Below are 144,179 nucleotides of genomic sequence, written 5' to 3'. Positions count from 1 at the left end.
TATAAAAACTACTAAGAAATAACTTAATAATTAGATAGATAGACATGATTTTATGTATATTTCCATGCTGTCTTGATGCTTGCTCAGTCATCCAGGTAAGTAAATCCCAAAAGGTTGAAAATGGAAATGCTACATGGTCCGGAAAACCTGTGGTCAGCTGAGACTGAAGAAGTCACTTGAATGAGTGACGAAACGTATCTCTCATTGAAAATGCTACATCCAGGTGGACAGCATCAACCTTTTGGTACTTGCATGCATGTTACTTAGTCCAGGTTAAAGATACAGAGGATGCCATTGGGGTTTCTTATGGGTCTTTTGGGTCAAACTAATTAGTTTTCAGCAGTTTCTTTCTAAATATGTGTGGACTTGCCTGATCAAGCAAGCTTTATTTTAGTGTGTGTGATTGCCAAGACCGTGCAGCAGACTCTGTCATTTTACTGATGTCCATTGCAAAATCTTTCCCAAACTAAATCATGAATCCCGCCTTTCATCTGTGCCAACAATGCTGTAAAATGAGCTTTTCTCTGGAACTCATATGAGAAGTAAAGGCCTTTTCTCTTTATTGACCAGTTTACAGTAAAGACAGAAAAGAAAGAAGGAAGTCTGATATGAATAGAATAGAATAGCCCTTTATTGTCATTGTACATGCACAACAGAATTATGGCACCAACTGGGCCAAAATGAAAAATAAATAGTACACAGCAGGAATAAATAACAAACAAGATAAAAAAAATATACAATCAAGATGGCTATATACACAAGCAGAGAAATACATGCAAAACTAAGAGGAAGGCACACAATAGAGAGCAAGTTGCAAAGTGCTTGGAAGTAGTGCAAACAAAAAGACTGAATACAGTCGGTGTGTGAGTGGCCTGAGTGGTTAAGATTATTCAGACCATGGCTCAGATTGGTGAGGTGAATGGACAAGGGTGGGGTGTAGGGCAATAGTGTTTGTTAAGAGTCTGAATGGCCTGGTGGAAGAAGCTGTTTGTCAGTCTGACCTGAGGTGCTGACCAGAGGGCAGCAGGTCAAACAGGTGGGTAGGGTTCAATGGGTCACCCGCCTGGATTTCCTGAGACAGGAGAATCTGTCCATGGCCTCCAGGGGTGGCAGAGGGCAGCTAATGATTTTTTGGGCGCTGTCAATTACCACCTGTGCACTTCTTGTTCTGAGTTGTGGCCCCTGTATACCAAGCACCCAGGCAGTGGAAGAGCACCCTCTCCACTGAGGAGCAGTAGAAGGCCAGCAGCAGCTTCTGGTCCAGATTATTCTTCCTCAGGGTACGGTCAGTGCAGCTGCTGCTAGGCCAGTGGGTCCACTGTAAGGTGGAGACAGATTCTAAGAGTTCTCCATTTATAATGAGAGGGGTGTTGACCAGAGATGGGCAACGCGTTACTTGTAACGCGTTACTGTAATCCGATTACTTTTTTCAAGTAATGAGTAAAGTAAGGGATTACTATTGCAAAAAAGGTAATTAGATTACTGTTACTTTCCTGCAAGCACACTGTGTTACTGCATTACTAAAACCGTGATTTTTTTTGTGAGAATGTCTCATGACAATGATGTAAGCGAGTGCGACGTTCGTGGCAACAGCTGTGTGCAGATCAACAATGGATCACATATCGAGTGCGGCAGAGAGTATGACCGTGCAGCGTTTAAAGCGTGGAAGTACTGACCTTACTTTGAGTTTGATTCCGTAAAAAGTGACAAAAACATTAGCGTCTGTTGTACTGTGCGTGGGAAGAAAACTTCTTTTTACAGCGAAAAAAACCCCCCTAAACCTCTGAGCAAGCACCGAGTACGCTGCCACGGAATGAGAAATTCACAGAGAAACTCGCGGATTCTTCCACTGACCGCTGCAGCACACCTGCACCAGGGCAAACATCCGCCTGCACCACTCCTGCTATACAGGTGAAAATAGAGCAACAGGACCGCTGAGTCTTTGATTTTATTTATTTTCTGCTGTGTTTTACTTGCATTTATTTGAAAGACTTTGTGTAAACACAAAACCTATTTTATTTTATGTGCCGAAATGTGCAGAAAATACGTTTAAATGTTAAACAAATTTCTTCCAGTCAGAGAATGTTGCATATAATTTAATTTTTGCTTGATGCATAAAGTTAAAAGATTAAAACTAATAAAACAAGTTTTAAAAAGAGACTTTTCCATTTGATTACATTTTGTATGATGGATTATGCAGAAAAAGTAGAATTGGGCTGAAAAATGTATTGCTTTATTACCTATTCAGGTTGTAAATCATGTTTTTAAAAAGTAACTAATTACTTTTGAAAATAAGTTATCAGTAAAGTAACAGGATTACTTTTTGGGGAAGTAATCAGTAATTAGTTACTGACTACTTTTTTCAAGTAACTTGACCAACACTGGTGTTGACCTGTCTGTGCCTCCTGAAGTCCTGGTGCTGAGAGACTGTGGAGGGGAGAGGTGGGGGCTGAGTCAGACTGTTCAACGTCAGTTGGTTAGGAAATCTTAGCAATGGATGCACCAAAAAAAAAAAAAAAAATGTAATAAAAAATCCACACAGTCCTTTATTTTCTCTTAGCTTATCAAACTTGTGATCCCATGTTGTGATTCTGTGGCCAGCATATATGGTGTGTGTCAAACTGTTTTATCTCAGTAACAGATGTGGGAGGCCAGGAGAAATCTGAGTAAGGGAACAAATAACAGCTGATAAGAGTGGGTGGAGGAGCATGTGGTGTGTGTGTGTGTGTGTGTGTGTGTGTGTGTGTGTGTGTGTGTGTGTGTGTGTGTGTGTGTGTGTGTGTGTGTGTGTGTGTACGTGTTTGCGCGCGCGTGTGTGTGTGTGTGTCAGTTTAACCCTTTAGAGCCGATCGGAGCGGGACGCTCTGTTTTGCGTAACTATTTTTAAATCCCGGTAGCTCTGCAACCACGTAAGCTAGCACAATAATTTTTTTTGCATATGAAACCGGAGGAGTTGTACTTACATCTCATGCCATCAGCTTGTCCTAGGTCACAGTTTCCTTCCATATATAGCTTTGCAAAAACTGCATAAAAAGCACTTGCAGCAACAAAAACAAAATATTTCAGAAACACGCTTTGCCGATCCGATCAGCTGTTCATAACACTTCCTACGTTGGAATAGACGTCAGCGTGAACTTTTGCATGTCCGCTATTACCTGCTCGAAACCAGAAGTGACGTCATTTTCGCGGAAATGTAGTTGTTTTTTACCATCAGGGCCTCAGGGCCTATACTGGTGTTTTTAAAAGTTATGTTTGACTTTATGACTTTCTGTGTCTTTTCTGGGATGCTTAGGACTCATATTGCACTGCTGGAAATAGTTTATTTTGATGCAGATGCTGCTTTTTTGCAAATTTGCAGTATAATATTTATTTTCGTTTTTCCTGCAGTATATAAAAAATTGGTGTATGTCAAAAATAAAACTATGAAGACACTCAAAATAAATTTCCTGTGGTGGGAAACTATTTTGTGCAACTTTTTTGTATTTACAGTTTTGAGGGATAAGCCTCTTAAATTTCTCTAACTAGAAATATATGTTATATGCTGATTCACTGATTACTTTTAAAAAACAGCTAAAAACACATCTTTTTAAAATTGCATTTTGTTAACTTTTGATTGTACTTCGTCTTTTTAATCTGTGTCTATACCTTGTAAAGCACTTTGTGATCCCTTATCTAGAAATGTGCTATATAAATAAAATTTTACTTACTTACTTACTTAAAAAAGCAAAAACGATTTTAAATTTTTTTGTGGTTTATTGCACTTTTTTGCAATTTATGTAATTACTATGCACTTAATGCATACATATTATTAAAATCTGGGCTATAATTGTTTTATTGATGTATAGCAACTTGAAATGCTCCCAAAAATGGCACTACAGCATGTAAAAATATAATATAAGCTCTGGCGGACATGGTTCTATGGTAGGTCTTAAAGGGTTAAAGGGCAACCACTTGTTCTTGCAGGAATTATCAAGAATGCACTTCCATGTCCTGCAATGCACGTACCATAAACTTACATTAATAAACACACACACATTTTTTCTAACCCATTAGAAGGTGTCACGGTTCTGGGTCAGTTTGACCCAGTATTTTGAGTTGTTATGTTTTGGTGTGTTTTTGCATTTTGGATTATTTTCTTATGATGATGATGATGATGATTATGAATCTATGTTTCAGTTATTCTTGTTTAGGGATTAGTTCGTAGGTTTTGTGTTCTCATGTTTATTGCAGGTTTAGTTCTAGTTCCATGTGTCATTTTCTGTCTGTCTCTCAGTGTCGTGTTTGCGTCCTTGTGTAGTGTTTTCTTGTTTCCTGTTTTATTGTGAAGGTCTGCGTCTCATTTGAGTGTGTTCAGTTTTACCGCCCTTGTCTCGTCTTGTTAATTACTCCCAGCTGTGTCCACCACCTGTGTTTCTATGTGTGTATTTAAGTTGCGTCTTCTGTCATTGTAGTTGCTGGTCTGTCTGTGTATCCACCGTGCTCCTTCTGTGTGTTATCCCTGCTGTCATCCGTCGTCATTCTCCGCTGCTCATCCTCCTTCATGTTCATGTCCTGGTTTGTGTTCACTAGTTTAGTTGTTCTCAGTTTAGATAACCTTCTGTTCCTTTTTGCCGTTTGCCCATTTTTATTTTGTTTTTAATAAACCTCCCTCACACCTTTACAAGTACCTGTGTTTGGATCCTCCTTTTCTTTCTTCCACATGGCTCACTCAACTCGCCGTGACAGAAGGAGCCTGAGTTAGTGCTTGAGGGTGAGAGGTACCAACTAGATATAGTCGGGCTCGCCTCAAAGCACCACTTGGGCTCCAGAACCAGTCTCCTGGAGAGGGTCTGGACAAATGTTCCCTCTAAGCTGCGTAACGTAATTGCGCACTGCTGGCATGGTCTCTGCGCACAGAAAATCTGAGTTGCACACAAAAAAAAAATCTAACCTGAATTGAAATTAAAATAAATACTTTAAGATGGCGCCGCCATTGCATGCAATAGGTCGGCAGCCTTATGAAATTTCCCCTTGTGGGACTAATAAAGGTATATCAAAAATAATTCTGTTTTGCAGTGTTAGTCAGTAAGTGACTGGCTGCTCCCGTATGGGATTAGAACAATGCCACCTTATCCCATAGTCCAGCCAATGATGGGATTCACATTTGTATATACGCAGCTAATCAACATCGTTGACAGGCTATGACAGCGTCCTTATGTGCCGACACCGGTGTTTTAGCTAGCAAAGTGGCGTGGCTGATGTGGAGTGAAGCCAACCATTGGAGATGTGAGCAGGACAGACGGAACAATTGATGGGAAAAGTGTGGACTTTATACCAGTTTTTAAATTGTGTTGATAGGCCACGTAAAACCAGAGTTGTGATAAAAATATCTGCAGTGTTTGTTTTTCTTCCTGAATCCTATCGTTGTTTATATTTACTGCGGGAAGAAACGGTAAAAACAGCGTTTTATAAGGAAAACGCTCCAAAACACTCTCCGCCTGTGAGCAAAACCAAAACCAAAAAACCCCAGCCTTTCCTATTGGTCGAAAAATGTACCATGTCGACCAATCAATACTTCCAATAGTGTTAACATACTACACAGGTCATGAACAAGATTTTTTTTTAAATTTTCGTTGTAAGTGGTCTGGACTCTGTCTCAGTCTGGAGTTGCCCTTAGCGGCGGACTGGGGTGGGTATCTTAGTATCCCCTCGGGTTTCTACCTATATGTTGAGGTTTTCCCCTTGGACTAGAGGGTTTTTGTCCATTCGCCATTGGATGAGGGAATGGGACCTGACTGTCTTCTGCGCCTATGCGCCGAACGACAGTTCAGATTACCTGGCCTTCTTGGAGTCCCTGAGTGGGTTGCTTGAGGGTGCTCCACCTGGGGACTCTGTCATCGGAGGCAGCTGATAGGTACCAACAGGGCAAGCGGAACATGGCTGAAGCATAAACTCGAGTGTGTGAGGAGTTCATAGAAAAAGACCTTTGGACTGTCTTGAAAAGATTCTGGCAAACCGTCAGGCACTTCAGGATAGGAAAGAGGTGCTCTATCTGCACTGTTTATAGTGCAGGTGGAGTGCTGCTGATTTCGACTGAGGATATTGTTGGGTGGTGCAAGGAATACTCCGAGTACCTTCTCAATTCCACTGACACGTCTTCCGTAGATGAAGCAAAGTCTGGGGTTGAGGGGGATGTCCATCTCCTGGGGTGAGGAAGTGTTGGGGAGTAACAGAATACATGTACCGCCGTTACGTATTTAAAATACAAAATATGAATAAATGTATTCCGTTAAAGTTATTGTTTAAAAAGGTGGTATTCAAAATACAATTACTTTGTTGAAATAAAGGAATTACACGGCAGTCTTTTCCTGTTTCATATGTTAGGCTATGCCCTCTCTATTTTAGGTAATTCCACGCCGGTGGAAACCCAAACAAAACACGCATTAAGAGGCTCCAATGCCTACAGTGGGGCAAAAAAGTATTTAGTCAGCCACCGATTGTGCAAGTTCCCCCACTTAAAATGATGACAGAGGTCAGTAATTTGCACCAGAGGTACACTTCAACTGTGAGAGACAGAATGTGAAAAAAAAAAATCCATGAATCCACATGGTAGGATTTGTAAAGAATTTATTCGTAAATTAGGGTGGAAAATAAGTATTTGGTCACCTCAAACAAGGAAAATCTCTGGCTCTCACAGACCTGTAACGTCTTCTGTAAGAAGCTTTTCTGTCCCCCACTCGTTACCTGTATGAATGGCACCTGTTTGAACTCATCATCTGTATAAAAGACACCTGTCCACAGCCTCAAACAGTCAGACTCCAAACTCCGCCATGGCCAAGACCAAAGAGCTTTCGAAGGACACCAGGAAAAGTATTGTAGACCTGCACCAGACTGGGAAGAGTGAATCTACAATAGGCAAGCAGCTTGGTGTGAAAAAATCAACTGTGGGAGCAATCATCAGAAAATGGAAGACATACAAGACCACTGATAATCTCCCTCGATCTGGGGCTCCACGCAAGATCTCATCCCGTGGGGTCAAAATGATCATGAGAACGGTGAACAAAGATCCCAGAACCACACGGGGGGACCTGGTGAATGACCTGCAGAGAGCTGGGACCAAAGTAACAAAGGTCACCATCAGTAACACACTACAACGGCAGGGAATCAAATCCCGCAGTGCCAGACGTGTTCCGCTGCTGAAGCCAGTGCATGTCCAGGCCCGTCTGAAGTTTGCCAGAGAGCACATGGATGATACAGCAGAGGATTGGGAGAGTGTCATGTGGTCAGATGAAACCAAAGTAGAACTTTTTGGTATAAACTCAACTCGTCGTGTTTGGAGGAAGAAGAATACTGAGTTGCATCCCAAGAACACCATACCTACTGTGAAGCATGGGGGTGGAAACATCATGCTATGGGGCTGTTTTTCTGCCAAGGGGACAGGACGACTGATCCGTGTTAAGGACAGAATGAATGGGGCCATGTATCGTGAGATTTTGAGCCAAAACCTCCTTCCATCAGTGAGAACTTTGAAGATGAAACGAGGCTGGGTCTTCCAACATGACAATGATCCAAAACACACCGCCCGGGCAACAAAGGAGTGGCTCCGTAAGAAGCATTTGAAAGTCCTGGAGTGGCCTAGCCAGTCTCCAGACCTCAACCCCATAGAAAATCTGTGGCGGGAGTTGAAAGTCCGTGTTGCTCGGCGACAGCCCCAAAACATCACTGCTCTCGAGAAGATCTGCATGGAGGAATGGGCCAAGATACCAGCTACTGTGTGTGCAAACCTGGTAAAGACCTATAGTAAATGTTTGACCTCTGTTATTGCCAACAAAGGTTATGTTACAAAGTATTGAGTTGTATTTTTGTTATTGACCAAATACTTATTTTCCACCCTGATTTCCCAATAAATTCTTTACAAATCCTACCATGTGGATTCATGGATTTTTTTTTCACATTCTGTCTCTCACAGTTGAAGTGTACCTCTGGTGCAAATTACTGACCTCTGTCATCATTTTAGGTGGGGGAACTGGCACAATCGGTGGCTGACTAAATACTTTTTTGCCCCACTGTATGTCTCAATCAAAGTCACCTCTACTTGCGGCCCGCATAATGACATGAAGACATATTTTTTTAAATTATTGTTCAAAAAATGATTTAATATGAAGGCAATAGGCAGAGTTTTACAGGCATAGCCCTAAAGAATGTAGCCTCATGGGCAGTGTAGCCCAGTTGTAAGTAAGCTGTTAAGACTCGACTGTGTTCGTGTTTTCCTCCGAAACAATAAGTTCCGTTGGAGCAGCCTTTCAACGCCTCTCTCTGTCTCTCGCTACCAAAGTTGACCCAGACAACAAAGTAAAGCTAGTTTTTGGCTACGAGCCCGACATAGAACCCAATGTATTAGCCAGAGGTCCCTTTACTACGGTTCAGAGCCGCGGACCTGTTTTATATACGCGTGGATTCATTTTCTATACGAGATCGCTGCAGAAAGTGCAGCCTCACCTAATGTCCACCCAACTGTTACTCATTTTATATTAAGATTTAAAAATCTAGTTGGTATTGGTATGGTGAGTAACCTTCAGTAATAGTAATAAATCACACAGCAATAGTACATTCATGTAGTTGTAAAAAGCTTGATAATGTATTAAGTAATCCAAAGTATTCAGAATACGTTACACTCATTGAGTAACGTAACGGAATACGTAACAAAATACATTTGGGGGCATGTATTCTGTAATCTGTAGTGGAATACATTTTAAAAGTAACCTTCCCAACAATGGGGTGAGGTCACTGAGGCAGTTAAACAACTCCTTGGTGGCAAGGGCCGCTGGGGTGGATGAGGTTTGCTCTGAGTTCCTGAAGGCTCTGGATGCTGTAGAGCTGTCTTGGTTGACGTACCTCTACAACATTGTGTGGTGATCACAATGGTGAGGGTGTGCTCAGCCTCCCTAGGAAAGTCTATGCCAGGGTGCTGGAAAGGAGAGTCTGTGTGTTAGTAGAACCTCGAATTCAGGAGAAACAAACAATGCTGTTTTTGTCCAAGTCGTGGAACACATATGTTTTGTGAACTTGGAAAAGGCATTCAACCGTGTCCCTCGGGATGTTCTATGGGAGGTGCTTTGGGAGCATGGAGTTTCTGGCTCCTTCAATTCTTGTACAACTCTTGCAAAAGCTTGGTCTGTATAGCCAGCAATAAATTGGACTTATTCCCAGTGGGCCTTGGACTCCGCCAGGGCTGCCCTTTGTTACTGATTCTGTTAATCCTTTTTTATGGACAGAATTTCTGGGCTTAGTCAAGTGCAGGGCTGCCCAATCCCAGTCCTCGAGAGCTACTATCCTGCAGCTTTTAGATGCATCCCTACTCCAACACAGCTGAATCAAATGGTTTGATTACCTCTTCAGCATGCCATCATGTTTGGCAAAGGCCTGATAACAAGCCATTCATTTGATTCGGGTGTGTGGGAACAAGGATGCATCTAAAAGCTGCAGGACGGTAGCTCTCGAGGACCGGGATTGGGCACCCCTGGTCAAGTGGCTTCATCAGGTGGTATCCTCGAGCTCACACTAGAGCAGTTCGCAGCCAAGTGTAAAGTGGTATGAATGAGAATTAGTATCTCCAAGTCTGAGGCTATGGTCCTCAGCTGGAAAAGGGTGGAGTGCCCACTCAGGCTCAGAACGAGTTACTGCACCTAGTGGATTATTAAGTATCTCAGGGTCTTGTTTACAAGTGAGGGGAGCAGAAGTTCAACAGACGCATTGGTGCTGGGGCTGCAGTGAATCGGACACTCTAGAGGTCGGCTGAGAGTTAAAAGTGAAGCTCTCTACCCGTTGATTTATGTGCCAACCCTCACCTTTGATCACGAGCTTTGTATAGTGACCAAAAGAACGAGATCATGGATACAATTGCGGAAATTAACTTTCTCTGAAGGGTGGCTGGCCTCACCCTTAGTGTGGAGTTCAGCTTTCTGGGAGGGGCTCATAATAGAGCTGCTACTCCTCCACATCGAAAAGAGCTAGTTGAGGTGGTTCAAGCATCTGACAAGGATGCCTCCTGGGCGCATTCTGAAGTGATCTGAGCATGTCCCACCAGGAAGAGGCCCTGGGGCAGACCCAGGACACACTGGAGAGATTGGGCTACATCTTATGCAGATGGTGCTATCTGAAGGAGATTATAGACTGCAACATGGTGGCAGGAGAGACTGTAGCTAGAAAGTGTTGGATGGTAGTCTGTAAGATAACTTTGGAACTCAAAAAGAGGTGTTGAGTGAAAGCAGAGGGCATGATTAAATGTTGGAAGTTGAAGAAGGAAAAATGTTTTACATAGGTTATAGAGGAATTGAAACAAACTGCGAGGTAGGCAAATGTTACAACATGACAGGGTAGGTACAGCTGAATTGGTGAAGGAAACTGCAAAGAAGCTGTTTGGTGCATCCTCTGGAGGGAGGAAAGAGGACCTGGGGAGATCTGATGGTAGAATCAGGAAGTACTGGGGCGAGGGGCTGCTCGAGCCGGGAGCGGCGGCGGTGGTAGCAGTAGTGACGGAGGAGTTGCGCAACGGGCTGCTCCAGCGGGGAGCGACGGCAATGACGGAGGGGCCACGCAAGGAGCCGGAGGTCCCCCGTGCTCGATTGGAGCTGGCGAGCTCGCGGTGGGGGAGTAGGTTCAGCTGAATGACTCCCCGGCCTCAATCGGGCGTGGTGGGGCGTGGTCTCCGGTGCCGTGCAGGGAGGGCGGACCCACCTGCACGGCATCCTTAATCACGCCCGCCTAGTTAAAAACACGGGGACTCAGGGGTTGGGGTGTGTTGTGTTGTGACGAGTATTGAATAAAATGGTTCAAACCTATGATCCCTGGACCCGCCGTGTCTCATTCACACCACAGGAACACACTGATTATGTGTTTTAAAAGTATCCTAAAAAGAGAAAGTGATTACACAAGACTGTTTGTGTTCGATAGTGTTGAAGAGTAAAAGAGAAGTAAAATAGAAACTCCTCCTGAAAAAGAAGTATCCTTCTATTTGTGTTGTTCTAATGTAAAAAGCCATTTGACATAATCTTTTTCTTCCTGCATTTCCCCTTCTAATTAATCACTTATCTGGGCTTTCCGGGCACGGATGCAGGAAAGAGAGACGTCAGCAACACAGGGCGTGGATTTGTTGGGAAAGACTGCGTGCTGTGGAGGGCTTTTGGGGATACAGAAAGTTTAGAGCATTAAGACTATATCACCAACAACAAAGAGGGAGGAAAGGAAAGCAAAGGAAAGGAAAGCAAAGGAAACCAAAGGAAAGCAAAGGAAAGCGCATAGGCTATAAGTCATATGTGCAGCAAATATCTTCCCAGTGGCAGTCTATGTTGGTTAACCGTTTGACTCTTTGGTGCAGACTGAAAGTTTTGAACTGTTGGATAGTTTGGGGCTTATGTTATGACAGAATCCTCTGTGCGGAGAGTATTTTTAAGGAATCCAGTTTATATTCAGCTTGAAATTTTTTAATTTGCAGATTCAATTCAATGTTATTTATATAACATTGACTTGAGGTGACCACAGCAACAGTCACCTCAAGTCAAAGGGAAAAAATACCAGACTGTGGACCTGGAAAACTGGTGTTGACTCTCCCTCAAGTTTCATTTTCACTCCTTTTTTGAAAAGCATTGAGTCATAAACATTTAAATATATTCTCTTTCTGGTGTGCAGAGCCCATGTAGAGCGTTAACATGAAGCCTGTGCATTTGGCTTCTTGTCATGGTGGCATTACACTTCAAATTTCAACTGTTGAGGACTAATTTGCCAGCTTCGAGTTGAGTAGTTATATGAATGAACTCAGTGGAATTTTATATTTCTCTCTGCAGAGGTTTATAAGATATTTCTACTGATTAGCGCAATATGAATGTACCACAATGTAAGTGTGAGAACTGTGCCCTGTTGATTTAACTTTATGTTAGGTTTTGGTACAGTTTTTATTTTTTTCTAAGGGATGCACTGAATGTAGGTAAATAAAGAGAACTAGTTTTATTTTAATGCAAAAAAAACAAAACAGTGTTCCGTTTAGATAACAGCAATGAAAACATTTTCTGTCATCAAAATCAATGAATATTTGTGATCTCAATACTGAACAACACAACCATGATGATCATCCTGGTCATAACTGTGTAACCTCATAGGACATGCATTTTGTTGCATGTATCATATGCTGTTGATCACAGTTGTGATTCTCTTTGTTGCATTTGTTTTTGATATGTTAGCTCAGCAAATCTAGTTTTCTTAATCTTGTTGGAATGTGTGTATACAGTCTCTGAACATGGCAAAGTCTCTGAAGGTTCATTTATAAAAGTAAAAGGCCACATTAATGAGTCCTGATACTATTCAAAAATGATTATCTGATTACTATAAGACTGCAGTGATGATTTAGATTCAGCATAGCTGCACATTCAACCTCTGTCTGAGTCTTCCTGCCTTTTCTTTCTCCTCAGCAGAAGGCTGTGTGTCTGTGGTGTACCTCAGACATCAGATGTCACAGCTCATCTTAGCTTTTAGATGTTTGACCTTTCACCTCTGCGGTTTGGAGTCTTCAGGCTTTCACTTGTGAAGGGGGGAAGTGCATGTCATAATGGGCTGCATTCAGGACTTGATTCATGACCACGAAGAATATGATATAGTTCACTCACTCACACACACACACACACACACACACACACACACACACACACACACACACACACAAATGAATGTGCCTGCACATACATGTAGGCTGACACATACACAGAACACAAAACATCTGTGACCAGCCTGGTCCCAGCTCCACTGCTTGTGGTTTATACAGGCAGGGAAATTATGGAGAATCCAACTGGCAGACGTGTACAGCACTGTGTGAACGTTTTGGGCACATTAAATATTTGGATTATGATAACTGTTAATACTGATAACAATACTGATAACACAATTATCATATGACTTTTGACAGAGGACACAATTCCCCTGTAATTACATGGAATTTCAAACAGATTCATCTGAAATTACTAGAAAATTAAATGCACCTACAGACACATTGGGACACTAGAATAAGAGGATAACAAGTCAGGTTTTTTTAAAGGAAACAAAAATAAATATAGTGTAAGGACATTTAATTACTTAATTAAGTACCAATTACCTATGTATCTAGTGAGTAATTACTCAATCAGTTACTTTCCAAATAAGTAACAGAGTAAAGGAATTTTGCAAAAAAAAAAAAAGAAACAAGCAATATTTCCCCATCATGAATACACTGTACTTTTCAATGTGTGGCTGTATTATGGAGTTGTCCTGAATATATGTGATAGAGATTGTTCTCCCTGAGCAACTTACAATAAACTATTCTATACTATTAATATTTCCATCCCTATGCGACCCTATAATGATGAAGCCAGGTTTAACTTAACTTTACTTTTTCTTTCACAATTACTGTTAAGACCAAACTTTCAAGAGGAGTGTACAGAAAGTACCCAGAGGTTAGGCAAGGTTAAGCCACTCCATAATATGACCCACAACCCCAAAAATACAGCATACTTACAATGTAAGATGGAGAAATATTGTTTTTCCAGAAAATGACCAAGAAATCTTTTAAAAGCGCAGCACTTATTATGGAGTGCCCAAAATTACTTACAGTATAATTTGTGTCTCCTTTCCTGTAAAATACCTGGAATTTACAGCACTACTTAAAATTAGTTATGTATCACCTACTTTCCTGTAAAAGCCTGACTTATTAGACCCTTATTTAACTGTACCAACCTTTAAGTATTTATTGATAAAAATGATTACATTTTAATTAACAAAAACAGGATATTATAGCACAAATACCATTAAGGACAACAACAGTCTGACAAAAGGTTGTCGAAAATGGCCAAGAGCCAAGAGGCCCAGCATTATTGGTGAGAAGTGTGCACAGTGTAGTTAGTACATCATCTGGGTTCTCATGGTGCACTGGAGCCATATTCCTCAATGTGAGTGCTCTTAAAATAGCAAGTTTAAATACAGGCATATTAAAATTGATGCAATGACACAGCAAAGTCTTTGTTATTGTTGGTTAAAGGTTGTTGTTGGTTGTAGTGTTTTCTTTTAATACTGGAGGTTTGAAGCATGAGAACCAGTACATCTGTAGATGAAGAAGTAGCTGAAGCTATGATTGATGAAGAAAATTCAAAGTTATTCATTATTCTTTAAGATCATATCAATACTACTGCAATAAGACACCCAGCAAACATTGTGATGCTGAATGACCATCACATGACTTTCTTTTATGGACATCAAGTCTTGTTTGAAAAATACTTTCAAAATAAAGGTATTGTGGACAATGGAAACGCAACCTGGAACCTTCTGCTGGATGTCTTCCGTGATCATTGGACTTTCTACCAAAAGGGAAGTTTGTGTACAATTCTTTCTTTTATGATTTAGGAAAAAGAAGAAACAAAACATTATTGCGTGCCATGAAATACCAACATGTAACTAGTTCCCATAAGCTGATGTGGTCACATCTAGAACACAGCAGCATCACATCTTACAAAAGTTTTTTTTAATTGTTTGTTCATATTCAGAACCACTTTAGTTTTAAATCTGTTACAAAAATTCCAGAGATTCCTAAACTGTCCATCAGCACTCAACCACAAAGCAGTGGAGTGGAGTGCACTGTGCAATAACCACAAACACATGACTGTGATTAGTGGTCACTGTGGGGACTCACTGAGAATTTACAGCTAATGTGATAAGACAGTATAAACATATATAACTCTAAAAAGGAAGAAAAGGACTCATTTGTCTGACATGCACAAATGATTGGAAAACTACATATGATATTCTGAAAATGCCAAAGCTATTCTGAAGCTATTATGACAGATAATTAATAGAAGTGGAAGGATGGAATCAAGCCCTAAATCATTAGAATATTTAATTTCAAGTTTGAATAAATAATATTGCAAAAGCAGGTAGCTCTTGGTCTCATTCTGTCAGGGCTCTGTGTGCGGGCAGGCGGAGAGGAGGATCCAAACGCAGGACTCAGACACTAACGTGAAACTCAAAAACCTCAGCTTTATTGCTGGCAAGAAAACAAAACATGAAGTGACCACTGAAACCGGCGAACAGGAACACACAGGCATAATCTAAGGGTACAACGCAACACCAAGCATGGGAAAACACAGGGCTTATATACACAGGGTAGTAACGGGGGAATCGGCAACAGGAGGGAGACACAGCTGGGAGAGATCAGGGCTAACGAGACAGGGGGAACAAAGCTGCACACACTAACATAAGACAGACTTTCACAATAAAACAGGAAACATGAATCACAACTCAGAGACACGGACTCAACACAGAGACAGAAAATGACACATGGAACTGAACTATACATGATACCACAATTCCTAAAACATGCACAGAAACATGAAACATAATAATCATCATCACAACCACAAGAAAACAAGAAAACAATCCATGATACAAAATTACACCAAAACATAATAAACTCAAAATACTGGGTCCAACGGACTCAGAACCGTGACACATTCAGTACATGTAATCACAATTAAAGAGAAGCCCATTGCACTCACAGTTGACCAGATGACAACTGTTGACATTCTCCACAAGCAAGGTAAGTCACAGAAGGTGGTCGCTGTTCACACAGTGCTGTATCAAAGCCCGTTAAAGAAAACTTGACTGGAAGCGAAGTGTGGTAAGGTGCAGATGCAGGAGGAATGACCACAGCCTGAGAAGATTGTCAAGGCAAGTTTGCTCAAGAACTCGTGAGACCTTCACAAGGAGTGGATTTAGGATAGTGAGAGTACAACATGGCCCATCGTGCACAGATGTCTTCGGGGCTACAGGCTTTTGGATTTCGTAAAATCAAACCGTTCCTGAACCAGAAACAGCTGAAACATCTTACCTGAGCTAAGGATGAAAAAAACTGGACTCAGATTCTCACTTGATGGTTCAAAGTCCTCTTTTCAGATGAAAGTAAATTTTGCATTTCATTTGGTAATCGTGGTCCTAGGTGGAAGAGCAGAGAGGGCATTGTGTTTTACGAAGTCCAAAGTCAGGATAGCAGTTTGTTGATCAATCTGCAGACAAGTTTTATGGAGATGCTGCTTTCCTTTTCCTTCTATAATGGTTGGTTAAACACTGACCATTAAATTATTAAAGATCCAATCTAAAAACTAAAGAATGTTGTTTCATTCAATAAAGGAAGCTGAAATGTACAGCATGAGTCAGGTAATGGAAGTACAACCACACAACTTGTAAAATGCTTCGTCTCATCACTCAAGATGGCAGAACGGGAGTTCACTGTGCTCCTCTGGCAAAGCCATCTCTCTCTCTCTCTCTCTCTGACACACACACACACACACACACACGCGCACACACACACACACACACGCGCACAAACACACACACACACACACACACACACACACACACATCTGCTGAAACATTCACCCCCATCATGGTGGTAAGTGAAAATCAAGAAAGATGTTTTGATCTGAGAGAAATACTACTGGAGGAGAGCATGAAATTCAGACTTTTTAAGTGAAGATCTGAAGAAAGAAGGATTAAGACGGAGATTTAAGAGTCCAAAAATGAGGGTAGAGCATAACAAGGAACACAGTAACAAGGTTCCAAAGTGTCATACTCTACACAGAAAGAAGCACATGCCACATGTTGCTTTCATGCAGTTGGGAGTGACTGCTTCCTAACCTCTCCATTTCTTTTTCTGCAGCCAGAACAAAACCCTGGAGATGGGTGGGGAGCAGGGGAGTGTTCTCCTGTCTTCAGCTTTATATAATTTGGATTTTATTTTCCTAAAATGTACAACGTTTCAGTTTGTTTTTAATTACTATTATTCTTGGTTGGATTTTCTTGAAGGATTTTGCTACAGCGGATCAGAGAAAGTAGTAAAACTTGTAACAGATCATCTGCTCAGGCAGTCCATTAACATGCCTTCACAAGCAACATTTAATTGGCAATTAGTATAGGACAGAAGGAGTCACGCTAAAAGAGAGATGCTTATTTTCTTCAAAGGAGAAGAGTCCCCATGAAAGACAAAACAGATAATTGATGGTTTGTTTGTTTTTTTCACATTTTCTTTGCTTAAATTATTCGTGACAGTCTTCTGTTCACAATGTGTGTTCCTATTTTTATTGGTATTACTATAATTAAAGAGTGTCTGCATTTCTTTCTTCTTTTGAGGTTGGAGTGAAGAAAAAATAACATACCATGTTGATCTTTTAGACAAACTGCATATGAAAGGATAAAGCTGAAGTTTCTCTCTATTTTTCTTGTTGTTTACAAATCCTTTGAAATAATTCTGTTGCCAGACAAAGAATAGTCACATTAGATGTTTCTGCAAAACCCCAAATTACAGAGTACATTGTTGAAATTCTTTCTTTCTGCAACATCTGCACACAACAGTCACATCACTATAAAGGTTATAGGGAAATATAATAATAATGGAAAGTGACAGGCATACATTGACTTTATTCCTTCTGAAAATTTACTTGCTAACCTAAAATGCAAATGATTTCTAAGACAGAGCCATATGGGAAGTTAACCTTGGAAATTCTTTCAAGGACGACTTCCTACCAACAAAAGGCTTCAGTGCATCTCTTTGATATTCTATTAATGAAGAAGAATCATGTATTTCTTATATAAATTCTGTTTACTCTGCTGTTGTAGAGCAAACACGAGTTTTGGCTCTCTTTGAAACACTGATATGTCATATATCACTACAAAGTCCAAGAGCAGCAGATTTACAGATGAATAACTGCGTGACTCAAAGTTTTCAACAGCAAAGTTAACATCTGCACATTTCAGAATGCATTCAGACCCGTTTACTTTTACTACATGTCATTTAGTTGTCGATTTGTTTTGAATGGATGAAACGAAATGTTTTCTCTTCAGTCAGTACTCCATAGCAAACACAAAGTGAAAACGTCAAAACCTGAAGTGTCTTATTACACACTTTAATACTTTATGAAACATAGACTTTATAGAAGTTACAGTTTCAAGTCTCTACAAGTGTCCACATCTGGATTTGAGCAATTTATTCCATTCTTTCTGGCAGATCCCATCCAGTGCTGTCAGACTAGATGGAAAGCGTATGTGAACAGGTCTCTCCACAGATATCCTGTGGGGCTTAAGGCTGGGCTTTGACTGAGCCCCTCAAAGACAGTCAGAGACTTTTGCTGAGATTTCCTAAGTGCTGTTTTGGCTGTATTCTTCCAGTGCTGTGTTGTGGCTGAATCATGGACCCAGTCTTAGTTTGCTGTGCTGTAAAATGTTTTCTTTTAGGACCTTTTTTGCTTTTAGCTGCACTCATCCTGCCTTCATTTCTGACCTGTCTCTTTTTCTGTTGCTGAGAAGCACTCACAAAGCATGAAGCATGATGCTGCCACCACCATGCTTCACTGCAGGGAGGGAGGACTAGATGGAAAGTTCGTACTTGTCATCTAACCATGTCGCAGCCCGGAGGATCAGCAGGTAGCTGATCAGTAGCATTACAGTTTCTCTCTCGCTCTCTCTTTCTCTTGCTCTCTCTCGCCAGGGTGGAACTCATTGTGGGTTCACGCCCTCGACCTACGCACCTGTGAAGTGGAAACACCTGGGCCTCATTATTGCTGTCAGCATTTAAGCCGAGGGATGGCAGCTACTCATCGCTGGATTGTTGTGTGACTAGCGTCAGTGTAGCCAAGCTCTCAAAGATTTCTGTATAGCTCTTGTTACTTCTTTGCCTTCGTGCATGTCCTGTTTATAGATTCCCTGCACCCGTCGCTGTGTTCCCTGAGAGGATTCCTTGTCGTGAGTGATTGGAGAGTGGCTGGCAGCGAGCAGTGAGTGACCGAAGAGGAGCAAGTGTTTTCTCCTGTCCTCCCCACCTTGGATTCCCTGGAGCCCATACCCCTGTCACCTTGGTATGAAGCACTCTTCCCCGCACTGTCTGTTGGAGATTCCCGCGTGACAAGCCAGGAATGGATTTTATTTCCATTTGGTGATCACACAATTATAGTATCTGTTGTATCATCTTTGAGAACAAACTGCAGCTAAACTGAATAAGGAAGATGTGTTCAAGGCTTCTTCACTGATTTAAAGAAACCCTGTTAATAATAAGGGTTTTGTTACCAAGTTATCAGAGTTCAGTTTCTCACAATTCACTGGATGAACTCATATCTTAAAGATAGAAAAAATGTATTTGAGTGAATGAGTGAATTCTCCAGCCCTATTCTCCAAAGCGGACTCTTAGATCCACTGATAGCGGTCGTCTATCTATTCCACGGACCCGTCTGAAAACAAAGGGGGATCACGCTTTTCAAACCCTGGCTCCAATACTGTGGAACGGTTTACCCTTCTCACTACGCACCATCGACACGGTGGCTTCTTTTAAAAAACAGCTTAAAACTCATCTGTTTAGACAGGCATTTGGGTAATGTTAATGCGTAATATGTTGTTTTATTTTATATTTATATTGTACTATTGCTTGTTTGATATGCTTTTATACTTCCCTTATGTTGCTATATTGTTTGTTTGACACGTCTTCTTGTGAAGCACTTTGTAACAGCGTTTTTGTCTTAAAAAGTGCTATATAAATAAATTTTACTTTACTTACTTACTAATAAAACTTTGACTTCGTGAATAACAGTTTATTCGAGCATGTTAATTAATGTGTGTTATCTGTCTTAAAAACAGAAACAATATAACTTTAAATCTCCCTGAGGGGCATATTATAAGGTTTAAGTTCAACAAAGCCATGCTTCTTTTGTATTAGCTGACAAAACTTGAACAAAAAACCCTCCGATTTCAAGTTCTGTCGCAAAACAGCGACACGTTAACTGTGACTGCAGAAGTTCCTGTATGAACTGAACAACTCTGAAAATCCAAGGAAAAGCTGAGTGTATCTTCTTTAGACCTCATCTGGAATTTGATGGATTACTATGCTGCATTCAGGACTTTATCACAATGGTATATGAAGAGTGGTACCACTAGAAAGTGTACACACAGTGTCTCACTTCATGCTTGCTCTTCACCAACCTCTGGTGTCACTTTGTAGTCACTTGTGTTGTAATTGTCTTATTTGTTGCAGAGGTTTTTGCTCGGGAAGTAACCGTGACCTCTTTATCAGAGGCTTTTCTAACATTTAATGCTTGTGAAAAATGTTTTTCTCCTTTACTTTAACAGCTAACAGCATTTTGAGCACAGTATAGACAACGGGTTGCACTGAGGATTTTGAACTATGGTCTGTTGTCACTGCTGAGGATTCGTGTACACAGATCCTTTTTCACTGAGCTGCTGTTTACAGTTTCAAAGTCTTCATCAGAACAAGCACTTCTAATTGTACTTTGCTCCTCACTGTCTTTGAAAAGCAAGAGCTGATAAAACAAATCCAGTAAATGCATTTTTATCTTGACGTTTGGTTTAGTAATCTGTCTTAATATATTTTGTGTTTTATTTATTATATGGGGAACAGGCTGTGGTCCTGTTCTAATAAACCCGAATTTCAGGAACACCTTTAGATCTGTTCAGTTTTATTCATATAGCACCAGTTAACAGTCAACAAATCTTGTCTTGGGTCATATTGTAAGGTAAAGACCCTACTGTGTTAACCAAAGTCAAATGTTCACTCTGATTCATTGATGAAGTGAATGCAAGTCAGTAATCAAAGGTGAGTTTTTGGCCATAACTCACTATAGTATATCATGAGTGGACAGACATGGATGTAAACCACACCTTAACGGTTTGGCTGAGCCAAAACAACCGCAGCAGTGATTCTAGCTACATTCTTTGTTTGTCAGGTGTCCTGTTTGGAGAAAACACTTTGAAGCCACTTGAATGTATAGGAACACAATTACATGAGGACAAACTGACTTCAAGAAAAATAAAAATGCTCAAATTGTAAAGTTTGTGAGTTATGCTGTCTTTATATTTTAGTATAGTTTTTGAGTTGAGGCAATAAAAGAATATTTAACATTAAATGCACCAATGTGCTTGTGTACTACTTGTGCACAGATCATTTTAAGAAGTTTTCATTTAGAAGCAAATAGTGTGTAAGCTTGTAAATGCATAGAAATGTGTGATTAAGGATATAAAAAAGTATATTTAATGGGTTAAAGTTAAAAGAAGTGACAGTAAATAAGAATAGAAACAGAATTTTCAGTTTTTCTATTAATGGAAAATATCCACTAATGATACAGAAACTATACCGTGAATATCTGTAAATAGTACAGAGAATATACTGTAAATCTACAGAATTTTACTGCTTATGGAAAAGTCTGTCAACTTCCATAAATAAAACAGAAAATGTACTGGCAAAAAACAATACCAGGACATTTTCTGTTTCTTTACGGAATTGGTTTTTACAGTAAAGGAGCAATTAGAGGAAGTACTTCAGTCTTGTCATCATGGGTACTGATAGAGGTTTTTGTGGTTAATGAACACTCCACGAAGCCTGTGTGCAACACGAGACAATAAAGAAATGCTGACAGAGTAGGGCAGGTTATTGTCAGTCCTCTTGTCTCTCTGTGGCACAGTTGCTACATTCTGTTACGGAAGGGCCCTCCCTACAGGAAAGAATAAATGTATTTCCCTGGCTGACCAGTGAGGGTAGTGAGTGGCTTTGGGCAGTATTTGTGTTGGGTGGATCATCTCTTCCTAATGAAACTCAGCAGGCTGGAAATCCACAGAGAGGCAGAGGTGGTGTCAGCAATGATCCGTTTGGGTGGATTTCCTTAAAAATACCAAAAAAGGAAATGGTGCTATTAAATCACTGGAACAAGGACTACTTTTTGCAGTTTGACCCAAATCTAACAGTTAGATTTGTTTGTTTCCTTTACACGCTCGTAATGACAAGCATGCAAGACTGTATTGTAAGGAAATGGAAAATAATTCAGCTGCTAGGTTTCTCTTAGTATATTCTGTCCAATATCACGCCTTGCTGGGAGTTCGTGTGCATATTAGTCCTCACGAAATACCCTTTTCTCCACATACTTCTACATGTTCTTCCAATCAGTGCTCAAGATTTTATTCCCATCCTCCCTCTGTGAGCGACTGTAGTTGCTGCGGAACAAACGGCATGTGCGTTTCATTGTGCAGCCCCTTTATATGTGCGTGTGTTTGTGTGTATCTTTTCTGGGGCAGTTATATGTCACTTTTGGTCAAGTGTTTTATGGAATTGACATGTGTTGCAAATCGTCTGCCAATGCAGTCACTGGAGTGTCTGCGAGCTCGAAAGAAAGACTGAGACAGTGAGCACACATGGGCATAATTCTTCAGAATGACGATGGGAGTGGACTTACGGAAAGTTGCCTCAGTATCATTTATCCTGCACGGCTAATGTGTTTTGTAGTCTGTGGTCTAGACAGTGTGAACACGCATTTCACAGAAATGAACGTGGTCATAATTATGAACAAATGTACTCGTTAATCACATGTTCTGCAAAAGAGAGAAAATAAACACATTTGGTACAAGCTGTGCTTTTTGGTCTGACAGTACAAATAACACATAAAAATCAAAGGATGTGAGCCAACATATGAAAGACACACAGATGTCATGGCATTCCAAAAATTGTCAGAAGTGATAGTAGTATCATCTGATCACTAATCACACTCCAACACTTGCTTACCATTCAGCTTACAGTTCAGGCCTTGTCCATAAACCCTTTGATGCAATGACAGGAGATGCTGGTGATTGAAATGCCAAGCAGGAATAAGTAAGTTTTCTCACTACAAACTTCCTGGTATAATAGTCTTAACTGGTTCTTGCCTTTCCACCAGATGTGTATAAGTGGTTGCCAGGATTTTCCCCTAAACAATAACAAGAGCTGCAGTGAGAGCCAACACTATTGCTGGGTAAGAACTGGCTCATTTCAAAGGTGTTTAATAGGAGGTTAAAACCAGTGTTCTTTGCAACTGGCTTTCATTACAATTAGAGGAGTTTCAGACCTTGATTATATTGTGGATATGTTGACATGTACAGTGTTATGAAGAAATATTTGCCCCCTTCCTGATTTGTGATTTTGGTTTTGCATATTTGTCACACTACACCTACAGCTACAGGATGACTGTAGGTTAGCAAGTGACTGCTTAATCAGAAATGTGGTGATTTGATCCTTTGGCGAGGTGCTGAACCACATGAATATGAATGTGTGTCAAAGTTAGACAGAAAGCACTCTCACTACACTACCGGTGTAGAAAAAAGTGCTTGGGTGAATGAAGCGCTTTGAAACCTCAAGTAGAATACAAAAGCGCTATATAAGAACCAGAGGCTTTTTCATGACTTATATATTATGGCATCAAGCACATTTCAGTATTATACAAAGCTGACCCGAGTCAATGCAAAATGTAGAGACATTAGAGGGTTTTCAAGCATGAGCAGCCTTTTAAGGTCATGCCAACATATCTCAATCTGATCTAAGTCTGGATTTTGAATATGGCTGCTCTGAAACTTTTTCATGATTCAGAAGCTCTGGCAGTAATCAGGTCTGTTTGTGGATACTGAAATTTAACTCAGCTTTTACTTGCCAAGAAGGTTTGGATAACCATGTTATATTTTGTATTTAATCTTGTTATTTTGTTTAATATGAACATTTGTTTGATGATGTGAAACATGTAAGTGTGAGAAATATGCAAAAATGGGGCAAATACTTGTTTATAGCGCTGTTTGTGGACAGCTGTGGACATCACAGACAAGTAGTTGTTTCTTTTTGACTTGGTGGTATGGCTCTGTCTTGGACCTCCTCTTCTTTTTACTTGCCTACACAGAATTGAAAAGCCAGGCAGCATAGCAGCATGACCAATGTACAGAAGAAAGCAGGCATCAGTGAAAACAGGTATAACAGGGAGCAAGTCAAACAGAACATGAAAGGAAGAGCTGAGGTGGAGCTGGATATAAAACAGCTTGTAGCTTTGCAGCTTTGCAACAGTTAGGGGCAGGCTAAAGGAGCTTGAATAATATGGTTTATGTGATATTTGTCAATATGATTTGAAGAAGGATATTAACTGAGTCATTAGATGATTTGAGCCGGAAATGAGATCATCTCTTCCAGGATTGTTGCTAAGTATATCTTCCTGGCCTGCCTGAATTGGCTCATTGTTTTTCAACTCCATTGGGAGTCAACCTGGAGGATGGTCTAAGGAGCTTGGAAAGAAAAGCATCTGGACTTCTTTAAGTTGCTTGAAGACGTTTCACCTCTCATCCGAGAAGCTTCTTCAGTTCTAGGGTCAAAATGGTGGAGAGTCCCAGATTTAAACCCCGTGGGTGTATCCCCCCAAACAGGGACAAAAGGACCTGTTGTCTATGATGACAAAATTTATCACACAGACTCAACTGGTCCACCGTGATTATGGAACTCTATAACAGTGGCGTCACATTAAAACAGCAGGACAAGCACAGGTCCAAAGAAGCATCCTGAGAATAAAATCTGAACATATCTTCAAGTAAGGAACACTTTCAGTACCATGATGATCCAACAATCATTGATGAGCCACAGTCAGAATGTTTTCTGCATTTTATACTTAAGTCTTTCGACCGTGGGGAGTATAATTCAATATGTGATACAGAATCTTATCAAAAAGGTCCATAAGAGGGCCTAAAAAAATCTAAAGCTTTTCCTGATATTAAATAATTGAATCTCCCATTTGAAGATGATCCTGTGATGATGATCTGTTCAGCCAATAATATGAGCTAAGCAGCTGTAGTGCAGCAGTAATCCTACTGTGTAGTGACCAGAGAAAATCAAGTACCATGCATATACATGTCTGTCTTTGTCTTGTTCTTCTGTATCTTTGCCTAAATATGTCATACTGTGCATATGGATTAGGAACATTAGAGGTTTAGATTCATATTGGAGAACTCAACCTGCCAAGGAGTAACCAAGGAGGCCAGGTACAGTTTAAAGGCAAATGTAGATTCATTTTTTGTCTTTACTGCACTCTATTATTTGTTAATGGATATAATAAGAAGATAAGATAAGATAAGATAAGATAACCTTTATTAGTCCCACACGTGGGAAATTTGTTTTGTCACAGCAGGAAGTGGACAGTGCAAAAGTTATGAGGCAAAAATTAGAATACAATAAGAATAAATACAGTACACAACTGTACAGAATAGAATAAAATAAAATACTATATACAGTAGAATAAAATAAAATAAATATACAATAAGATAAAAATAGAATACAAATACAAATACTATATACAACTGAGTAAAAATACAACGATGACAGAAAGGATTATTGCACTTAGTATTATTGCATATGTATGGATGTGTGTGCTTGATCAGTTAAAGTCTTTATTATGGAGTCTGACAGCAGTGGGGAGGAAAGACCTGCGAAATCTCTCCGTCCCACACCGTGGGTGCCGCAGTCTCCCACTGAAGGAGCTGCTCAGTGCTGTCACAGTCTGCTGCATGGGGTGGGAGATGTTGTCCAACAGGGATGACAGCTTAGCCGCCGTTCTCCTGTCACTCACCACCTCCACTGGGTCCAGAGGGCATCCTAGAACAGAGCTGGCCCTTATATTACTTATATTATAGACGTATTATACTTAGTTAATCTTTGTATAGTGCTACAGCCAATCTGCAGCTCTAAATATCTTCAGTCTTACACAAACACAAGCAGCACAGTTACTATTCTAAAAACAACCCCCCCCCCCCCCCCCCCAAAAAAAAACAACAATTAACACTATTTTAATTCTTCTCTCTATATATGTAAATTAATCATGCCTATAAGCTCAGCTTAGGCATCACCTCAGGTTCATCTGACCCAGAGCCTCTATCCTATTTGGCAGTGAGCTGTGACAGTGGTCAAAGGATTAATGGAGATCAAACACTCGCTTTAACATGAAAAGACAAACCAAAGCTCAATTAGCTGCGTGTACATAACCATCAGCTGACTCCAATCACGGCACAGGGCACTCTGAGCAGAGGAAGAGAGGTGAGACTAAGTCTTCTCTTCTCATTGTTGTAAATTGGGGATACTGTGAAATAGATCTGATTGATTGCCTGAAAGATTTTTTGTGTTATAAAAAGTTGGCAAACAGATCAGTACAATTTGTTTTGCTAACAAAACAAAGCCACGTGCTCCTGTCACTGCCCAGCTGTTTTAGGTACACAGAGGTTTTAATTAGTTATAAATATCAAAACAGAGATACTCTTGAGAACTCTTCATATCCAGTTTCATAGACGATGCTTGTAAAAACCACAATGACTGAGGCTTCATGGAGCCCACAAATGCACATTTCTTGAGGTAAGCAAAGAGGGGTGAGATAATATTGTTCAATTTGTTTATTATTAAGGGCGTTGATTATAGGAAAATACTTTCCTGTTTATTTTATGGATTTTTTGCCGCAACAAGACTCTAAATTTCTAGCAGCAGTCTCCTCTAAACCACTGCAACCAGCTGCTTCTTCTACAGACATGGAAGCTTTTGTTGTGGTTTAACTTTCAACTTTAGTTATAATCTGGAAACAGATTCCATTGTTTTGCAATGTATTACGTATCATCCAATTCAATTTTATTCATAGAGCGCCAAATCACAACATCAGTCGCCTCAAGGTGTTTTATATTGTCAGGCAGACCCTACAATAATATATACAAAGAAAAACCCAACAATCATATGACCCCCTATGAACAAGCACTTTGGCGACAGTAGGAAGGAAAAACTCCCTTTTAACAGGAAGAAACCTCCAGCAGAACCAGGCTCAGGGAGGGGCGGGGCCATCTGCTGCGACCGGTTGGGGTGAGAGAAGGAAGACAGGATAAAGACATGCTGTGGAAGAGAGACAGAGGTTAATAACAAGTAGCATGCAGTGCAGAGAGGTCTATTAACACACAGTGAGTGAGAAAAGGTGACTGAAAAAGAAAAACTCAATGCATCATAGGAATCTCCCAGCAGCCTACCTCTATTGCAGCATAACTAAGGGAGGATTCAGGGTTACCTGATCCAGTCCTAACTATATGTTTTAGCAAAAAGGAAAGTTTGAAGCTTAATCTTAAAAGCAGAAACAGTGTCTGTCTCCTGAATCCAAACTGGAAGCTGGTTCCATAGAAGAGGGGCCTGAAAACTGAAGGCTCTGCCTCCCATTCTACTTTTAAATACTCTACCAACAACAAGTAGGCCTGCAGTGTGAGAGCGAAGTGCTCTAATAGGGTGTTGTTAGAGCACTTCGCGCTCGCACTGCATCGTAAGCCCTCAACTGACCGATCAGCATGCAGTAGCAGTATTGTTTAGATAGTATAACAAAAAAGGAAAAAGAAGGACATTAGTGTTTTATTTTAAAATGGACATATTATCAATACTGTGTGTGAAATGAAATGAAAATGAAATGAGAATTTATTTATTTATTTTTGCTTTGTTTCATTTTGTTTTGCCTGAAAGCTATTGGAAATGATTCGGACACCACTGAATCCTGTAGATTGAGGACTTTTTAGCACCTTCTGCTGTGCCCCTGGCTGAATTGCTGATAATTTCTCTATAATGGGAGTAAAGGGAAGATGAATGGCTCGCCTAAATTGGTTCTGTTCTTTGTGCTGATGTGTCTTCCCCCAGGGCATGAGATCCAGCACGCTACTGTACAAAAACAGGGTGAGAGTAATACTTAAAGGCAACACAATACACCTGTGTCAATCACATCCGCTCCCTGGCTCCATTCCCTAAACCACTTGTGCTATCTCTTCCTCCTGCAGCTTCTCTAACCAGAAGCACTACAACAACATTGTCAAGTTACCGTAACGTTTGACTTAAAGCCAGCTGTTCATGAACCAAGCCTCTGAGGTATTTAGTCTGTGTTTGTAATAGAAAACTATATAAAAAATGTATTTTATATATTAGTTTTATGTAAAAATATAAAAAATTATTAAGGGACATAATTAAATGGCAATTTTCACCAAGTCAAATTAAGTTATTCTACTGTTTTAATTATATTTTGGAAATGTAAAACTTCTTGCTAATGCCTTGTTCACATTTGAACTAATAAGTTGGCTTTTTTTGGTCTATGGAGCAGCCACTATGTTGTTATTATACAGGGAGTGCAGAATTATTAGGCAAGTTGTATTTTTGAGGAATAATTTTATTATTGAACAACAACCATGTTCTCAATGAAATCAAAAAACTCATTAATATCAAAGCTGAATGTTTTTGGAAGTAGTTTTTAGTTTTAGCTATTTTAGGGGGATATCTGTGTGTGCAGGTGACTATTACTGTGCATAATTATTAGGCAACTTAATAAAAAACAAATATATACCCATTTCAATTATTTATTTTTACCAGTGAAACCAATATAACATCTCCACATTCACAAATATACATTTCTGACATTCAAAAACAAAACAAAAACAAATCAGCGACCAATATAGCCACCTTTCTTTGCAAGGACACTCAAAAGCCTGCCATCCATGGATTCTGTCAGTGTTTTGATCTGTTCACCATCAACATTGCGTGCAGCAGCAACCACAGCCTCCCAGACACTGTTCAGAGAGGTGTACTGTTTTCCCTCCTTGTAAATCTCACATTTGATGATGGACCACAGGTTCTCAATGGGGTTCAGATCAGGTGAACAAGGTGGCCATGTCATTAGTTTTTCTTCTTTTATACCCTTTCTTGCCAGCCACGCTGTGGAGTACTTGGACGCGTGTGATGGAGCATTGTCCTGCATGAAAATCATGTTTTTCTTGCAGGATGCAGACTTCTTCCTGTACCACTGCTTGAAGAAGGTGTCTTCCAGAAACTGGCAGTAGGACTGGGAGTTGAGCTTGACTCCATCCTCAACCCGAAAAGGCCCCACAAGCTCATCTTTGATGATTCCAGCCCAAACCAGTACTCCACCTCCACCTTGCTGGCGTCTGAGTCGGACTGGAGCTCTCTGCCCTTTACCAATCCAGCCACGGGCCCATCCATCTGGCCCATCAAGACTCACTCTCATTTCATCAGTCCATAAAACCTTAGAAAAACCAGTCTTGAGATATTTCTTGGCCCAGTCTTGACGTTTCAGCTTGTGTGTCTTGTTCAGTGGTGGTCGTCTTTCAGCCTTTCTTACCTTGGCCATGTCTCTGAGTATTGCACACCTTGTGCTTTTGGGCACTCCAGTGATGTTGCAGCTCTGAAATATGGCCAAACTGGTGGCAAGTGGCATCTTGGCACCTGCACGCTTGACTTTTCTCAGTTCATGGGCAGTTATTTGGCGCCTTGGTTTTTCCACACGCTTCTTGCGACCCTGTTGACTGTTTTGAATGAAACGCTTGATTGTTCGATGATCACGCTTCAGAAGCTTTGCAATTTTGAGACTGCTGCATCCCTCTGCAAGATATCTCACTATTTTTGACTTTTCTGAGCCTGTCAAGTCCTTCTTTTGACCCATTTTGCCAAAGGAAAGGACGTTGCCTAATAATTATGCACACCTGATATAGGGTGTTGATGTCATTAGACCACACCCCTTCTCATTACAGAGATGCACATCACCTAATATGCTTAATTGGTAGTAGGCTTTCGAGCCTATACAGCTTGGAGTAAGACAACATGCATGAAGAGGATGATGTGGACAAAATACTCATTTGCCTAATAATTCTGCACTCCCTGTAGTAGAGGCTGAATGGATCAGTGGGAAATGTGGGATTGCTGGGGCTAATCAACCTGATCGCCCTGTGTTGGAAATGTGGGAGCAATTTCAGCTCCCAGCATAGACCATTTAAACTGTATTGTCCACCAGCTGAGGCACTTTCGCTCCCTCCTATGTCACAATTCTAGAAATTCAACTTTACCAATTATAAGTTGGATTTCAGAGTATTTAAAATGAAGTTATCATAAAATATTTTTGATTATTTTAGTAAACTTATTTTAGAGCCTACTAAAAAAACAAAGGGTGCAAGAAATACCACAATATTTAATGTAACTAAGTCATTTGGTTAATGTTGAAGCATAGAAAAGTTAAAAATGAACTTATTCTAAGATAAAGAAGAACAGAGCAGTAACTGTGAAGGACTGAATCAATCACCGCCTGCATATTAAAACTGACCTCACCGCTGGCTACAACAAAACATGAAACAGATTTTAATAAATTAATGTAAAAGTAGAAAAGTTCAAATTAGCTAATTTTTTCTGCATCAGCTGAAGAGGGCGAAAAAGGCAGGATAATTATTGTAATTTTATATTATTTTTGTCATCATTTTATGTTGAGTTGTTGGTTAGTTGTGTTTACTTCCACTTCCTCTTCCTGATCATTTTTTGCTAACGGTTTAAAATAACCCGGATTTTTCACTGACTGTGAATGTTGTTGTTTTGTTATCTTTTATTTTTACTTCAGTCATGAGCATGATACCATTAACATGGAGATTCCCAGTATTCATTTCCACAAATTTGGCAGCAGTTCGTCTGAGGACTGCTGTTGGCACTCACACTGGATGCTTTTTTTTTAAGACAAGGGTTCCTCTCCCTTTGAGATACAGTGCACTCATACTGTACTGTAACTCTTGTGTAATGTAAATATACTTTTTTTTTTCATTTACACAGGACACATAGATATTTTATATTGTCTAAATACTCCTAATCTGTTCCATGTTTGAGCTGTGTTTGCCACACACTAATGAATTCCAGTGTTCTTTGGATGGTAAAACTTAGTCACTGCAACAGAGACTCTGTGTTATGTTGAAAACTTCCCAGACCAATGCATTTTTTTCTCAACACAGAATGCTAGGGAAAAATAGCAGGAAACAAAACAAGATGAAAATGTGTTTCCTGCTGTGCAAAACACTGTGAAATTGTCCCTTCATGTCATGATCACACCATGATTTATTAATTAGTGGCTGGGTGGTCAGCAATGAGGACCGTGTGATGTAACTGAACAATAATAGGCGGGATACTTCATTTAAATTTAAATTTTAATTGAATGAATGATCAGCGAATTCATCATCATCACTCTGGGACTGGGCAGAGGCATCTGGACGCAGACATGGAGACAGACGTTGGATGTCTTTCCATGGATCCAGTTGGGTGGGGTGGGTGGTACTGTATGCCATGGTTAAGAACTGGCAAAAAGGACAATGCACCAACCGACCCTGAGGAATGATGCATATTATTTATGCACCATTTGACAAAAAAATAGTTGTGACTCACGATAAGCATAACACACTTCATATGTTGCTATGTGTTTTTGGTTTGTTGTCTTTTGTTTAGTACATATTATACTGGATTACAATTTCAGCATAACTTTTTCCAACAAGCATTTCTCTCAACATCTGAAATAGATGAGAGAAAGAGTTACTGGGCACATAAACTGGTAGGTGGGAGATGTTTACCTTCTGGTATGTGTTTAGAGTTGTAAAAGGGTATATTTGAAACCAAATAACCCAAATCCCAAAATTTCAGGACTCAGCTTTGTTGCCTAAAAATAACCACATATTTCCTAACCTAAATAGTAACAAAAAGAGTAAAGTCACTCACACAAGTAAAATATAATTGGAAAAAGAAAGTCACCCAGTTAGACTTAAATGCTTGTCTCATATTTAGATTCATACCAGCCAACAAGAACTTTTCCCCCTCAATGTTTTTAAATTATACTAAAATGATGGTAAGGGGGAGACCCCTTTCATTAAAAGATGATGAAAAAAGGTTCCTCTTAAGTGTACCAACAAAATATTGCAAAATATAACTGAACTCCTAGTTTAATCACAGGTAGTGAACTACTAAACAACACCGCTCATTTAATTGTAGGAGACCTCTAACAGCTGTAATGAGTACATATTTTCTGCAATTTTGTCTTGAAGGTACAAATCTTGAACATTCACAAAATTAGAGGAGAGTCAGAGGACATATATAACTTCAGAGGCCTGTATCAAATAGGTTAACACATATTTGACCAGTTTTACTCAAATTCATTAATCAACTGATTGATTGATTCATATATTAAGCGCAGTACCCATCTTTTAGAAAGAATATATAAAGTAAGCAAGAATCAAATAGTCCACCTTATCAACTCTGACCTGACTGAGTGAGTTCCATGCTTTTCATTTAAAACCCTCATTGCGGAGCATGTTTTTGTAGCTGTCTGAAGTGTTGAACTATGCCTATAAACATATTGCAGTACTGTAATGATGAAAGAGAAGAGTTCTTCAGAATTGCTCTGTCAGAATTTTACAAAGTGCAATATACATCCACTGTGAGTCATGATTCATTAGAGGGTAGGGACAAGCCTTGTTGTCTTGGCAAATTCAGCTCGGGAATCCAAACTCCCAAGCATGGGTAGATACAATACATTCCTCTAATCTGCAACCCACACAGCAGACCTCCAGTTAATATTACTACTGTTCATCCACCCATCCATCAATCCTTGTGGCCAACATAGATCAACTCGTAAGCTACCTCCACAGTCAGCGCTCTCCAATACGATGTCTGTGCCACTTCTGTCATTGAGGAATACATAAAACAGAGACTCTCAAAGAGATCAAGTGTGCTTGTGCAGATTAAATTATTACCAAATGTGCCTACGATTAATGATTACAATGCAAAAAAAAAAAAAAAAAAAAAAGCACATTCACACACACTGATTCCAGGGAAAAGAATTCCTGGAGGACCAATGCTTTATTCCAAGAGATGATTTAAATTCTCAGGTTTTCTCAGAATACAGAGTCCCTGAGTGGGTGAAAGAGATCAGAGGTATTTATATAAGTATAAAAGTATTTTAATCCGTATAATATTGATAGACTTGGTAGTAATGAGCACTAAAGATGGGTGTTCTTAATCAGACTCATACGTCACACTTGTTGTTTTAACTTTTACAGGCTTGAGTCTGTGGGCGTCCTAGTTCAGATTAGTAACTAATGACCACAGTCAGCAAACCCACATGGCAACGTACGCCCACATGGCTTGGCTGCATTAGTCCTACGTGCCTCATTCTTTAAGCCAACACAGCTGTTGTATAGACTGTAGAATAAACTGTGGCTTTACTCACTGCCTTTGTCATCACTCTGTGCTTCAAGTGTATCTCCGACCAGAACCCTTTCAGTGCACGCACAGCTCACAATTCAAGGCTTCGTACCGATGCATTACTTATTTCCAGGTTTGCTCATCGTTCAGGGAGTGGCACTAATATGATACACTTGTGTTACACTCCATATGCTGTATATGAAGATGGGCAGCCTGACAGCTCCTTGCAAGGATTCCAAAATAAAGGGATCATTCTCTGATGGCTCGCTGCAATATAGGCTCTCAGCGTTAGAGGTAATGTACCTAAACTAAATTTATTTGATGCTATAAAATCATAATCAGTGACAGCTGAGATTGACAGCTTCTTTGAATGAAATAGTTGGAGCGACACTGCAGACTTCTGTTCAGGGGCTGTACTGATGAATGTGGAGAAATCAGTGTTTTGTTGCATTGTTTATGGTTCGTTGAAGGCATCACTATAATACAAAACATTGTAAGCATGCTAATTTTGTACCCTGCAGACCCTTTAGATAGCTATTTCTACAGATTCAGTTTTTTCCTTGTTAAGAATTGAAAAGGCAGTTCAACATCAGCCTTTTTCATGCTTCCCTTTTTATTGGTTCTGTCTCTAACGATGTCATTGTTCTGACAAGTAGCCCACTGGACTAATCTATGTTGCTCTTTCATTCTGGGACAGTTGATTTCAGAACACCCTCCCCCAACCCCCCGACCCTGTTGCCCCTCAGGCCTAACCATATGCCCTTTCACCTCTGCTATCCTCCAGTCCCCCATGTACTTCGTCATTACCCTGCTCACACGTCTGTTTACTTCTGTTGTTAGGGCTGTTCACATGGTGACCAATCTGGACTCTCAAACCAACGTCTGGGCTTGTGAACAAGTCTGGAGAGAAAGAGTGGAAAGGAAGAGGAGTGAGAGAATGAGAGAGGAAGCCAAAGAGAGAAAAAGAGACTCGATCTAAAACACTCTCCAGACATGGCAGAGGAAAGTACATCTATCTGGGAAAGCAAGTCCAGCGCTCCAGCTTTAATTATCTTTTAAGATGCACATGGGGCAGGGCAAACGATTCCAGAATGTAGCGACGAGTACAGAGGCCGGGCAGATTCATGCTGCAGATTCCTCTTTTTCCTCACAGCAGACAAACAAATGTAAATAGAAACCAAAAGTCGACAAGGAAGAAAACATTCACGGGGATGTAATGAGGGAGATAACTTATTATTTCAGCATTATTCTCTACCGGTTAAAGCTTCTAGAGGCCTTAAATGAACCTGCTGTGCAGAGCAGCATCTGTTTGCCAGAGAGCAAGCGAAGCCTCCACCCCGGACCAGACCAACACTGAGATCATTGTTGTTCCACAGCCCTCGCCGGGCTCTAGCAGTGGGGCTCTACTGTGGTAGGTCTTCCATAGACATTTAAAGTGTTTTCCAAACTCATTTCTGCTCTATTAGATAATGCACCTAAGAGAATGGCAGTTAGGCAGCAGGAAGATGTAACTGATGTATGAGGAACTAGGAAATCCAGAGGTCACGAGACAAAATCCTATGATGCTGCTCAATCACCTCACCATTTGCTCAAGGAGGAAAACCCTGACTGCAAACATTTTGTCTTTTTGTGGTGTTTTTTTTCCTTCTGGTTTAGTTTTTGCTGATCTTTTGTGGCTTATGTATGTCCCATTTTAGCTGTTTCTGTTTCTTTCATATTTTATAGGCATATAGCATATAAGCACACACTATATTGAATATACACACACCAGCCATTCCATTAGTTGTACCTGTTCAACTGCTCATTAATGCAAATGTTGAACTATCCAGTAGCATCAAGACAATATATATATATATATATATATATATATATATATATTTGTGTGTCTGTGTGTGTCCATGGAGGGAAAAAAAAGCTTTTTAATGCCATAAAGTTGGGATTCTATGGGGATTCACTTTAACTTTCACTAAGCCCCCTTCCCACCTCTTGCACTGAAAGCAGAGGTGGGGGAGCTGACGTGCTCTCAGTTCAGATAGACGCGATGCATGGTTAATTCCATTTTCACCTTCACTAGGGAGTCTCACGTATGTTTGCTGTCTTTAACTTCAAATTATTTTCCTTTATTTATTTATATTTCTCCAAGCACCTTTTAGATGATTTCCTTAGCTGCTTTGCTGCTATATACACTGAACAAAAATATAAACGCAACACTTTTGTTTTTGCTCCCATTCCCCATGGGATGGACGTAGAGACCTAAAATTCATTCCAGATACACAATATAACCATCCCTCCCAAACAGTGGTCACAAATCAGTCCAAATGTGTGGTAGTGGCCACATCTGCTATATTGAGATAATCCATCCCACCTCACAGGTGTGCCACATCAGGATGCTGATCTGACATCATGAGTAGTGCACAGGTGTACCTCAGACTGCCCACAACAAAAGGCCACCCTGGAATGTGCAGTTTTTTGCGCTATTGGGGGTCTGGGGACCCAGAACCGGTCAGTATCTGGTGTGACCACCATTTGCCTCATGCAGTGCAACACATCGTCGCATGGAGTCTATCAGATTGTCAATTGTGGCCTGTGGAATGTTGGTCCACTCCACTTCAATGGCTGTGCGAGGTTGTTGGATATTCGTGGGAACTGGTACACGCTGTCGTATACGCCGGTCAAGCACATTCCGAACATGCTCAATGGGTGACATGTCCGGTGAGTATGCTGGCCATGCAAGAACTGGGACATTCTCAGCTGCCATCTGCCCTGAACAATGTGAACCATGATTCATCCGTGAAGCGCACACCTCTCCAACGTGCCAGACGCCATCGAATGTGAGCATTTGCCCACACAAGTCTGTTACGGCGACGAGCTGGAGTCAGGTCAAGACCCCGATGAGGACGACGGGCATGCAGTTGAGCATCCCTGAGACGGTTTCTGACAGTTTGTGCAGAAATTGTTTGGTTGTGCAAACCAATTGTTCCAGCAGCTGTCTGGGTGGCTGGTCTCAGACGATCTTGGAGGTGAACCTGCTGGATGTGGAGGTCCTGGGCTGGTGTGGTTACACGAGGTCTGCGGTTGTGAGGCCGGTTGGATGTGCTGCCATATTCTCGGAAACGCCTGTGGAGACGGCTTATGTTTGAGAAATGAACATTCAATGCACGGGTGACAGATCTGGTTGACATTCCTGCTGTCAGCATGCCAATTGCACGCTCCTTCATTGCTTGTGGCATCTGTGGCATTTTGCTGTGAGACAAAACTGCACATTCCAGGGTGGCCTTTTGTTGTGGGCAGTCTGAGGTACACCTGTGCACTACTCATGATGTCAGATCAGCATCCTGATGTGGCACACCTGTGAGGTGGGATGGATTATTTCAATATAGCAGATGTGCCCACTACCACACATTTGGACTGATTTGTGACCACTGTTTGGGAGGGATGGTTATATTGTGTATCTGGAATGAATTTTAGGTCTCTACGTCCATCCCATGGGGAATGGGAGCAAAAACAAAAGTGTTGCGTTTATATTTTTGTTCAGTGTATGATATAACAGGGAACTGTGCTGTCCCCTCTTCTCTTCACCCTGTACACCTCTGACTTCTGCTACAACTCTGAATTATGCCACATTCAGAAGTTTGCAGATGACACAGCCATCATGGGGTGTATCTGGGATGATCAGGAAGAGGAGTACAGAAGTCTGGTGAGGAACTTTGTCGCATGGAGTCACACAAACCACCTGCAACTCAACACGTCAAAGACTAAGGAACTGGTTGTGGACTTCGGGAGGTCCAGAGAAGGTCCACTGCCGGTTCAGATAGAGGGGGAGGAGGTGGAGGTGGTCAACAAGTACAAGTACCTTGGGCTGTGGGTGGACAATAAACTGGACTGGTCATGCAACACAGAGCACCTGTATAAAAAAGCCCAAAGCCGACTGTACTTCCTCAGGAGGCTGAGGTCTTTTAACGTCTGCAGGAAGCTCCTGAGGATGTTTTACCAGTCAGTGGTTGCTGGAGTACTTTTCTATGCTGTGGTGTGCTGGGGGAGCAGCACAGCAAAGAAGGACTCATCCAGGCTGGAGAAACTGATCAGGAAGGCTAGCTCTGTGGTCGGCATGAAGCTGGACACTCTGGTGACAGTGGCAGAGAAAAGGACACTAAAAAAAACTGATGGACATTATGAACAATGCTGGGCATCCTCTGCACACGGCCATAAACAACCAGAAGAGTCTGTTCAGTGACAGGTTGCTTCTCACAAAGACAAGAACTAACAGACTTAAAAACTCCTTTGTCCCACACGCCATCAAACTGTTTAACTCCTCTCTGGAGGGGAGAGGGAGGGGAAACAGGAGGACAAAGGAGGGGGGAACAACTAAGCTGTAGTGCCTCTTCACCTCACTGTGTAATACCTTTTGTGCAATACTTTTGTTAATAGTCAATGGTGCAATAGACCTCAATACTTGAAATGTGCAATTCACTTGTATTTTTATTCCTATTTATTCTATTTATCCACTTCATATATTTTATTTATATATGTCTCTGTATTTATGTGTGTGTGTGTGTGTGTATATAATATTCTGTAACTGTAACTTCTGTCGGTGCTGTGCTTTTGGAAACCGAATTTCCCAAAGGAACCTACCCGAGGGATTAATAAAGTTTTATCTTATCTTATCACAGGCACCGATCACTGATAAGTCACAATACATCAACGCTGTTGCCAATCTTATTAATTGATCAACTGAAAATCCTTGTTTTGTCAAGCCACAAATGTTAGGCTCTGTGCCTTTACTGTATGTGTGAAAGCACTGATGATCACACAGTTCCTGAGTTTCAGTGTCCCACCTACTCCCTTTGTTTGGATAATGCTAAAAACAACTGTGGTAAATCCTATCCAAATACTGAAATCTGGCTTTCATTGCAGTGGAGGGAATCTCTCTTTAGCTCTCTCTCACACACACACACACGGCTCATCCTGTTTTTTGTCCTCAGTGGAAGAGAGTTTGTAGCTGACAATTGTTAAAACTAATGACATCACTCCTAGTGGAACAGAGGCCATGCTGAGTGTTGTCATTATTTCTTTGTAGCTATGATGTGATGCTCCTGTTTACAGTGGACATATTTTGGGTGTGTGGTTCCTATAATTTAGTGGTGATGTTACTGAATATTCAGTAACAGTGAGACAGGCGTGTGCTTCACATCACAGACACAAAATTAGAACCAAAATACCTAAATAATTTCAACAAAGTGCTGTATGTATGCACAATGTTAATCAACTACCCTTAACAGCATCAACATATACTATGAGGGCTATTCTGGGCCAGTTAAAAACATAACTGTTCCTTAACATTATAAAGATCCACCCAAAATACTTGCATTTCATGCCCCTGAATCACCTTTTAAAAAACATGCAGCGGAGGCATCAGATGTTTTCACTTCAACAACAGACTGCATTAGTCAGTCTGTGGTTGGGATGAGATGGCAGAAAGACAAAATAAGGCTGGTTAAAATCATCGGATTAGCTGGGAACATAATGATCATGGATGTAAACAGATGACTACTATTGTAGCTGTACTGAAAATTAAAAAAAATATATTTCTGGGTGCAATTCAAGGATCATTTGTGCCCATGTAAGTAAAAGTTGCTATCTTTTAACTTCATTTAATTGAAGTTTTTAAAGTATGTTTTTCATTACTTGTGTTAAATAATGCTACTCCCGCCTCTACATTTACTACAGGTCTGCACATCACCCTTGTTCCACGCATAGTCTCACTCTCCAGGATTGTGTTAAACAATCTAGGTAAAAAATCCACTGCTCTTTTTTTTTTTTTTTTAACACTCTTCATAGGTGTCCTCACTTCCTCCTTACTAATCCTCTGCACTTCCTGATTCATTAACTGTCCTCCATCCATCCTCTCTCCATCATTTTCTTCATTCATTGCATGTCTCTCCTTTTTCACCCTGAGATGTGTAGAGTCACAGAGACGCTTCAGCTGTACTTCCCCAGTCATCAGGCAACTCTTCCTTACCACCAAGAGTCTATCACAGTTCTTTCCTGAACTCTGTTGAACGTTTATCCTTCTTCAACTTCCAGCATTTAATCCTCGCCTTTGCTTTCACTAGCTTCTTCTTGGTTTCTAAAGTCATCCTACAGAATACCATCCAATCCTTAAGATCCAGAGTCGTTCCTGACAACACCTTGTAGTCTCCGATCTTTTTCACATTTCACCTTCTGCATAAGATGCGTGCACCTTCCTGTGTTCCTGCCTCTTCTTGAAGTGCATGGTCACTGCAGCCATTTTTGATCTTTTTTGCAAAATCCACTATGATCATTTCTCTCCTCGCCACCTCTGTTCCCCTCACTTACACGTCCATTGAAGTCTGTACCAATCGCCAGTCTCTAGAGTGGAGACACACTCTACTACTTCATCCAGTGTATCAAAGAATTCTTCTCTTTTAACAGACCTACCTGCAGTAAAACCTCAGTTTTCACCTCTATAATACTATTCCCATACTCTTCCTTCGGGATTACTCCTACTTCATTTCACTTCCATACAGCTTGAATCCATCTACAATGCCTTGATTTCTACTCTAGTCCTATCAGTCAGATCTCTCTTTCACCATAGTCCCTGCATTTCAAGGCCTCTCCTTCTCTCTCACTGCCTTCTCGTGCCTTCCTCCTCTCCTCGTCGTTTGTCTTTAGCCAACAATAGCACAGTTTCACGTAGCCCTGTTGGCCAACGGCACCGGAGGTGGTCATTTTTAACCTGGGCCTCAACCAAGGTCAGTAAATCCCAGGCTTTATGACTGCTATGTCCTCACATGAAAGCTAGTTGAAGAGGGTGGGGGACAGTAACAGTTGGATCCGGGTTAAAATGAAAAAACGCCAGGCAGAGGTATTTAACACAAAATATCTTTATCATCAATTAACTCAATATTCATATAAACAGTAACAACAAAACGAGACAGCAACGCTGCATTAATGATAAATCAGACAAGCCAACCCAAAGAGATGGTGACCACTTCAACAAAGAAAACAACTATAAGGCTTCAACAGAAAAAGACAGCAACGCTGCTATTAGCAATAACTAGGCAGGCCAAACAAAATAATGGAGGCCACCGACACTTAAGGAAAAGCACTGCTCAGTTAAGAGCTACGCACAAAGAGCCACGCAGGGTGGGGCTGGTCACACACAGCAGGCCTTTTCCACACCTAGACCAGTATCACACACTGACCAGCACAGAGGAAAACCACCAGAAGCCTCTCCCACTGCTCCTACCACTCCACACTGTAGGCAGGACAATCACACACCTAGCTCTCAAACCAGAGAACGCCACCCTCCCACATCCAGCCCATCCCCAGCTTATATGACCTCAGACAGGTGATTGCTGACTGGGCCCAGGTGGTAAATGAGGCCAATGAACAGCAGCTGTGTCCTGGGGAGAGAGAAGACCAAGAGAGGGACAGAGGGGTGGAGCAAGAGAGGAAGAGGCGGAGAGAAAACACCACACCCACACAAGGGCAGTTTCAGGAGGCCCAGCTAGGGCCGGAACAATGATCCACAAGTTTCATTTGGCAAAGTCTTATGCCCTGAATGCCCTACCTGACACAACTGCATTTACCTGAGCTTGGGACCGGACTAGAAGTGCACTGGCTTGTGTCCCTGTTCACGGCTTAATTATAACTACATTATGTCATATATTTATTGTCCTTTCATTTTTTTTATTTTTAGCTGTTTTAAGTATAAATTCATACATTTAAAACCACTTACTTGTTAGATGTAATTTAAACATCTGGTTATAAAAAACACTTTCGGCTGCTCCCTTGTTAAAACGGGTCCCCACAGCAGGAAGCTCTGCATGCTTAATTTGGCGAATGCCATTCGTGACGCAACCGCAACAGAGGATTTTGTCTCCTACAGTCTGAAGTGTTTATTGATTATTTTGACCATATTTAAATCATTTAGCTATCGCTTTGAAAAATATCCACAGACATTCATGCAGAATATGTAAAGTTGGCAGCGTAGTGAGAAAAAATGTAACTTAAAGAGTGTGAAACAAACTTTGATGTGTATAAAGTCTTTAGCTGGGTTTTCCCCATACCTATCAGATCTTTACCACTGCTGACTGAACATACAAGACAACTTATCTGATATGGTTTCAAATACACATTTGCGAAACAAGGCCCCGTTTGTTATCTCTGACTGTGAGTCATAATCTTGTAGGTTTATGGTGGCTGTCTCTGAGGGCATGCTTTGGGAGTTTCTGCAGATTTTAATGAAACTGGCCATGGCCGGCTGTGGATCCTGAAACGAGACAGTTATATAACCAATGCTGTGTTGACAAAGAGGTGTTTGATGTGTTTCTCATAGGTTTAAGACGTCTGGGTTTTTCACACAATCTGAACGAACAGCCAGGAGCTGTGAGACTCTCTTAGACATCACATTTTTACTTCTAAGCTATAGATTTTACAAAAACCTATCAGGAAATACATCATCTTTCTTTAGCTGAAATAACAATTCTCCAAGTACAACGGGGGATACATCTCTGCAGCTTAAATGATTATATAGATTACTGCTAATAATGTTCAGTAATGTAAAGTTAAAGGAATCTCATCGTGGAACAAAGCTCTCGCTGTGTGGCAGGGAAACATCTATGAGGCTCCCTGTGGTTTGGAAATAATCTAAATGCCATGGCAGCCTAAAAGAAAGGATTAATACAGTAGAAGATGGTTCACATATGCCCTGTAAATGCATACAGTTAACTGGGTGTGCACTCAGCTGCACAAAAAACCTGCCTTTGTTTTCTGTGCACACTGAGCTCCCTGTTTAACAGATCTTTTATTCAGCTCAAATGTCATGAAGCGTGAGCTGTAGGGGTCGTGTGGCCGGGAGGTTCAGAGGGAAGGGTCAGAGGCCAGTAGAGTCAGATGAAGCAGCTGATTGTATAATGGGACAGTACTGAACACCAGTGCTGAGTGAGTGGGTTGCCAGGCAGCCAGAAAGGTCAGAGAGCAGATGAGAACCATCAGCCTAGCTTTCTGCTATCACACTGTCGCTCACACACACTCTCCATATCGCTCTTCTTTTCTTTTTGTGGATCATTGCACTCACGCTTGGATAGATTAAAAATAAATAAATACATTAAAAAAAGTTTTAGTTTTTGATTTTTTGAGGTGAGTTAAGGTGTTGTCTAGAGAAGGAAATTTGTACATGCAGTACAAGTAGAATTTCTATAAAAGAAGCTAAAAGTTATGCTTAATAAAACTGATAACATTTAAGTTATGATTTCTCTTTCATTTTACTTTTTACTGTCCAAGCTATTCTGCTCATAAATGTTAAATGTTTTCAGAGTACAAACAGTTCATTTATTTACTAAAATCTCAGGGAGCATTAACAATAAAACAATCACATCATTTTACCAGTTTAAGCTTAAGAGTTTCAAAACACAACAGTGTCACCATCTACAGGCTGTTGTATGTCAGCACATCTGAGAGCGGGATGAGGGTGACACCCATACAAGTACAGGCTTTTATTTTTCTAAGAGAATATAATTTTTTGGATCTCTTGGACCACTTAAGGATCATTTTCCCACACACCTGCTTATTTAATTTCAAATGGAAACTAGAGTAGATCCTGCACTAAGGCCAGTTATTGTGCATCAATGTATAAATACTTTTTCCTTTTCCCAGCTCTCCACCGTGTTTAAGTGTGCCTTGGTCATTTTTTGCACAACCTTCTGATAGTCAGACAAACAATCAGCCTATCTGATACCTATGCGTCCTTGTTTACCTTCTCTGAGGAATCAAACATTCAAAATTTTATTTTTGCAAGCCATCAGAACTGCAGTTGTAAATGATAACATGCACAAATAAGCTGCTCTGTATGTCTAAAAACCAAGAATAATGTTCAACAGTCTGGAAATCCCTGTCCCTATACTGCCTTACAACTCATTACTAGTAAATAATGTTGTAACCATTAATAGGACCACTGATTAAAACTGTGTATTATTAGAACATGGTATCTATAAATGGTTGTTTCAAGTGATCAATCACATAATGGAAATATCTTTTTAATACTGAAATGTTCAGTGTTGTTTAAAGAAAAATCTACAAAGAAAAATAACATGCTTATGGAAAATTTTGTTGAATTATGTTTAATTTTTTGAATGAATGTAAAAAACACTTTAAACCTAAACAAGTGAAATAAGACATTTCTTCTTCTTCTTCTTCTTCTTCTTCTTCTTCTTCTTCTTCTTCTTCTTCTTCTTCTTCTTCTTCTTGACAAACTTTCATTTCCAGGCTTCTTCAACCCAACACAAGTAAGACAAAAACCCTCATTGAACACAAGATGTCATCCTCAACCTTCCTCAAGATTAACACAGTACATCAGCCACAGCCCTGGCAGGGGTCATTTCTAACAGAAGCCGTAATTATCTGCGCCTGCTGACGAACTGGACCATCATCTTGGCCTGTCAGATCTCACAGCATCTAGATCTACTTGAATAAATGTTCATCAGATTACTGTAAATTTAAAAAGAGATACTCTTCTGAAAAGCTATGCATTAAGCTGTAAAAACTAATCTAATTTTAACATTTATCTTATCATGACAAATTAATGCTTTCAATTTTTTTTGTCATCAACAATTTTTATTTATTTCATTTTAAACTTCAACAACAGAACTTAAGGATAACTACACAAATAAATAGCTTAAAAAACAAAAAAACAAAAACAAACAAAACACAACAACAAAACACAACAACAACAAAAAACCAAAACAAAGGAAGTTATCCTATTCTTTCTTCGCACACCAATCCCCACACCACCACTCTGTCATTACTCCTCTGTTCTTCAAGTTACAGAAAGCTTGTAAAGGGGGACCAAATACAATCATATTGATGCAATTTGTCTAATAAACCATAAGTCACTTTTTTGTATGACGCCAACTTAGCCATTGTCTTTAACCACTCTTCATAGGGAGGGGGAATTCTTTTTCCGCCAATGTCTTAGCAGGACCCGTTTGGCTGTAGTAAGAGCCAGAATAATCCATCTTTTTGTATAACTGGAAAAATCTCCATCAGAAAGTTCTGCTTTCAAATTTTTCATTTAAATCTGCTTGTGATTTAAAAGTGAAAAGTACACTGCCCATAAATATAAGCAGTGTTTTGTATTTGTTTGTTTTTTTGTAGCTGACTGTTCTTATGATTGTGGCCTTGTTACTGAAGATTTTATAATGTTGTCTTGATAAATCATTTGTGCAGGACGTTTAAAATTTTGACTCTTTAAATTTGGTGCAGTCTGTGTTTGGTCCTGCTCATAAACACACTGGATCTTGTCCTCTCATACAGTTTGGTATGCCCGTGTCAAACCTAGAGATTTGTGACACTATGTTCTCTGATCATATGTCTGTATCATATGAGGTTGGGTTGTCTTGTGCTATACTTACAAACCCGTGTTCGGCGCTGTCGGATGTTCAACCCTTTCACTGCTGATCAGTTCTCTGTTGTTTTTGATCTATTCTGTGGTGACTCTGTGAATCCAGAGGAGCTTAGTGCCTGGTTCACTTCCTCCTGCAAAACCATCTTAGACTCTGTAGTGCCACTAAAAATTAAACAACCAAAAGCTAGATCTGATAAACCTGGTTCAATGACGGGAGTGCCAAAGAGCTGAACGAAGGCAGAAGAAGGACAAGCTGCAGGTGTCCTTTCAAATCAAGATTGTTGGCGTCTGTATTAAATACCTTTAAACAGGCTAAAAGATGAGACAAAGATGACTGCAGCCAACTGTTATAACTCTCGCCTGCTGTTTAAAACTATTGACTACATTCTTAATGCCTTTATTTTGAAACCTCCCTTTTGTTATTGATAAGGTTGTCACCACCAGGGCTCTCATTTCAACCCCTGTTTTTGACCTCTAAGCCTCGGTCCCTTGTTCTGCTGTTTTTAACCAGTTTGAGCCTGTGTCTCTGTGTTCTTAGAGGATGTGGTTCATCACATTCAGCCCTCAGGTCCTCTGCATGATGCTGTTCCTCCTTAATTTTTAAAGAGGTTTTTCCCAGTATAGGGCAGTCAGTTTTTGCCATCATTAATAGTAGTCAGTCTTCTGGTGTAGTCCCTGGAAACTTAGAAACTGCAGTTGTGCAACGTTCAATTAAGAGATCTGATCTTGATCAAACTGTGTTAGCTAATTTTAGGCCTATCACTAAGCTGTCGTTACTTTTCCAAAAGATTGTTCATTATATTCAGTTGAAGTCTTTTTTGGAAAAGCAAGATATCTTGGGTCATAATCCCCCCCCCCCCCCCCTCGAAATTACACCCCTGCCCCCTGATAGAAACTCTTTCAAGGTTAAACTTTGTGCCCTCTCATTCCTCAAATATGCAGTCACAAAGTTATTGATCATTTTTCAGTATCAGTACCTTCACAAACACCTATCCTTTACACCACTCGTCAACATTTTGTAATACCTTACTAATAGCTAAAAAGAAAAAAACTATAAACATTTTAAATATTAACAAAGAGTAACACATAGCACTTTGAAACATAAAACAACAAACCTACTCAGTCCATTACAGACATGATGGGGAGTAAGGGATCTTGCTATAGCCTATAGCCTGCTGAGTCTGAGTCTGCAGAGGGTCCCAGTGATGTGGAAGACATCATGCCTCGTCCCTGTACCAAAGACGCCACGTCCCAGTGGCCCCCAGGATTACAGGCCTGTGGCACTGACCTGCCACATCATGAAGACCCTGGAAAGGCTCATCCTGGACCAGCTGCGACCCATAGTAAGACCACATCTGGATCCCCTTCAGTTCGCTTATCAGCCTCGTCTCGGAACCGAGGACGCCATCATCTACCTGCTCAATCATGTCTACACCCATCTGGACCAGCCGGCGAGCACTGTGAGGGTCATGTTTTTTGACTTTTCTAGTGCTTTCACTGGGTGATAAGTTAGCAGCGATGCAGGTGGATGCGTCTCTGGTGTCCTGGATTGTTGATTACCTGACAGGAAGACCACAATATGTACGTCTCCCACAGTGTGTCTGACAAGGTAATCAGCAACACAGGGGCACCACAGGGGACTGTCCTCTCCCCCTTCCTCTTCACCCTCTACACCACAGACTTCAGCCACTGCACAGAGACCTGCCATCTTCAGAAGTTTTCTGATGACTCTACGGTGGTTGGATGCATCAGCAGGGATGATGAGACAGAGTACCGGGCTGTGGTCGACTCCTTTGTCACGTGGTGTGAGCAGAATCATCTGCAGCTCAACGTGGCAAAGACCAAGGAACTGATCGTGGACTTCAGGAAGACCAGGAAACACTTGACCCCTGTTTCAATCCAGGGGGTCAGTGTTGACATTGTGGAGGACTATAAATACCTTGGAGTACACATTGACAAGAAACTGGACTGGGCTAAAAACACCACAGCACTTTACAGGAAGGGCCAGAGTCGTCTCTATTTTTTGAGGCGACTGAGGTCCTTCAACATCTGCCAGAAAATGCTCAGGATTTTCTACGAGTCTGTTGTGGCCAGTGCGATCCTCTATGCTGTTGCATGCTGGGGGAGCAGGCTGAGGGTTGCAGATGCCAACAGACTCAATAAACTAATCCGTAAGGCCAGCAATGTTGTGGGGATGGAGCTGGACTCCCTCGAGGTGGTGTCGGAGAGGCGGATGCTGTCCAAGATAAAGACAATGTTGGATTACACCTCCCACCCACTCCTTGACATGCTGGTCAGTCACAGGAGCACGTTCAGTGAGAGACTGAGATTACCGAAAAGCACCACTGAACGACACAGGAAATCTTTCCTGCCTGTGGCCATCTCCCTGTACAACGCATCCACTTAACACACTGTTTGCTGCTACAGCTACACATGTTTCTTTTCCAGCTATTTATTAATGAGTGACTTATGTGTATGTATATATATATATATATATATATATTTTTAAGATGGCGCCGGTGAGGTCGGCTGCCGTCACGACTGCTCCGACCACTTTTTCTTTGTCTTTGTTTTTTAAGTTAGTTTTCAGCGTTTCTAAATCGGCAAAATCATCACCATTGGGTACATTAGGTATGACAGTGACACTCTTGTTTCTATTGGTATACAATGTACTCACAATTCGAAGTTTTTAACTCCGGATCCGAGCTGGCCGAGTGAGATCTCGAGGGAGAACAAAGGGAAGCGGCGGCGGCCTAGAGGGAAGCGAGCCGGCGTCAGGAACAGGCTGAGAGCTCGTGCACACCGCACACCTCTGCCTAGCATCCTGCTCGCCAACGTCCAGTCACTGGAGAACAAGCTTGACGACCTCAGGGCCAGGATAAAGTTCCAGAGAGACATTCGGGACTGCAATCTCCTCTGCTTCACCAAGACATGGCTGAACCCAGCGGTGCCGGACCACGCCATCCAGCCGGCCGAGTTCTTCTCGGTTCACCGCATGGACAGGACACGGGACTCGGGGAAGTCAAGGGGAGGCGGCGTGTGTTTAATGGTGAACAACAACTGGTGCAACAGTGCGAACGTTGTTCCTCTCACACGCTCCTGCACACCAAATCTGGAACTACTGTCCATCATGTGTCGTCCTTTTTATCTACCTCGGGAATTTACATCGGTCATTGTAAGTGCCGTTTATATTCCACCACAAGCGGACACGGTCACCGCCTTATGCGAGCTGCATGAGGCACTCACACAGCACCAGACACAATACCGGGACGCTGCGCTTATTGTGACGGGGGACTTTAATAGCGCCAACCTCAAACGCGCAGCGCCGAACTTTTATCAACACATCACCTGCCCCACCAGGGGTGAAAGGACACTGGACCACTGCTACACTACGGTCAAGGACGGCTACAAGGCACAATCCCGCCCCCCGTTTGGCAAATCTGATCACGCCGCCATCTTCCTCATGCCAAAATACAAACAAAGGCTGAAACAGGAAGTTCCGGTTCAGAGGAAGGTCGCGCGCTGGACGGATCAATCGGTGGCCGCGTTACAGGACGCACTCGATGACGCAGACTGGGGCATGTTCAGAAACAGCTCCGACGATGACGTCAACGTGTTTACGGAAGCGGTTGTGGGATTCATTGGGAAACTAGCGGATGATACCGTGGAGACAAAGACTATCACAACGTTTCCCAACCAGAAGCCGGGGGTGGATAAAACCATCCGCGACGCTCTGAGATCCCGCACCGCTGCCTACAACACGGGACTCATGACGGGGGACATGGACCCGTACAAAGCCGCGTCATATAACGTGCGGAGGGCGGTGAAAGAGGCGAAGCAGCGCTACGGGAGGAAACTAGAGTCACAACTCCAACAGAGTGACTCTAGGAGCCTGTGGCGGGGACTAAGGACAATAACGGACTATAAAGCACCAACAACCGGTATGACGAACGCAGCCGTGACTCTGGCAGACGAGCTGAACACTTTCTATGCTCGCTTCGAGGCTGCAGCTAAGGTCTCCAACAATGCTAGTGTTAGCGGCGCTAACGGCTGCAGACAGGAAGATACTGCCAGCACCGGAAACGTGCTCGTCATCTCCGAGCATGAAGTAAGGAGAGCCTTCAAGAGAGTGAACACCAGGAAAGCAGCAGGACCAGACGGCATCCCAGGTCGTATCCTAAGAGACTGCGCATACCAGCTAGCTCCTGTGTTCACTGAGATATTCAACATCTCTTTATCTCAGTCGGTGATCCCCACATGCTTCAAAGAGTCCATCATTGTTCCTGTCCCGAAGAAACCCCACCCTGCTTCTCTCAATGACTATCGCCCTGTAGCCCTCACCTCAGTAGTGATGAAGTGCTTTGAACGCCTGGTCAGAGACTTCATCATTTCTTCACTACCAGACACACTGGACCCACTACAGTTCGCTTACCGTCCAAATCGTTCCACAGACGATGCCATCTCTCATCTCCTCCACACATCACTCACTCACTTGGACACTAGAAGGGGGAATTATGTTAAAATGCTCTTCATAGACTACAGCTCTGCATTTAACACCATAATTCCCTCCACACTCACCACCAAGCTGGAGCATCTGGGACTCAGCTCATCTATGTGTCAGTGGATCTCCAACTTCCTAACTGGCAGACCACAGGCAGTAAGGATGGGCGGACATGTCTCAGCCTCCACCACTCTCAGCACTGGAGCCCCCCAGGGGTGTGTTCTGAGCCCCCTGCTGTACTCTTTGTACACATATGACTGTGTGGCCACTACCAGCTCCACCACCATCATCAAGTTTGCTGACGACACCGTCGTGGTGGGCCTGATCTCTGATAACAACGAGACGGCCTACCTGAAGGAGATTAGGAATCTGGAGAACTGGTGCCAGAGGAACAACCTCCTTCTAAACGTCAGTAAGACAAAGGAGCTGATAGTGGACTTCAGCACTAAGCAGGAGAGGAACTACCAGACCCCCGTCATCAACGAGTGCCCAGTGGAGAGAGTGGACAGCTTCAAATACCTCGGAGTTCACATCACGCAGGACCTGTCATGGTCCTGTCACATCAACACCGTGGTGAAAAAGGCCCGACAGCGTCTCTACCACCTCAGACGCTTGAGAGACTTCCAACTGCCCTCCAAGGTGCTCAGGAACTTTTACTCGTGCACCATAGAGAGCATCCTGGCGGGAAACATCTTAATCTGGTTCGGGAACAGCACCATGCAGGACAGACGAGCTCTACAGAGGGTTGTGCGGTCAGCTGAGCGCACCATCCGCTCCGAGCTCCCTGACCTGCACTCAATCTACAGCAGGCGGTGCTGGACCAAGGCCAGGAAGATCGTGAAGGACCTCAGCCATCCCAACAACAGACTGTTCTCTCTGTTGAGGTCAGGAAAGCGATTCCGCTCCCTGAAGACCAACACAGAGAGACTGAGGAGGAGCTTCTTCCCGCAGGCGATACGGTCTCTCAATCACACCACCACACAGTACTGACCCACACATATGGTTCTTACACACACACTGGACTTTCTGGACTTTGGTTTTGCACAACACTGGTCACTATATTCTTCATTTCCGGTTAATACTTGTACAGCTGCTGTTATTGTGTATATATTTATTTATATTTAGATTCCTTCATACATTCTTATATAGTTCTATATTGTGTATTGTGTATTTTGTTGTACAGTTATTTTATTTTCAACTTTAATTTATATATTTATCTTTATCTTATTCTTCCCAGTTAAATTTACCCTTCATTCTAATTTGTGTTGTACAGTTATTTCATTTTTAACCTTAATTTATATTTTATTCCTTCCTAGTTAAATTTACCCTTTTTAATTTTTCATATTTATTTCCTTTCTTATTCATAGCCTTTTCCTTTTTTGTTCTCTTTAGGTCACGAGCAGTTGTCCAAGCATTTCACTACATATCGTACTGTGTATGACTGTGTACGTGACAAATAAATTTGAATTTGAATTTGAAAAAAAAAAAAAAACACCCAGCACGCCCCTGCGGGCGGTTTATCCTTCAAGCTCAGGTCCTCTACCAGAGGCCTGGGAGCTTGAGGGTCCTGCGCAGTATCTTAGCTGTTCCCAGGACTGCGCTCTTCTGGACAGAGATCTCCGATGTTGTTCCTGGGATCTGCTGGAGCCACTCGCCTAGCTTGGGAGTCACCGCACCTAGTGCTCCGATTACCACGGGGACCACCGTTACCTTCACCCTCCACATCCTCTGGAGCTCTTCTCTGAGCCCTTGGTATTTCTCCAGCTTCTCGTGTTCCTTCTTCCTGATATTGCTGTCATTCGGAACCGCTACATCGATCACTACGGCCGTCTTCTTCTGTTTGTCTACCACCACTATGTCCGGTTGGTTAGCCACCACCATTTTGTCCGTCTGTATCTGGAAGTCCCACAGGATCTTAGCTCGGTCATTCTCCACCACCCTTGGGGGCATCTCCCATTTTGACCTCGGGACTTCCAGGTTATACTCGGCACAGATGTTCCTGTACACTATGCCGGCCACTTGGTTATGGCGTTCCATGTATGCCTTGCCTGCTAGCATCTTGCACCCTGCTGTTATGTGCTGGATTGTCTCTGGGGCATCTTTACACAGCCTGCACCTGGGGTCTTGCCTGGTGTGATAGACCCCAGCCTCTATGGATCTTGTGCTCAGAGCTTGTTCTTGTGCTGCCATGATTAGTGCCTCTGTGCTGTCTTTCAGTCCAGCTTTGTCCAGCCACTGGTAGGATTTCTGGATATCAGCCACCTCCTCTATCTGCCGGTGGTACATACCGTGCAGGGGCCTGTCCTTCCATGATGGTTCCTCGTCTCCCTCCTCTTTCTTGGGTTTCTGCTGCCTGAGGTATTCACTGAGCACTCGGTCAGTTGGGGCCATCTTCCTAATGTATTCTTGGATGTTCGTTGTCTCATCCTGGACTGTGGTGCTGACACTCACCAGTCCCCGGCCCCCTTCCTTCCGCTTAGCGTACAGCCTCAGGGTGCTGGATTTGGGGTGAAACCCTCCATGCATGGTAAGGAGCTTTCTTGTCTTTATGTCAGTGGCTTCTATCTCCTCCTTTGGCCAGCCTATTACCCCAGCAGGGTACCTGATCACGGGCAGGGCGTACGTGTTGATGGCCCGGATCTTGTTCTTACCATTCAGCTGACTCCTCAGGACTTGCCTGACCCTCTGCAGGTACTTGGTGGTTGCAGCTTTTCTAGCGGCCTCTTCATGGTTCCCATTCGCCTGTGGGATCCCCAAGTACTTGTAACTGTCCTCTATGTCTGCAATGTTGCCTTCTGGTAGTTCAATCCCCTCAGTTCTGACTACCTTCCCTCTCTTTGTTACCATCCGACTACACTTCTCCAGTCCGAACGACATTCCAATGTCATTGCTGTATAGCCTGGTAGTGTGGATCAGTGAATCGATGTCTCGTTCACTCTTGGCATACAGCTTGATGTCATCCATGTACAGGAGGTGGCTGACAACTGCTCCGTTCTGTAGTCGGTATCCGTAGCCAGTCTTGTTAATGATCTCACTGAGGGGGTTCAGGCCTATGCAGAACAGCAGTGGGGACAGAGCATCTCCTTGGTAGATCCCGCACTTGATGGTGACTTGTGCTATGGGCTTGGAGTTGGCCTCTAGTGTTGTACGCCACATCCCCATTGAGTTCCTGATGAAGGCTCTTAGGGTCCCATTGATCTTGTACAATTCTAGGCATTCCAGTATCCAGCTGTGGGGCATTGAGTCATAGGCCTTCTTGTAATCAATCCAGGCAGTGCACAGGTTGGTCAGTCTGGTCTTGCAGTCTCGGCTGATTGTTCTGTCTACCAGTAGCTGGTGTTTTGCGCCTCTGGTATTCTTGCCAATTCCTTTCTGTGTCCCGCTCATGTATTGACCCATGTGCCTGTTCATCTTAGCCGATATGATGCCTGACAGGAGCTTCCATGTAGTACTGAGGCAGGTTATTGGTCGGTAGTTGGAGGGGACCGGTCCCTTCTTGGGGTCCTTGGGGATCAGGACCGTCCGGCCTTCAGTTAGCCATTCCGGGTGTCTCTCGTTAACTAGCAGCTGGTTCATTTGTGCTGCCAGACGCTATATATATATATATATATATATATATATATATATATATATATATATATATATATCAGAATCAGAATCAGAATACTTTATTGATCCCTGGGGGAAATTATTTTTTGTTACAGTGCTCCATTTTAAACCAACATTAAGACAAGACAGACAATACGCTAACTAAGAATAGTACAATATATACATATATATACATACATACATACATAAGTCACTTATAAATAAATAGTTGGAAAAGAAACATGTGTAGCTGTAGCAGCAAACAGTGTGTTAAGTGGATGCGTTGTACAGGGAGATGGCCACAGGCAGGAATGATTTCCTGTGTCGTTCAGTGGTGCTTTTCGGTAATCTCAGTCTCTCACTGAACGAGCTCCTGTGACTGACCAACATGTCATGGAGTGGGTGGGAGGTGTTATCCAACATTGTCTTTATCTTGGACAGCATCCGCCTCTCCGACACCACCTTGAGGGAGTCCAGCTCCATCCCCACAACATTGCTGGCCTTACGGATCAGTTTATTAAGTCTGTTGGCATCTGCGACCCTCAGCCTGCTCCCCCAGCATGCAACAGCATAGAGGATCGCACTGGCCACAACAGACTCATAGAAAATCCTCAGCATTTTCTGGCAGATGTTGAAGGACCTCAGTCGCCTCAAAAAATAGAGATGACTCTGGCCCTTCCTGTAAAGTGCTGTGGTGTTTTTAGCCCAGTCCAGTTTATTGTCAATGTGTACTCCAAGGTATTTATAGTCCTCCACAATGTCAACACTGACCCCCTGGATTGAAACAGGGGTCAAGTGTTTCCTGGTCTTCCTGAAGTCCACGATCAGTTCCTTGGTCTTTGCCACGTTGAGCTGCAGATGATTCTGCTCACACCACGTGACAAAGGAGTCGACCACAGCCCGGTACTCTGTCTCATCATCCCTGCTGATGCATCCAACCACCGCAGAGTCATCAGAAAACTTCTGAAGATGGCAGGTCTCTGTGCAGTGGCTGAAGTCTGTGGTGTAGAGGGTGAAGAGGAAGGGGGAGAGGACAGTCCCCTGTGGTGCCCCTGTGTTGCTAATCACCTTGTCAGACACACACTGTGGGAGACGTACATATTGTGGTCTTCCTGTCAGGTAATCAACAATCCAGGACACCAGAGAAGCATCCACCTGCATCGCTGCTAACTTATCACCCAGGAGGGTCGGCCTGATGGTGTTGAAAGCACTGGAAAAGTCAAAAAACATGACCCTCACAGTGCTCGCCGGCTGGTCCAGATGGGTGTAGACACGATTGAGCAGGTAGATGATGGCGTCCTCAGTTCCGAGACGAGGCTGATAAGCGAACTGAAGGGGATCCAGATGTGGTCTTACTATGGGTCGCAGCTGGTCCAGGATGAGCCTTTCCAGGGTCTTCATGATGTGGCAGGTCAGTGCCACAGGCCTGTAATCCTGGGGGCCACTGGGACGTGGCGTCTTTGGTACAGGGACGAGGCATGATGTCTTCCACATCACTGGGACCCTCTGCAGACTCAGACTCAGCAGGCTATAGGCTATAGCAAGATAGCAAGGCTCACAGAGTGTTTCCCAGTCGGTCACCTCGAAACAGCCCTGTAGTTCCGCTATTGCCTCCTCTGACCACCTCCTAACAGTCCTGGTGGTCACAGGTTCCCTCCTCACAATTGGCACATAGCGGGGGGTGAGGTGAATCAGGTTATGATCTGACCTACCAAGTGGGGGGAGGGAGGAGGAGCTGTATGCATCCTTGACGTTAGCATACAGTAAGTCTAAAGTTTTCTCTCCCCTGGTGGGACAGTCCACATATTGTTTGAATGTTGGTAGTGTATTGTCCAGTGATACATGGTTGAAGTCACCCGAGATCACAATAAAGGCACTCGGGTGCTGAGTCTGTAGCCGAGCTATGGCAGAGTGGATAGTGTCACATGCAGCTGTGGGGTTAGCAGAGGGGGGAACATAAACAGCCACCAAGATGACGTGAGAGAATTCCCTGGGTAAATAATACGGCCTGAGTCCAACAGCACACAGTTCAGTGTCCGGGCAACAAGTCCTTTCTTTGATTGTTATGTTGGCAGGGTTACACCACCGGTTGTTAACTAAAACAGCAAGCCCACCTCCTTTACGCTTACCGCTAGCGATGCTGTCCCTGTCCGCCCGAACAGTGTGGAAGCCTTCCACGGAAGCATTCTCATCGGGAATGTCCTGGTGCAGCCATGATTCGGTGAAACACATCAGGCTACACTCTCGGTATTCCCTCTGACTCCGTACCAGTGCTGAGAGCTCGTCGATTTTAATTGCCAACGATCGCACATTTCCCATCACGATAGACGGCAGACACGGTTTAAACCTCCTCCTCGCTTCGAGCCTCCGCTGTCTCACCGTCACCTTTTTTCTTCTCTTCTGTCCTTGACCTCTGCATCCCCGATGTGTTTTCCTCCAAATTTCAGCTGGTACTTCTGCGGGCCTGGCCAGCGAGCCGGCCGGCATCAGGGCGATCAGCTGATCTCTGGAGTAAACAGTCCGTGCGTGTAGGAGATGTGCCGCGGTCCCGTTCCTTGATAAAAGTAACAGTTCCACGGCCACCAGAAGAACAAAAACTCTCTCAATCCACATGATTGAGTAAGAGATAGAAAACGGAGGAAAATACAAGTCAGAAAAAAAAAAAAGAATACGTAAGAAAAAAGAGCTAAACTAAGAGAAAAGCAGGAGCGACTGTAACAGGCTGCACGCTGGTTGGCGCATGCGCACTATATATATATTGTACTATTGTTGGTTTATAATGGAGCACTGGAACAAAAACATAATTTCCCCCAGGGATCAATAAAGTATTCTGATTCTGATTCTATATTTACTGCGTTACTGCTGGGTACATGTGTATGTGATGTGTGCACCAGCATACACAAAGACGGCAAACTGGTGGAAGGAGTATGATTATCTTGGCAATACACGTTTGGGAAACCCTGTATTCAGTATTCACATGGTCGATAATTTGCCACCTACTTAAAAAGTGTTGCAGGCAAGGAACATCTATCCATTAATTCATCAATACCTACAATCATGCATCCTCTTAACCATGTATCCAATTCAAGGGGGCTGAAGCCTATCAAAGGTGCTACTATAAGAGAGGCAGGGTACACCTTGAACAGTACCAGGAACATTAATTTGTGGCTCTGGTACTCTCTGCTACACAGGGATAGCAGTCTTGCTTTGTAATACAGACTTTAGATCTCACGAGCTGGCGTTGCGTTAGTGGCACACAAAGAGGATCACCAGCATGTAAGACTGTTCATAATTTTCATGTCTAGAGATTAAAATATTAATAATTTTAAAGAAAAACTATAGAAATGGTAAATGGAGTGGTATTTATATAGCGTTTTTTACTCTTTTACTCAACCCTATTGAGCCATAGCCGTTATCATGCTTGCTTTGTTTTGTAACAGTCAAGTTCCTGGTCACAGTTCTTGTTGCAGTTACAGGGGATTGTAGTCTGCCTTCTTCCTTTCTTGTTCCTATATCTGCCTTAAGCTGTCTGCTTAGAGACGCGTTGTTATGTTTTCAGGGAGAAATCATCTCAAATTTCACACTGAGCAGGCAGCCCCTCCTTAAACAGCACGGCTTTTACTTTGAAAAGTCATTTCCCAGACGCTCGCGTAGCAGCTGCGCGTTCCCCTGGGAGAGAGAACGGCGCTCGCGACACCCCGTAGACTCATTTTTTTGAACTTTGCAGATACAAAATTAAGGACCTGGTTATGTAACTTCTGGAAAATGACATATTAGAAGCAAACACAGTTTTTAGTTAGCAAAGCAAGCAGTTTTCAGACTAGAAATTTCGTTGTCCGACTGGCCCGTGGCCGTTGCAACTTCAGGACCACCGGCTGTCTCATGCTTGTGTGGAGATTCAGCAACCTCCAGTCAAAGGGGATGTCTGTGTGATAAATGAGATAAGGGTAATGCGCTCGACCAGCGACACGCACCATGGTGAGAGTCTTCTTTTGTCTTCCTGCAGTTTTCCCTTCAGCCTTGCAGTCTGAGACAAGACGGAACACTTTGAAAGTTTTCAGCCAAGTGCTGAGTAGGCAGATCCACGAGTCTGTTTCAGAGAGTGCATAGTACAGTCGACCACATATTTCATAGGTAAAATGAGTTTATAGCTAGTAGTGGAAAAAATATAGTTGTAGGTCCTAAATGTGGACTGTTTGTACATTGCAGAGCACCAGTCTCCATTGTAAAATGGAATCTTAGTGAGCAGAGCTCCCCACTCTATAAATAATAAGTATAAATAATAAGGACACTGCCATGTAAAAGTAGTGTAATGGAAGTGTGCATATTTAAAGACCACATACACAACAGACAGCTAAGCAGGTCCTCATGCATGTGTGTGATTACTGCTGTCGGCTGCTCCCTTCCTTTCTCAGCCCCAGTTGTTGTAATTCTGCCTTAAACACACTCTGCTGTGTGTTGGTTTCAGCTGCAGATGTTTTTTCTTTCATTTAATTGCCAGTTTATATTTTGTGCATGGTCTTGGTTCAGTGTGAAACCATCTAAAACTGCAGTTTTGCGCTGATAAAAAGGAATTTGGAAATGAGTACACACCAGCATATAGATAAATTATATGCACAACTGAAATTGTTACACTATGGTGTTTTAACTGAAATGCATCTGCGTTTTATTTATTTATTTTAAAACCGAAAACAAGGACATTGTTGGGTGACTCTTCAAGAGTGCTCTTTCTTCTGCTTTCTTTTGTGGTCTCTCTCTTCTGCTATGTTTTTCTCTCAGCACAAGCTGTTTTAAATTTCTGGGTGACTAATGGAGGAAACCTGGTGCAGATGGTGCTGTTGGCCTTGCACACGTGCATTTCTCATTGACCGTAAGTCATGACCACTGAGAAGTGCAGTCTCTTTGAATGCTCTTAACAAGGCAGCAATATTTGTGCAGCTACTTAGATAATTAGAGAGAATTCATGTATACAAATTAACTACTGAGGTAATAAACTGTGACTTTGCGTGACAGCTTACTTCTCAAACATAAAGTTTACAATGTCATTAGCTCCTTATTGATCTTGTCCCCACATTGGGGTTAATTTATCATCACTTACTACTGATGTGCTACTTTTTGGATGGATTCTGCCTTTGTGACGCAGCAGGTTTTCAATAAATTAAGAGAAGACTTCTCAGAACAGCTGGAAGCAACAACCTACCTTTAATCTTTTGTCAAAATGTATGTTGTAGTCATTAGAAGTGAGCCTAGTTTTTACAAACTTTCACATTTCTTTAATCTCAAGTTGTATTTTATAAAATTGTATTCTGTAAAAGATACTGTAGAGCAAAGCAAAAGACAGGGAATTCGCCATACATAAAAATGTATTTTAAAAATAAAAATAAACTTGTGGTGAGGAAATGTTTTTCATTTGATATTTATTACTAAACATGTGAACAGATTTTACCTAACAGTAAAATGAATGCTACACATGTGCCATATACACATAAATAAAAAAAATAAAAAATATGGGCAAAATTGTCAGGTATATTAAAATAGGTTTTAACAGAATAAAACACTTGTTTTCACTTCACGGTAAACTTCTAAAAGTATATTTATGTGAAAAAAAATGAATATATATAAAATACAATACTATACCCTTAAAAGTAAATACTGCCCAGAGAGTGAGCTGCCTTAATGGTGGTTTGTGCTTCTTGTACTTATGTTAGTTTGGTATGTTTGTTTTTGCCGTATCTCACAGCGGGTAAGAATCCTTAGATTCTTAGATCCAGCTCCTGTGTCAGTTTGGCCCACCTCTGGTAAAATTTTGATGGAAATCTATCAATAAGTTTTTGATTAAGCTTCTTAACAGACAGATAATCCAACCATATAACTGCCATTAATCTCTCCTGTAAGTTACAGTCACAGCAAATGTAACCTTTGAAAGGAAAAAAGATGCACACAGCCTGAAACTCTCTGAGACGAGATATACAAGACCAGAAAACACAGTATATTTTGCTGATATATTTTGATACAAAATTTGAAAAGAGCTTGGTTGGCATTTACATACTTGTTTTTCTATCATCTGATTGGCAGTCATCCTTCTTTCAAGGAGTCCCTATAGTTTCACATTTCAAATTGGTTCCATGTGCAGAGCAGGCGCCTGGGTTTAAATTGCCACATGGAAACCACAAACCTCTTCTCTTCTCTTCTCTTCTCTTCTCTTCTTCCTGCACTGCATGCTGGGAGTGTGAGTGAATGGGTGTGTGAAGGTGTTTGGTGAGTGCGTGGAGCTGCTGAGTGAGTTTGGGACATTTGGACTGTTTTTTTCCAGAAAACTTTGGGCTTTATGGGTGGTTAACAGGTAAGGCACGTTTATTTCATTGTGTTGTGTGAAGTGAAGAATTTTAGTTAATTGGCCAGTTTTACCTTGAGTCATGGCGTCCCTCCCTAGTGAGGGTTCGCCTCCCCTGTCTGTTAGACATGGGGCCAGGGTGGTGGCACCCCAACAGTACACCGTGGAGCAGGTTTTGCTAGCTGTTGGTGAACAGGTGGGCCATGAGAACATAACTTATGGCTCTTGGATGAACAAGGCTGTGGTTGCCTTTCTCCGTGAGGAGCGCTTGGTTCACCTGTTAGTTGAAAGGGGGATCATTTTGGATGTTTTGTTTGTGGCTGTTTCGCCACTGTTTGTGCCATCTATGCAGGTCACCGTGTCCGGTGTCCCGCCATTCATCCCAAATGAACTGCTTGAAAAGGAACTGACCCGCTTTGGAAAGTTTGCTAGTGGGTTCAGGGTTGTTCGCCTTGGCTGCAAAGATGCCAGACTGCAGCACGTTCAGTCTCTACGAAGGCAGGCCTTCATGTATCTAAACGATCCTTCACAGACACTGGAAGTGTCGTTTAAAGTGAGATATGAAAACAGCTTATATACTGTTTATGCAAGTGCACGTAGCATGAAGTGCTTTGAGTGTGGTGATGTTGGCCAGAAATGCTCTTCCTGGTGCCACTGGAAACAAAGGAAAACTGACTTTTGCAATTTGGCTCAATGGTGGGAGGTGGGGAAAACGCAGATTAAGCTTTTTTGTCAACAATACACGTCACATGCAACGGCCACTGTTAAAGACTGCTTTGAGGACTTAGAACGAGAGCTCAAGATGCTAGAGGATAAGATTATAAGTGGGACAGATGATACAAATAGTACCTGGGACAGTAGGAGGAAGGCTTTAGGCAAGTTTCTCCACTAAAGAGCAAAAGGTGCTCTTATAAGAACTCGGATTTCTACTATTAAAGAAATAGATACCCCAACCAGATTTTTCTTCAAGCTGGAGAAAAGGATTCGTGAGTCACACCAAATGATGCACTTAAGGCTTCCAAATGGGAAGGTAACATCTGACCCAGCAAGGGGGGGGTCAGGGTTTGATTGACCTTCGCAGCTGCATCACAGCGTTCCGTCTTCAGAGAGCATAGCAGTATCTTTATCGAAAGCAATAACCACTCTGGTTCAAGACTGCATCTATGCTGCTTCACTGAATAAAGGACCTTGCATATGACAAGCACCTGTTTCTTATTGACGTAACTGGCATAGACCTTTCGCAGACCTCTGTTTTTTACCAGTCTGTTTTGACTGCTTGGAAGACTGTTTTTAAAGTACAGAGAGACTGTTCTCAATTTTATGGTGATGTTGGTGAAGAGCCTCTTTTTTTTTTTTTACAATCCCCTGATGCCAAGTAGGATGATCAGCACTACTAGTGTGCAGAGGTTCCTCGTAAATGCTGGTCTAACTAAGCTGGCGGGCCTCAGGATGGCAGGGCAGTGGAAAACGGCTGCCAAGCTGGCTCAGGAGACTGGAATCAGATCTCTGCGCTTTCTGGACAAGCTGGTGGAAGAAGTCATGGGTGGTCTTCCTGGACTTGTAAGGGCTGCGCTGGGGACTCTGCAGGTGGTCAACCGAGTTCAGCTGACTTTCTGTCGTTGCCTGTTTGTGCCGCAGTTGGGGAGCAGAATGAGGAGGGAGGCTCTCTACTTTCCTTTCGAACACCTGTTCTGGGTGACCTGTCAAAGATTTCACAGAAGGCTATATATGAGGTGGCTGTAAAGCTGCTGAACAGATTGTTGGCTGGTGTTCTGGAGTCGAGGTGGTCAGGTGTGTTGGCTCTGGGGTCATCTCCAAGGGGCAGCTGGAGGTCCCTGTACAAACCTCCCATAGAGAAACATAGTCCGGATCTCCAGTGGAGAATAGTGCATGGAGCCATGGCTGCGAACAGGCATGTGGCACATATGGATCCACGAACAGGGAACCACTGCCTTTTCTAACTGAGGAAACACTGCAGCACCTGTGGCTTGGCTGTCCCAGGCTAGCTGGCCTTTTTTCATTGCTGCGGCAGTGGCTTGCTGGCCTTAGGAGTGTTTTATCCTGGGTCCAAGGTACTCTGCACTGCAGCGTAGGAAGGTTTGCTTGATTATTTTTTAATAGGTCAGGCTAAGATGAGTATATGGCTCACAAGGAGGAACAAAATGAAGGGAACAGGATCTGTTAATTTAGGAATTATGTTTAAAGGGTTAGTAGGTGCACGTTTGAAAGTAGAGTTTGTTTATTACAAGATGGTGTCCAACATTGAAGAGTTTGTCTCTATTTGGGGTATTAATGGAGTTTTGTGTAAAATAACCGATGATAATTTAGTTCTGAATATTTGAAAAAAACAGAATGGAGTGTCTTCTGTTTTTGTTTTCATTTTTGTGTTTATTGTATTTGGGTGGGGTTGATGGTTGTTCATATGTTGATTTGGCATTCATTTTCAGTTATGGTTGTAAGTTGAAGAATTGATATAACTGATAATATAATAAAGGTGTGTTAAAGGTCAAAGGTTTCTTTTCTTCTCTTCTCTTCTCTTCTCTTCTCGTAATGTAAATTATATAACTAGGTTTTTGCAGCAGATTGGATTCAGTGAAGGTGACAGACCTACCTAAATACAGACAGAACAACAACGCAGCCCTCTGCAGTGTTCTCAGCTGTGTGTTACTCCATGTCTGCATCTGTGTGAGAGACAGAAAGAAAAGCAGGTAGACACGCCTTTGCTGATTGCAGTGTATCAGTGGAGTGCATCCCTACTAAATATACTGTAACAGAAGTGTGGTTAAAGCACCAGTTATAATTTTGTCATGCACGCTACAACCATTTCAAAGTTAGACAGCACTGTAACTCAGAGATTTACACTTGCACCAAATTACCCATTACTATTCTACAATTACTGTACTGTCACTGGACCTGGAACTTAATTTTATGGAGAACCATATTCCTAAATGGCTGCTACACCAAACACACATATACACTGATAAGGCATAACACCCTGACCAATGACAGGTGAAGTAAATAATGATTATCTCTTCGTTGGGGCACCTGTTAGTGGGTGGGATATATTAGGGAGGAAGTGAACATTTTGACATCAAAGTTGATGTATTAGAAACTGGAGAAATGGGCAAGCAAGGGCCAAATTGTGATGATCTTCAACACTGCAGCTCTCGTGGAGAGTTTGTGGAGAGAGGTCAGTGGTCCATAGAAGGAACAGTGGTTACCTCATTGGAGGCCAAGGATCATTGATGCACAGCGGGAGTGAAGGCGGGTCCATGTATTCTGATCCAGTACACAAGCCACTGTAGCTCAAATTGCCAAAAACGTTTTAGCTTTACCTAACAGTAAACATACCTGAATTAATTTTAGTAAATAAAGTAATTAGCAGTGTAATGACAAACTCAGGATTCAGACCATAATTAATGATTCTCCATGTGGGAGTATACTGACCCTAATTACAAACATGAACTACTCTCACACTTGCTCACATTTATTATTCACATTGGTTTCTCTGTTGGAGTATATATGACCCAGAAAATCTCAGTGTATGTCCCCTGTAAATGTGCAAATGGCTAGAGGGCAACCAAACAAAAGGTTAATGAGGAGACTTGGATTCTTCTCTTGCACTAAGCATCCTCCTACTGTGTTGCATGTCAGGTGGAACAAACAGATGGAACAATGGAGTTGCGTAGCACTGCCAGCACTTCCTGCCATTTCTGTGCAGATACACTGTTTGTGATGAAAGGAGAGGGACATGAGAATATTTTTCCACTTCCAGCAGCTGGATATACTAGCATGGGAGCAGCAAATAATAGTTAACCTTGTTTGCCTACAGTGATGAATAATTTAGCCTAGCATAATTAGTGAGTATTGGATCAGTGGATGGCCATCAGTTAATCAAATGCTGTTTAAAAAGTTTATTTCTTCTATACTTTACACTTTATAGTTCTAACTCTTTTGAGCTCCTTTAAGGTGCTAATAAGTACTGTTAGTATTAGACAACTGAATGATAGTAAGATGTCTAGAAAGTGCACATACATAAAAATTTAAAAAAAATTCCCCGCTCGCCCCTGCGGGCATCTATCCCTCAAGCTTGGGTCCTCTACAAGAGGCCTGGGAGCTTGAGGGTCCTGTGCAGTAACTTGGCTGTTCCTAGGACTGCGCTCTTCTGGACATAGATCTCTGATGTTGTTCCCGGGATGACCTAGAGCCATTCGCCTAGCTTGGGAGTCACTGCACCTAGTGTTCCAATTACCACTGGGACCACTGGGACCACTGGGACCTTCACCCAGTTACTGTTCATTGGAACTCTCTGTTTGAGGTCTAAAGAGATGTCAGTAGAAGTGAGGGAAGCCATTGTTGGACTGAAAAAACAAAATAAGATGTAAATAAATAATAAGAGGGACACGAAAACCTTTAGAAGTAGTAAATCAACAATATTGCACATTTTTAAAAAGCAGAAATGCACTGGCCAGCCGTTTGGTATGAAAAACACATCAGACAGCTCATAGTGCAAAAGCAACCCTAGAGTTTCTCAAACTGGGATATTATTCAATGGCTAAATCACTCAAGTGATCTCAATCCACTACAGCATGCTTTTAGTTACTGATGACAAAACTAAAGGGAGAGACATACAAACAATCTGCAAATGAAGGTGGCTGCAGCAAAAGCCAAGGAGAGCATTCCAAGGGAGGAAACGGCATGTGGTCATATCCATGGTTTCTAGACTTCAGGCAGCACACTGACTGCAAACAAGTTACCTTCAAATCTTTATATTTTAAATTATGTTAGTTTGTTAGAGCCTCTGAAAATGTGTCTCTGTAAAAACTGTAATTCCTAAATAGTCACAGTTAATACAGTACTTTGAATTAAAGATGAAAGTCTACACTTCAGTGACGTCTTGATTGTTTTATTTATATATACCCACTGTAATGGTGCACAGAGACAAAATTAGAAAAAATTATGGACTTGACTGTATCTCTCCTCCACACTCCACCATTCCCTCTCCACAGTGTTTCACCAACAAACACACACTTACATTGAGTTTTAAAACTGAAAAAGCAGACAGAAATATCACCTTCAGTTTTTTCATTGCAGTGGTGATGGATCAGTGTAGCAGTGTAGAGGGCAGGAGTGCAAGCTTTAACTTTGTGTTTTGGGCACTGGTGTGTGCCCACACATCTGTGTGAATTATACCAGTGCTTTGTTTTTACACTGACACAAAGAAATCTTATCTTTAGTAATATGTTCCACGTCTGCAGAAACTTTACCCAACATTAGTGTCTTGGAATCTGGTCATCATAGCAGAGGTCAGCCCATCGCTGCTGTTCTCATAGTTAGTATTGCATTTTTAATTTCTCTTTGCTATTTGGGCTGATTGGGACATGATGAATGTAAAAACAAAGAATTACCAGATTTTTTATTTATTTATTTTTTTACCTGATTTTTGTTTCCACATATGAGGACATTCGCTTTAAATTTCGATAGAACAGTGGCAGGATAATGTCCTCATAAGTGGATATCAGGTACTTGTAGAGCACAATTTAGTATTTTGGTCTAGACAACCCGAAATGTGATGTCCACACATGTGGACGCCAGGTCCTAGAAGGTTAAAGCAGCATTATAACCCTGCATCAGTTGAATGCAACATTAAATTGGCCCTCACCCTGTCTGTCAAGCAGCCTTTCTGATAGAAAACCCTAATTATGGCTGTAGACTAGTTTGACTTATTTGCACCATGTTGAAGAAAGTGAGCAGCAGTGATGATGATGTAATCTCATGCAGTCTTACTAACTCTTGCATTTGTGTGCTTGCATAGATGATATGAGTTTCTGCAGTACATTGGTTTTGGTTGCTTTGGCTTTGCAGCGTAATGAAACTGGACAGGAAACAGAAGAAAGTGCAGTGAAAGTGACTTCAGAGGCGCCTTGCCTCCCACTCAATCTGTCGCGAGTACAACTCCAAGAGGGACGCTGTCCACACAGCCATCTGCTCTGGCTGGGATGTCTAGCCATTAAAACGGACACCTGCGAGGGTCTTTGTTAAATATCTTTAAAGTCTTTAAAGACTTAAAGATTAACACGAAGAAATTAACAGAAATTGCAAATAACAGAAAGAGATACAACGGAGAAAATATCTATATGTAGTCATTATCTTAAGTAATTTGGCAAATGTGGCTTGCACGTAGTCTGGCCTGTGGTTGCCAATGTTTGTTCGTCCGTCTGTCAGCCAGTCCGTTTGTGACGCCCACGTCTTCCATCTGGGCATCTATCGATCAAACAGAGCAGTTTTTCCTGACACAATTTGCCACATTGCAGACTTTCCACCAGAAAATTGCCCAGCGGAGGTGGTGATCGGTGAGCAGCTGGTGTCAGTGTCAGGTCACATATATATTTGTAAATAAGAAGTATGTAATGCTGCTGGCCAGACAGCTATTAAAATCTTTCAGCCACACATACACTTCTCCAAGGACAAACTCACAAGGTTTCAGAGATTTATGCAACATAATGGTTTATATAATGAGCTGCTGCCAGTTTAGCAAATTAAAAGCACAAGGCTGTAAAGGTAAAGACAATTCTATACTTTCTGAAGCCTGTGAAAATCTCCTCTTTACAGAACTGTGGATGCATCCTAAACAGGCAGGGATGACTATTACAGCTGCATTTCTAGTGAAATGAGTACACACACACACACACACAAACTGGCCTTTTAATGCCTTTTAGCTTGGCTGTTTTACCAAAGCTGTCGATGAGGATTACTTGAGATTGGATTAATTTTGAATCCAGTCTCAAGTGGCAAACCCAAGAACTGCACTTCCACATCCACTTTTCTTATCAGCCGTGGGGATTGCTGCTTGGTATTAGGACTGTGCCATCATTGGTATGAAGTTTTATGTCATATGAAAGTGTTTTATCACAGTATCATTGCTATAGCAAGGCAGTTTATGTTCCCTAGTGCAAATAACAAGACGAGCTCAGGCATCTCTGAGACCAAGAGCGGCATTTCAGTTTCCGATAGGGCCTAAAAAAGGATCTACTTCAACAAATTACAACATGTGCAAGAAAAATGTTTCTGTTAACGGTGCAGAGAACAACATGTTTCATCTCTGCTTGGTTTTAACACACATGGCAATTCAGGGAAATATGCATGGAGAACCCATTGGGATTGAAATGCACATTTAGGTATCTTCGCATGTGATCTGGGACAGGTACGTTTTTGTAAATCCTAACTAATCTAAAAACTGACATCAAATGTAATTGCATTTGATGTGTCCGTTAAAAAAAGCAAAGACCCAAGGATACTTGATACTGGAGTATCAAGATAATGTATTCAGCCTTAGTAGTGACATTACTTTTTTATAATTTGTGTTTAATATAAGTATATATGACCTTTGAATAATTCAATTATGAATACTCCTTATTTATCTTATAGTGGTACTTTTTGCAGCCCACAGGGGATGCATTATCTGAATCAAAGCGGTTTTCACAGCCAGACCTGTGTATTTGAGACAGCCCATTTAGGGATCGACAACACACAGAGCCAGGAGTAGAAAAAGAGCTTCAAAGCAAAGTTTTTAAGCTCTTGAGATACTGGGTGCATCTACACATATTTGGAACCTTTGGTCATGTTTAATATTAGAATCTCCCTTTATGACAGCATACAGTGCTATGAAAAAGTATTTTCCTCCCTCCTGATTTCTTACTATATTTTTGTCAAGCTTGGAAATCATAAAACCGATTCGTCAAAAAATGTTTTAGTATGACTTTGATAAGCTACGAAGCCGCACTGCTTGATAGATTGCATTAAGGCTACCGTAGGCGGGAGCCTCGTGGAGGAATCTGGGTCCAAAATTCCGTCCTCTTCAGGTCCCAAAGTCAAACGAACACTGCGGCATTACTGAGAGTTAAAAACTGTCTACATTCTTTTATCTTTAATAAAATGATCAGTGTTGCTGCTTTACCAGGTGTAACAATTAAGTTTAACATCCATGAAAACAGAATTTATTAAATTTAACAGAGTTAAATGTTAGCAGGAAGTTAGCTCACTAGTTTCCACCTAAACATGACATACCACGTTCTGACTGAGAGATTTCTGAAAAAATTAAAATGTACAGCTCTGCTATCACTTCCAACACAAATGAAGACAGAAAACTAAACAGCAGTGACTTTTTTAGGGTTACTGAAGTTGGACCGGATATATATCGATGTGCTACGTGATCGCTAGCGACACAGCTATGTTAGCATAACATAAACACAGTGAAGGTGGAGGATGAATGCTAACTTTTTTACATTCGATAAAAGTTAGATTCATTCTCCACCTTCAATGCAAGAGTTCCCGATGGTTAGGGACAAATGCAATGGCAGGATGCTGTAAACAGACTAAACTTCAGTCAGGAGAACAACTGAGATAATTCATCCACAATACGAGGTTAGTCATTAATATACAGCAACAACACGGGAATAGAGCAGCTGCAAGAGAATTCAACATTAATGAATCAATGGTACGTAAGTGGAAAAACCAAGAAGAATGAGTTGAGTAAAGTTTGACTTATCTGACTGTTTTGTTTCACTTAATGAGCCTTATAATCCGGTGCACCTTATGTATGAAAACAGACCTTTTCATCGACAGTGCGCGTTATAATCCGGTGCGCCTCATGGTCCAAAAAATACGGTATACATTTTTTAAATAATGAGTTCATCTATTAAGGAATAAAGCTTTCTAGACAAACCTGATCCTTCACTAGTCACATTCAGTGGCTAATGAAAGTAAAGGGCTTTTTAATGACTCAAATACCTCAAAACTATACAGGGCTTAGGTTAATGTACTTACATTTCACAAGTACAAATAAGCAGCCAGGGATGGTTTCCATTTGTAACCAGTTGGTCTACTGAAGCATTAGATTAAATGCATGGTGACACTAAGAAATATAGAGGAAGTCATCTACCATCACTCAAGCTATGTGACCATGGCAGGGTTGCTGTGTTCAGTCAATTGAGACAACATTTTTGTCCTTTAAACAAGAATCACTATTTCTGCTTTAGTTTAATTTTGGCTTAAGTTGATGTAATTTGGCTGCAGCCCAAATGTAGTCTGTTTCTTGCGAGCCAGTAAATGATCCTGAAAAGTCAGCCTTCATTTTCTTCTTGCTACCACATCTTTCTGCAAAATTTGCTCTTATGCAGCCCCTTCCACTTAGGAGAATGGAATGTGCGTTGTGGAACAGACTCGACCACGTATGCACTCAGATCTCTTTGCAGCCATATGGAGGAAGGATTTTTGTGCCATTGAGTAATTACTTTCAGAGCTGTGATCTGATGTTTGGGCTTCATTCTACACACGGAGATGAAGAATATGAAGAAATGTATTCTTTATTCCTTTGCCAAAAGGGAGAAAAATCAGGTCTGTGCACTCACATAAAGCTTTTTAACAAAGTGAGATTGGTTTGGGATTCTGAACAAAAAGAGACGTTTTCTCAGTGCCTGTAGTATATATCTTATTAGGAGGTAGCTTTTAGAAAATGAGCAACTTTCAAAGGCAGATGGGGTTTTCTTGAAGCTTAAAAAAAACTTAAATTAATCAGCACATAAATCCCTAAAAGTCAGCAATCATTGAGTGTTTGCTTTTAACATGTCAGAAAAACTTGTGGTTTTAAGGAGTTGACTTGTCCTTATTGATTGTTATAATCAATGGGCAGGTTGCACAGTTGCTTCACTCTTTTGAAACTTGCATCTGTTCAACTTACTCATTTTATTAAACTGGACATGGCAGGAGTTAACCTCCTCATAATCAAGGCTTTCATTAAAATGAGAATAAATTGAAGTGATTGTTTCCTTTCTAACGCTAGCTCTGTTTCAACAAATACCCAGATGAGAACTTCTCAGAGCAGTGAAAGCAGAGCCAGCAGCAGCTTGTCTAGCATGCTGGTCTCCCATCAGTCTTCCGACAAAGACCAAAGGTTTAATGCGCATGTGTAGACAACCAGAAAAAAGTTACTGGTTTCTCGTTAATGAGACATAGACACAGACATGAGAACACCTACCCCATACACATTTCAGCTAATTTAGCAGCGCTAATTCTGCTTCCAGAGACAATAGCCAACTGTGGCCACAAGATGGCAATAATACAAGGGATATAAGTAAACAGACCAGGGGCCTATTTGATTCCTCTGTTGTTACTGAGCTGTTTGTCATTGTCTTGAATCTGGTTTCAGAGACCCTTTAAAGTAATCAGTTCTTTTGCGCTTTCTTTTATTTTTATTTTTCACTTGATGATTTTTTTCTTTTCAGTTGGTAGTGAGGGAGTGACAGATGCATCTAATGTCATAGCCCAGGGGATTCAGTGCACAGGCACCAAAAGATACGTTGTCAGCAGTTTTGAGAAATGGGCTGAGAACAGACTAAAACACTAGGACCCAGGGTTTCCTAGAAGACAGTTGCACTGTAAAGAGAGGATCAACTTTATTCACCTAATCAGAATCAGAATACTTTATTAATCCCTAAGGAAGTTATGTGGGTTACAGTTGCTCCAGTACAGTAACATTAACAGAAACAGACTGTACTATTTAACAATAAAATCTGTTACAGATTTAAGAAACTGCACAATATATACAAATCACTAAATAATAAATATCAAGGATTGACAGAGGTGATTATATATAAGTATCTAGAATATTGACAGCAACATTACTGAGTAGAAAAGAGTGTGTGCAAAAAGGGTGTAACTATTGCAGTGTTTACAGTGTATTAGATGGAGGAGTTATACAGGGAGATGGCCACAGGCAGGAATGATTTCCTGGTGCTTTTTGGTAATCTCAGTCTCTCACTGAACATGCTCCTGTGGCTAGCCAGAAAGTCATGGACTGGATGGAAGGTATTATCCAACATTGCCTTTATTTTGGACAACATCCGCCTCTCCGACACCACCTTGAGGGAGTCCAACTCCATCCCCACAACATTGCTGGCCTTGTAGATCAGTTTATTGAGTCTGTTGGTGTCTAGGGGCCTCAACCTGTTCCCCCAGCATGCAACAGCATAGAGAATAGCACGTGCCACAACAGACTCATAGAAAATCCTGAGCATTGTCTGACAGATGTTGATAGAATAGAGACGACTCTGGCCCTTCCGTTAAAGTGCAGTGTTTTTAACCCAGTCCAGTTTATTGTCTATGTGTACTCCAAGGTTTTTATAGTCCTCCACAATGCCCACGTTGACCCCCTACATTAAAACACAGGTCAAGGTTTTCCTGGTCTTCCTAAAGTCCACAATCAGTTCCTTAGTCTTTGCCACGTTGAGCTGCAGATGATTCTGCTTGCACCACGTGACAAAGGAGTCGACCACAGCCCTGACTCATCACCCCTGCTGATACATCTAACCACCACAGAGTCATCAGAAAACTTCTGAGGATGGCAGATCTCTGTGCGGTGGCTGAAGTCTGTGGTGTAGAGGGTGAAGAGGAAGGGGTGGAGGACGGTCTCTTGTGGTGCCCATGTATTGCTGATTACCTTGTCAGACACACAATGTGGAAGGCGCACATATTGTGGTCTTCCTGTCAGGTAATCAACAATCCAGGACACCAGAGAAGCATCCACCTGCATCGCTGTTAGCTTATCATCCTTATCACAGTTTCTCTTGTGTGTGGCATAGTAAGTAAAAGCCACTTTTTTGATTGAAGTATTAATATAATAATTTAATTGATCAAATAGTCTTGAGATGAGCTTTGTCTGTCGTTTAGAGAAAATTTATATGTAAATAAAGAAAAGGCAGTGCAATTCTCTTCTATATTTAACAGTGATCCCCATTTCACATCTTGAGGTGTACATGTTAAAGAAAACTATTGCTTTCTCTAACATCAAATTAAAAACATCACTGTTGTTTTCAGTGTGCACATATGGAACAAGGCATGACATCTGGAACATTTTTAAACACAGGAATTTCAGTATTATAAATTATGAGCAATTTATATTAATCCCAGTTATGACGACAGGGCTGTTTCCAGGACAACCAGTACGTGGTCCGGCAGTGTACAGCTCAAAAGAATGACTGAATCGCTGTTCCTCACACACACAAACACAGCCTATGTGCACTTTAGAGGTATGCAAATTAAAGGATATGCAAAAACGTGCACGAGGCCACACACAGTCACACAGCACTTGGCCATCTGAAGGTCTTGTCAGCGAGAAGATTGCCAGATTGCCTGCTGTCACGCTCCACCTACTCAGCTGACACATAGTACGATGGCAGACAGGTCACCATGCAAAGAGACCACACAGTCACATCACAATGGATGACAGCAGGTTCCACACAAAGCAAACAGAGCACAAAAAGACATTTCTGGGTTTTTCCTGCTCACCGTCTGTGAGGTATGTTACGGGATATACACAACTATAAAACTGCATCAGCTGAGTCTACATTTCCTGTTATAGGACAGCAAACACAGTACATCAGGTGCAGATTGCAGTTATCTGTGTACATGTAGTAATACTATTCCATTACAGAAATATTGCTCTACATTTAAAAATACTGGTGTTGGAACAAAAAGCTGCTCAGGAAATGACAGTACTTACTTTTTAATCATCTAGCAAACATAGTACTCTTAATGTTTAAAAAGGATTTGCAGCAGGTTAGGGTGATCAAGGACAGACATGGAAATGTGTTAATGACACTGTGTTTTGAGAAGATGGAAGGAGTAGGCCTGCTTTGAGAAGCTGACTAATGTGGAAAATGAGAGGAGGCTGGGTGGAGGACAGTTAGCGAATCAGGAAGTGCCGAGGATTGGTAATGAGAAAGGCAGGGCACCTATGAAGAGGATGAAGAGGGGAAAGGTGGTTGGTCCAGATGACATACATGTAGAGGTATGGAGATGTCTAGGAGAGAAAGCAGTGGACTTTTTAACCACATTGGTTTAACACAGTCTCTGAGAGTGAGAGGATGTCTGAGGAATGAAGAAGATGTGTACTTGAACCAATTTTCATGAACAAGGGTGATGTGCAGAGCTGTAGTAACTACAGAGGGATAAAGATGATGAGTCATACCATGAAGATATGGGAAGGAGTTGTTGAAGTGAGGCCAAGACTAGAGGTGTGAGCAGCTTCATGCCATGAAAGAGAACTCCAGATGAAATGTTTGCTTTGAGAGTGTTGATGGAGAAGTGTAGAGAATACAGAAAGAGTTTTGGATCCAGATACAGTCTAATCCAGACGGGCTCTAAAGAGGAAATGAGTATATCGCAGGGGCAGCTCAGAGTGAGTGGTTTGGCGAGGCGAGGCTGAGATGGTTTGGACATCTGCAGAGGAGGGAGCATGGATACATGTAAAGGATAACGGATATTGAAGATGGAGCTGCCAGGCAGGAGGAAAAGAGGAAGACAGTAGAGAAGATTCATGCATATAGTGAAGGAAAATATGTGGAGGGTTGTTGTGACGGGACAGGGTGAGGTGGAGGCAGATGATCTGCTGTGGCAGGCCTCATAGGGAGCTACTGGAAGAACACTAAGCGTTTGAAACAGGTTTTTAATGTTGTATTACTTATTTTTCAGTCATGTAATATAATGTGATTTATTGCTATGTTGAGAAATTAAAGCCATCTCCAGCTACAACATTTAAATGTTTTATGCATTAATTAATCGACATTTATGATTATTATATATTATAATATGTAAAACTAGAAGTGGGAATCACCAGAGACCCAGTGATACCATATTATCATGATAATTAACTCACAATATAGACATTAGTGTGATTTCAAACATTTAGTGATATGGTATTTGTGTTTTATTATAATAATATTGTGAATAATGCCACCAAACGTAAGCTTTGTCTGTTTTAGGCATTTAATTTGATTTGAGAAATTATTGGTCGCTTGCTCTCACCTAGCCATCACCACAGACCATAAATGTTATCTAAACTTTACAAACTGAACTCTTTGTGTTACGATCTAGTTCAAATTAACTGAATGCAGACGTGTGAACTGTAGTATTAAGATAATGAGCTGTTTTAGTCACATAGGACTCTATAGCCCATGACGTTCATAAGTTGTACAGTTAATTCCTCATAACCCCTCATCATACTTCATTTTCCACAGCATGTAACAAAAGTCCTGGTTTTCCACAGCACTGCATCAGTGGAGGCCTTTGCACATGAAGTGGGTGATGGTTTGTGCTTTTTTTTTCTTAGCTCACTTTGAATTGGAACAGTTTGTTTTAAGCTAGCTTTGCCATCATTGGCTGACTACATTTAAGGACACTCCTTGCAAATCACATATGTCACATTCATCTTTTTCATCTCATCCTTATTAACAAATCAAAAATAATTCCATACATTTGAATTTAACACAGATGGGTCTTTTATGATTTCATTCTCTGATGCCTCTGTCTTTGTTTTACTTAGTTCCTCCAGCATGGTGATCGTCACTTTTGCTAACACAACATTTCATTTGTTAATGTGAAATAATAACATGGAAAAAATGACCACCTGACCACAGGTCTCCACCTTTTACTCTGTATTTGTCTGATCTATTTACAAATAACTATGACTGTCGCTCCCAGGCCACAATCACTTGACCTGCATGCATTACAGTGGGGCAAAAAAGTATTTAGTCAGCCACCGACTGTGCAAGTTCCCCCACCTAAAATGATGACAGAGGTCAGTAATTTGCACCAGAGGTACACTTCAACTGTGAGAGACAGAATGTGAAAAAAAAATCCATGAATCCACATGGTAGGATTTGTAAAGAATTTATTCGTAAATCAGGGTGGAAAATAAGTATTTGGTCAATAACAAAAATACAACTCAATACTTTGTAACATAACCTTTGTTGGCAATAACAGAGGTCAAACGTTTACTATAGGTCTTTACCAGGTTTGCACACACAGTAGCTGGTATCTTGGCCCATTCCTCCATGCAGATCTTCTCGAGAGCAGCGATGTTTTGGGGCTGTCGCCGAGCAACACGGACTTTCAACTCCCGCCACAGATTTTCTATGGGGTTGAGGTCTGGAGACTGGCTAGGCCACTCCAGGACTTTCAAATGCTTCTTACGGAGCCACTCCTTTGTTGCCCGGGCGGTGTGTTTTGGATCATTGTCATGTTGGAAGACCCAGCCTCGTTTCATCTTCAAAGTTCTCACTGATGGAAGGAGGTTTTGGCTCAAAATCTCACGATACATGGCCCCATTCATTCTGTCCTTAACACGGATCAGTCGTCCTGTCCCCTTGGCAGAAAAACAGCCCCATAGCATGATGTTTCCACCCCCATGCTTCACAGTAGGTATGGTGTTCTTGGGATGCAACTCAGTATTCTTCTTCCTCCAAACACGACGAGTTGAGTTTATACCAAAAAGTTCTACTTTGGTTTCATCTGACCACATGACATTCTCCCAATCCTCTGCTGTATCATCCATGTGCTCTCTGGCAAACTTCAGACGGGCCTGGACATGCACTGGCTTCAGCAGCGGAACACGTCTGGCACTGCGGGATTTGATTCCCTGCCGTTGTAGTGTGTTACTGATGGTGACCTTTGTTACTTTGGTCCCAGCTCTCTGCAGGTCATTCACCAGGTTCCCCCGTGTGGTTCTGGGATCTTTGCTCACCGTTCTCATGATCATTTTGACCCCACGGGATGAGATCTTGCGTGGAGCCCCAGATCGAGGGAGATTATCAGTGGTCTTGTATATCTTCCATTTTCTGATGATTGCTCCCACAGTTGATTTTTTCACACCAAGCTGCTTGCCTATTGTAGATTCATTCTTCCCAGTCTGGTGCAGGTCTACAATACTTTTCCTGGTGTCCTTCGAAAGCTCTTTGGTCTTGGCCATGGCGGAGTTTGGAGTCTGACTGTTTGAGGCTGTGGACAGGTGTCTTTTATACAGATGATGAGTTCAAACAGGTGCCATTCATACAGGTAACGAGTGGGGGACAGAAAAGCTTCTTACAGAGGACGTTACAGGTCTGTGAGAGCCAGAGATTTTCCTTGTTTGAGGTGACCAAATACTTATTTTCCACCCTAATTTACGAATAAATGCTTTACAAATCCTACCATGTGGATTCATGGATTTTTTTTTTCACATTCTGTCTCTCACAGTTGAAGTGTACCTCTGGTGCAAATTACTGACCTCTGTCATCATTTTAAGTGGGGGAACTTGCACAATCGGTGGCTGACTAAATACTTTTTTGCCCCACTGTATATCTGAGCTGTAAGCAAATAGCCAAGTTTGCAATTTCCTGGAAATGTTTGAAGGAAGCTTTATGCTATATGGCTTATGTCTGACAGGCGTTTGACAGAATACGGTGACTTTAAGAAAACTGAGGCCAGTCGTTTTAAGTATTTCATGTCTGAAAAGAGGAAAACGGATTTTCAGTAGATTGATATGTTGTTTCATCAGCCATCCCATTAACTTTGAAAAGTGTAGAGTAGAGATTTGGTTGTTTATTACTTCACAGATGGAAAATATCGAAGCAGTTTTATGGAGTCAACCTTACACAAATATCCACTATAGAAACATTTATTTTTAGTGTCTATGTGTGTTTCTGTGTGTGTAAATCTTTTCTAAAATCATATTTGAAAATAGACACTCTCTTTAAGACCAAATAATGGGGGGGGGGGATACCCGTCATAGGTGATGTTATACTTCATAAAAATGATATGGAGTGGACCTGGCACCTGATTTAAAGTGCTGTTCCTGGGCTCTTGCCTGTTTTGCTTGGCTGATAGTCTAACCTTGGTAATTACTTGTCCTCCAGACGTTGCTCTTCATTAGAAACAGCTAACCATCCTTTAAAAAGGCAAAAGGATTTTCCAGGATGATTAAATACACTTCAGGTTTCACCGTTTGTCAATTGGATCCAACGCCTGCTTTCCGGAAGAAAAAGTTGCTGACAGGAGAGCAGGATAGAACAGTACTCATATTTCAAACTCCAGGAAAAGCAGGGGTTAGTTTTCTTCTCGAAAGAGGATCTCTGTGGGAATATTTAGATTTATGCTTATTCAAAGGCCTGAACTGAAGTGCGTTATTCACTGTGCTCTAGCTTCGGAAAGATATGGGAGCACATGCAGGGTGGAGTTCATACTTTATGAACGCACAAATGCATTTTCTTGTGCACGTGTGTAGCTGCCTTCATGGATTAGTTCCTGCTGTGTGAACATTCATCCCTCTGACTGTGCAAGCTCATATCAAGATACCAAAAACATCGGTTTGCATTACATCAGCAATTCCATAGCCCACTGATGTATCCAATGCCTCAGGCTTGTGTGCCCTTGAGCTGAGGTGTTACATATACCAATATTATTGCTTACTTCCATTTCTGTGCACTGTATGTCATATGGTATCAACCATTTCTTTCTGTGCTATATACGACCATTTCTAAAGTATCATTTTGAGCCCTACTGTTGTGGGCGAACTGTGGAATTCATTATGCTGTATTGTGCATCACTGGATAGGATGGTGCAGCAAAATCCCAGCTCTATGCCAAAGACTCAGCACAAGGCAAGCTGATGACTTGAGCTGACTAAAACTGTGTCTCTGGCCCAATGACCAGTCTAGTTGGAGATGCAGTGTTACAGACTGGAGTAGCTGTTTCTGACTGACTGGTAGTTGCATCAAGTAGAGCTTTTTCACCTTACTGTGCGTTGCTTGGCTTCACACTACTCTTTGTTCAGCTTTGATGCTACAGGGATGGACCTATCAAACTATTTCCAGCTCTAAGATGATATTGATACCTTTGGGTGGGGCAGAAATAATTATTAATATTAATAATATTATTGCAATATTTTGCATTGTATTGATACAGGGACACCAAGTAGCAATATTCTAATAAAATACTCAGGAAAAAGCAAGCTCATGCCCCAGCATCCTGAGATAAAGTTAACCGAGCAAACTTACATTAAATCGGCTTAACTGAAAAACCAACCAATGCTGGGCACACTGAGCTTGGCAAAGCTACCTCTGAATTCAGAGCAAGCTAATGGCTCTGTAAAAGGAGTAAAAATAGGACAACAACCATCCAGCATCTACTAAAAAAAAAAAAATCAATGGCGACTGCATTTAATTTTTTCCACCTTCTGTGACCAATTGCAACTTTCAGTGCGTTTCAGTGTCCATAGTTGAGGTTGCACACTCACAGCCACTTTTGACTGTGAGGCAATTGCACAGATTGTCCAATAAGACAGATACATTCTGACTTGGACTGACTATAATCACTCTTGAAGAGATTATTCTCTAATTTATGAATATGTTGCCATTTTAATTGCTGTACCATCAGAAATGATTGCATGACATTTCCAACTTGACCCCAGTCAAGCAGACTGACTCCATCATTTTGAAACATTTATGGCAGGGTTTAGTATTGGTATGCTTGATAATTGAATTGGCAAATTTTAGGTCTGATGACATTATTTGCGACTGAATAAATGTGATAAACACACATGTTAAATGTTATTGAAATTATCTGTGTAACACTAAGTGCAGCCACAGTAGAAAAAATGTTTTTATCCTCTGTTTCAAAAATGAAATTGAAAATAACCAATATTTAAATAATCTGAACTCTTTCTCCCTCATCTCCTCTTTCTATAGTTGCTTTGTTCCCATTATTTTCTGGGTAGAAAAATACACTGATATCAGGCTGTAATCTCAAAAGTCATTTATTTTTCATCTTTCATGTGTTGTCATCATCCTCAGACTCAGATGCATCAGAAAGTGAAGCGAGCAGTTGCTGAATGCATTTTGTGCCTTGGTACATCACTTTGCTTTTGTTGCATTGCTTTTGCATTTCTTTCATCTTCCTGCCATCCTTTCTCACACGCTCTTCCTTATTCATGTGCATGTCAGAGAAAAAGAGGATCTGACCACTTTCATTAAGGTCTGCTGTTGACAGCTGAGAGACACACACACACACACACACACACACACACACACACACACACACACACACACTTCATCTCTCCTATAGAATTCCTCAGATGCGCTTTTGTCCTCCTTTTCTTCTCTTTGCTTTTTTGCACCTTTCCTTTTCGGTTGTTCGGCTGTCATTTTTCGGTTGTTTTCGACTCAGTAAATGACTCTGGGGTTTTCCTCTAAACAAAAACAGCAGACTGGACATGCTAAAAACATTCAAAGTCTCAGCTGGTTTTAAACTACATATAGTCTGTCACGGCATGCTGTTCTTCATCACCACTTGGGCAGGGTTTTTATATGAGATGTCCTGAGTCAGTCATAAGTTGAAATCAACACTTATCCAGCCATATTTTAATGGATCATTATTGAATAAAGTAAAGCTGAGCCAAATCCAATTCTTTTCTCTGTAAGATCTACAATCTGAACTGCTTTTTATCATTAGAGTCTAAGGTCATACAGTAGTACAGCAGCACAGCAGTACAGGAGCACAGGTAGAGGCCAGCAGCCTTCGATGTGGTATTGCATGTTGTAGGCTAATTTAACCTACCTTACCAGTAACACAATAAGACATTCCCGGTTAAATAAAGGTTAATTATTCAAATTATAACATTTCTTTTCATTTATTTATTGTCATTCATTTTATTCATTAATTCGTTATCATTTATCTCATCCATTTAAAAAAAGCTAGTACTCGTAGCTTTAATTCTCCCAACCTGCACAGAATTGAAAACTGTGTTTCTTCTGAAAATATCTAATGTTAAATCTAATGGTCTTAGGGCGTTCTTGAACCACTGTCCACTCACCTTGTTTGGCGAAGTCAGAGTAGCTATGTAGGTGAGAGCTGTAATGATTTGGGCTTCCGTGATTAGTGATCATCAGTCGAACAAAGTAAACTGTGTCCCAACATTGGTTATGATACTGCTTACATTTTTTAAATTAACTTCTTTTAAATCCTGTTTTAGTTCTTCTGACTCATTCAGGCTGTTTGTATTTTTGCAGAGGTAATCAACACTAACTTTGAGGTAACATTTGTGTTTTGTGAGCCAAAATACAAAATTCTTTGATGCTTCGTCCAAGTCAGGTATGAGTTTAGTCATGGATTTATTCAGGCAACCGTTTGGAAAGGATGACACAAAGTTCAAAACCAGCTACAGATAGAATGAGAATTGTTAAACAATGTTTGGCAACACCTTAGAATTTGTCAGCAGACAGCAAAGTTGAAGAACCCTGACTGCTGTGGCTGAACGCATACTGAATTAAGCTTTGAAATGGCTAGTGATAAATGCAGGTCTCTGTTTTTGATTGTTGGTGAATTGAGGCTGTTTCATGTCTTTCGTAGCAGAGATCACTCAGGCTTTCTAATATCCTATCTGTGAAACTAAACTTAGGTATTTTATAAATTAATTTTATCCTCACTGTTTATCCTGCAGCAGCAACCTGTACAGATAATCGTGTTCTTGTTGGGAATCAGCCAGTGATGTGTATTTGCTTGTAAAGGTGAACTCTTTGTAAGAGCATTGCACAAATGTAATTGGCCTCTGAACGCACATCCAATTAATTTAACACTGATATTAAAGGATACCAGTCCAAACCGGGTGTTATGAAGTGGCAAGCTGTATCTTTTGTGTTGACGCTTGGCTGTTAGTTAGTTGATGTTGCACATAAACACGCGTGGTATATCTGTGTCTCTGAAGATTTGATGTCTCTCTGATTGAATTAATCCAGATTGAATTAACTCGCTATTTTTTTTAGTCTCTCCATCCACTTTGATCCAGACGGGGAGTTATTCTTTGCTTGTGTGTGTGTGTGTGTTTGTGTGTGTGTGTGTGTGTGTTTATGAGGGGATGATGTGTGTATTCGTGTGTGTTTTTGGTTTTTCTTTTCTTTTCTTTCTTATAATTGAAGCTGGCACAGACAGAGACCTTCTGACCTCATAAATTTCAAACATAATTCCAGCTTTGATAGCTCTATTAAACCAATCTCAGATGCTGGCTCATTCAAACTCTCTAAAGCCCTGATGCCAGCTTCTTATCATTCATACGCTGTTAAACCTTCTTTTCCCGTTAGTATCACTTCATTATACAACAACATCATAGAGTTGCTTCTTTCTGTACTTCTCTATATAAATGTTTAATTGCTAGACTATAACACTAATGATTAATGAAGACTTCAGCTCTGTTGTACATTTAAATCAAAGTGCACTCAGCTTTACTTAATTCCACACTCCGTTTGACCTTGAAGCACCACATTTGGAATAAAACAGCTCAACAGAATGGAATGAAGATAGTAGCAGTAAAAAATTTCAAGTACTCATGCAGCTTAAACAGCTGGGATAACAATTATCAAATAACTTGGATGTATATTGGTAGATATGTTTTATAGATGTTGACTTTTATTCTTTTTTGGTTGTTTAGATATATATATACGTATATAAAAATTGTGCTTTGCATCTCTCCCGACCTTTGATCCCACCTTACTCTGCAGGGACTGAAATGCCATTTGTTCAAGACATGAAATCTTTGAGGATGAATCCTTATACCTCCTTATACCTCTTTTTCGCCATGGTGTTGCCGTTTGTAGTTCAAAGTCAAGAGCTTAATAACTAATAATAAAGTCCCCAATGAGGATTTCAGAGCCTTAGTTAATTACGGCCTCGAGCCACATTTACTTTCCCTAATTTGTAGCATTTGTAATTTTTGATCTTGATTTCCGTCAGTTATTTTATACTAGTGCTAGCCAAACGGTCAATCAAACAGGACTAGCATTGGTTGCCTTGCTTTGTTTACTACAGAGGTCTGCAGTCACCTGTAGTTTGCACAGTTATGTGGCAACACCTATGTGTGCAAACCGATTCACTTTTGGATCCGTTTGCAGCAACCCTCACTGGTTCATTTGACTGCATGACTAACTTAACAGTCAACTCCAAACCGTTTTTTGTTTTTCATTTTTCACTTAATTTTTCAGGTTCAGCAGTGATTCTAATTCTAATGTAATAGAGTTTTAAGTTAATTCTAAATCTGTCCCTTTTTACTGTGAAGCACTCGTTTTATCTGTTTCATAATAAGCACAACCATTGCCTTCACAGCATTGCTGTGTTTCCCCTTCTTAAAAGCTGAAGCTAGGAGCTGTTTGGTGCAGTCTGAGTAAAAATGAATGAAAGAGAGCTTAGCCCAGACTCACAAGGTGAGCATGTGAAAGGATTATGAACAGTTTGTGCTTTTGACTCTTGACTTTGAGACTTTGTTGCTTGCCCCAAGGTACTGTGCTAGTCTGCTGTTGCTGGGGGGGCTCTCTTCGTCCCTGTCTGCAGAAATCTTGCAGTGAAGGCTTGTGCATGACTGACTTAGCAGTCAACTCCAAACTGTTTTTTGTATTTTTCATTTGAATAATATTTTAAGTTTAAGAAAATCCTCTGTGAAGAATAAATAAACTAGTAACTGAATGATGTAACTGAAAGAGTTCTATTAAAACTGTGATACTGATCAAACATGTGGACGGTAACACAAGAGGACCTTCCTGCTTTGGGTATGATTTGACTGGTGTATGTCCAGTAAGGTGGTCATTTCTGGCTAATTTTTCCCTTTTATAGCACTAAGTCCAAATATACCCCTCCTTACCCTCATTAGGTGTAACAGAAGTGTACTGAGTCTACCCTTCTGTTAGTAAATCACAAAGTGTATTTGTTTTGAGCCATGTCACACTAACTACAGCACAGATGGTTAGCTAATGCTCTTCCAACCTGATGGCCAGTTTCCGTTTGTTAATGTGAGGACATCCATCTGGTATGTTAGAGTTTACCCGTAATTGCACTGTTCTGCTGACTTTGTCTCACAGTTAAACACACTTTTGGAAACAGCACATCCACTTCTGCCAGCACACTGCTCTGTCAAGACTTTTATTCTGTTGTGTCTTGCCCTGTCTCTTTAAACACACTGATAAAAGGTGCCATAGAGAAGACGGTGAAATGAGACAGGTTTCTGGGTCCAGACATTCTCACCTCCTTTCTTCTCCATTCTCTCCTGAGGCTGGCTGGCTGCAGCACCTGTTGCGTGTCTTGACCTAATGCTGCATACCTCGCCGTCAGCTTTGAGCAGGAAGAGAAGAAAAGAAGTGATATTAAAAAGAAAAGAAAGGGGAAATGAGCCAGGAGCTGTCAGATAGTGGCACACCTGGCCTGTCAGAGCAGGTAAGAGGTATACATACATGTGGAGGGTTAGATATGAAGCTGCCAGATATTAAATAAACAACATATCATCTTTTAGTCACAAATCTACTTAGAGGGGACTAATTATTCTTCATCATCATCATCATCATCATCATCATCATCATCATCATCATCATCATCAACAACAACAACTTTGCCACAGTCTTTATTCCTGGACTTTACTAGACCAGCTTTTCATGATTAAGACTTCAAAATGATTCATCTTCTTAGTTCATCCTTTGTAATAAGCTTTTTTGAGTTTCCTTTCCCGTCCCCAGTTATAATCTGATTGGCTGCCTCTCACAAACACAAAGTTTGAACATCAGGTTTTATAGGTTTTCTGTGCTCAGTGCCTGAGATGACCATAACAGCGACATCCTCTCTGTATTACATCACATAGAGCCAAGAACAAAAATAGCTGTCTGAAACAGAGTTTTAGGAGAAGTCCAAATCCTGAGCTTTTGGCTCACAGGGATTACTTGGACTTTATTTGAAACTCTGGCCATGTTTCATATGAACATCCACCAGTGTTGCAGGATATAACAGAAAAATCAAAAGCATAATATGTCCGCTAAACCATGATATCATTCTGCAAACACACATGCAGATGCAGAACACTTTGTAGTGCTTTAATACAGATGACTCCAGTTTACATTAGCGATAAACTCTTAGCAGATAAGAGAGATGAAACATGATGAATTCGCTGTTCTCTAAATCCCCCCCCTTTGTGCGTTTTGCTAAAAGATGACTCCCTTTGTATTGCTGTCCTCTAGTAGGTGAAAACCACAAAATTATTTAGTTTCATTTGGATATATTGCAGACAGGTTGATAGGATTGGGCAGTAGGGGTAGGCCATATTATACCTTTCACGGTAATTCCGGTACAATGTTAGGCAATGATAAGAAAATGAAATATCGCAACAGAATATGGGTAAAATGCGCATGCGCAGTACCTTTCGTACACACATCTCAGAAAAAGCATGGCAGCGACAGAGAAAAGGGCGAAAGCGGATCGTTGAATGAAACAGATGAACCAGAACTGGTTTGTAAAAATTGTGCAACTTCAGTGGTGTGAAGTGGTTTGGTTTTCTTCCGTCAGATACCCACCAAAGCACAATTTTTTGTAGAACAAGCAAGCAGGCCGTCGTAGCGAAGGGAGGAAACACCGCAAGCCTATTTCATCATTTGAAGCAGAAGCACTTGTTGGAGTACAACAAAGCTGCTAAAGCATGTGAAAAGGCGTCCGCTTCAACTAGCGAGGTGGTGAGACCAAAGAAGCGGACTCAACAAACAATCGGCGTACTTTAAATAGCTGCACGCCTTATGACAAAAGCAGCAAATGCTGGGGGGAACTAACTAATGAACTAAACTAATATAAATAGCTGCTTGGTTTTTTTTGCACTAACAAAGTTGTGGAGTTGTAAAGCATTTTGTCTTGCGTCAATTATAGTGTCAGTCATATCGTTTCGCAAATCTTCAAATATATATCGTGATAAATATTTTTGGCCATATTGCCCTGCCCTATTGGGCAGCATATCTTCATTATATCATCTGAACGTTTTATTGATGCTTGCAGGCAACTGCATTTATAAGTGTAAATAAATAAAGGGCCAGTTTTTTCCAATGACCGACTTTCAGTGATGACACAATGATATGAAATGATAATCTATTGACACAAGGTGCCACAGCAGTATTGCAGTGCAATAGTAATGACACAGCATAAGTCAACTATATGGACAAAAGCCGTGCAGGCAGTTTTTTGCATACAAGTATAAAATATCTGCTTAACACTTAATTTGAAGTGAAGTAAACTAAACTTGTATCTCATTTCAGGAGCTTCACAAATATCGTCACTCAAAAATATTTTAATTGGATGGAAATCAGTCATTTTCATCCACTGTTTACTTTTCCTGTTCTAAGAAGTGCATTTACGAGAATAGCTAGCAATGCTTGTTAGAGTCATTTCTTTACATCTGTGCCGCACATCACCAGAGGCTAGCATCTCCTCCTTCATAGCCTGGTTTGACTTGACAGGGTGTCGAACATGTTTGTTGTTTCCATATTTTGAAAGGGTCTATTCTTTATCAGATGATGTTGAAGTTTTGAAAAACAAAAGCCTGAGCCGATAGCAGCATACCTAAGGAATGGTTCAGGGTAATTTAAAACGTCATCACAAAGGAAAATTTGAAGTTTCCTCATTAGACTGAAATATCTCTAAACTGCTTTCACTGCTTCCCACCATGCTTTAATGCATTAAATCCACGTTGCATGCTGCTTTGTGCCTGCACCTGGTGACCTGTTTTGAATCTACGGGAGCTATGCGTACCTGAACTCTGGTAACCGTGGACACTGGTTTCATTTCATTTGTAGTGGAGAGAGAAACTGCTGGCCCTAGGGCTGCTGTCAAAGCAGCGGAGGAAGAAGAGTGGAGCCAGACAAAGAGGCAGGACTGCAGACACAAATAACCTGTCAGAGAAAAAAGAAAACTGGGAAGATAACAAGTGTAAAATATCTTTAGCTTGGCAGTAATAGTGTCATTTTTCTCTTTGAAAGCACAAAATAAAACGCTACATTGAGTTAGACTCTATAACCTCAGGTCTTTAGGGGTTTGTGATTCTTATCGCGGCAGAAAAGGCTTACATACGCATGTGAGTGTGTGTGTGTGTGTGCGCGGCTTCTCACCACTCTGTATATTTATTCATTGTGTTTTTCCAGTTCTTTCTTTCAAAGTATTTATTCTGTGGGTCAAAGTGCATGACAGCACAGTCAAAAGTACAGCCAACCACATCACGTGACTCATGCAGTGAGTTTTCCCTCCCCTCTCATTCTAAACATTTAAAAAGCCTGGCATCTTTGGATGCTATAGAGAGGTGCTGAAGGCAACAGCACACTCCACTGTTGGCATATTCACATCAAGCTATGCTAGGCTGCACACGAATGGACACTAATTAGCAAATCTCAGCCAAAGTAACTGCTAACGCAGAGGAGTGTGTGTGTGTGTTGTGTGGGGCTGTAGTATTGCATATGGAATGCTATCACCTTGTGTCTTCAATGCAAGGTCATAATTTGAGCTATAATTTGAAACACAAAGTTTAAAGTCACTGCAGAGCCAGGTTGATTGTATTAAATAAGAATCCTGTAAACTGTTAGCAGTTAAAAATTTGTCTTGATGGTGGCAGTGTCGTGTGAGTCTTACAGTGGCTAAAATGAAACTCAATGATAAAGACATTTTTCAGCTTGACCTGCCACAATAACAGGATGGCACTTGTGACTACTATACTGCTTTTCCTTGGTGGGGGAGTTGTCACTGATGAGTTAATGCAGGCTGTTGGTGGGATATTTCATTGGACTACAATGAAAACACATTAGAAATTATTATTATTAGGAAACACTATGTGCATAAGAAGAAAGTACAATTTTAAACTGACCAAAATGTATTGTGTTTGTATTATGTGTGAAGTGCATTAAAAGATTAGTAATGGCTTACATGACTAGAAACAGTAAGAGTATTTTCACTTAGTGGCACACTCACTGCAAATGATTATCTCTCTCAGTTCCCGGTTTGGTTTTTTATAGTCTGAAGTCTACTGTCGGTATCACACTGAGCACTTTTTCACAGACTTAATTTCTCAAAGCAGCAGGCAACTTTTTTCTGTGAAAAAGCTTCAAACGGCCACGGTACAGTACACTACCTGCTCAGCACAGCAGACAGGCTGAAGAATTAGGAAGGAAAAAGAGCCACATACTTTCTTCAGTAGCGGAAGAAGACCAAGGTGGAACTAAATTAAAAATCAATGTTGAACTTGAATAAAGTTCATTTATATGGTACTATGAAGGTATCATGTTAGATTTAATAGTTCAGTATTATAATCAAATTCAGTCATTAGCTGAAAAACTGACTTTGTGCAGTTTAGCTTCATAAATTGTATACAGGAGTGGGGATGGGAACTGGGAACGTCACTTATTAATTTGATTCTCAATGGATTGTCACTGGCTCCACTTGAGAGTCACCACCATCACTAAGCAGCACATCAATGACAACACGGCATGTAATAAATCTGCATGAATGTAATGTCTAATGTTGGGAGTATTTCACCTATTTGTTGTGGTCAGTGTTGGGGTTGTTACTCAAAAAAACGAATGTATTACACAGAACACTTTCCTAAAAAATTATGTCGTACTTTACTGAAACCTGAAACACACTGTCTCATAATTACCATTTGACAATATAAACCGATAGGCTACAGTTACACACACCATTACAAATCCTTATCCTAATGAGGTCACGTGTGATCTTTCTCTTTAGTATTTAGGGTAAGAACACAAAGCCGACAGCACAAATCAAAGATGAAAACGAGCACAAAGAGACTTTAAAGTAAAGTGATTTTACTTGAGAAAAATGTACAGTTAGAAACAGTCGTTGCTTTGGTTACCTGTTTAAGTTCAGGGTCTGGTTGCTGCTGGGGTCAGCAGACACTCAGTTTTATCATCACTCTGTGTAGGTGCTTGCAAAGAGTTGTTGTAGCAGCAGAATGCAGTTGTCTTCTGGATGCACTCTCATCTTTTGACCAAAAAAAAGTTTTGTTTGTTAGCAGGTTAACGGCCACAGTTGTGAAGGTATGTTCACATTTTATGTGATGTAGATACCAGTGATAGGTTGAACTAAGATGAAAATCCGGCCAAGGTCCCACCAAATTTGAAAATCAATAAAAACTTTATCCATCCATTCATTTGCTTCTGCTTATCCTTTTTCACGGTCGCGCGGGGTTGGAGTCCTCCCAGCTGTCTTAGAGCGAGTGGCCAGGTACACCCTGAACAGGCCGCCAGTCTGTCGCAGGGCAAACATATAGACACAGACAACCCTTTGCACTCACAACCATTTAGAGTTTCCAATTAACAAATCCCCACCAACTGCATGTCTTTGGACAGTGGGGATAGGTTAAAAACTATATATTACCCATAATATTTTATTGATCATCTTCAAACTTAAAAATAGACTAGGCCGCGAGGGACATACCTAGGTACCTAGGTTGGCTAAACATTTGACCTTGACCTTCATTGGTACTGCCCTAAGGTCAAAGTTGACCTTGAAAAGAATTTCAAGAAACCATATTGAGTAACGTATTAAAGTGCTGTGCAATCTGTCACCCGACAACATCACAATGATGCCATAAAGATTCGCAAAATCACAGACTACATGAATATATCTTAAAATCTCAAGTTTTTACAGCTTATAGACGCCAAAGATTTCAACCAGTTCTGTGTAAGTTAAAAATAATATAATGCACCATCTTGGTATGTCATACATCTGTATTGTGTATTTAAAAACATCATAGAACATCGGAGTTGAATGAATTTGAACATTTCAGATAAGCTATTTCTGTATTACTTGAGGATTTGTATTAATAGTTAAAATATTATGATTGTGAATTTCTTAATATTTTTTGATATTTTTAAGCTATCTAACAATTGACCAACCAGTTAAAGATTAAAGTGTTAGTGGGACTGCAAATAGCAGTAGCATCTGATTGGTTAAATAAACATTTCAGATAATAAATGGATGGATAAAGGATCTGTATTATTGACTTGGAGTAACTATTTAAACCTCTTTACAACGAAGGTTAAGGTGAGTTTTCAGTCAGAGCAGTCCTGCTCGAAAGTGTCTGAGGCAGGCGAGCTGCAGATTTGCTGTGAAATCCAATCCATTAGCGTGAAATATAAAAAGGCATTAAGAGGTCAGTAAACGCTGCCAGTCTGCTCAGTAATGATCTCATTTATTTAAAGTAATTCAGTCTCACACTAATGATTCAGTGACATTCAATTTCTCCATGTAGCACATTTGATCAATTCTGGACTGAATGTGTGGCTACTATAATATACTGTAGTCTCTTTAACACTGTTAACTACAGCATTAAAAATTGTCTTTGAGCGGTAGATGAATATATCTATATAAGTCTGACGCTCCAAGTCTCACACTGGTACTGTTGGGTAGTTTGTACAGGCTCTGTCAGCACAGGCAGCCTGATTCAGGCCGTCCAGTCCAGGAGAAGAATAATGGAACCCTTTCACAGGTGGAGGAATCTGGGCATGTTGTTAAGAGGCTTTGAGATGAGGAAGAGATCTCAAGGGTCTGAAACATTCCTTCACCTGAATGCAGAAAAAAATGATGGTGATGCAAAGGGAGGGAGCGAGCGAGAGAGCAGGCAGGGACAGAGCAGTTATCTGGGTCAACCTGGCAGCATTCACATATGGCTTTACTTACAGGTGGGGGGAAAGTGTGGTATTCAGATGGAGCTGTGTGGTTAATCCAACAGTTGCAGGAAGTTTTGCTGATGGGAAAAGTGCTGTATGCATCCTCTGCCACTTAGCTTCTTAATATTTCCACTGGTAGGCCACCCTGTCTGCAGAGGAGCTACCATCCTGTTCTCAAACAATTTTATTTCGAGTTTCAGCTCAGATCTGTCAAATAAAACAAATGCTGCTACAGAGACTTCTTGCAACACAACCCCTTGAAAAATTGGACGATAAATCATTGGAAGGGCCAATTCCAGCTCTATTATTTGAATGTCAGCGTCATGGAGTTATAGTTTTGCTGTTTAAAAGCAAATAGAAGGAGTGCAGTCTACAGTAAATAAAGGGCTAGCACCTCTGCGACAAAATCACTTTGACAGAGCCTTCAGCAAGAACACCACAAGTCGTACTGGGGCAGTGAGAGCACATTGTGAGGAATACGGCTTTTCCATCCTTGCTGGGCACAGGCAATGGGCATGCCACAGCTGTATTGGTCTCAGCTGGATAGGTCCAATGCAATTGTAAGCTACTGGAAAAATGCAGCCGCCTGACACGAGCTTTATATTCTTTATATTCTGCTCCTCACACATTCATGTTTGTGCAGCATGCACAGGACGTTTCAGTGCTGATGGCTCTGTGCTACAAAATTCCAGATTATTCCTCTCACGTAAACTGATGACTCAGAGGTCACTATTCTGATCTCACGCAACCGACCCGAGCTGTGTGCCCACATCAGATTGTTTTTCAGCTTTCCCTTGTAGAGTTTGTTTTCTACATGCCAGGAGAAAGACCCCGCAGGAGCACTGAGCACTCCAGTCTGTTTATTGCAGATGCTATCTTTGATTTTTATGTTCCCTCTCCATTATAATCATTGGTCTCTCACTCTCCCTCTAACTTCTGTTTCTTTTTATCTGTTTTTGTGTTTGGTTTTGTTTTTTAACCACAGGCCTGGCGAGTGTGGTCCAAACTCTGGTGTGGTCACAAATGGATCCTACTTCTTACCCCTCTTTTCCTTCTCTTCCTCATGATCTTTGTGATGACAGTCACCCTGCCACTCCCTTCACCACCCGCTCACATCGCCTGGAGGTCGTCCCGGGCCCTGAGTTCTACGGGGGAGTTCAGGTCCAGGAACAGGATTGTGGAGACCCTTCCAGCTGCTGGCTTCCAGCAGCCACTCACTCACATGTACAGCAGGAGCTTGAGAAGCAGCAGTAGAAGAGAGACATCTAAACATTCTGTGCCACTTAAACCTTTCGGGGACGCTGCTGGCAATGACAAAAACAGCATCAAAGAGAGACGTCGCGCTGACATACAAAGAAATAAACACAAAAGCAAAGGCATTGCCTCCAAGAGAAAAGAGCTGGCAGGCGTCAGCCAGCCAGCCAGTCATCACCGTCCCCATCCAGAGTTTATAGACAACAACATGCTGCCAAAGCACAGAATTAAACCAAGCAACCACAGTGCTGTGGCAACGCAAGCTACACAAACATATATTTATCTTGAAAAGAATGCTTCAGCAGATCCCATAGAAAGTGAGACAGGAGCTGCAGATAGACAGGCAGCCAAATTTTGGTTTAGACACACAAACAGGAATGCAGACAAACAGATACATGGCAGCCATACAAGTGCAAAGATAGCACAACAACACCTGGGTTTAAAAAAACACAAACAACCAACAAAACGCAATCTGAAATCAGACAATGTGCAGGCTGTTAAAAAGCCCGCTGGATATTTCATAAAACACCGTAATCTCTCTGAGGATCCCTCAGATGCGAAAAAGATCCCGGGATCACTGGCCAACAGAAAGGCTTTGTCCAAACCAGAGGTCGCTGTGATGGAAGATGACATCGACTGGTGTCAAAGCTTTACAGAGCAGGACTTCCCAGACAGCGACCGCAGAAGGATCAGGGCCGACTTGCACCGCCTTCCCTGGTTCAGCAGGGAAGACATCCAGAAGATGGAGTTCCTCGCTAAGGGCGAGGTGGTTAGCAAGACCAGGATGCCGGGACACGGACAGGTGCTCCAAGTGGCACTGGATGCTCCAGCAGACCAGCAGGTGTGTTGTATTGCTGACTGTAATTTTAAGTTGAAAACACTTCTCAATGTTAAAAAGCTGTTTCCTACTTTTTCAATCACATAATGCAGACGCCTCACAGACTGACACAGATGAGGTGAAAGCAGGTGAAAGAGCGCTGCTCTGATATGACCATAACAAGCCAAAGGTGTAATTTGGCAATGTAAGCTGAATACTGCTTGAGATTGTCAGCCCGTATTGTGTTGGCCTTGAATATTGTGCCATCCTTGTCACACTTCCTGAGACACACAGGGTCAGTGGTGACGACATGCCTGGGTGACAGGATGAGATGCTGAATTCTGCAAAAACCAACAGTGAATGCATCTTAGCGCTGTGCATGTGTAATCGAAGCCGGATACTGTGTGAGGCATGTTATTCTGCACCAAAGAGCAGCTATTCTTCTCTAGAACTATTTAAAACAGCACTCCTGCTGCTGCACTTCATTCTCTGAACACACACACTGTGGTATATTTTGACTCAGTCTCACAGTCGCAGTCATCTCACTGGAAAAACTCATTATTGCACCAAATGTGGATGAATTGGTTAGACTTTATAATCCTATTACTGCATAAAATGTTTGTAATATAGTTACGCACTATGAAGCATTAGTAATCAGTTAGTAAATACTTATTTGAAGACCTTTCTACTTTCTAAACATGGTTTATTTTGAATTAATAAGCTCATATATAATGGAAATAATGCCAGCACTGTTATACTTATAAATGATGGATTAACTGTAAAATATTACAGTAAGTACTACAAGTTATTTATTTATTTATTTATTTAATGGTTTGTGCTGTCATTTAGAAAGTCCATGTAAGTGATACAAAAAGTATTTTGCTCATTCATGCAAAAAAATATGATAAAGACATGAATTCATTGTTTGTGTGGTGAAAGCGGTTTTATAAATACTTATTTCATATTTTAATTCAGTTGATTACTAGTTGTTAGTTTAGTATTTTGTGTGACTGCCTCAGCCTTACAAAGCAGAAAGTATAAATAAAACTGAAAGGTCAGCAGGACGCTGCCTTCACAACAGAAAAGAAACAGAAGCATAACGTGACAGAGAACACATGCAAACAGAATACTGAAATATGTGCCAGACCACAGTCTGAGTTTGTAGAGGATTTAAGACATGCTGAGCAATCAAACATAATAACATTATCACAAAACAATAGAGAATATTTCACAAAGCTTCACAAACAAGTGTAGATACCATAAATTGTCCACCATATTAAACAGTTATATTCAAGTCTAGCGTGTTAATAAAGCCTTCACAAATATGTTGAGTATTACTCAAAGCTGCCCATCTTCACTCGGGGGAAACTACCTGTCTCAGGGTTGCTTGTTTTATACCCAGTCGTGTTATTGACTTGTCAGTTTTGTCAGTTTAATTCCAGAATGAAGGTGTTGGAATAACATATTGTTGTTTCAGTCTTTTCATGGGATTTGTGGCCAAAACCAAAAATCTAGAGTAACAGCAGTTTCATCGATTAATCTGGATTGTCATGCAGTGACAGTGTGACACAACTAAGAGCTGATGGTTGTGCTCACAAGTCAAGCAGGTTTTTGAGTCTGATAATGGATTCCTGCTGTTTATGGAAAAGGAGAGAAAAATATATTACATTTGAAAGAATTCAACAATATTATTATGTATACTCTAGCTCCACCTTTGGCACATTTATATATGAAAGATGTTAAAAGGTCCCATCCTTTAATTACTGGATAAAAAGTCATAATCTGCTAGTTGAATAAATATTCAGTTTGTCGTAAATGAAGTCCTTACAATTAAATATACATGGCTATAGGATCATAATGGGTGCATGGTCTTAGAGTAAAGTGAACAGCATTATCTAACTGTATTCATCCATCACAGAAGCCATCCGTGATGAAAAACTCACATCAGCACGGAGAAGGACGTGGACGTTCAACTACCCACAGTGAGCGCTGTCAGCAGGGCTGCTGCGCCCTGGTCAAGCGCACTGATGACTGGATTGAAGTGTTCGCCTTCCACCTGGACAGAGTGCTGGGACTCAACAGAAGTCTCCCCGCAGTTCTGAGGACCTTTCATAGCCACGTGCTGCCCAACAGGTACATTAATGGCACCCCCAGACCTGCAGTGTGGTGGGACCCAGATATTCACCACCTTTCTGATGAAGACAATGACCAGAACTCAATACAGCTCAGCTGGGTTCACTACCAGAAACTGCTAAAAGCTCGCTGTGGGAGTGAAACAGACCTGAGGTCAGCCCCCTGCGTGGGAGTGCAGCACTCAGAGTGGGGAAGCCTAGCTCTTTTTGACTTCCTGCTGCAGGTAAGAGAAGTGATTTTGTCCATTTTCCTGTGGCTTCCTACTGTAGTAATATTAAACTGTCTATATACATCTCCAAAAATTGGTTCTGCTCATCTGGACGTAGCGTTTTGTGGGAGAAACGTTTCCTCACTCTTCCAAGTGACTTCTTCAGTCTCAGCTGACTGCAGGGAGGAACGCTGGTTTGAGCGCGGAGTATAGGAGGCCATTTACGTGAAAAGGGAAAGACCATCTCTGAATCGAGGAGGGGGCCTAAGGGTACATCTTTCGCCATCTTACAATGCTGTGATTGCAGCCATTCCCGAACTCTCTGTGAATGGTACTCATGGTCTTTGATCAGTGGGTTTTGATCAGTGGTTGTTGATCAATGGTTATGAGAATTTGTATAATTAAGATTAAGGAACTGACCTCCCAGCCCATTGTTCCCTCAGTGGGCTGGTTTCAGTCATAATGTAAATGTACTGTTTATAAGGTTGGGGAAACCTGCAGTCAGCTGAGACTGAAGAAGTCACTTGGATGAGTGACGAAACGTTTCTCCCACAAAACGCTACGTCCAGATGAACAGAATCAACTTTTGGAGATTTACTTTCCTGGATGATTGAGAATGCATCAAGATGTGTATATACAGTTCAGCAGGACAATTTCTTTAGATCAAAAAAGCTGACATGCACTATTAAAGTTATCCAGAAGACACAGGACAATGAATGGAGTTTGCTACTACTACTGATAATAACAATAATAACAATAATAATAATGATGACATGATGACAATGAGTGAAAGGCACGTTTTTTTAAAAGCATCAACCTACCCACAAACCCAGAAAAAAACAGCTAGGTCATGTGACCCTCACCTTGTGGGTTGTAGTGTAGTAACTTCCCAAGCTAGTTAACATTGATACAACCTAAATTTCATTACGTGCTAGCTAGCTAAATTGCTAACTAGACAATAAGTTAATAGAGTTCATCACAGACACTCAGATCTTGACTTTTCTGTTTATCAGTTTGTTAAAAGTTTTATTTTTTTAAACAAGCAAAACACTCCAGTGTCAATGTCTGCTTTGGATTCTCCGCTCTCTTGAAGGTTACCAGTGTCAGGCTGACGTGCTGTTGGTCAGCTGCTTTATTTAGGCATGCATTTCAGACCTAAATACAGTTGAATCCAAGTTTTAAATTACTTGCATGCACAAGTCAAATGTTATTTTATGAGATCAGTCATGAGCTATTTTACATTATATGGAGGAGGCTGAGTGATGCCTTTCAGCTTTAAAAGGTGGAACATCTTGTATCTTGTATGTAGACAAACATGGGCTTTTTGATCGGCCTTAATATCGAAACATTAATTCTGGCTAATATTCATACATGAATCTAGCATGAAATGTCTTATTCGTTGTACAACATTGAAAAGCCAACATTTGTTTCAACCAGGTTCCAACACTGAGGGTCAGTCATGTGCAGCCTGGGTTTCCTCCTCTTTTTAAAGCTCTCCCAGTCATGGTTCTGACATTGATTTCTGCTTTGCTGGATAAAAGCAATAAAAAGACCTGTTGTTGTTATTACTCTGACATTTGCTTCACAAGTTACACAAAGCACATAGTTGTATAAGCATGTGCTTTCATTGGCTCGTGGATTGGGAAAAAAAGACATTTATGGAGTGAGATTGATGAATGTCTGCTCTCAGACACAAAAACCCACACTGGCCAAACTGTTACATTTAGGAGGTAATTAAAGATGCAGCGTTATGTGTAAGAAGCCATCTGGTCACACCTTGTAACTAACGCAAAGCTGTTTGTAGTAATGTTCCCACCAAGAAGAAAGTCGCCTAAACATTTTTCCTAAGAGGATTACAAGCCACAGATCACTTGTAAAGTATAAAGCTGAAGTGGTGATGTACTAGAATAATATAATGTCATGTTATGGGTAACTTTAATCTGAAACACCTGGTTCATGCTGAGTTGGATTTAATGAGCTTTTATAATAAATGTTTCATGTACATAGTGTACAAAACTAATCTCTGCACACTTTATGCCTGTGGGAAAAAAAGGTTTCCACTGGACAGAAAATTATACCGTGTGAAGACTATTATATATTCAACAAGTATAATTTGTAGCATTTTTTTGTATTAAAAGCTTATTATTGCCAATATGAACTCTTACCCGACTTATACATGACATAGCAGATACAACAGAGGAGCATAGCAGTACAGGGCAGTCTGCTGTATGTCTGATTGCACTTAAGTTGATGGCTGTGCCATTTCTAATGTTTTTCCTAACCAGACAATCTTCAAGGAGATAAATAATCTGGAAAAACTTATCATTGTGACTGCACTGAATTTGAATTGTATTCTTTCTAACTTCATTCATTTAGTCAAAGTGACACCCAAGCATATTATGGGCTATTATAAAGTCCACTGATGTGGTCATTTCGTGTTTATTGTATTTCTGGCTGTTCATCAAATTCCCAGTTTTATGCAGTTTTCCTGGTAATCACATTCATCCTGCATAGAGATTTTCTCATCAGTACAATCGCAGCCCAGGAGTCCAGTGGAGGGGGTGTGATGTGGGGCTGTCAACGTTAGCTATAATATGTACTGCCATCACTATAAGTATTGGTTTATGTATTCCAGTGATACTGCGAGCTAATATGTACTTTCACTGTAAGCGATGTCCAGCCATCTGTGATCGGGATGATCTTTCCCTACAAATATTTTTTCTAATTTTGTCTGTAGTGGTATATTAAATAACTCTGTGTGTGGCTACAAATGTAATATGTGGGTTAAAGTTCATAAATGAAATCTTTAAACCTGTTGTTACTGGCTCTCAAATCTTTTCAGTGTCAGTTTGGCTGCAGTAGCAACTGCTGAAGCTGGTAAGCTCCTTGGATGAGAAGAGGGAGGCAAAAAGAGTTAATTGTAGTTGGCCTGAGCTGCAGTTCCTGTCAGACTTTAGCTTGCCTAATGAGCCAAGTGCACTGTCATGTTGCTTTTTGTCAGCCACACTTAGGAGAATTAATGCAGTTATAAAAAAAGTTTACATTGCAGATTACGGTGTGAAATTTTAAACCAGTGGTATTTTTTTCTGTTTGTTCACATTTTAACCCTCTCGAGGCAGGCGTTGCCAATTTGCAACAGTTAAAAACTAACAACCTGATTACCCCACATACATATTCTATGAGTTTTTTTTACTCAGAAGTACCACTGCAGGACTTGGTTGTGCATTAGCAACAAAAAGTTTCATTTGAGCCTGAGAGGGTTAAAGATAGATGAACAAAAAGTGCTACAGACGTGCTGCTAGACTGATTTATTTGGTTTGAGGGGTTGTGACATCAGTAATGTAATTAGAAAATAGACTGCACTTGCACAGTAGTTCATTTTGTTGGTGAAATACAATTATGAATATATCCATTTTAATCCAGTTTATAAGTAACCCCCCAAACGTTCCAGGGCCTCCACCATTTCTGCTGAAAAGGATGTGTGCTTCCATTAATGTAATTTCCAGGTTTTTCCACCTGGACGGGAAAAACATGACCTTTATGGTTTTCCCTTCCAGAGACTGGATCACATCCTCATTTTCTTTAAAAGACACTGAAACGTTCCCAAGCAGACATAGGAGTATTACCTTTTTCTGTACTAAGACGTTCTTACTTACATACTGCCGACATTTGAATTCTCAAACATAACATTGCCTACATAACATTTACATTTGGGACAGCTGAGGTCCCAAATTGTAATTCTGGATGGCAATTGCAAAACCTTGTCCCAAACATCACTGTCTATTACAACATTTGAGCAAAATATACCAGGATGTTCTTAGCCGTGCAGGGAATTGAGGGTCGGGGGAGCAATCAAACACACATCACAGGTTCTGCAAACGTGTGTTCTGGTTGTTCAACAGGTGTTTGATAAATTGCTTGTATTGTCTCCCTTACTGTTGGATCATGTTGCACCTATGATTACAAGAACTGGAGTCACTTACTTGAGAAAAACACAATCTGAAGTCTGTTATATTTTCTCCACAGTGGCCTCTGTTCTGGTGTGTGTGTGTGTGTGTGTGTGTGTGTGTGTGTGTGTGTGTGTGTGTGTGTGTGTGTGTCAGTCAGGGGTAGAGTTTCATCCTCAGCCAGACAGTAACCAACAGAGTATGAGAGATTTCCTGAAATAGTTGCCTTTATTTCTCATTCCCTTTTTATTCTAAGTGTGATGCCTAATTCTCCTCTCCCTTCCTCTGTTCAAGTCACTGAGTTATGCTGTGCACTGTGGTGACTCACACCTGAGAGGAATTGCTAGGCTAGTTCCAGCTTTTGTCAGCAGTCCTTTATGCAGACAATAAGAAGAGCATCACTCTGATTAGGATTTATCCATTACGCCCCTGGGATAGCGCTCAGTTCTATGACCCACTGTGTGCACCTTCGCTAATCTAATATAAATTGCTGTTTCTCAGCAAGTACTCTTTGTGCGTGGGTTTTTTTCATGTGTAGATGACATCACAGGCCATTTTCAGAGATCCTAGTTTTAACTGACCAAGGTTTTTATTTGATCACTTAAGGAAAGTTTTGGGTTTCTTGTGCGACTAACAGGGACACAAACCTCATGTTATGCTTGGGGTTGGTACTATTTTCTCCTTTATTTGTCCTCCTGGAGGAGCTGGACTAGTTACAGGATGTTATCAAAAACCAAACCTAAAGAAAAATCCATTTAGCAGAGGGTTTTGGAGAGGATAACTTAGTTGGTCTGTGGAAACCCCCGGTTTGGGGATTTCTCTTCCAGTGCTCCATTTGTCATGTTCATCTACACCAACGCAGGTTAAATTGATTCTCAGTGGTTTAAGCTTCCTCACTGGATAGAGTGGGCTCCCTGAAGATTAATGTGTTTTTACACTTTGCTGATCAAGTGCATTTAATGTCTGTTCATCTCATTTTTTTTCAGTAATCTACTGTGACAAATTGTGACAAAGTTCCCACCCACTGCATTTCTTTTATCTTCTGGAAGGCATCACCACTACTGAGTTGAAATCCATACAGCTACTCACTGAGTTTATTAGATTTTAAAAGAAACAATCAGTACTTTAAAAACTATGTTTCTGACTTTTTTCTTTAAGAAGTTGGAGAGCAGAGAAATTCGCTTCTATATGGACAGTGTGTGGAAAGCAGATGTTTATCTCCACTTTTTTAAATTGGACTAACATGACGAATAACTTGTAGCATGTTGAATTTTGGGTAATGTAGGTTTTGACAGAGAAGAAAAACGTGGATTAATGCATTGGATTTAACAGACGGTGAGCTTTTTTTAGTGGAGTAAGATGATCTAATAAGACTACAGTCTTTCAAATGTGGGAGGAAACCTGAGCATTAGTATTAAATTCATACAAGCGTTTAAACACCACACATGCATGTCTTTGCCAGCAAGGTCATCAGAGGCAGATGCATTTAAGCTTTTTTATGATCCAAGCACTGCATCCATGTTCCCGCAAACACAATAGCCTCCTTCTCTTCCTAATGCAGCAGATGTTTAACTATGTTTTCCTTTTATATCTATTCCAGTTTTTTTTCTTAACAGCAAATAACACAGTCAGGTTGGCAAGTTTTTCCCCAGAGAAAACTCACAAATGTGTAGTGTTTATATTATGCTAGAAAGAATCTGTTGTGTAATGTCACTGCTTGCAGTAAGAATTCACAGGAGCCAATATATTTTACATACAATGTACCATATGTACGGTAATTTTTGAAAGTACATTTTGTGTTAGTGACTCACTATAATTTGTAGCAGTGCAGTAATTGCCAAGTTAAGAATCACCATACTGTTGGCATGTTGTATGAAGCACCTCGAGTTACTTTTAATACTTTGATGAAGGAGCTAAAATAAAATTGAGTGTTTCTGGTTAAAAAAATAAATAAATAAAAGCAGTGCATCTCTTTTAGCGACAGGCTGAACATCGTATAAGTAACGAGTAGCAAACTGTGCAGATGGAATTTATGTGCATGTCACTGCCAGTACGCTTAAGCTCTGGAGACGAGAAGTACTGCAGTTTTCCTGGATTTATCACTGGAGACATTTCCAGCACCCGTCAGTGCTTCCCCTGTGAGAAAACAATGACGGACATCTTTGCAAATGGAAACATGAACAAAATGAAACAAATACAACAGCAGTGATAACACATTATAACGCATTTTATTTAAAATTCTAGATTCAACTGATTTTTGGTGTGACTTTGAATCCAGCCCTCACAGGGTGGGTGGTTTTGGTTTCCACTGAGCATTAATACGCCAGTAAAGATGTTATAATTTAATATTTCTTTCAAGATCTGATGTGTGAGTTAAATCATCCCTTAATTAATAATTGTGAGTATATGATGTGATTAATTGCTCAGTCTCATTCATTCTATCTTTTAACTCTTTTGTTAGTTTGAGTGTGTGCTGCAGCATACCAGAGCTGACAGGCTGATTTTTTTTTACATCATGGATTAACTTAATGAGCAATACCTACACACCAGAAGTGTTTCTTTGGATTTCTGCTTGTGTGTGCAAAAAGTGTGTGCCTGTGTCTGTGAGTATAGATCCAGTACCATCGGTTCAATTAAAAATCCAATATAGCTCCCGGTGTGTATGTGCACTTTTGGTTCTCAGGGTCTGTGTCTTTGGGTTTGCAATTTTAGTGGAGCTCGTTTAAAAAGTGTTAGCTGCTAATGATCCTGTCAGAGCTGCTGTTTCTGTGCTAAACGACAGCCTGCGAGTAGAGAGTGGAAACTTGACAATGATAGGTAGTTACTTTGTAGTATATGGGAATACTACACTAATGATTGGGAGTCATTCAGTGTGGATATTTACAACATTTATTAGTGCACTGATGAGAAACCAAATCAAATGGAAGCACTAAAGGATTCAGAGGTACAAATGCAATAAGTAAAAGCAGTAAGCTGCAATGAATCCCCCCAGGAACATCACTGAGCTGTGAGGGTAGTCCGGGGGCCACGATCGATTAGGATCTTTTCATGTAATTTGGCCACAAGTCTCCAGCATCCTGAAATTACTCACTTTGAACAGAGACAGTATGAAGGAAACACGGCAGTCTGAGAGTCCTGGTCTGAGCTCAATGTTCCCTACATCTTCCTCACTGACTCACAGAACTGTGTATCATGAAGAGTGATGAGTAAATGTCCTTCAGAACTGAGTGAAAATGCTGGAGACATGCGTAACTTATCTGATTACCCGTAGTGTGTGGGAAGAGGCTTTGCTCACAGCCCTATTCTCTCTATTCCACTATTACCCTGTGGGATGGTTGCCCCCTCTCTTTATCTGATGCTTAATTTCTTTAATTAACGAAGAAAAAAAACATACATTTGAAATGTGTAATTTTGTAATTTATGTTATATTTTTAGCTTGTAATTTGAGTTTTCCATAAAAAGGCGATGACAAGGCTTTAGATTTGAAAATCATATAGGAGAAACAGAAATACAATGTTAATAAGAATGAATAAGAAAACAGCAACAATGTTCATGATTGTACTGTTTCAGCTACAAAAATAAAAGGATCTTTTACTGCTTTTACATTTGCAGTTAGAAATAGGCATTTATTGGAGATTATGTATGGGAATTTCAGGAGTGGGACCACGCCTCCAAACACCCTCCTTCCGGTTGTCATCTATATAGGTTCACCCAGTTCTGCAAGCTGTTCATTCTCGTTTACGTGCCCCACCCTCCCTCTCTCCTTGTTCTCAATTCTTTAACTTCTTCACTCCTATTTAGTACATGGGGATCTGCCAGGCCTGGGAGCCGTCGCCAGTCCCCTTCCAGCCCTTTCCCCAACCGCAGCTCAATTCATGTCCAAGCATTCACCTTTAACTACTAACCTAAAATGAGAACGTCGGCCCAGCTAGTGAATTTCAATTTACTGTGCTGTTGCTGAGGCAACCAGCACCATATAAGTTTAAGGTTCATTTTTCTTACATTTTACCATAAAGCATAAGTGTACAGTTACCATTAGCTTAAATTAAGCAGAATGTGAATCTGCCATTTCCTCATTTGCAGAAATAAAGTGGTGAAACATTTTTATGTTGCGCTCCAGCAGCACTGCACATGTGGCTCTATGCATTAGAGGCATTAGTTGTGTTTCATGCCAAGTTTTTTCTCTTTATGTTTTTAGGGGAGTTTAGAGTAGCAAGAAAATCCAAATTCAAAACTCAGAGACTAATTCCTGTGCCAGTTTGCAAATGTTTGCAAATATCTGGATATTTATGCAGTTAGAAAAGCTGAGATATTTTTTTGCTTGATTTGGTCAAATGCCTTTCGTGGTAAGTTGGCAATGCAGCCCGTGATCAGCACACCGTCACTGTGAATGATAACAAACATTAGAGGTAGGAATCATGACATTATCACTTCACTCACAATACTTTTTTCAACTGTAAATCACGTCTGTGCCCCAGTATTTGTGTTTCAGGTCCTGGATTAATATTCTTTGATTTAGTGTTATTCATGTTTTCCCTATTCGTCTCTGTGTGTTATATGCGTAGTTTCTAGTCTCTAGTTTTCTGCCTTCCCTGTGTTCCACGGTTAGTTCCTCTTGTCTCCATGTTTCATGTTCCCTCTGTTCCCCTAGTCATCGTGTCTCCATGTCACAGTGTCAAGTCTGCGTCTTTGTAAAAGTCTTATGTTTCCTTTTTTATTTTGATAGTTCCTTGTCCTCTGTTCGGTGTATTCAGTTTTGCTTCCTGTCTGATTAGTCCTGTGTTTTCCTCTGTGCGTTGTCGCGTCGTACTCCCTCATTGCTGTCGTTTTTCTCTGTCTTGCCTGAGATCTTCTGGTGCTGTGTTTTTCTAGTTTCCTAGTTTCCAGTGTCGGTTTTGTTTTTCTCTGTTGTAATATTCCGAGTTTTTGTCACAGCAAATAAAGCTGTCTTTTTCAGTTCGACCTTTTGTTTGGGTCCTAATCCTGCGTGCCACAGCTGTAATATGACAGGGAGACCTTCCTGCATCCTTCCTGTCTCTACTGCTGCTTGGTCTCCACAGTTGGTTGTGGTCACTTCAGGTTTCTGTGGCCATGTGGACTCTGTGTTGTGATGTTTGTACTCTGGTGATTTGGGTGATTTTGGTGGCAGTGGAAGTGTCCTCACTGCTGTCTGTTTCTGCTTGGTTCTTTATCCTTTTTTCGCTGTTTGGTTTCTGGCTTTCATTGTGATACATTTTGCTGCAGATTGGATAGTGAGGAATATCACAATGATGTCTTCACAAATTTGCAACAAAACCAAAAAACAATGTTGCATCAGAGGTATACTAGGTTATCTTACTTCAGTTTTTCTTAGTAACCAACACTGTTACTAAACCCTGCCATAATTTGGAGATAGTGTGTTATCAGTTTGTGACTGAATGGGGTCAGGTTAGCAATTACGTGCAGTCTGTTTCTGATAATACAGCAATTAACTGTGATGAACTGTCAAAAATCTCCATAGACAGAAATTCGCAATTAATTATTACATTTGCACTCAGTGACCTTCCTGTTCTTTAGGAGTATAACCAGAATACAACCAGCAGGGCAGCACGGTGGTTAGCACTGTTGCCGCACAGCAAGAAGATCCCGAGTTCAATTCCAACATCAGGCCGGGGTCTTTCTGTGTGGAGTTTGCATGTTCTCCCCGTGTTTGCGTGGGTTCCCTCCAGGTACTCCGGCTTCCTCCCACCGTCCAAAGACATGCAGCTTGTGGGGATAGGTTAATTGGAAAATCCAAATTGCCATTAGGTGTAAATGTGCGAGTGAATGTGAGGGCGAATGGTTGTCTGTCCCTGTGTGTTGGCCCTGCGACAGACTGGTGACCTGTCCAGGGTGTACCCCGCCTCTCGCCCTATGACAGCTGGGATAGGCTCCAGCGACCCTGAAAAGGAGAAGCGGAAGCGAATGGATGGATGGATGGACAACCAGCTGGCACCCAGTTGCTTCCAGTTCCCTTGTGCTAAATGGGACTTTGTCAAGCTAAGTGTGTCAGGTGGTTTTTTGGTTGAGCTGATTTATAGTAAGTTTGCTCGCCTAACATTATCTCGATATTTAGTGTCCCTGTTTCGGTACATGCAAAACATACTAAAATACTAAAAATTAAATACTATGCTCTATCAGTTAATTCTCACAACCCTAATGAACATAAGGTGACAGTATACTCGGTATACTCGGTCTCGGTAAATCGACTGACTCAAACACACTGTCCTTTATTCTGTGCCTTTAAGCATTTTCTACCTACCGCGCACAGAGACACTATGACAGCTGCGTCTGGAGCATTTTGGGTTTCAGTGCCTTGCCCAAGGACACTTTGAATGTGCCAGGGATTGAACACACATTTCAATTGGGTTGAGAGGAGCCTTTTATCAGTGGCTGTCTTGGAACTCAACAGGCCTTTTTTTTAATGAGGCTGCAACACTGACAGTAAAGATAAATGTAACATTTACCCCCTCATTATTCTCAACTGCCATCTGGCTCTTAAAACAAACAGTTTGATAAGCCAGTAAGTTTGCCTGCTGGTGACATTAGACATTAAATAAAGGTTCAGTGTATTGTACCTGTTGTTTCAATTGAAAGTGTTTTGTTCATTGAGTCAAGGGCATGCTAGTCAGCTAGATGTTTAAGTGCTGCAGGTGCATGTGGACCTGTGAACCTGCAAGGAACGAGAGCTATTGCGGTTTGCTAATCTTAGCCATACTGGTTTACAGAATGTGATTAATGGTTCGTAACGGCTAACAATAAATGTTTATATAGATAATGTGTGACATTTTCAGCTCTCTTTTCACAACACAGAACCAAATGAAATGTTTTACTTTAAGAGCTTAAGAAAATGTCTCGTGACTACAGATACAGTACTGGTGCATTGGTGACTTGCAGTATACATTTACAAGGTACTGGCTACATTTCTGTTTGTTTACTGTTTGATTAAGAAGGTGGGATTCAGTTGGCCATATCTTGGTATGTTTACACACACACTTCAAAGCAACGACTGCAAATAAAGCCTGGCTCCTTAGATTAGAGCTGCCCACAGTAATCCTGTTTACACCACTGGAAGTACGCTTGAGATTATCCAGAGAAAATTATGTTTCTACTAAATTAAAGGAAAAAAGCATGCTTTTGACAGCTTTGATGGTGCTCAGGGTGACAATAAATGTGAAATCTGGGTAATTGTTCTAGGCTGGAGTTGGATTTGCAGTTTGTGTGCCAAGATTTTTAGACTGGTGGAGTTAAGGATCGTACATTCAAAAACACCTACACATACTGACACTGACCTTACTTATGTTCACTTAATGAAGACATCTGCTAGCAATACAGTTGTCCAGACTCACTAGCCAGTTAAGTGTGCATCTTGCTAGTGCTGGGTTGGACCCAGTTTTGCATTGAGAACCGTCTTAATTCTTCATAGCACAGATTCGACAAAGTGCTGAAAACACTCGTCAGAGATTTTGGTCCTTACAGACCTGAACAGCATCACACACTTGCTGCAGATTTGGAAAATCTCTTTTTCAGTCTATTCTCTGTAAATCATAGAGACGATTATACTGGAAAATCTGGGAGGACCAGCAGTTCCTGATATACTCAGAACACCCATGCCACATTCAAAGTCACTAAATCACTTTTCTTCCTCATTCTGATACTTAGTCTTGACCATACTTACATGCCTAAATGGATTGATTTCCTGCCATGTGAGTGGCTTTTTAGATATTGTGTTAACGACGCAAGTAACAAATTGCCTGGTTAGTGTTTTTAAAGGTATTTTTCCCAAAGGGCGGTGGGATCTATGATTGTTACTAGAATTTTCAATTTGTATTTTAAATACCGTTACAAATACAAAAAAATACAAACAATTATGTTATGCAAACAAAGTTTTTTGCAGCTGTTTACCTAAAAATGCAGCAAAGGCGGTTTTTTTAAATAAACATTTCAAACTATTTACAGAACAATCAGCTGTTCTGCATCAAATTTGATGCCACACAAATTATTTGTGCCACTCCTAAAAAAAAATTTCTGTCCACTATGAGATAAAGGAGAACATCAGCCTGATACCTGCAGGCCTGACACCAGGAGATGTATCACTCCTGTAACACCTGTAACATTCAGCAGTCGCCTCATTGTTCTGACACACACAACAAAACTACTGACTACACACTAACTACACAAGATTTGCGCTAAACGTCGCAAATCTCTCACATCTCAAAACACCGCCGTCACTCCTAAAACTTCCCCCTTCCTAAACAATTGGTCATGTTGGCCATGTTGTCATATCATTTTTTGATTGGTCGACATGGTACATTTTTCGACCAATAGGAAAGGGTGTTTTTTTTTGGTTTTGGTTTTGCTCACAGGCTTTCGAGCGTTTTCCTTATAAAACGCAGTTTTTACCGTTTCTTCCCGCAGTAAATATAAACAACGATAGGATTCAGGAAGAAAACCAAACATTGCAGATATTTTTATCATAACTCTGGTTTTACGTGGCTTATCAACACAATTTAAAAACTGGTGTGAAGTCCACACTTGTTCCATCTGTCCTGCTCACGTCTCCAATGGTTGTACACGTTGTCATTAACATGGCTTCACTCCACATCAGCCACGCTGTCATAGCCTGTCAACGACGTTGATTAGCTGCGTATATACGAATGTGAATCGCATCATTGGATGGACTATGGGATAAGGTGGCATCATTCTAAACACATACGGGAGCAGCCAGTCACTCACTGACTAACACTGCAAAACAGAATTGTTAAAGTTTTAATTTTAATTTCAATTCAGGTTAGTTTTTTTTTTGTGCACAATGCAGATTTTCTGTGCGCAGAGACCGTGCCAGCAGTGCGCAATTGCGCACGCGCACAGCTTAGAGGGAACATTGGGTGCTGTGCTTCTGGTGACTGGCTCCATACTTTGCTGATCAAACAGAGTTGGTAAGATAGGCAGCCGCTGTTTCTCTCATTGAGTTTTTCCTTTCCAGTCACCTTTCTCACTCACTATGTATTAATAGACCTCTCTGCATTGAATCATATCTGTTATTAACCTCTGTCTCTCTTCCACAGCATGTCTTTATCCTGTCTTCCTTCTCTCACCCCAACCGGTCGCAGCAGATGGCCGCCCCTCCCTGAGCCTGGTTCTGCCGGAGGTTTCTTCCTGTTAAAAGGGAGTTTTTCCTTCCCACTGTCGCCAAAGTGCTTGCTCATAGGGGGTCATATGATTGTTGGGTTTTTCTCTGTATCTATGAAGCGCCTTGAGGCGACTTTTGTTGTGATTTGGCGCTATATAAATAAAATTGAATTGAATTGAATTGAATTGATGTTAGACTTTTCTCAGCTTCAGACTAGAGCCCTAGTTTCGCTGGACGATAAGTTATACTATTTTAACTCAAACACACAGCTTGATGCTGCTCCAGGTCAGTCGGATCCTTGACAGAGTTGGTCCCAACTCTGTCAACAAGAGCTCAAACTGCCAGCTGGCATCCTGAAATATGTACAAAAGTGGTCGTGACACAGCTTCAACTTCTGGATCAAACCATGAAACTCTCCCTGCTGCTGGTTGCTCGTGAGAACTGGATGAACCCAGAATCTCCATTTCTTTCTTTTCTTGTTTAGAAACATCAGGAATAGCTCATCATCATTTGATGCTGACTTAATTTTTTCACAGTGTGTTTTTTGAGGAGAGATTTTCTGCAGAAGCGCTTTCAGTATACATACACGACAAGTTCATATCCAAGAAATTCTGAATTTTCTGTTGCTTTTTCACAGCATTTTAGTTGCAGGACTGATAAGATTTGCTGCCTCATGGCAACCATAATGTTATTGTTTTATTATGAGCCATAGCCTTTAGCTTATGATAAGACACAGCACCGAGAAGGTGACATGAAAAGAATGCTATTTGATAAAGTTATTTTCAACTACTCATCCTTTGCAGGATGAGCTAGCTGACACCACTCTTCAGTACCTTGTGACTGTTGTGCAAATGCTAATAGTTGGGTGCTAACACTGACGCGCACAGTGAGGCTAACATTTATGATAAGTGTTCAATACTTGAGGGGAGGGGCTGTGTGTCAACCGGAGTAGGCAAAGATGATTCTGTTGCCATTAGTACTGTTACAAATGAGTATCTAATCCCACAGTAATTTTTAATATTGATTAGTATCAATATTATAAGTTTTGTCTTATGTTATGTCCTCCAAGCAGAAGCAATACAAGAACGCAACACTAATGGCTAGAAAAGAAACTAAACTGTTTGCCTAATACAGACCAAGGGACAAAATATTCCCTGTGGTTTCATGTATGATGGGAAATAATAAACATGCACATTACGCAGAAGAAACAAAACAGCATACATCTGCAAACCACAGCTGTCGGATTTGCCTAAGAATTCTTATATTTTTTACTTCTTTTCTAGCGTCATCATTAGCTGACAGTTGTCTGTGCATAAACGGGTATAAACAGGAACTTCTTAGAATTAAACCTGCACGATTTTATTTGCAGCAATTCTACAAATCTGCCTGTATGTTAGTGCTAGAATGCAGGAGAGAGAAATATATCAAAGATAACGTTCTGTGGACAGGATTAACTGAACATGACATCTGTTGAAGAACAGGTGGTGATTTTAAGTTGTAATTATTCCTCTATCAGTTCTGAAAACCAGCTCACAGATGTACTACACAGTAAATTATTAAGCGCCCAGTTAGGCGAGGTAATATTAGATACCTCTGTTTTTTCATACCTTGACATTTTTCACTGAGGTGTATCGCAGCGTTTGTAAAAACGAAAAGAAAAAGAACAGAAAGGTGCAGAGCAGCTGGTGATGGAAGGCACTCATGCAATGAATGTGAACAAACAAACAAGTTAATGTCTGATTTAACTTTGCTTCCCTCACTACAAACTAGAAACACTCATTTGGATGCCTGTAGTCCATGTTGTCTTGACAGCTGTCCACCCTTCTGGGCTAATAAAAGCATTAGGATACTAGCTACAGTGGTTTCTTTGTACTAGACCAGTTGGTTAGTCTAACGTATTGTTTAAGTAAGTATTATGTAGGGAATCCTAACCTTATTCCACAGATTCCTACAGGACGACTTGATGACATTACGGAGTCCACTGCAGCAGCAAAGGGTTACTCTCTTTAACTAGAGGCGATGCTCATGTTATCAGTTATCAGTGGGACTAAACCCACAACATTTGCAAACAGTTCTCTAGTTCGACATTGTTTTCTACTTCTTGTCTCCATCTTTCAAAGCTCACTGAAATTAACTGGCTGTTTACTACTACATATCACATAAGGTATCTTCATGCAGTGCATAGGGTCACACGACTGAATTCAGAGACATTATAGAAGAGGGACATGGCACTCAAATACAAATGAATAAAAATATATATGCAAATGACACAATGGGAAAGATGGTGTGCACCTGTTCATCTATTCATAACAAATGGAGGGTGCTACGTTACTGTAGTAAAATGTTGAGCATTTACTTTTATTTGGGTCATTTATATCATCCATCCATCCATTCGCTTCCGCTCATCCTTTTCAGGGGGCGCTGGAGCCTATCCCAGCTGTCATAGGGCAAGAGGCAGGGTACACCCTGGACAGGTTGTCAGTCTGTCATAGGGCCAACACACAGAGACAGACAACCATTCGCACTCACATTCACTCCCGCATTCACACCTATGGGCAATTTGGATTAATCAATTAACCTAGCCCCACAAACCCCCACATTTATATCTGCAGAAATTAAAAAAAAAAAATAGAAAAAAACAGAAAATAACCAAGAGGGTGTAAGTTGAAGCTACAGCTTATATAACACCAACCTGATGCAAGAAACTCAACGTATAAGGAAAATTAGAACAGTGACAGTTTTAATCTCCCACTTAAAAAAGGAATCACGACAGAGAAGAAAAAGAAAGAAAAGGTAGACCGTTCACGTCAAACCCAGCTATAGATGAACTCTTTGTATACAGAGCGTCTTCACACTGAATATTTAACACAGTACTGAATAATTACGTTCAGTTCTTTTCATGTCACCTTCTCGGTGTCAGGCTTGTCGCGACATGCGCTGCTTGCACTGTGGCGACTGCACCCTGCCGCTAATTTTACAACGTCCAATAGACATTTGGACCTGCTTCGTTCTGTCCACACTCTCAGATGGAATGTGTATCTAACACCCATCTACAGTGTGTGTGTGGGATGGAATATGAATAACCCATGAGGCTGCTCTCTCCCCCTCTAGATGTCAATCCCTGTAATAGGGCCAAGCTCTAATAGCCTCCTATTGATTTGCTGAGAGCCGATGAGGGCGCCTCTGAACACTTGTTTCTACCTTCTCCCTTAACACCTCCCTTGACTCTGATAGCAGGGAACCAAACACCAAAGGCGCAGGAAGAATAGTGTGAAGGACACATATTCTCACACACATACAATGGCAGTGAAGAACACCCTGGGTAGGATAAGGGAACTGAGGCTAAGGTAACAATTTGAGTGTAGGTTTAAAAAATGAAAGGTACACTGTTTCAGACTGCTACCTAGCTGTTTGTGCTACAGCTGCAAGGAAAGAAATCGACCAAAGCTTAGCACGCTCAGCATGTTTCTGATGGGCTCGGATTATATTCTGAAATCGTTTCACAGTGTGATCAAACCAGCCTGAAGCCAGTCACTCAAGTCTGATACCCAGAGAGCAGTCCTTGCTGAAGATAAACAGCTTGGTGATTTTCTTATTTTCTGAGATTTATTAAAATGTGAACATAGATTTTAATGACATGAGGTTAAAATTTTGGGTTGTCTGTCTATTCAGTTTGTGGAAATGTTGAGTTCTCCTCAAGCTGGCACTAAAGAAAATTGTGTGAATCTTCAGCACCAGCGTAAGCTTTCACCACTTCCAAAAAAGGGGTTGTCCCCTCTCCACCACCTTTAAAGGGCTTTGATTCCGTAAATGCACCTCAAGGAGAGAGGTGGCTTATGGAAGACCTTACGAGTGAAGTAACACCAGTTTGTTCTAGCCTTTTTTATTAATTATTGTGAGATGCAAATTTGTCTCAGTACAGCAATCTAACCTCTTTACCAGCACTGAACTGCAGAGTATTTTCCTCCAACAGAAGGAGACATTTTGCAATAGAGATCCAATATCTGATTTACCAATTGACGACTTAGATCTAAACTTTAAATTTTCAGTTACTGCCTTTATGCTTGCTCCTTTTCTGTAGTGCTAGCTAGATGCTAACTTAGCCTTACTTACCATAACTTATGAACATTTGCACTCATTCCAGTGTCGTGCCAATTTAAAAAAAATATTATATGGTTTTGCGGCTTTCATCTTAGTCATCTCTGAAATAATAACTCTCCCTAAATATACTGAACAAGTCTGTTTTGAAAATGTTATAATAATGATGGGTTGGATTTATATAGCGCTTTTCAAGGCACCTAAAGTGCTTTACAATGCCACTATTCATTCACACACTGGTGGAGGCAAGCTACGGTTGTAGCCACAGCTGCCCTGGGGCAGACTGACAGAAGCGAGGCTGCCATATCGCGCCATCGACCCCTCTGGCCATCACCAGTAGGCGGTAGGGTAAAGTGTCTTGCCCAAGGACAGAACGACCAGGACAGAGAGCCCGGGGATCGAACCAGCGACCTTCCGGTTACAGATACGCTTCCCAACCCCCTGAGCCACGGTCGCCCATGGTTACTTGTTAAGAGTAGAAAGTATAAAGATAGTGTAGAAAAAAGTCAAAAAAAATAAATATTCAAGGTATGTGTACTTCCCACCTCTGGTGATGTATAAACTTCACTGTGTTTTTATTGTAGTGTTATTGGTGTGACTCAGATAATGTTATAGGACACTTACATATATTATTTGTATATCGTTCGTATGGTATTTTGGTACCTGTAGTTCATTTACTCTTGTCCGAATCAGTTGATGAGTTTGTAAACTTGTCAGCTTGTTTGTAACTTGTTTTCACACAGAGTTTGTTTTCACATAAACTCCGAGCGAACCAAAATATGTTCAGTCCGCTCAATGGCCAGATGTGTCTGGTAGTTGGTTCAAATTGAGGTCGGATAATGTTCATAACAGAAACGAACCGATCTGGAGTTTGTTTGGAGCTTACAGCACCACCTCCTCCCAGGGGTCTTGGTGCGTTTGTTTTGGTCTGCACCCAAGTGTAATTACTGTGTTCACACCCGCACATATTAATCACAGCAAGGGGGGAAGACCAGAATTCGATTTAAATGGGCTAAACGGGGGTTTGACAACACCCTCAAAAATCTAATAGACAGTATTTAATAAGTGTAAACGAAGAAATCATAATAACCCCATGCAAGAGATAATGAACACATTTAAGAATAATGGTCTCTTTTAGTTTTTAGGCCATAACAGCAATAGCTCTTTAACAGGTGGGTACAAATGCCTTCCAGGTGAAGTTTATCAGGTCGACCAACTGAGAAGAGACCCTGTGACAGACCCAGGACATGTTGGAGAGGCTATGCGTCTACTGGGGGCTACCAGGAGAGGGATGTAGCTCTGCTTATACTCCTACCCCATGATGAGTAATGCAGAAAAAAGTAATACCCACCTTGAGACATTTTCTTTTTCAATCCAAACCTTCAGACTACTCATTCCCCAGTCTGGAAATCTTGATGCAACTTTTATCACACTAGGTTCCCCTTTGATTCTTAAGATACAACTAGTTATTCAAAATGCATTTCCTGGCCTTCACTCTATCACATTTGAATTTGTTATTTACAATCCAATATAACTTTCATGGTGTCTAATCTGTTCTCTGCTCTGAGTGACTGATGATGCATGTAACAGCATTATGCATAGCCTTTTTTTCAATTAGCAATTATAAACCTGTGCAGTCATTTTAAGAACAAATGATATGGTAATTCATGCGCATAGATTTCCTCATCCATTTTTTACTACAATGACCCCAATGCACTGCGCAAATGTGCTCGATAAGTTTCATAGCAGTTGAGCATGTAATAGGCAGAAAGCTGGCTTTAAAATAATCTTAGTGCTAATTTTCCTCCTCTGCATATACTTTATTTGCAAAGTACTTTGTTACAAATACATTACTGAGCAATATAATCAAGATTTCTCTCTAGTAAGACTCAGCCTGTGGATGAAGTCCACCATCTGGAGCAGCAGTTGGCTGTAGTCCCTCTTGACTGCAGCACTTGTGATCTTGGCATAATGGTGCATGAAACAGTTCTCCACCTGTTGCAGGTTCCAGTTAGAGTGGCCCTCCAGCTGTCAACAGCTGCAGTACAAGAACTGTGGAGCTGGAGTTTATCTCACAGCTGGTTAGCTGGTTAGACTCAAGCTAGCACAAAGTGAGAGACTATTAACACTGAACAGAGCTTAAGAGCAGAAGCCACTAACAGGGAAGCCTGATGACCACCGCAGGGGTGAAGATGAGCTGGTGAAACCCACCGTTGTCAACTCCAAAAAAAAACATGGCAACAAAAAAATAGAAAACACCCTTGCCTTGACACAACCACAATGGCTGCACCCTGCAAACGGACCACTAAAAAACCGCTGTGATTCCTGGACAGACCTCTTTTCATTATATATGAGGCGAACCTAGACAATCTTAGGAAGGTGGTTTTAATGTTATGCTTGTACATTGTATCTCCACAGGGTGCCAAATAGTAAATAGCATAGAAGAAATACATATATTGAAATTATTTTTGAAAAGCAGTCTGCTCCCTGGGATTCTGCTTTGAAACATTTTGATTGTGTGCAAAAAATGCTAAGCGCTCTCCTGATAATTTAGCATTCATATTTTTGCCATCCAGCCTATCTGAAAAACTATTAGTTGGACTTCCATGAGATTCGGTTTCTTAGTGTTTCGACCATATTCAATTCAATTCAATTTTATTTATATAGCGCCAAATCACAACAACAGTCACCTCAAGGTGCTTTATATTGCAAGGTACACCCTGCAATAATACATACAGAGAAAAACCCAACAGCCATATGACCCCCTATGAGCAAGCACTTTTGCAACAGTGGGAAGGAAAAACTCCCTTTTAACAGGAAGAAACCTCCGGCAGAACCAGGCTCAGGGAGGGGCGGGGCCATCTGCTGCGACCGGCTGAGGTGAGGGAAGGAAGACAGCATAGAATATGCACAGAATTATGAAGTCTGCTTAGTATTAATATGTAGTTGGAGTTGTGAAACCATAATAAGTGGATTGAAAGCAGAGGAAAGAACAACACCTACACAAAGTCTGATTTCATTAGAGTGAAAAAAGTAAGGAGCAATACACGCTGCCCACACTGAGACTGAACGCTGAAAAGTTGAAAGAAGAAAGATAGACATGGCACCAGAGGAAAGTGTTAATGGGGATAAATGGAAAATAAGGTCTGATTGCCATGTTAAATAGGTTGCTGAACACGTGATAATGCAGTGTATTACTCTGTTCCAAATGGACACACGCAGTGGAAAAATAGATTTGAGTAAATCATACTCCCCAGATGCACTTTACAATTTGTTCCACTTTAATATTGTGTTGACTCTGACCGCAGAAAGCTGTCTCACTCTGAGGCTTGCTGGTGTTCAGTGGCAGTGTAAGTCAATATTGGCTTAGTCTCCACAAAGCTGCTGGACTGTGCTCAAAATCACTATATTCCAGTGTGGGAGTGAAATGTGGCAACGGGGTGAGAAGTCTCCTCAAAGAAGCACACAAGTGAGAAGAAACAGCAGAGGTGCATCTTTAGTACACAACAAAACACACAATCACCTCTCACACATTCTCACCTACTGTTGACTTGAGGGCAATAGGGTCATGTGAGTCATACACCCTTGAACACGTACACAAACCTTCCTTACTACATATACACACAAACCCTTGCAGTTGACCTGAAGGCAGATCTCATCAAGGTTGTATCTGTTTGTTTCTCACTCTGTCAGTCTCTGCCTTCAACACCAGGGAGTAAATTACACTCTTACACTGAGCTTTCTCTCATATTGTTAATCATTTTACCAGCTGCAGAATGGGAGAGTTGACTACAGGTTCTCATTTTTGAAATCTGAAAAATGTAGATTTATTGCATGGATACTGCATGGATTGGTTTAAGCTCCAATGACCTGGAGCCTAAACCGCTCATTGGAGCAAGTGGTTGCTACCAGTTGGCAACTACTTGCCAACTGGTAACCACCCCACTACCAGTTGGCAAGTGGTTGCTTGTTATTGCGGTGCCTTTTGAAAGAAGTTGGTTTCAGCACTAACGCATAACTTTCACACTGAAAGATAAGATAAGATAAGGTAAAACTTTATTAATCCCTCAGGTGGGTTCCTCTGGGAAATTCGGTAAGGCAAGTAGGCAAGTAATATCTGTTTCAGGTTTTTTCATCACACTTTTTGCCCTTTAGTTAGCTAGTGATTGTCTTCCATACTAATTGCAACCACAGCAATCTGCTAGCAATTGAAGCAAACACAAGGAGATGTAATAATAATAATAATAATAATAATGGATACTTTATTGATCCCCATGGGGAAATTACTTGTTTTTTTCTCTGCATTTGACCCATTCACTCAGTGAAGCAGTGGGCAGCCCACTAAGCAGGCGCCCGGGGAGCAGTGTGTAGGGACGGTACCTTGCTCAGGGGTACCTCAGGGTAGCCGTTAAGTGGATTCGAACCGCCGACCTTCCGATCATGGGGCGACCACTTTACCTACTGAGCTATCCCTGCCCCAAAAAAAAAGTCAACAGGTACCTGCCAATAACCATCCCCATTTATCCCAGTAGAGGAATAACACACGGTACACCTTGGCTTAGGGAAACATTAAAGACATGTTCCCATACCGGGAGTTGAACCCGGGCCGCCTGGGTGAAAACCAGGAATCCTAACCGCTAGACGTGGATGTGGCACCCTCTTTATGACTGATTTCACCTGTGTACAGCCAGCAGCTACTTGCCAACACACTGGAGAAAATACATTTTTCCCTACCAACAAGAGGTTGCCAGGAGGTCCCTGACTTATCTCTGTGTCCGTGGGATTGAGACCTTAGGTACATATGTCTCTTATCTAGTACTTTATATCACATTAATGCCATGAAACAGATTTAAAACTAACTTTTGACCCTCTGTGGATTAGAGAATAATATATTCAAACTTATCCTCCCAATTCAGTCAATAAAAATATATACTGTACAATCATTCCATCCTGGAAAAAGAGAAGTTCAAAGAAAGAAATAAAAGCCCAAAATTGCAGTAACATTCATGCCCATGATGAGTGGATGTAAACTACTGACCACAACTATGTAGTGGGGTTGGAGGTTCAGTCCTTAATCTCTCTGCGTGGTCAGATGTTCTTAGTAAAGACACTGAATCCCCCAAGGTTGCAACTGATAGCAGCCACTGTGGAAGGGAGCTCCACGGCCACTGGTGTGTTTGAATGTGTAAATGAGAAACACACTCTAAAGCACTTATCTGGCCAAGATTAAAAGGCGTTAAAGTCCACATTATTTAAAATTTCATGAAGGATGTCATCCCTGATCTTGCTAGGCTTAGATTACAGGAAGTAAAAGAGACTTGGCAGCAGGTAAAAAATAGCCAAGAGAACCTTTTGTTCCATGGAAAGTTCCATGATCACTTGAGTAAATTGCCCAGTTACCTCAGCTATTTGAGTTAAATATAGGACTTAGAATATCAGGTCACAGGCAGTTCTCACAGTAGTTGCACCGTTTTTTCACACTGAAATGTAAAAGCTGTGTTCAAATACTTTGCTGCATAGAAATAGAATGAACTTCAAAATATATGAAACCACATTCTCTCGTTTCACTAGAACATTAAAAGGTTCTATTAATTCATCTGCAGTCGCACTTGTACATGCTTTCATTTTTCAATATGTATGGTTTCAATGACTATATCTTATATACAACTGTGCACAGACGTGCTTGTTTGGAGTGCAGTCCTGTCCTGTATACATGTAACATGACGTTATCTGCAACTATTCTTTTTCAGTTGTGTTAAATCCATTGTCTGAAGTCAACACAACAGAAGTATAATACCAAACACTGGCCTGGTATGTCAGTAGAATTTAAATTCACTTAAACAGCTGTCACATTAGGTTGGACATTTCCCAAATATCAGGCATAGTCTGAGTTGTTCATAACACCAAATGTGTTTGCATATTTTTTGGCAGCGATCACTGAGTATGCGGTGTAGAATATTCATGTCTCATAACCAAAGCTATGAATTTCACTTTTAGCCCTAATCAGTACTTCTCTTGTTTTGAACACAGATACTAAATGTGAGTCTATTTTTTTTTAACTCCATGAGATTATCTGTCAGGCCAGCAGCCAGAAGCAGATAAGTGACTGGGGTGATGAGCAAGCAGGACTAACCCAAAGCTCCATGTCTTTTCCTTTGTAAGCATTGATCTTTATTCCAAATCATTTGGCCAAAAACAGTAAGATGTAAAATAACAGACTATAAGGAGAGCAGAATGAAGTCAGAGATTCTTCTTTTATATGCGTTATTTGAACTATTTTTTTTTTGCTCTCATACTGTTTAGAGATCTACTCCATAGTAATCATAGTACCAAACAGAGATGGGCAGTAACGCGTTACTGTAATCTGATTACTTTTTTCAAGTAACGAGTAAAGTAAGGGATTACTATTGCAAAAACGGTAATTAGATTACCGTTACTTTCCCGTAGGAACGCTGCGTTACTGCGTTACTAAAACTGTGATTTATTTTGCGAGAATGTCTCATGACAGTGACGTAAGCGAGTGCGACGTATGTGACAACAGCTGTGTGCAGATCAACAATGGATCATATATCGAGTGCGGGAGAGAGTATGACCGTGCAGCGTTTAAAGCGTGGAAGTACTGACCTTACTTTGAGTTTGATTCCATAAAAAGTAACAAAAACATTAGCGTCCATTAGCATGGTGCGTGGGAAGAAAACTTCTTTTTACAGCGAAAAAACCCCCTAAACTTCCAACAAGCACCGAGTGCGCAACGACGTAATGGGAAATTCACAGAGAAACTCGCGGATTCTTCAACTGACCGCTGCGGCACACCTGCACCAGGGTAAACCTCCGCCTACCCTGCTCCTGCTATACAGGTGAAAATAGAGCAAAAGGACCGCTAGTCTTTGATTTTATTTATTTTCTGCTGTGTTTTACTTGCATCTATTTGAAAGAGTGAGTGTAAACACAAAAAAAAATATTTTATGTGCTGGAATGTGCAGAAAATAGGTTTGAATATTAAACAAATTTCTTCCAGTCAGAGAATGTTGCATATAATTAAATTTTTGCTTGATGCATAAAGTTAAAAGATTAAAACTAATAAAACAAGTTTTAAAAAGAGACTTTTCCATTTGATTACATTTTGTATGATGGATTATGCAGAAAAAGCAGAATTGGGCTGAAAGATCTATTGCTTTATCACCTATTCAGGTTGTAAATCGTGTTTTTAAAAAGTAACTAAGTAACTAAGTAATTAATTACTTTTGAAAATAAGTAATCAGTAAAGTAACGGGATTACTTTTTGGGGGAAGTAATCAGTAATTAGTTACTGATTACTTTTTTCAAGTAACTTGACCAACACTGGTACCAAATGCTTTGGGCTTTTAATAAAGATTTTAGTACTGGTTTGGTTTTATTACTGGTTACTTCCTCCCTACCATTGCTAGATGTTGCTCATAGGGTCTATATCTTACAGTATAAACTGACCTGAGAAAGCTGTTGTTCGATACCGGTGCTGTAACTAAATTGAACTGAAAAATAATTCTTAACAAATTAGTAAACATTGTAATTTCAATTGTTTGTAACCAGTAAATAACTGTTAGCAGAGTTTTATTCACTATCAATTAATAATCATTCAATTGTGTTACATTAAATCTGATATTGATAATTCTACAGCTAAAGCCTCCACTCAGTGTTGATTTACTGTGTCATAAATAAATATGTATTTGTTTTAAATCATATTTTATTTGATAAATTACAATTAAAAGATCAAAGTGGAAATTTGCATGTATTACACAGTGCCCTTGTATTAATTCCTGAATTACAAATCACTTGTCTTGAATCACTGCAATATTTAATATGTTTAAATATTAAATATTATTCTATATAGTTTTCATCCTAAAAAAAACTATATTAGTGCGACTGTTTGTATTTCTGTCTTAGCCAAGCTTCATTATTGCAGCACTAAGTCTGAGGGGCACTCTTGGAGCAACTATTTTAGAGACGTGCTTCCTTTGCATACACTCGACCTTTCTACTGAGTATCACAAAGTGCAGCCTGGTAGCTTTTGCACAAACATGTTGACAGACAAACAGAAAGGCAAACAAATGCCCCTGAAAACTTTCTGCCGATGCATGTCCGCATAACAGCAGTTTGAGAATTCTTGCATTGCTAACTTTCTGCTAATTTACAGATCAAGGCTCTGCAGCAGAGGTCAGTTAGTAACCTCTAGGTCAATTATTATCATTGCATGTTCTTTGTTTTGCAGGTAAACGACCGGCTGGACAGGTACTGCTGTGGATTCATACCTGATCCCGCAGAACTCTGCGTGGAGAACCGGCTTTATGGAAAGTGTGCCAACACCAAAGACCTGCTGCTGGTTCACATCCTGGTACGTATCACAGCCTGCCCTAATGCTTTTTCATCCTGTCTAGTCGCTGCAGACAGTAGACCCTTACGTTTCCTCTTTGTTCCATTATCAAAGTAATTTATGTCCCGAGACACTACAAGGCAAACATTAATCAGTTATCTTCAGTCAGCAGACCACTTCACTGGTCACTGTTTGATGGATGTGATAGCAAACAATGCTTTTCTCTTGCCATTCTAAATTGTTATTTAATCAAAAAAATATTTAAGTGTCGGTTTTCTGTTGTTGCCAGATCATTATTCATTATATCAGTGGGAATGTACTGAATAAAAACCACCTTGGCTCCCCAGTTTTCGTTACACAACAATTTGTTGCTGTCATTCTTCCGTGGAAAGACAATGGTTCTATATTTAAATGATACAGCAGGAGTGGATATTAAACTCTCCGAGTGTTGATGTATGTGTATTCACAGACAGAAAATGAGTTCAGAGCCTGGCAGATGTTACCGAGCTGGAGCTGATTATGCTGCATGTGCTTCATATTGTTTATAAGAATAGATAAAAGCTCACAGCATTTCCTGCAGGAAACAAGCTCTGCAGAGAGAGTCTTGACACATCTTAGCAGCACAAAAGAAGCAACGTTAGGTACATTGGAACTTCACAGAAATTTAGACTCTTGAACAATATAAAGACAATAAAAACACCATGACGGCCCGTCAGTCCAAGTTAGTCCAGGTGTGTTGTTTTTGTACAAGCAGTCGGGTTGTGTGCTTTTGTGCTTTCTCTGGGTTAGCTGAACATCTTTGCACGCTCCGAGTGACACACAGCAGTCTGTTTCTAACATCTGTTTGTTTGTACGTCTGATACAGTGGAGGGGTTTCTGGGCTGCATGTTCTCAAGTTGCAGTCAGACAGTTCTGTGACATAAAAAAGTGAAACATACCACGTTTGTATTTGGCCAGTCTCCCTTTTTTATGAACCCTTGGGCAGCACTGTTGATATTTTAAGATTACAGGTGCACAACTGCACTTTCATCTCAAACACCAACTTCTATGTCAAGCCAACTTGACCTTCATTATCAGGGATAATCGCTGGTGATGAAATCTACATCTGCAGGTATGACCTAACAAGGGAATCGTCATTTAAAGGGGCCAAGACACCAGGAGCATGCATGTCATTTTCTTTACAGGTCACAGGATTGTGCACTTGTTCTTCCTGTGGAGTCTGAGGGAGAATGGTCAGGCTGCCTGTGTATGATCAATACTAAAAAAATCAACATGAGCACAAAAGCTGAAATGGTAAATGGACTGATTCTTATATAGCGCTTTTCTACTCTCCCGGAGTACTCAAAGCGCTCTATACAACATGCCACATTCACCCAATCACACCGAATCTCACAAGCACTTTCTCTAATCCGAGTGCTTTCTAATGACATTTACACACAGTCATACTCTCTTGGATGCATCGGAGAGCAACTTGGGTTTAGTATCTTGCCCAAGGATACTTGACATGCAGGCTGGAGAAGCCAGGGATCAAACCACCAACCTTCCGATCAGTTGGTGACCTGCTCTACCTCCTGAGCTACAGCCACCCCAACCCCATCATTTTGGAATTAAGTGGATTCTTAATTCCAAAATGATGTTCCATGTAAATGGTAAATGGCCTGCATTTGTATAGCGCTTTTCTAGTCCATAGGACCCCAAAGCGCTTTACACTACATTCAGTCATCCACCCATTCACACACACATTCACACACTGGCGATAGCAAGCTACATTGTAGCCACAGCTGCCCTGGGGCGCACTGACAGAGGCGAGGCTGCCGGACACAGGCGCCACCGGGCCCTCTGACCACCACCAGTAGGCAAACACGGGGTTAGTATCTTGCCCAAGGATATTTGGCATGCAGCCAGGATGCAGCCTGGGATCGAACCACCGACCTTCTGATTAGCGGCTGACCTGCTCTGCCACCTGAGCTACAGCCACCCCAATAAACGTGCACCAATGATCAACCATAAAGACTCTGATTAATGACTGTGTGAGAGCATCACTGGCTTTATTTCCAGACTGCAGAGTGTACACAATGCATATGTCCAGGTGGGGATGATAAGATAAGAGATAAGATAAGATAGAACTTTATTAATCCCTCGGGTGGGTTCCTCTGGGAAATTCGACTTCCAAAAAAAGCACAGCAACGACCAAAGTTACAGTTACAGAACTGTTATATATATATATATATATATATATATATATATACACACACACACACACACACACACACACACACACACACACACACACACACATATATAAATACAGAGACAAATATAAATAAAATATACAAAGGGGATAAATAGAATAAATAGGAATAAAAAATAAAAATACAAGTGAATTGCACATTTCAAGTATTGAGTCTATTGCACTGTTGACTATTTACAAAAAGTATTGCACAAGGTATTGTACAGTGAGGTGCAGAGGCACTACTGCTAGTTGTTCCCCCCTCCTTTGTCCTCCTGTTTCCCCTCCCTCTCCCCTCCAGAGAGGAGTTAAACAGTCTGATGGCGTGTGGGACAAAGGAGTTTTTAAGTCTGTTAGTTCTTGTCTTGGGGAGAAGCAACCTGTCACTGAACAGACTCTTCTGGTTGTTTATGGCCGTGTGCAGAGGATGCCCAGCATTGTCCATAATGTCCATCAGTTTCTTTAATGTCCTTTTCTCTGCCACTGTCACCAGAGTGTCCAGCTTCATGCCGACCACAGAGCTAGCCCTCCTGATCAGTTTCTCCAGCCTGGATGAGTCCCTCTTTGCTGTGCTGCTCCCCCAGCACACCACAGCATAGAAAAGTACTCCAGCAACCACTGACTGGTAAAACATCCTCAGGAGCTTCCTGCAGATGTTAAAAGACCTCAGCCTCCTGAGGAAGTACAGTCGGCTTTAGGCTTTTTTATACAGGTGCTCTGTGTTGCATGACCAGTCCAGTTTATTGTCCATCCACAGCCCGAGGTACTTGTACTTGTTGACCACCTCCACCTCCTCCCCCTCTATCTGAACTGGCAGTGGACCTTCTCTGGACCTCCCGAAGTCCACAACCAGTTCCTTAGTCTTTGAGGTGTTGATTTGCAGGTGGTTTGTGTGACTCCATGCGACAAAGTTCCTCACCAGACTTCTGTACTCCTCTTCCTGATCATCCCAGATACACCCCATGATGGCCGTGTCATCTGCAAACTTCTGAATATGGCATAATTCAGAGTTGTAGCAGAAGTCAGAGGTGTACAGGGTGAAGAGAAGAGGGGACAGCACAGTTCCCTGTGGTGCTCCTGTGCTGCTGACCACTGTGTCAGACGTGATGTCCTTCAGCCTGACGTACTGTGGTCTGTCGGTGAGGTAGTCGGAGATCCAAGCCACCAGGCAGGGGTCCACCTCCATCCTGTTCAGTTTTTCCTGAAGCATACAGGGCCGGATGGTATTAAAGGCACTGGAAAAGTCAAGAAACAGGATCCTGACCGTGCCTTTTCCCCCATCCAGGTGTGAGTGGGCTCTGTGTAGGAGGTACAGGATGGCATCCTCCACTCCGACACCCACCTTGTATGCAAACTGTAGTGGGTCCTGGGCATGTTGTACCTGTGGTCGGAGGAGGTTGAGGAAGAGCCGCTCTAGAGTCTTCATAAGATGTGACGTCAGTGCCACCGGTCGGAAGTCATTCAGCTCATTGGGCCGGTTCTTTTTGGGGACCGGGACGATGCAGGATGTCTTCCATAGGGCGGGCACTCTCCCCAGTCGCAGACTGAGGTTGAAGACTCGTTGTAGCGGCTCCCCAAGTTCAGCAGCACACGCCTTAAGCATCCTAGGACACACCTTGTCTGGGCCTGCTGCCTTTCTGGGGCGAAGCTTCCTCAGTTGCCTCCTGACCTGATCCACTGTGACACTGGGAGATGTTTGGGAGGAGGGGAGGGGGGGAGATGTCTTGCTGCTGAGAGAGGGATTGGAGGAGGGGGGTGTCATGGTGTCAGGAAGGGGGGGAAGCGAGGGAGGCAGGAGAGTGGGGAGAGGACTCTGTAGTGAAGGTGAGGGTGGGGGGGTTGTGGGCTGGTCAAACCTGTTGAAGAAGTTGTTGAGTTCGTTTGCCTTCTCCACAGTCCCCCCCACTGTGCTTTTCTTGGTGTTGTGGCCTGTGATGGTTTTCACACCATTCCAGACCTCCCTCATATTGTTCCTCTCCAACTTCTGCTCCACCTTCCTCCTGTAGGTGTCCTTTGCTTCCCTCAGGCAGCGTTTCACCTCCCGCTGTGCTGCTTTCATCTCCTCCTTCACTTTGCTCCTGAAAGTGATGTGTATGTGTGTGACTGGAGAAGGCAGATTGTGTTTCAGCTTTCTCGGGTGTGCGCTGTGCTCCTGACAGTGATCATGTTCACTGCAGAGATTTCACACACATAAGCTAAATGAGAGCTATCACCACGATCAATCACTTTGACGCTCTGTTCTGAAATTCTTTAATTCCCGGTGATGCTATCCTGGATATTAACCACTCATGATCTTCCTTAATGTGATGAGGAAGACTCACTACATTCATATTTGGGAAAGGTGCCCCGGACTTTTTCCTCATCCTGCCACATGCTGTCATTATCCTGTTAGCTGCTGTGAGCTACTCACCGTGAGTGTCGGTGTCAACAGTCCGACCCTCTGCTACGTTCTCCAGGAGTGTGGAAGTTGATTGTGAAACACTGAGCGGACGTTGAAATTTAATTTGGCTCACTGATACTGAAGTAACACTGCTGACATGAATGTTTATCATAAAATTAATGTTTTTCACGAAGTCTGCAAACCCAGTGCCAAAAGAGTTGGCACACTGTATAAAATGTCAGTAAAGAAAGAATGCAATGATAGAACATACAAAATATATCAGATGTTTGAAATATTTTCTCATTGTGAATTTAATGAAAGGAACACATCAGCCGGAGGAACATTTTGCACATAAGTCAGTAAGATAGGCAGCTGGTCAGTAATGTGATGGGCATAAAAAAGACTTTGGATATTTCATCATCAAAATATCCTGGGAGGCTGGAGCAATGACTCAGCGCAAAGGACAACACCAAATATTAATATTGGACTCCTGAGATCTTTGGGCTCTGCATGAAAAACAGACATGAATCTGGCATGGAAATCAGAGCAGGGCTCAGAAACGTTTCAGAAATAACTGTCTGTGAACACGTTTTGCTGTGCCATCCACAAATGGAGGTTAAAAAAGAAGCTGTATGTGAGCATGATCCAGAACCCTGGCTGTCTCCTCTGGACCAAAGCTCATCTAAAATGGACCGAGGCAAAGTGAAAAACTGCTCTGTGACTAGACAAATTGAAATTTGAATTTCTTTTTGGAAAATACGGACGCTGCATCCTCTGAACTAATAAGGAGAGTTACCATTCAGGTTGTAATCAGCACTCATTTTCAAAGCTGATATGGGGGTGCATTAGTGTCTGCAGCCTGGTCATCTGGAAAGGCACAGCCAGTGCATCTATAACAAGAGCATGGCTTTGTAGTACGAGAGTCTGGGTCCTGGCCTGCCTGTACTTTAGACCTTCTGGCACATCATGAACTGAAAAATATAGTTAGTTAAGACCCAAGATTGCTGAGGAGCTAGAGTCCTATATCAGACAAAAATAACAACATTCTTCTCCAAAAAGTTTAGCAGCTGCTCTCTTTCAGTTTCCAGATGTTTATGGACGAAGAGGGAAGCTACACAGTGGTGAATGTGGCCCTGTCCTGGCTTTTTTCAGATGTGTTGTTGTCATCAAATTCAAGCACTATTTCTATACTCTAAATATACCATAATATTACCTAGTAAAAGATGCTAGACTACAGTTAAATCCATATTATGATCATTCTGCACCACTCCAAAACCTTCTTTTGCCACGGAAAAGCAAACGTTCTATTTTGTAACTGAAATGCATGGACACTGTTATTCTGTGGCTAGCTTTATTGGAATGTGCATTTTATGGAGGAGAGTATTTGAATTGACGGTCAAACTAATCGTCTTACTCTGCAGCTCTTGTGGCTGATACAGCTGCTGTGTATCAGCCACAGCATCTGTATCATTTATTTGAAAGTCAGAGATGTTGTGAGGACAAGCAACGGCCTTGGATGGCTCAAAGCTATGATGTTTTGGCTCTGTCCCGTAACTCCTTAATGAGTTCCCCTGTCCCACATATTTCTGGTCCTTAATGATAGAGGTATTTTGATAAACAAAGCAGACTTAATTTACTTTGAAGCATCAGGGGGAAGAGGAGACTCCCAAAACAGCACAGTGAGGCAGACGAGTTTTTACAGTGAGTGATGCGCTATTAAAAAAGAAGAAAAAATGACAAACCTAAAAATATGTCAATCAACATCATTCAGTAGCTTTTTGGGTTTTCTCAACTTTTGCCTGTTGTTGTTGTTGTGAGCTTTACTAAGATTTGCATGTTTAGATAACAGCTTTGGCAACTTTAATTTTCTTTGTCACTAAATTATGTGCATGTGAGGTTAACAATACTAGCTTCAATTACATGTTCAGAAAATTTTGCTTGTAACCAAAAAATTGAGTTGACATATTTGGTTTGGCATTGATTTTTATGCCAGGCCTGGAACCAGCCGGGGTTTTACATCAGCTTGTGATTTGGTTGAGTTGGTTGTTACAATAAAAAATGTCAGTTAAATATATTTAACTGACATTTTTTATTGTAACAACCAACGATTTATACAGGAAAATAATGACTATTAACAAGGTTGCCCAAACGTTTGCATCCCACTGTATCTGCCAAAATGCAGCTACTAATGGGACTCACACAAATCTAAAGTGTATTTTATTATCTGAATGTTACAATGTGTAATATTGGCTTTGATAAATGCTGGCAAGTTTATATGGCATGTAGCAAATCACAAGCAACCCACACAAGTGGCACAGTAGCTAATTTCCTTATCATGTGGACGGATCAGGATGGGATATTAACAATGTATTGTCTTTTCCACAACCACATTGATTGAGTCGCACATTGATTTATCCAGAAAAGGTTTTCATTATTATAAAGTATTCCATCAAATAATGTTCTGTAATGCTGGGATTACACTGTGTGATTTTTTTTTTTTGCTCATTTTGAGCCGATTTTTCAGTCGTGCGACCGTTTTGGTGATCGGCCCGAGTTTGGCCTTCATCGTGTGTCATGCATCGTGTAGTATACGTGGGGTAACAAGAAGCGATTAACACCTCACGACCAGCTCCCGATCATCAATCACTTGGTCGTAAGAAAATCAAACGTGTTTGAAATCCTGTCGGCCGTCGTGAGGGTGTCACCGTAGACTCTCACACTGCGCACACGCAAACACAGAAATGAAAGTGAAAAGACGGAGCAGCACAGCGGTGCAGCATATGATCTGGACACAAGCGATGGAGGCACAACTTGTAGAACTTTGGCAAGCTCATCTGAGCCTTTTCGATGTGGCCTCACAAAATTTTCATGACCACAACAACCGTGAAAATAATTGGATGGACATTGCTGCTCAATCACAGCTGCCTGATCAATGTTTTTCATTAGCAATTTAGCAAAGTTGATGGTGGCGCGTCTGTGTGAGTGAAAAACAGAGAGGGAGAGAAAGGGAGAGCGAGCGACAGATTTTCTGTTATAACCTTCATGTTATGGACGCACAGTGTGAGCACTCAGGTCGCATCAGAGTATCGGGCCGTATAGTGTGAGACCCTGCATCATCACCTATGAAATTCTAACCCCTGTGAGTCAATCGTACAGTTCGAGCAGGGGCTGAATAACGCGACTGAAAAAAATTGCACAGTGTATGCCCAGCTTAACTGAATTGATTTATCCAGATTGCTGATACAACATCCAAGACCCCACCCAGTTTCTAGTATTTTCTAACAGTAGAGTCTGTCTTAATAGAAAATATCAGTTCTCATTGTTTGGCTGTTTCACTGCCATACTAATTTGCTAAGGGTACAGGGGAGGTCGTTAAATGTTTTGTTTATGAAGCGAAGAGTTCATGTCTGAAAAAGCCACTTGGGTTAATGTGAGAATGAAATACTGAAATGCTTAGAATGCAGTTTGACACGGTCCAAGTGGACTGTCATGTGTCTTTCAATCTGTGTAATGGTGACACACTATTTAAAGAAACTGTTAAAGGTGAACTGTGGTTTCACTTATCTTTTTTATTTAGGGACACACATAATGTATTTTATCCCCTTTGTAAAGAAACTGCACAAAATTATATAAATCTGTTGTCACAATCTGGGTGAAGCAGACTGTGTGGAGTGAGGACCCAAGTGCTGACACTGACAGTGCTGAAACAGTACAAAACAAAAGGGTGAAACTAAACTATAACCAAAACTGTATGATCTAACGCTAACAAAAACAAACCTGGAACATGAACATTAAAACCTGGCATGAAATACCTGGACCATGAAGGCTTGACATGAATACGTGAAATCCCCCCAGACTGGACAAGGAATGAATGAAAACTCAGAGACTAAATAATAATAATAATGGATTGGATTGATATAGCGCTTTTCAAGGCACCCAAAGCGCTTTACAATGCCACTATTCATTCACTCTCACATTCATACACTGGTGGAGGCAAGCTACGGTTGTAGCCACAGCTGCCCTGGGGCAGACTGACAGAAGCGAGGCTGCCATATCGCGCCATCGGCCCCTCTGGCCAAGACCAGTAGGGTAAAGTGTCTTGCCCAGGGACACAACGACCAGGACAGAGAGCCCTGGGATCGAACCGGCGACCTTCCGGTTACAGATGCGATTCCCAACCCCCTGAGCCACGGCCACAGGAGGTGATATGGTGAAGTGGAAACACATGGGGAAGCAATGGTTTTACTTAACATAATGACGACACAGGGGAAGTGAAACTAAACACACTGAGCACAGAACACCAGAGCATTTCAAAATAAAACAGGAAACATAATGGGAGGCAGACATGGCACACATGATAGACTAAGGTTGTGTCCACATTCATGGGCTGCATCCTCCTGAGGACCCGTCCTTCGCGGTCTACGTGGGCCGGGTCCTCAGAAGGTCAGGTAGGCGGGAAGTAAACAGCTGTGAAATTGGACGGTCTAGCCTTCAGATTTGCGTCACCGCTGTCTCGGTGGAGTTTAGTAAACTCAGCCGTCTGCTCCTTGCTATCTAAAATATAACAGGACACTGGTGTAAATTCTCGACCATCTCACACTTCTGTTTAATCAGTTTTCTGTTTGACGTTTATTCAGATGTGTGAAAACCACACAGCTAGTTTTATTTTATCTAATCTAATCTAATAATTTTAATCTCAGCCAAACCGATTTACTCACGAACAAATAAAACACTGAAAAAAGCCAAACAATAACATTTTTAGGTTATGTAAGTGACTTTTATATCACGTTTAACCTGAGTAGCGAAAGACCGCGGTGATCTGAAAATGATGCGCCGGGAGTTTGACGTTCTCGCCGGCTCTAGTGACCCTCGAGCTCCCAGCTAGCTATCGAGCTGGTGGATAACAGACGTTTCCGAAAACGACGGAGCACTTTTGCAAATATGTGGTATCATGATAAACCGAGCAGATATTTGAAGTTTACACAGCTGCATTCTCGCCTGAAAATATGTTTATTTTGTGACCCAGAAAGAGTAATAAGAGTAATATTAAAAACTTAGCAGCGGCCACCATTGTTGGAAACTGGAACTGGCTGGGCCGCGCTATGAATTCTGGGATATGGTGGGCCACGAAGGACACACCCGACCCATCCTTCAAATTCGGGGAAAAAGAGGACACATTTGTCGGCTGCATTCGGAGGAGTCTACGAATTTGAACAGCCTGCGTTGCGTCACTGTGATGTAATCGGCCTTCAAATGCGTCCTCAGGAGAATACAGCCCATTAATTTGGACACGACCTAAGACACACGGACACAGAGGAAGAAGGAAACTGGAGATGAGACATGGAAATAACTAAGCACAAACAGACCATGATAACTGGGAGGAAAAGGAATGGTTCACAAGGGGAATACGTGTAAGCAAGGGGGAGATGGCAGACAAAAACATTACTGAAACGCATTAAACACAAGGGGGTGAAGACACTAGGGGGACTCTAATAAACAGAACCTAGGCAAAATAGAAATGAGCTTAAGATAACTAAATGAGACTTAAATATAAACCGTAAACATCAAAATATAAGAAAACAAAAAACACTGTGTCAAACAACCCAGGATCGTGACGTCTGTAGTTTATCAGCTTTATTTATTCCTGTTAATATTGTATTACGTTTAATGTTACTCACTTCCAATCGGTGCACACTTCCTTCTTGGTGAGCAAACAGTAGGCTCTGTGTTGACTGTGTATGTTTGTGTGTATTCTCAGGTGAGGAAGACGGATCCCTCCACACTGGTGTTTATAGATAATGCAGGGAGACCACAACAGTCCACAGACAACCTCAACTTCAAGCTGGTTGAGGGCATTGATGAGTGAGTATAAAACATTATGTCAGAGAAGAAGCAGGCAAATGAGATTTTTTTTTTGTGTGCGTGTCCTTCAGTCTAGCAGTGAGGTTCAACAAATTACACCATGCCGATTGAGAAACTCATTTTAGCTCACAGCGGGTAGAAACAATGATGTAAGGAAATGTTCCAGGAAAAAATAAAACACATCCAACAACATATTTCCCTGGTGACGTTTCTGATTTGAACAGCTTTCAAATCAGCAGCACAGAAACGTCCACTGGAAGCTTGTTAGATTTTTGTTACGATGTCTGTCTGATTAGATTAGCGTGCTTTCAATTAGCCTGCTATTCAGTATACTGAATGAATCAGCTCTGATAGAAATTCCCCTTTGTCTGTCACTTAGGATTACTAAGCTCTTCCATAAAATTCTCTTAAATATCTTAAGCCTGGACTTGGAGCTGAATGAAAATAGAATGTTAAAGTCACATATTATTTCTCATGACTGAAGATTAAAGAGAAACTTGTTAGTTTTCAGAGGTGTTACAGGACAAATTTTATTGTATTTATTTATTGTATTTATTGTATTTAATGCTTGCTGTATTTAATTAATATAATTACATTTTAATATACATTCATTTTCACATGATAGTTATTCTTCCTTTTTTGTACACTTTATTGGGTTGAAGGTTTAATTTGAATTTATAAAATAAATTGTTTTTGTCAATAAATATGTCATTACTATACTGTTAAATTGTTCATGCTCATAATAAACATAGTGTGAAATATTGAAGTTAAATTAAGCCCCAAAGCTCAGGCTTCAAACTTTGCTCTTTATGAGCAAAGAGTAGAAGAAAACTTTCAGAGATTGAGCGTTTAGCAGAGTGCTCTTTAAGAGCAAAGAGTAGATTTGCTCATAAAGCGCTGGATTTGAGCTGACCTCTAGGTCAGTCATACAAACAAAGCTCAAAACTTACATCTTCTTTTATACACATATCATCTTTTTTTTTGTCCACAACAGCTGCAGCAGTGTCGGTCTACTGGAATTAGATTGAATTTCTTGGCTGATGAATAAAAAACATTAAACTAAACTACTAGAAAGATTTAGGTTCCAAAAGTTGTTTTTGTGTTTTTCTTTCTCTTTTTTTTTTTTTAGTGTGGTGATTTGTTGAGCTTTGCTGCTCTTGCAGCACTAGAGAATGGCTAATATTGATGTCTCTAAAGCTTTTTGCTTATGACTTATTGATTCAGGAAGCTTGAATCACCAAATGGCTTTCCAACCTGACAGAAGTCTGCACTGCATTATCACAAAAATCTAGTATGGCACAGCACTGTAAAATAAAAAAGTAATAATAATAATGTATAGCCTCCCTTTTCCTTGTTTGTGAAAATCTTCATTACAAAATCTCCCTGTATGATTATTGATCTGTTTGTGAAAAATCACGCAGAGACTCAGAGGCAGAGAACTATGGACAAAACAAAATTAACTTCAGATAAACTGCAGACAGAACAAAAGGCACAAATATTTAAAGGCAACAACAGGAAATCTGGCTTTGTTTAACCCGAAGAGCCAACAAAACTGAATTAAAGAGCAGATTACAAACAATAAGTTAAATGCCATCCTTCCAGCAGAAAGAAGCGAACATGTAGTATGAACACTCACATGCACGACATCTCCTATACAGGAGTATAGTACTCTGTGTGAAAGCATGAACACAACAAATCAGAAAAGTCCAGAACACCATTATTTCAATTCAGTTCAAAAGATACAACAGCAATCAGTGCTTTTTGTGAGTCTGCCAGTGTCAGGGTTTTTATTGAAAAAATGACATATTCTTTCGATACAAAAACATGTTCATGCCTTTTTAATTTGTCATTTATTAAAGTTCTAAATATATATTTTACCTCAAAAGTACAGTTTTTAAATGTAATGTTACTGAAACAAAAAAATAATTAAAAAAAATAAAAATCTATCTGATCGAGAAATCCCTCATCTTAGGAAAAGAGAGTTTATTACAGAGAAATGTCTCTTTCCAAAATAAAAGCTATACTATATGCTTCTTCTGGGCTATATTCTCAGCAGCATATTAAACATATCAGGTCCCCATAAGGAGAATCATGTGCTAATGACTCGGGTAAAGTTTGTAGCATGCGTGCTTGTTGTTTTTGTCTGCTTCCACTTGTCTTTGCACTAGGATGATGTCGGCATAAATGTGCAGTCATATTCATTGTGTTCCCACTAGTGCTGTCAGCGTTAATCTCGTTAAAATGACATTAACGCCATAACGCAGCAAATCTCCGTTAACGAGTTACCGCAGATCGCCCCGTGCGTGGGGCTGGACGGCGTCAACACGTTGATGAGCTAACTGCGCTAACGCACTGCGTGGCACATCTAACATACTGTTTTACTTTTGTCCATGATGCGCTTACCTTCAGGGTCATGCTTGACATGAAAACCAAAATAGTTCCAAACGCCAGATCTGAATGAGGGTGGGGGAGGTTTAATTTTGGCTAGCGTTGAGGCAGTTGCCATGTTGCAACGAGCTTAGCTTCTGTCTTGCTAGCTTGCTCAGTGGATCTGCGCTCGACAGTGCAGCCTAGGCGGAGTATTTGAACGCAGATCCACTGAGTGCTCAACACAGACAGCATCGTCAGAAGAAAAGTTGTGTCAAACTTTTCTTCTGACGAAGAAAATTGTTTGATACATTTACGTACCGAACCGAAAGCACTGTATCGAACGGTTCAATACCGATACGAGTATTGTTGCACCCCTAATTTATATATATATATATATATGTGTGTGTATATATATATATGTATATATATATATATATATATATATATATATATATAAAATCAACAGTGAGTTCTGTTGATTTTATTTGTGAACACATGTCCATAAACATGGCTTGCCCATAAAAATATAACCGCACATCCGAGGATAAGAGTCAACCTTGAGGTGACTTTTAAAAATGCAGTTTTTAAAAGATTGTGTTGTATAGAATGCATCTTGTGTAATAATTAAACAACAGTCTCTTACACATCCTTAAGTTGAATTTCACCTTTGCAGAGTAAAGGGTATGTTATGCAGTGGGATGCATACAGTATGAAGGGCGGTAGAGTTTTCAAAACTTTATTTATATTTACACAAACTCAAAGAGAAGGACAACATGTTTTTTAATTGCTGTGTAGTTGTTGCTTTTTGATTTTTTAGAAGAAGCTGAAATGGGGCTGTTAAGCCACGCCCCTGAGAGGTAATGAAGAAAAGTGTCAGCTTCCTTTTAATGAATCAGCCAGGTTCAAAAACTAATGATGGCTGAGGGAGTATCTGCTGTGTAATAATCACTATCAACATGAATTCTTCTTGTGGCACAGAGTGACTCCACCTCTAGCTCCGTCACCAAGTCTAAAAGTGTACTCGTATATTAAAAATATACAGTTTGTGTGTAACCTCAACATTGAAGTAGAAGAGCATCCCAGCAGAATGAACCTTTTTTTGATAATCCACAAGTTTTCTTCTTATGCCACCCTCAGGCTAAGATGTCAGCCTTCAGTAGCCTTGTAGCCTTTATTCTAGCAGCATGCTCAGGGCAATTTTTTGAACTTTTCATGGTAAAGCATTTTCTTCTTTTAAAGTGTTCTGTACAAATCAGGCTTGTCGCCATTGTTTCATCCCTGGCACTGCTAAAACCTAGATCATGAGCAGGTTCTTTGTTTTTTCCTATATTGTGACGAATAAAGAACATGACGATCTTTAGAGTCTGCACACAAATATTTTAGTTTTCTAGTCTGTGAAACAGCCATTAAAGCTACAACATATCAAAACCAATGTTATGTCTTTTGTCAGATTTCCAGAGAAAGCTGTGTCTGTGCTGCGCTCAGGCTGTCTGGAAAGTCTTCTGCTACGCTCCCTTTACACAGACAGGGAATTCTGGGACAGCCACGGCGGGTCCAGCGGTCTCGGGCCTCTCATCCACATGGTGGAGCAGAGAGGAAGAATTCTCCTGCAGCACATCAGGGACAAAAAGCTTCAGCTCAAGAGGGATCTGTGACTGACCTGATCAGGCCAGCCTGGATTATAAAGTAGATGCAAACTGCATCTATTAGCTGTCGTCAAAGAGAGCAAGAGTCTCTGGAAGAAAAGAAGCCTGCAGCAATGAAATGCATTGTATAATTTAAAGCACAAAAGTCATTAAGATTGAAAAGTGCGCCGAGGCACAATGAAAACAGATTTAGAATGGTTTTTGCAGTGCAGAGTCATCCAGGGCTTGCATGGTGGAATAAAATATTTAAATGTGTGCAAACAGATCAACAAAGCAACAAAGTGGACTGAAACACTGGGAGCTAAGTGCACTGTCTGGCAGCCTGAGCCCAGCAATTCATGAACATGTTTGACTTTTTCACTTCATAATACGCTTTTCATTCTTCGTTGGTTAGTCTTAGTGTTCTGTAGTATTGGCTGTACAGCAGATACAGTATTTTTAAAAGGTGCAACTGCTTTTAGGTCAGCTGGAGAGATGGACCCCTGTGCTCTTGCATTCTGGTCTGCACTTTGTAAAGATGCTAAAGGGCCCTCTAGACTGACCAAATGTCAGCATGTGGTGCTTTTAGAGTAAGATTGAGTTGATACAAAGCACTCTGAAACTTTCTAAAGGTATATTGCAATTTGCGTTATTTCACCAAGTCCTACCACAAAAGACTGTTCTGTTTTCACTTAAAGTTTGATGTCTAGGCTTCAAGCTCATCACTCCCACCACATATGATTCACACAGAAACTAGGGAGTGATGACTAAACATCCTCCCTGGAGCCTACAGGTTGATGGAGGTAGAGACCCCGGACAGCAGAGCCATTAATATGTCAGAGGGAGAAATGGGAAATTCGGGAATGAAGGAAGACCGCTAAGGTTTCGGCAGGTATATGACATAAGGAGAGATAGTGTGTATGACTTACCAGCCTGAGCTCACAAGCTTCACTCCATTTAATTCATTACAAAATAAAGTGTGTTGTCATGTCTCTGCTTTAGCCATTTTTATTGTTATTATTCAGGAAACAGATTCAAAACTAAACCTGAAGATGTGTCATTGTGTGTACCCTGTTAAAAAAAGAGCCAGCAGTCCTAAATTTGATTGACTCAAATTAGGGCTGGGCGATATGACCCAAAATTCATATCTCGATATTTTTTAGCTGGATGGTGATATACGATATATATCTCGATAATTTTTTTTTAAAGCCATGATGTAAGAACAAAAAGAGAGTTGTTAGTCAAAGCTGTGGCCCAGATGTCACACAGGCACTTTTAGTAACATACAGCGTAGATGTACATGAAGAAATTACTCAAAAATAAATTATCAGCATTTATTAAATCAGTGGTTCCCAAACATTTTTTGCTAGGCCCCCCTTTGTTTTACAAGAAAAATGTTTATATTCAGCTATGCTCCATCTCCTGCGCCCCCCCCTGCAATGGCTCTGCGCCCCCGCCCCCCTAGGGGGCGGGCCCACACTTTGGAAAGGTCTGCCAGCGCCGTGTTCCTCTGCGGACAGTGTACTCCCGAACCATCTGGTCCATCACATCCACGCCACACTTTGTTTTGTTGTAAAGGGTGACAGTGTTTAGCTTCCTTTTGGTAGTGTTATCAGTCTGAACCACGCTGTGCATGCTGCTAAGAATATAGACTGTCTTCTTCCGTTTGGCCGCATACGCCGTCAGCGTGGCAGCAGAGGTTGAAAACACCTAAGAAATAAGATAAATTGTTATTTCCATAGCCCTTTTACACACAATGAAACACATAAACATAGAACCACAAAAGACCTGCAACATACCTGAGTGGTGAATTCACTGCGATCTGTCTGTCTAGTGGATTGAGGAATTTTCCTGCGAATCTTGTTGACTGTGCCGAGGATGGTGGTTTTCCGTCTAAGAAGTTTTTGCGCAAGTGAAAGCGATGTGAAAAAATTGTCCGTGGTAACATTTCTGCCCTTGTCTAGGAATGGTTCCATCAGCCTCATTACTACATTTTCAGAAAGTCTCTCCCCAGTGGGACGATTGGGGTCCTTGCCAAGATATGGGAAGACATTGCAAATGTACTTGGATTTTAGGTCGCAGGCCACCCAAAACTTGATCCCAAACTTGTCAGGTTTACTTGCAATATTCTGCAGGAAACAGCACCGAGTCTTTGATGGGAAAAGCTGTTCTTCAACGGTGATATGTAGACCAGGGTTGTAGCACGTGATGCAGTTGGTGACCAATGATCCCCACACACTGGAAATTGCAGCAAACTTATCAGTCTTTGCTCGATTTGCTCCATTGTGGCATCAATCAGACCACTGGTATAATGTTGAAATGTGCTCACTCACTTTTTATTATTATTTGTAAATATGTGTACAAATGGTTGGTTTTTTTGTACTGTTTTTATCAATAAATCTCAGCAACAAAGGAAATACACCCATGTGTGTTGATTTCTCCCTAAGATGGCAAACTGAAACACTCCAAGTTGGTGACTTTTGGAGATTTATTTCCCTGGATGATTGAGAATGCATCAAGATGAAACACAAAAGGAAGTTCACAGCTTTTAGCAGCTCCCCCAACCCCTCAATCACACACCCCCACTCCCCTCCCTCCAGAATTCCCAGGTAACAACCCAATTTACATATGAATGACTAGCCAATTTAGCTTCCACTTGGCTGAAGCTAAAGCTTAGCTAAAAGCCATTTGGCTGCTCTCCCGGGTTTTAAAGGTAGAAAAAGCCAAATGGCAGTCCGTGGGGGTTTAAGTAAATAATAATGCTCCATAAATAAAAGAAAACAATGTTGTTTTTGTGGATAACAAAAAGCTCACAATTGTGCAGTCAAAATGTAAACTAAAAGATGATGAGCATAATAACAAAGACAGACAGATTTCACAGCTGCTCTGTTCCCAAGTTCTACTACTGCGTGACTGACAGCCTTGAGTTTGAAATCCTCTTCGTAACCATGTCTCTTAACAGGTGCCATTTATGGCCCTTATATACACACAATACAGTAATATTACGTTGAAGCACAGTACGTATCACTCCACGAGGCTAAAGACTACGGTAGCCGTAATGCTCCGACAATCCATAAGCGGTGCTGCTCCGTAGCTTACCAAAGTCGTACTAAAACATTTTTTTGACAGATTGCTGAGCGTCGTGTACCACATAAAAACGGTTCGCGGTCATTAAGCACAACCAGAATTCATACATAAGGCGCACTGTCGATTTTTGAGAAAATGAAAGGATTTTAGCGCGGTTAGATCGCTAACACGTTGACGCCGTCCAGCCCCACGCACGGAGCGATCTGTGGTAACTCGTTAACGGAGATTTGCTGTGTTCATCTTGTCGTTGCCTGCAGGTGAAGCTATGGGTGAGGGGGAGTTGTGTTCAGTGAAGGAGAGGCGAGGCCAAGTAACGTTGCGTAGAGACAAAAGTGGACGAAAGAGGCAAACTTGCGGCTCCACAAGTATAATTATAACGTAACATATACTATATCGATATAAACGATATTGTCACATCTTATATCTCGTATGAAAATATATAGATTTTTTTTTTTTAAAAACTTGATATATCGCCCAGCCCTAACTCAAATGGTTTGATCATCTGCAGAATATGCAATACCGCTGTAGCTCCGTCTGTTCTTCAGGGCGCCTGTCACTGCTTTTCATTGAAGCCTCCCATCTGCACTCAGTAGCTTCTCCCCAAATGTCGCCTCATTGAAGGGAAATGTGAGACAAATTATCCCCCGTTTCCTCACTCTGTTTTAATATTACAGAGAGCTAGCAGCAGATCGAGTGATTGATTTGGAAATCTGCTTTTGTGAGATAAGCTTTTAATCGAGGGATTAAAACTGGCTGTCAGCAAATAGCTTCTGGAGCAGATCCTGGAAGCTTTTTGATTTATAAAAAATTACTAAATATATTTAGATTTTTTTTTTTCTATTGCAAACTGGCTGAACTTGTACATTGTATAATACAAATAGTGAATCTAAAGTTGAAAGAAAATTTTATAAAAATCAAATACCATTAGTGAAGGAACCGAGCTGTGGTCTTTCTGTTTGAGCAGCACGTATTTTAAGCTTCACTGTCAGAAAAAATCCCTTTTGGCATGTTGCTATTGTGAGATGCACAGATGATATCAGTTGAAGCTGTTTTATGTTTGACCCGTTCTGAATTAAAATTCCAGGCATATTCAATTCACAGATTAATGACATTTTCTATGGCTCCCTCTTTCATCACTGAATAAATGGCTGTAATGAGAAATGATTCAGATGTGTGATCCTCTCTTCATCACCACTCGGTCTCTTTTACATTAAATATTTTTCCTTTTTTTTTCTCAGTTTTTTTCTTTTTTCAGTCCGCTAACTGTGCTGGCTGCTGTTGGATTTTGCTATTTTTACATCGGTTCGGTCCAGCTCATTAAGCCCCATCTGGATTATGCCATACTTAATGCTTTCAGACATAAATAGTAAATCCTTCATACTGTACTGCTGAAGGACGGCAGTTCAAATACCAGAACACTGGGACTAAAGAAAGGCAACAAAATGAAGAAAGTGGTCACAGTCAGATAGATGAGTGTTTACAATACCAGGATTAAAGCTGCAAGCAGTGTTATGAGGGCCATCGCACCCCGTTGCATCGAGCCACGCCCAACACCTACACCCAGCATGTTAGATCTGATGTCACATTGATGGAATTCATGTGTAGAACCACCAGGTAAAATTTCATGTGAATCAATGATGATTATAGTCATCCCACTAGGTGGCGCTCTAACCATCGCTTATCAAACATTTCTGAGCTTGACTCTTGACTCATGCCTGCGTCGTCTGGGTGAGATTGGACATTGTGTTTTTGAGTGACAGCAGATTACTGCTTTTTGGCGAATGATTGAAACTCCACGTGCCGCCCTGACCATCCCGTTTCCCTAAACATAAAAAGCTTTGCAATTTAACATCACAGAGGTCTTTAGATTCCATGCATTGGAGATCACGTCGTTCTGATGAAATCCCTCTGAGGAGTTCGTCAAGGTACGAGGCCTGAAAAGACGGAAAAATTAAGCCAAAATTACATGTTCAATTCAAAATGGATGACTTCCGGTTGGTTTTGGAATATTGCTCCAAGAGACTTTTTTGTACATCTTGATATCTTACATAAGCTTACCAGGTTTCAGACTCATAGATGAAACACAGAGCAGGGGCTGAAATTTTGTTGGGGGCGCTGTGGAGCCATTTTACAATATTCCATTAAAATGATCACATAACAAGAAAACCTTCAACACATTCGAGGTGTGGACCAAATTTCAAGAGTTTTTAAACTTTCCAAGCCCCTCAACAGCCACTTCATCTTTCATGGTGAACCGCCATGCCACCAGGGTTCACCATTCCGTTTAAACTCACAATTTTCTCACTGAAGCATCATCAGGGGCTGATGTTAATATTCACTGCTTTTGAGGTGGACCTGATGAACCTGTGAAAATCAGTATATCAAAGTGAAAGACATGACATTTTCTGTTCCCACTAGGTGGCGCTCTCCGTATTCCTGACAATGAGCATATCAATCTGTTCAGGGCAGGTCTGTCATCATATCTGTAAAGTCTGGTACTGATCAGACTGGCTTTCTTTTAGTTACACTAATTTGTTTCTTCATGGCGAGACATCAATGTTCGCCATGCTGCTCACACCGTTTCGTGAAAACTCACACTTTTCACTGTAACCCAAGACCAACTCCTTAAGGCTTTCCTGGAGAAATCTGAGGCAGCGCGGGTTACCCATCACTAGGGATGGGTATCGTTTAGGTTTTATCCGATACCGGTGCCAAACCGGTACTTTTGAAACGGTGCCGGTGCTTCTTGAGAGTAAAAGCGATATGCGCTTTCACGTCTTTTTTTAGCGACTTTTTTTAGAGAAAAAGTCGCTAAGGGGTCTGAAAACTCGCTAAATATAGCGACAAAGTCGCTAAGTTGGCAACACTGTGTGGGATACTTTTTGCCCGTGATTTGAAGAGCCCAGCGCGGCTCCCGACGCAGGGAAAACCAATTCTGTAGGGGAGACCTACCTGGCACTTGTGCAGGTAAAACCAAAGGGAAGTTATGCTTCACCATATTTTCTAGTCTTTGGCTTGAATGAAGTTGGTTTGGAAACATATTCAGCTGCTTCACCTCCTGCTTGCGTTTGTGTGGGCGCCCCGTGCTTGCAGTGTCCAAAGTGTGGGGCCCGGGAAGCTCTGAATTATGGTAAGTAAAAAAATGCTTACATTCTAGAAAAATAAACTTTGTGCCAAAAAACCAAACATAAACAGGACTTCAGTGGGTGGGTTCTTGGCCCATCTCTGAATTCTTGACAACTATGGGATTGACTGGCTCAATATTTGATAAAAGTTGGGCTTCATCACTTCAAATTTCAGTGCGGTTATAAACCCATAATATAATAAATGCATTTAGAAAGATAGCAAATCACATCATTCTGAGTGAAGAATAAAAAATGCTCACATGCTCTCCACATCAGTATAGGTGCTCTCTTTTAATTCATTGATTTAGCACAGTGGTTCTTAACCTGGGTTCGGTGAGTTGGTCTCAGGGGTTCGGCAGAGCCTCCACCGCGGAGGTCGCAGAGGTCCAGCCACACCCGAATTATCGTGTAAATTTGTGATTTGCAACGCCAAGTTGAGCAACTCTAGTCTTGCACCGGCAAAACTAAAAGAACACTTCTTGAAGCTGCATGGAGACGGGGAACACAAGAACACAACACTTGCTGAATTCAAGGTGAAGAGAGCCAGATTCGATGAAAGGCCCACTCTGCCTGCTCTTGGATTTCTACCCGTTAACAAACCAGTCCTCACAGCATCGTACAAAGTTGCTTAGCAGGGTGCAAAGCAGGGCAAGCCACACACCATTGGTGAAACACTCGTGAAACCAGCCGCGTTAAAGATGGCAAATCTGATACTCGGAACAGCGGTAAATTATCACAAATTCCTCTTTCAAATGACACCGTCAGTGACAGAATAGAAGACATGAGTAAAGACATCTTGGCTCAAGTAGTCGCCGATCTGATTTCAAGCCCGGCAAAATTCAGCCTTCAGCTCGATGAGAGCACAGATGTTGCTAATCTAAGCCAGCTTACTGTTTTTGTGCGCTATGTGAAACATGACATGATAAAAGAAGATTTTTTATTTTGTAAGCCTCTTACAACAACAACTAAGGTAGCCGATGTGAAGAAGCTTGTGGATGACTTCTTCAGAGACAACAATCTTTCATGGGACATGGTTTCTGCAGTTTGTACGGACGGAGCTCCAGTCATGCTGGGAAGAAACTCTGGTTTTGGTGCGCTAGTAAAAGCCGATGCACCACACATCATTGTGGCTCATTGTATTTTGCACAGGCGTGCATTGGCAACAAAAACCTTGCCTCCAAAAATGGCAGAAGTATTAAAAACCGTGGTGGAATGTGTGAACTATGTGCGAAATAGTGCTCTGAGGCACCGCATCTTCAGTGAGCTCTGTAAAGAAATGGGCTCTGAATTCGAGGTACTTCTGTACCATTCTAATGTTCGGTGGTTATCCCGGGGACAGGTGCTGAATCGTGTTTTTGCCATGCGTGTAGAATTAGCCCTGTTTTTGCAAGAGCACCAACACTGTCATGCAGATTGCTTCAAAAATCCCGAGTTCATTCTCATTTTAGCGTACATGGCTGATATATTCGCAGCTCTCAATCATCTCAATCAGCAGATGCAGGGTGGTGGAGTCAATATCATAGAAGCGGAAGAACACCTGAAGGCTTTTCAAAAAAAGCTAACGTTATGGAAACGACGAATAGAGAACAACAACTTTGCAAACTTCCCCCTTCTGGACAACTGTGTAAGTAAGGTCGAAGATGTGTCTGGAATCGGAGATGTTTCTGTATCCACGGAACTGAAGCAAACAATTGCAACGCACTTAGATGAGCTTGCAAAGTCTCTCGACAGATATTTCCCTACAAGAGAGTCATATCCAGCATGGGTGAGACAGCCGTTCACGTTTGCTGTTGAGACAGCAGATGTCAATGATGAATACCTTGACGAAATCATTGAAATTCAGCAGAGCCAGGTTCAACAGCAACTCTTCAGAACAACAACGCTCTCAACGTTTTGGTGTTGACAAATGGACAAGTATCCAATTATTGCTAAGAAAGCCCTGGATTTTTTTATACCATTTGTTACAACATATCTTTGCGAGCAATCCTTTTCGACGATGCTGGACATAAAAACGAAGAAAAGGAACAGAATTTTCTGTGAAAATGACATGAGACTGGCACTTGCCAAGGTGAAGCCACACATATCTGAACTGGTCTCTCAAAGGCAACGGCAGAAGTCACACTGATTTGCAGGTATGTAATTTGGTGTAAGTTCATGCATTGTGTTGGTTTTGTTCTTTGAACAAGGTGATGTTCATGCACGGCTCATTTTGTGCACCAGTAAAAAACATATCTATGTCTTGAATTTGAAAAAAAAATATATATATATATTTATTTTTTTTTTTACTTAAGAAGGGTTCGGTAAATGCGCATATGAAACTGGTGGGGTTCAGTACCTCCAACAAGGTTAAGAACCACTGATTTAGCAGTATCCACAGACCCCTTCTCAGTGTAATGTGCCATTTCTGTTCATCTTGTGAATAAAGCTATTTACCAACTTTACTGAATGAAATTAGTTTGCTTCCCTCCCTCCTAGCAGAGCGTGGTTTTAACACGTAATGTCCTTTCTGTTAGCCTCAGCTGTCTCCTCTTGACTGCACAGTTCTATTTATGATCACCAAAAACTGCTACGGTAGCATAGCTACTGTAAATTATTAACATTTAAACTTTTCAATTGGTAAAAACTGCCGGCTGCATCTACACCTACCTGTGTCCTGCCACATCTTGAGACTGAACTACCTGCACCAGCCAGGGGATCCAAATCCTTGGCTTCGATTCAAACTATGCAACATATTCTTAGAAATACAAATTCATGTTTTTTTTTTCAACTTACTCTTTCCATATCCTGAACAGGTGTCGAGTCAAACTGGTAAACCTGTAAACTGTAATTTTTCCTTTGTTTATTCAGTGACTGGACATTAGATTTTAGCCCCGATTTAGCCATTGTGATGTAAATGTTACCTCACATAAAAGATTTAAATAACCCCCCTCTTTAAATAAAAAATGACAACGGGTAGTGAGAGCAGCGGAGAGGATTGTGGGGACCTCTCTTGTCTCCCTCCCCAGGAGATCTACTGCGCCTGCCTCATCCGGAAGGTCCTCTCCATTACAGGTGACTCCAGTCATCCCTTCAACAGCTTCTTCAGTTTGCTGCCATCAGGAAGGATATTGAAGAGCCTCCGGGCCAGAACCCGCAGACTGAGAGACAGCTTTGTCCATCAAGCTCCATCAAGCTGTCAGGATGCTGACCATCTCTGAATCGAGAAGGGGGGCCCAAGGGTACATCTTTCGCCATCTTACAATGCTGTGATTGCAGCCATTCCCCAACTCTCTGTGAATGGTACTCATGGCCATTCGAGAATCTGTGTCTTTGATTAGTAGTCGTTGAGCAATGGTCATAAGAATTTGCATACGATAACAATCATGGAACTAACCCCCCAGCCCATTGTTCATTCAGTGCTGCTAGTTTCCTTCACTATGCAAATGTACTGTTTATAAGGTTGGGGAAACCTGCAGTCAGCTGAGAATGAAGAAGTCACTTGGATGAGTGACAAAACGTTTCTCCCACTGAAAATGTCCGGATGAACAGAATCAACCTTTTGGAATTTACTTACCTGGATGATTGAGCAGGCATCAGGACATTATTTTATTAATATTTTTTAAATGATAGCAGCACAAATGAAATTTTTTTCAACCAGCGCAAACGTAGCACAAATGTTTGACATCAAATTAGTTTGATTTGGGTAATGTGGGGGGGCTGGTTGACCTTTTGACCTTTACATTTTCATTAATATCTTTAAAACAGATGCAGCACAAATGACAATTTTAGCAGCACAAACCAGCACAAACACAGCATAGTTGATTGACACCAGTTTTGTTTGATTCCATTAATGTGGGGGGGCTGGTTGACCTCTGATGACCTCTAGAAATTTTCTTGAATATCTTTAAAATGATAGCAGCACAAACGAAAATTTTTGCAGCACTGGAGCATTGGAGCACTTTTTTGCCACATGTATCGCAAACCACGTCTCAGCTGTTTGTGGAGGTAAAGTAAGTCCGCACATGACTCCAATTACGCTCAGCCATTGTTGTGAGTGCGCACGCCAGCGGCTGCGAGACATTTATGCAGCCGTATTTCGCACGTAACTATGAAAGGTGGAAGAGGAAGTAGTTCCTTTGAATGTAGACAATCCGAATGTTATAGTTTCTTTCCACTGTGTTCCTGTTAATGATAAACTACAAATTTACTCTAAATTACTAAAATATCGATATTTTAATGTGAGAATCGATTCTAGAACATTGGTATCGGAGGAATCGATATTTCACGATCGATCCGCGCATCACTAATATTGTCCACTGACTACTTCTCTGATCTCCAGAGTGCAAGTGAGTGCTACTGTCATTATCATTTAAAGTAATGCACCTCAGATGTAAATTATATCTGGTGTAAGGCACACAGTGTACCGCAGAATCATATTAGCCTTGTTCCTGTTTGCAGTGATTTCCATTAAATAAATGTATGCCTCCCATACATGCTCATAAAAACCCCAAATGTGTTAATGCATTTTTAAGACAGAGAAAGCAGAGGAGACAGAGAGATATAGACGGCAAACATAAACAACCAGTCAACCATGACTCATCCATAAAAAGCTATCATCATGGAGCAGTATGGTGAAGGTCATTATCTGGTGCAGTGCAAAAAAAATGGGCTATTATGAGATGCTGAGGCGAGCTGCAGGCCTGATGTGGTGCCTTGAAGCTGTGATGTGAATCAGACTACTGCACTTTGGAAAAAGGAGGCCGTGCAGGTAATGAGGATATTTTTTCTCCCTCATTAGCATGATATCAAATTTTACATTAGCTTCATTTTCAATGCTATTACAGTGAGCCCATTTATCCAGAGTTTATAAATGGACACAGCTACTGCATTTATCAAATTGCCGCTGTGCATTCTTGACACAGAACCAGAAATGTATTTTCACCCAGGTCAGGTCCAGGTCCAGGTCAAATACAATTAAAACATCCAAATGTTTTAACTATGAAAGTCACAGGTTGTCATGCATAGTTTTGACCAGTTCTGAACAACTGGTTTACAGCCAGGGTCTGCATCGTGTTCAGGCTCCACTGACAATAGCTAGAAACAGTAAAAAAAAAAATAATAATAATAATAAAGATGGATGCAGCTGCTGTGACAAATGGCAGGTGTATCTGACTGCAAAAGTGCACAGTCACTGGCTAATGACTACACAATCACAGGTGAGCAAGCAACGAGCATACACTGCATAATCTATCTTTCCCAAAGCTAGACTGAACATCGGAACAGATGTTCAGTATATATATATATATATATATATATATATATATATATATATATATACAAATTATACAAATTATACAAATCTAATTATACAAGTGGTTCTGACAAGAGCCGCTGAAAGAGCAGAAGAAGAACCTTGTAAGAGAGTGGACCGTGTTAGTTGTGTGTGTGTGTGTGTGTGTGTGTGTGTGTGTGTGTGTGTGTGTGTAG

General features: G+C 41.2%; 1 protein-coding gene across 2 annotated transcripts; it reads left to right on the top strand.

Moving 5' to 3' along the window:
• Window positions 1-56,081: 56,081 nt before the first annotated feature.
• Window positions 56,082-134,916, top strand: gask1a (golgi associated kinase 1A). Of its 2 annotated transcripts, XM_086310326.1 has the most exons (6): window positions 56,082-56,385; window positions 89,062-90,171; window positions 92,066-92,503; window positions 117,933-118,055; window positions 128,403-128,506; window positions 132,327-134,916. In XM_086310326.1, exons 1-6 carry the CDS (start codon window positions 56,383-56,385, stop codon window positions 132,529-132,531), a joined length of 1,983 nt encoding a protein of 660 aa, XP_086166452.1. In that variant the 5' UTR covers window positions 56,082-56,382; the 3' UTR covers window positions 132,532-134,916. The 2 variants fall into 2 exon arrangements, with proteins under 2 accessions (XP_086166452.1, XP_086166453.1); XM_086310327.1 differs by lacking the exons at window positions 117,933-118,055; window positions 128,403-128,506; window positions 132,327-134,916 and adding an exon at window positions 93,926-95,108.
• The last annotated feature ends 9,263 nt before the right edge of the window (window positions 134,917-144,179 follow it).

This window comes from Aulonocara sp. 'chitande type north' Nkhata Bay, linkage group LG11, assembly GCF_057382095.1.
Source record: "Aulonocara sp. 'chitande type north' Nkhata Bay isolate Kocher_YH1m ecotype deep benthic linkage group LG11, A_spYH_male_GT1.1, whole genome shotgun sequence".
Classification (NCBI taxonomy): domain Eukaryota; kingdom Metazoa; phylum Chordata; class Actinopteri; order Cichliformes; family Cichlidae; genus Aulonocara; species Aulonocara sp. 'chitande type north' Nkhata Bay.
Note: the sequence above shows the minus strand (reverse complement) of the source record. Positions and strands in the feature narration are given on the sequence as shown.

What these genes read in the sequence shown, in the direction of transcription:
- gask1a (XM_086310326.1), top strand. An exon ending in ATGCTCCAGCAGACCAGCAG is followed by an intron (nt 90,172 to 92,065) that starts GTGTGTTGTATT and finishes CATCCATCACAG; the next exon opens with AAGCCATCCGTGATGAAAAA. An exon ending in TGCTGCTGGTTCACATCCTG is followed by an intron (nt 118,056 to 128,402) that starts GTACGTATCACA and finishes GTGTATTCTCAG; the next exon opens with GTGAGGAAGACGGATCCCTC.